Source organism: Ovis canadensis, chromosome 8, assembly GCF_042477335.2.
Source record: "Ovis canadensis isolate MfBH-ARS-UI-01 breed Bighorn chromosome 8, ARS-UI_OviCan_v2, whole genome shotgun sequence".
In the NCBI taxonomy this organism is placed as follows: domain Eukaryota; kingdom Metazoa; phylum Chordata; class Mammalia; order Artiodactyla; family Bovidae; genus Ovis; species Ovis canadensis.
In genome coordinates, this window is record NC_091252.1 from 89,553,954 (window position 1) to 89,698,132 (window position 144,179).

Genomic DNA, 144,179 nt, shown 5'->3' on the forward strand with positions numbered 1-144,179 from the left:
CTTTAACTAGAATCAGCTGACAGAATATCAACATACACACCAAAATGTATGCTCAGGTTAATGAAAATGATGAAACATCTCACTGGTGAATGAACTGATGCCTGAAATTATCATAATTATATCAATATGGAATTTTAAGCTTCTTAACAAACATAAGAAATGGAAAAAATAATTTATTTCATTAAGACTTTTGCAAGGTTATGTCACAGTAAGGAATGCATGCATATGTGATTATAAACTATAAGGTATAAGCCGATCAGAACATTTCTTTAAAAAAAGGTCATTATCTAATATCCAATGTATTTATATATCTAAGATTATCTTGTAAGCAACTCTCCAGTTCTCTGAGACACAGCACATACCGTTTTTAATAAGCACAAACAGTTTTTATATTCATTTGTTCAAACCATTAAAAAAATATGTATCACAAAAGCAGGTATTTTTCTAAACACATCCTTGTTTTGACAACAGATTTTAAGGTTCTTCCATTGTATCAGTTCTTCTGAAATAAATTTATAATTCAATTCAATTCCCATCAACATTTTTTAAATTAAATTGTTTCTTTGAATCAATATGAGATGCTAAAGATATTGTTTTACTACATGTTTTTGTAGAATTAAATGTGCTTCCAGCTATGTGATATTAGGCCATGGATAGAAAAATAGATGAATGGGATACTCAAGAGCCTAGAAATAGAAATATGAATACATGGAGGTAAGACGTGTGACAGCTGGCATGGCAAACCAGTGGGAAAGAATGGATCAGACAATAAGTGTTTCTGAAACATGGGAAAAGATATGTTTTTACCTCATACAATCCAGAAAAATGAATGTGAATCAGAGACTTTGATGTGTACAGCAAACCTTATCTGCAAAGCAAAAATAGAAACACAGACTCAGAGAACAAATATTTGGATATCAAGAGAGAAAGAGGGAGTGGGAAGGATTGGGGGATTGGGACGGGCACATATACACTATTGATACTGTGTATGAAAGAGACAACTAACGAGAACCTATCATATAGCACAGGGAACTCTCCTCAATGCACTGTGGTGACATGAATGGGAAGGAAGTCCATAAAGGAGGGGATGCAAGTATATGGATGTCTGCTTCAACAGAGGAGCCCGGTGGGCTAAAGTTCATGGTGTCACAGAGTCGGACACGACTGAGTGACTGAACACACGGTTGCTTCATTTTGCTGTACAATAAAAACTAGCACAGCATTGTAAAACAGCTATACTCCACTAAAAATTAATTTTAAAAAAATTTAAACAAATTTAGGAGGTAAGGGGAATTAGTGCTTTGATTTCACAGTAGAGAGAAAGTCTCCAGCTACACAGTTTTATGCAGAAGCCATCAGGGTGAAAATTAATAAATTTCTTCTAAAGGAAAAAAAGTTTCTGTTCATCAAAAGACAAGATACAAAATTAAAAAGAGCAAAAGAGTGGGGAAAAGTACTTGAATGCAGTTCCTAAATATTAAAAGGAAAGACTCATCCTACTCTTCAATTAGAAAAAGACTAAATGTTATGAAAAGGTAATTCCCAGAAAAGGAGAAAAGCAGTGCAGATTAAAAATTCATTTGTCAGACAAAAGTCTGACAAATCTAAAAAGTGCTTAGGAAATAGAGCAGTAGATGCCTTTATTGCACTGCAGAGCAAGTATAAACTGGTAGAATACTTCTGGAGAGAAATCTGACTGTATGTAGTGAAATTAATCATGTACTTATCATATAATGTGGCTGTTGTCCTAGTCCATGACATATAACACAGAATGAGCTATCTCACATCCCTAGAGGGACATATATGAAATTATTAATCAGAATATTATTTATCATAGTGGGGTCAGTTGTTGTTTAGTCACTGAGTCCTGTCTGACTCTTTGTGACCCCATGGACTATAGCCTGCCAGGCTCCTCTTTCCATGGGATTTCCCAGGCAAGAATACTGAACTGGGTGGCCATTTCCTTTTCCAGGGCATCTTCCCAGTCTAGGGACTGAACCCACGTCTTCTGCATTGCAGGATGATTCTTGGTGTTTTTTGTTGTTGTTGTTTGTTTTGTTTTGTTTTGTTTTTAACCTCTGAGCTAGTGCAGTCAATAGATAATCTAAATGGCTAGCTGTATTAGTTCGCTAGGGCTGCTGTAATCAAGTACCACAAACTGGGTGGCTTACATAACAGAGATAAATGTATCATCTCACAGTTCTGGAGGCTCAAAGTCCTAAGTAAGGGTGTCCACAGGGGGCTTCCTCCTGGGGATTATGAGGGAGAATCTGGCCCTTGTCTCTCTCTAGAGTCTGCTGATCATCTGTGGCATTCCTTGGCTTTGTAGAAGCATTCCCGGAATCTCTGCTTCACTTTCACAGAAAGTTTTACCATGTGTGTATCTCTGTGTCCAAACATCCTCTTTCACAAAAATATAAAACATATTTGATTAGAGCCCACCCTCATGATCTCACTTGAACTTGGTTAAATCTGCAAGGACATATTTCCAAATGAAGTCACATTCTGAGGTACAGGACTTCAATCTATCTTCTTTTGGAGATACACAATTAAACCTATAACACTACCAATAGGGATATAAGTGACTAAAATATTGATGCTCCAAAGGAGTGCTAATGCTGATTGAAAATCAAGTATTGAGCTGAAAAGGCTAGAAAATGATCAATAACTCAATACAACTTTAAGTTAAATTTTTAAAATACACAAAACCACACTACATATTTTATAAATAAATATTTATATATTTTATAACTGCATGTACCACAGTCAATATGCCAAAATACTAGAGAAGGACAAAAAGAATATCAATAAAAGTGTGTCCAGAGTAAGAACAAAGGTGATAACAAAATGAGACAAAATAATTAAATTCAATTAAAAGTAACATATAATTAAATATAAAAGTGAAACTGATAAATAAAACAAGAACTTGGATTTGCAGAACTGACCAGAATGTATGAGGTTCATGATACTCCTGTGCATTTGGGTTCAGTCAGTTCTTTTTATTTGCTGTTCAAGCCCTTTGCCTAAATCCAAGCTGATACTCTAGTTCAGAATTCATAAGAGAATCTCTTTTGTCCTTAAATGTTATTTATTTCACTTGCAAATATTTCTTACTACTTTGTGTTGTACCTATAAGGACTGGCAACAGTAACTAGAGTTATTGGGAATAATCTTTATTTTAGAATATAATAATTCTTCTTACTGGATATAGTGCATTTTATTTCTGATCAATAAAACCTAACCATCTCTCACCTGCATGCATTTTTCAATTTTATAATGCCATATTTAAATAAAACAATGTACACATAACCTTACTATGCATTGTCAGATTTCTCTCCAGAAAGACTGTACCAGTGGAAACTATTAGTTCACCAAAATGTCTTTTTCCCTTTGTCTCCTCTTCTGACCCATACTTCCTATAAGTTATTACCTTTTTAAAAGCATAAAATTTGTCTACCCATCCCCAATAATTATTGTAAGCAAATGCAATACACATACACACCACACACACACCTACATGCTCACATACCATCTCACGTTTGAAACCCTTCACATAGTTCTTTCCAATAGTATTTCTCATTTTGTGATGCCATTGAATTTGATTTATTGGAAACACTTTTAACAGACTCAGGGATTGTTACATAAATGATATTTTGCTAGAAGATCAACCCTCTTTAGAGTTTGTGAAAGCCAGAAAAGAAAGCTTTAGGCTTATTACTTTGAGACTAATTTAACCTAAATGACTGATGAATCATAGAGGTGATAAACTTCTAAACCTCACCAAAGGAAGACAGTACTTTTATATTTAGAAATAAATGAATCACTAAGAAAAGGAAAAATAATATATTATTAGAATAAAAAAGACAATAGCACTGAAGTTTTTTCCTCTTGTTCAGTGAGGATAATATTCAAGCTGTATTCTTTGTTAATGATTTATAGATTACATTTAATTTAGAAATAGGATTATAAAGGAAATACGTAAATGATAACTTGATAGAGTTGTTTAATGAATCCATGAATATATGAAGCGTGTCTCTCATCACAGCAAAGAAAGTAGGCATTCTCTTCCAGCTACTGCTAACTTTTTAAAAGCACTCCTCATAGAATTAATTCTTTTGAGAAATAGCAGTTCGTTTTGGTTCCACTAGATAGACTTGAATTACATTCCCTTGAAGTAGCTCAGCCATGTGATTTGCTTTGGAGGGTGAACTGTGGAGTGGTGGGATGCAAGCAAGGCTTTGGTGTATCCTTGTGTGTTTGGACTTGCCCTTTGTGCCTTTGCTATTGCCATGAGAAGGCTTAACGCAGGAACGGCTGTGCTTCAGTCTGGATCTTAGAACAGGATGTGGAGCAGACACCTGGTGGACAGTTCTGCAGCTTGACACAAAGTCATCCTGTCAAGACCCAACTCCAGCCCACCTCCAGCCCACCTCCCCTCTGACCCTCAGACTTGTGAGTGGCCCTGGCTGATCACAAAGCTGCACCAATGGATCTGCTGAGACATTAAAAAAAAAAATTCTTATTTCTGTATGCCACTGGGACTTGGGGACTGTATGTCTGGAGCAACAGTCAGTGGCTGTTTGCCTTAGAAATTGTGGATACTTTTGGTCTCAAAGAGCGTAGTGAGTTCTCTCATGTAGTTTCTGATTTTTCTTCATCACAGGAAAGCATTCTTCTCTTACTACTTCAATTTTTATCGCTAAGCCATTACTCATATCATCTTAAGGAAATTCATTGTATTTATGTTGAATTTTTAATTCTTTCTTGTTATTTGTTATCTGTTCACGGGTCATATTTAAATCTGAATTCTGAATGGTTTGAATCAATTTTTGGTAAGACAGTTTTATAGAGCTTTAAACCTTTAGCTGTGGGTTTATTTTTAATTATGTACTTAACCTTTCCTTTTCTCGATGTGTTATTTTAACATTTTAGTTCTCATTTTTATTTTCCTTTAGTTTGGACTGAGAACTCGAACTTTTATTTTATGCATTCTTCTATTTTTCAAAATAAATATCTATTGATTCATTCCAATGGTCTCATAATTGCTATTGAATTCCTCCTTTTTAGGTCATAAGCTGAGCATGAGCAGCTAACTTACCCCTTATCCAATGTATGATGTATAATCCTTTGTATGTATCTGCTATCCTAACAAGAAAACTTCAGTTTTCTATTCTGCTCATCTTTTGGGTCCATAATGACCCATCATATCCCCAAATACTGAGGAATCTGCTGGAAAACTTAGCAATTCAGTACAGTTCAGTTCAGTCGCTCAGTCGTGTCTGACACTGCGACTCCATGAATCGCAGCATGCCAGGACTCCCTGTCCATCACCAACTCCTGGAGTTCACTCAGACTCACGTCCATTGAGTCCATGATGCCATCCAGCCATTTCATCCTCTGTTGTCCCCTTCTCCTCCTGCCCCCAATCCCTCCCAGAATCAGAGTCTTTTCCAATGAGTCAACTCTTCTCTTGAGGTGGCCAAAGTACTGGAGTTTCAGCTTTAGCATCATTCCTTCCAAAGAAATCCCAGGGCTAATCTCCTTCAGAATGGACTGGTTGGATCTCCTTCCAGTCCAAGGGACTCTCAAGAGTCTTCTCCAACACCACAGTTCAAAAGCATCAATTTTTCAGCGCTCAGCCTTCTTCAGAGTCCAACTCTCACATCCAGACATGACTACTGGAAAAACCACAGCCTTGACTAGATGGACCTTAGTCGGCAAAGTAATGTCTCTGCTTTTGAATATGCTATCTAGGTTGATCATAACTTTTCTTCCAAGGAATAAGCATCTTTAAATTTCATGGCTGAAATCACAATCTGCAGTGATTTTGGAGCCCCCAATAATAAAGTCTGACACTGTTTCCACTGTTTCCCCTGTTTCCCCATCTATTTGCCAAGAAGTGATGGGACCAGATGCCATGATCTTCGTTTTCTGAATGTTGAGCTTTAAGCCAACAATTTCACTCTCCTCTTTCACTTTCATCAAGAGGCTTTTTAGTTCCTCTTCACTTTCTGCCATAAGGGTGGTGTCATCTGCATATCTGAGGTTATTGATATTTCTTCTGGCAATCTTGATTCCAGCTTGTGTTTCTTCCAGTCCAGCATTTCTCATGATGTACTCTGCATAGAAGTTAAATAAGCAGAGTGACAATATACAGCCTTGACGTACTCCTTTTCCTATTTGGAACCAGTCTGTTGTTCCATGTCCAGTTCTAACTGTTGCTTCCTGACCTGCATACAGACTTCTCAAGAGGCAGGTCAGGTGGTCTGGTATTCCCAGCTCTCTCCGAATTTTCCACAGTTTCTTGTGATCCACACAGTCAAAGGCTTTGGCATAGTCAATAAAGCAGAAATAGATGTTTCTCTGGAACTCTCTTGCTTTTTCGATGATCCAGCGGATGTTGGCAATTTGACCTCTGGTTCCCCTGCCTTTTCTAAAACCAGCTTGAACATCAGGAAGTTCATGGTTCACATATTGCTGAAGACTGGCTTGGAGAATTTTGAGCATTACTTAACTAGCATGTGAGATGACTGCAATTGTGTGGTAGTTTGAGCATTCTTTGGCATTGCCTTTCTTTGGGGTTGGAATGAAAATTTACCTTTTCCAGTCCTGTGGCCACTGCTGAGTTTTCCAAATTTGCTGGCATATTGAGTGCAGCACTTTCACAGCATCATCTTTCAGGATCTGAAATAGCTCTACCAGAATTCCATCACTTCCACTAGCTTTGTTCGTAGTGATGCTTTCTAAGGCCCACTTGACTTCACATTCCAGATGTCTCGCTCTAGATGAGTGATCACACCATCGTGATTATCCGGGTCTTGAAGATCTTTTTTGTACAATTCTTCTGTGTATTCTTGCCATCTCTTCTTAATATGTTCTGCTTCCAAATGGTCCATACCATTTCTGTCCTTTATCGAGCCCATCTTTGCATGAAATGTTCCCTTGGTATGTCTAATTTTCTTGAAGAGATCTCTAGTCTTTCCCATTCTGTTGTTTTCCTCTATTTCTTTGCACTGATCTCTGAAAAAGGCTTTCTTATCTCTTCTTGTTCTTCTTTGGAACTCTGCATTCAGATGCTTATATCTTTTCTTTTCTCCTTTGTTTTTCACCTCTCTTCTTTTCACAGCTATTTGTAAGGCCTCCCCAGACAGCCATTTTGCTTTTTTGCATTTCTTTTCCATGGGGATGGTCTTGATCCCTGTCTCCTGTACAATGTCACAAACCTCATTCCATAGTTCATCAGGCACTCTATCTATCAGATCTAGGCCCTTAAATCTATTTCTCACTTCCACTGTATAATCATAAGGGATTTGATTGAGGTCATACCTGAATGGTCTAGTGGTTTTCCCTACTTTCTTCAATTTAAGTCTGAATTTGGTAATGAGGAGTTCATGATCTGAGCCACAGTCAGCTCCTCATCTTGTTTCTGTTGACTGTATAGAGCTTCTCTATTTTTGGCTTCAAAGAATATAATCAATCTGATTTCAGTGTTGACCATCTGGTGATGTCCATGTGCAGATTCTTCTCTTGTGTTGTTGGAAGAGGTTGTTTGCTATGAACAGTGCAATTTCTTGGCAAAACTCTGTTAGTCTTTGCTCTGCTTCATTCTGCATTCCAAGGCCAAATTTGCCTGTTATTCCAGGTGTTTCTTGACTTCCTACTTTTGCATTCCAGTCCCCTATAATGAAAAGGACATCTTTTTCGGGTGTTAGTTCTAAATGGTCTTGTAGGTCTTCATAGAACCGTTCAGCTTCAGCTTCTTCAGCGTTACTGGTTGGGGCAGACTTGGATTACTATGATACTGAATGGTTTGCCTTGAAACGAACAGAGATCACTGTGCTGTTTTTGAGATTGCATCCAAGTACTGCATTTCAGACTCTTTTGCTGACCATGATGGCTGCTCCATTTCTTCTGAGGGATTCCTGCCCACAATAGCCGATATAATGGTCATCTGAGTTAAATTCACCCATTCCAGTCCATTTTGGTTTGCTGATTCCTAGAATGTTGACATTCACTCTTGCCATCTCTTGTTTGATCACTTCCAACTTGCCTTGATTCATGGACCTGACATTCCAGGTTCCTATATAATATTGCTCTTTACAGCATTGGACCTTGCTTCTATCACCAGTCACGTCCACAGCTGGATATTGTTTTTGCTTTGGCTCCATCCCTTCATTCTTTCTGGAGTTATTTCTGCACTGAAATCCAGTAGTGTGTTGGGCACCTACTGACCTGGGGAGTTCCTCTTTCAGTATCCTATGATTTTGCCTTTTCATACTGTTCATGGGGTTCTCAAGGCAAGAATACTGAAGTGGTTTGCCATTCCCTTCTCCAGTGGATCACATTCTGTCAGAATTTCAGTACAGTAGTTCTCAATACCAGACTATTAACAAAGCATTTAATGAGTTTTGCCCTAATGTTTACACTTGCCCATCTGTTAGTCGTGAATGCTTTTATCTTCTTGAAACATAGTTTCATAAAATATGTCAGCGAGTTTCCAACTTGACTTATGACATGAAGAGCTATTTTAGGGAATTCTCTGTCTGTCCAGTGGTCAAGACTTTGTGCTCCCACTGCAGAGTTCCATCCCTGGTCAGGGAACTAAAACTTAGTAAGAAAAAAAACTGACAATGTTGACCAAGAAAAAACAAATAAAAAGGAGATATCATTAGTTTCACCTCTATATCCATTCTTGTCTTTCCTATGCCCAGAAAACTGAGCTGAAGCAAAGAATGGATAATTGAGAAGTGAGTCTAAAGGCAAAATGTATGAGTTGACCTTAAAAAATGGCCAGACTCTGAGAATATTTCTATTTCCTCAAATTAAGTAACTAAAGATGAGGAAACCAAGGGGAAATGTAATTAACTTGCTCAAAGCCATAACACAGAATGCATCATGAATTCATAATGTGGAAGAAATATTTTTGACATAACATTGAAATGATTACAAAGCCTTTTAGGGTGAAACATACTGTAGCAGTTGGAAAATCATACTTAGAATGTATAAGGGAGAAAGTATGTCTAGAAATGTAGATCTAGAAGTCAATGCAGAGTGAACTTTGAACTCATGCAGTGAAATGGACTAGTGAAAATGGAGACATTTATGTCAGCAGCATTCAAAAAAATGGTACAGCAACAAAGAAAGACAAAGACTGACCAAATAAGAACGACCTAGCGATTCACACATCAGGATGAAAGTCCTGAGCAAGAGTCGCATCATGAACACACAAGAGAAAAAGAGATCACAGGACACAAGAGGCAGAGAATATGTCCACGTGAGCAACCTTGTTTAATTCTGGAGAACAAAGTGTTGCTATTATAGAGATCCTTTGAAAAAGACATGAATGAAATTTTCCATCAATGCTACTCATTTAAGTGCTGAACCTTAGTGTTGATACCTGTCAAATGCTGTAGAAAACCTACAAAGGAGATGATTAAGAAGATACCACTAGATTCTATTAATCGTAAAATATTTGAGATCATTATGTGAGCTTGATCTGCAATGGAGAGGAGTAAAATTCAGATACCAAGGGGCTAAGGGGTGAGTAATATTAATTATGAATTTAATAACCTTTATGACAATGTATTATTATTATTTGTAAAACCTGGATTTGATCTCTGGGTTGGGAAGATCTCCCAGAGAAGGGAGTGGCTACCCACTCCAGTATTCTTGCCTGGAAAATCTCATGGACAAAGGAGCCTGGCAGGCTACAGTCCATGGGATGGCAAAGAGTTGAACACGACTGAGTGACTTTCACTACTACTTTCACTCATACACATAAGTTATGTATCTAATGCAACCCTGTATTTCTACAGGGTAGTTGTTCAAGGAACGGTTTTAGGACTAATGAATAGAGTGGAAATGAGTATAAATTCTCTTTTCCATGTCTTTTGTGAAAAAAAAAAAAAAAAAGGGTGGAGTCAGAGCCAATTCCCTGGAATAGACCATATCTTTGCACTTAAATTCTTAAAAATTGGTATTTTTTCAAAAAATAAAAATTGATATTTTCTAGTGAGAAAGACATGCTGTATCAGATTTTGTCTACCCATCAGAAAACAGAGACCTTCTAATAAAGCTTCAAATCCTTTTAAAATACAATAGTAATTGAAATAAAGCCTTTTAAAAATTATCTTTGAAATGTAAATGTGGAATAAAAAGATCTGTTAAATAAGTTCTTACCTTTCAGCGACTAATAAATTTCATAAGTTCTTATTGAGGAAATTCAAAACACAAAATAATAATTTCATTATGAATCTTATGCCAAGAAAAATGTGTGATAATTTTATCTAACGTACCTACTAACAACTTACTCTTTTGAAGACAGGGGGCCTAATTATTACTGTGTTGTTTAATATAATATTTAATACAAGAGCTTTATTTCTTGGCAGTTGCTCTTTGGAGCATTTAATGATGGAAGGTATTTAATCATCTCAAAGGAATGCCATCTATATCCTTGGCTGTGAATTACATGAATATTTATAAGATTTATAAATCACATTTCCTTCAAAACCCTCACATTAACATTTTTAAATTAAAAACAAGGATAGAATAGAAATTAATACATTGAAGGATTAAGTTCTAGAAAATTTAGAAGGGACTATAAATGGAGGTACCAACTCCATTTAAAAAACTGTGTACGCCTTAGAAATCTATGAGCAGCCTCGCAAGGCCCTCGCAGACGTGATTACATAGAAGTAGAGCTTTTTTATCCAAGTTTTCAACTATAGTGGATATTTCCTTCTTGGGGAAAATTGTTTCTGTTTATCCTTTTTTACTCAAATATCTCACTTCTCCCATAATATTCTAGATATTAAATACCACATGTTTGGAAGCTGTTCACATGGAGTAGTTTCTTCGTCTTCTGAGCAGTGTGCCCAGTATGTGCTGTATGATGGGCAGTTGGGCAGGATTCAGGACAGAAATGATTTCTCACAATAAATGATCTCCATTCTTGCCTGAAATTCAATAACCAGACTGCCTGACATGGATCCACATCAGTTTACTCTTTTCTTCATGCCTTGGTGCTGAAAAACCTGGTGGATGTTCTGACTGTCCCTCTACCTGAAGAATACTGTCTTCTTCCTCTCTGTGAACCTCTTTTAATATCAACTTATGGAGTAAATTACCAGAAAACGCACACACAAAATCAGGAAACAGGATAAGGAAGTAATGAGTGATAGCGTATGCCTTCGTATTCTATAAAATGTAGTACATAAACAAGTAGATTTCCTTTGCATACAGATGTGCTGCTGTTTCGTCTGCTAAGCTGCTTCAGTGGTTTGCAACTCATTGTGACTCCTTGCACTGTAGCCTGCCAGACTCCTCTGTCCATGGAATTTTCCAGACAATACTGGAGCAGGTTGCCATTTCCTACTTCAGAGGATCTTCCTGACCCAGAGATCGAACCTGCATTTTTTATGTCTCTTACATTGGCAGGCAAGTTCTTTACCACTAGCACTACTTCAGAAGCCCTACATACAGATAGTACATATTGATATAAAAAGGATGTTCCTGATAAAAATTCCATTTTAAATATTATCTGCATATAGTACTTAATTATTAGATTTAATAACTATCAGATATGGAAATATTTGATGAAGTTTTAAAGTATAGACATGCATTATTTTTGACATTAGTTTTAACATTTAATAAAAGCACAATATTTGAAAATTCTGAATTGTCAGTTTCTGTGAGATTAGCTATTAACCTGTTTGAGATATGTATTCTTTGCTGATATTTGGTCCACACTTAGCAAGTCAGGTAACTACTTTGTTAGCATGTAAGACTAATCTTATAAAAACTATCATCCAGATGATTATTTTTCTTCTATAAGCAACTGCTGCTGCTGCTACTGCTAAGTCGCTTCAGTCGTGTCCAACTCTGTGAGACCCCATAGACGGCAGCCCATCAGGCTCCACCACCCTGGGATTCCCCAGGCAAGAACACTGGAGTGGGTTGCCATTTCCTTCTCCATCTATTGTTTATAAAATTACTGTTGAGAAAAGAAAGATGGTCGGATAGAGAAGGATGGTATGTTTATTATTTGAAAGGATTCAGAGATTGGAGCTCATTACAACGTTAGTGTTTATTTTAAATGACACAGATGAAATGATGGAGAAAATGCAAGACATATGGATATCTCAACATTTTTATCAAGATAAAGAAGTTTTGTGGTAAGTCACAACAGTTGTGTCCGACTCTGTGCGACCCTATGGACTGTAGTCTGCCAGGCTCCTGTGTCCATGGGATTCTCCAAGCAAGAATAGAAGTTGTTTGCAATGCCCTTCTCCAAGGGATCTTCCCAACCCAGGGATTGAACCCACGTCTCTTATGTTTCCTGTATAGGCAAGTGGGTTCTCTACCTCAGGTGTCACCTTTTTGGCAGAATATAAATATCCTGAGAAAGCAAAGGTGGGCAGGCAGCACAGTTTTATTAACCTACCGTTATTTTTCATTGCCTGTCCAGCTGCCCCAGATGGAGATGAGGTTTCACTGATATCTTCTCTCCAAGTGGAAAAGTAGGTTTTGAGGGATGTCAAATAAGCTTCAACAAAAATAGCTGAATTTTATTATTCCTGGTGGGTTTTTTAAAATAAGACTTTTCGTGAAGAAAGTTTTTCACTACTAAAATTTTTTAATAATAAAAAAATAAAATTGAGAACTTTTTCCTATTGCAATTATTTCTTTTCCTTTTATATCCAACACTATTTTGTAACATTTTAAGATATTTTTGACAGATTAAAAAATGGTATTATGTTGTATTTCCTTACAAGTTCCACTGGTTTAGAATTCCACTTTTCCTTTTCTTGTCTTGATATATCATTTACTCTCCTTTATTGATCCATCATTGATTCTTGTACTGGAAACCCATCATTCTGACAATTATAACTTTAAACTATGCTTTAATATCTGTCAAAGTAAATAACAAGTAACCTTCTATCAGAGTTCAACCTGAGAGGCAGAACCTGTAGGAGATATATACTAAGAGGTTTATTGCAAGGAATTGGCTAACATGATTGTGGGGCTGACTAGGCAAGTCTGAAATACAGAAAGCGTGCCATCAGGAAGGGCAGACTAGAACTTTGTGAGTTGAAGCTGCTGTCCACAAGTGAAATTTCATCTTCAAATCAGGGAAAATCAGCCCGGATCTAAAAGTCTTTCAGCTAATTGAATCAGGCCCACCCAGATTATCTAAAATTGCTTATTTAGAATAAGCTCCCTTCTTAAGTCGATTTATTATGGACTTTAATCTGCAAAATACCTTCCCAGCAATGCTCAGTGTTTCATTAGCCAAGCTGACATATCAAAACGCCACCACACCTCTCCTTAGTTGTCTTTTCAAAACTATTTACTAACCCTTTCTTTATGCCAGGGTGGCTGAAATATGATAGTATAGGGCATTATAAATAAAAATTGCTGTTACTTTTGTAAATATGAAACAAAATATTTATTATAATATGTGAAACATCTTAAATAGAAATTCAATAGCAATTATTGTGAAAGCAAGTGAAAATTACTTTATTCCTAATCACGAGTGAAAGTGTTTGCAGGAGTTTGTGTCAAACTGTAAGTCAAAAAATTTTAACAAAATTGCCTATTCATTAACATTCTTCTAGAAATCTTCTAATTTAGAAACTCTCTCTTGAGTACCAAACAGTGTGACAAGATAAAATACTATATACTTTATGTGTACCAGTTAATTCAGTTCAGTTCAGTTCAGTCACTCAGTCATGTCCGACCAGTTAATTAGATATTGGTAATTCCAGTAGTCATATATGGATGTGAGAGTCGGACTCTGAAGAAAGCTGAGCGCCAAAGAATTGATGCTTTTGAACTGTGGTGTTGGAGAAGACTCTTGAGAGTCCCTTGGACTGCAAGGAGATCCAACCAGTCCATTCTGAAGGAGATCAACCCTGGGATTTCTTGGAAGGAATGATGCTAAAGCTGAAGCTCCAGTACTTTGGCCACTTCATGTGAAGAGTTAACTCATTGGAAAAGACTCTGATGCTGTGAGGGATTGGGGGCAGGAGGAGAAGGGGACGACAGAGGATGAGATGGCAGGATGGCATCATGGACTTGAAGGACGTGAATCTGAGTGAACTCTGGGAGTTGGTAATGTACAGGGAGGCCTGGCGTGCTGCGATTCATGGGGTCGCAAAGAGTCGGACACGACTGAGCGACTGAACTGAACTGAACTGAATTGCTGTTAAGTACTTTTTTTTTAATTGTGAAAAAATAGTTGATTTTCATCAATCTTTCAAAGAAGAGAAACACTGCTGCATAGCCATGTATTTAAAACTATGCAAATCTACATGTAAAAATTGTTTTAAAAATATAGACATATGTGTGTGTATATGTGTGTGTGTGTACACAAGCTTCATTGCTAATTTGTCTTAAATCTTAATATTGAGATTTCAAATTATAAAATAATTTTAATGTGGATGTTTTAATGTTCAACAGAATTAAAACTCTAATGTCTAAGTGTCCCAGCTTCACTTGTCAGGCTGATTGATTTACTGTCCTAAATTGATTATATGTCTATATAGATGGGAATACCAGACCACCTTACCTGCCTCCTGAGAAATCTGTATGCAGGTCAAAATGCAACAGTTAGAATCAGACAGGTAACAATGAGCTGGTTCCAAATTGGGAAAGGAGTATGTCAAGGCTGTATACTGTCACTCTGCTTATTTAACTTCTATGCAGACTATATGATGAGAAATGCCAGGCTGGATGAAGCACAAGTTGGAATCAAGATTGTTGGGAGAAATATCAATAACCTCACATATGTAGATGACCCCATCCTTACGGCAGAAAGCAAAGAAGAACTAAAGATCCTCTTGATGAAAGTGAAAGAAGAGAGTGAAAAAACTGGCTTAAATCTCAACATTAGAAAATGAAGATCATGTCATCCAGTCCCATCACTTCATGGCAAATGGATGGGAAAACAATGGAAATAGTGAAAGACTTTATTTTCTTGGGCTTCAGAATCACACAGATGGTGACTGCAGCCATGAAATTAAAAGACGTTTGCTCCTTGGAAGAAAAACTATAACCAACCTAGACAGTGTATTAAAAAGCAGAGACATTACTTTGCCAAGGAAGGTCCATCTAGTCAAGGCTATGGTTTTTCCAGTAGTCATGGATGGATGTCATACCTGAATGGTCTAGCGGTTTTCCCCACTTTCTTCAATTTAAGTCTGTATTTGGTAATAAGGAGTTCATGATCTGAGCCACAGTTAGCTCCTCGTCTTGTTTTTGTTGACTGTATAGAGCTTCTCCATCTTTGGCTGCAAAGAATATAATTAATCTGATTTCAGTGTTGACCATCTGGTCAAGTCCATGTGTAGAATCTTCTCTTGTGTTGTTGGAAAAGGGTGTTTGCTATGAACAGTGCAATTTCTTGGCAAAACTCTGTTAGTCTTTGCTCTGCTTCATTCTGCATTCCAAGGCCAAATTTGCCTGTTATTCCAGGTGTTTCTTGACTTCCTACTTTTGCGTTCCAGTCCCCTATAATGAAAAGGACATCTTTTTCGGGTGTTAGTTCTAAAAGGTCTTATAGGTCTTCATAGAACCGTTCAACTTCAGCTTCTTCAGCGTTACTGGTTGGGGCATAGTCTTGGATTACTGTGATATTAAATGGTTTCCCTTGGAAATGAACAGAGATCATTCTGTCGTTTTTGAGATTGCATCCAAGTACAGCATTTCAGACTCTTTTGTTGACCATGATGGCTACTCCATTTCTTCTGAGAGATTCCTGCCCATAGTAGTAGATATAATGGTCATCTAAGTTAAATTCACCCATTCCAGTCCATTTTAGTTCACTGATTCCTAGAATGTCGACATTCACCCTTGCCATCTCTTGTGTGACCACTTCCAATTTGCCTTGATTCATGGACCTGACATTCCAGGTTCCTATGCAATATTGCTCTTTATAGCACTGGACCTTGCTTCTATCACAGCTGGGTATTGTTTTTGCTTTGGCTCCATCCCTTCATTCTTTCTGGAGTTATTTCTCCACTGATCTCCAGTAGCATATTGGGCACCTACTGACCTGGGGAGTTCCTCTTTCAGCATTCTATCATTTTGATTTTTCATACTGTCCATGGGGTTCTCAAGGCAAGAATACTGAAGTGGTTTGCCATTTCCTTCTCCAGTGGACCACATACTGTCAGACCTCTCCACCATGACCCGCCCATCTTGGGTTGCCCCATGGGCATGGCTTAGTTTGATTGAGTTAGACAAGACTGTGGTCCTAGTGTGGATTAGACTGACTAGTTTTCTGTGAGTATGGTTTCAGTGTGTCTGCCCTCTGATGCCCTCTTGCAACACCTACCATCTTACTTGGGTTTCTCTTACCTTGGGCTTGGGGTATCTCGTCACAGCTGCTCCAGCAAAGCACAGCTGCTGCTCCTTACTCTGGATGAGGGGTATCTCCTCACTGCTGCCCTTCCTACCTTCAACGTGGGATAGCTCCTCTAGGCCTTCCTCCTCTAGGCTCCTCTAGGCCTACGGAGCCACTGCTCCTTGGATGTGGTGTTGCTCCTCCTAGCCACTGCCCCTGGCCTCGGGTGCAGGGTGGCTCTTCCGGGCCACTGCTGGCCTATATCTTATAGATAAGAGTGCCTGATGAACTATGGAATGAGGTTCATGACAGTGTAGAGGAGACAGGGATCAAGACCATCCCCATGGAAAAGAAATGCAAAAAGCAAAATGGCTGTCTGAGGAGGCCTTACAATTAGCTGTGAAAAGAAGAGAGGCAAAAAGCAAAGGAGAAAAGGAAAGATATAAGCATCTGAACGCAGAGTTCCAAAGAATAGCAAGAAGAGATAAGAAAGCCTTCTTCAGCGATCAATGCAAAGAAATAGAGGAAAACAACAGAATGGGAAAGACTAGAGATCTCTTCAAGAAAATTAGAGATACCAAGGGAATATTTCATGCAAAGATGGGCTCGATAAAAGACAGAAATGGTAGGGACCTAACAGAAGCAGAAAATATTAAGAAGAGGTGGCAAGAATACACAGAAGAACTGTACAAAAAAGATCTTCATGATCAAGATAATCACGATGGTGTGACCACTCACCTAGAGCCAGACATCCTGAAATGTGAAGTCAAGTCATCACTATGAGCAAAGCTAGTGGAGGTGATGGAATTCCAGTTGAGCTGTTTCAAATCCTGAAAGATAATGCTGTGAAAGTGCTGCACTCAATATGCCAGCAAATTTGGAAAACTCAGCAGTGGCCACAGGACTGGAAAAGGTCAGTTTTCATTCCAATCCCAAAGAAAGGCAATACCAAACAATGCTCAAACTACCGCACAATTGCACTCATCTCACATGCTAGTAAAGTAATGTTCAAAATTCTCCAAGCCAGGCTTCAGCAATACATGAACCGTGAACTCCCTGATGTTCAAGCTGGTTTTAGAAAGGCAGAGGAACCAGAGATCAAATTGCCAACATCTGCTGGATCATCGAAAAAGCAAGAGAGTTCCAGAAAAAAAATCTACTTCTGCTTTATTGACTATGCCAAAGCCTTTGACTGTGTGGATCACAATAAACTGTGGAAAATTCTGAGAGAGATGGGAATAACAGACCACATGACCTGCATCTTGAGAAATCTTTATGCAGGTCAGGAAGCAACAGTTAGAAGTAGACATGGAACAACAGACTGGTTTCAAATAGGAAACGTCAAGGAGTACGTCAAGGCTGTATATTGTCACTCTGCTTATTTAACTTATATGCAGAGTACATCATGAGAAACGCTGGGCTGGAAGAAGCACAAGCTGGAATCAAGATTGCTGGGAGAAATATCAATCACCTCAGATATGCAGATGACACCACCCTTATGGCAGAAAGTGAAGAGGAACTAAAAAGCCTCTTGATGAAAGTGAAAGAGGAGAGTGAAAAAGTTGGCTTAAAGCTCAACATTCAAAAAACCAAGATCATGGCATCCGGTTCCATCGCTTCATGGGAAATAGATGGGGAAACAGTGGAAACAGTGTCAGACTTCTTTTTTGGGGCTCCAAAATCACTGCAGATGGTGACTGTAGCCATGAAATTAAAAGACACTTACTCCTTAGAAGAAAAGTTATGACCAACCTAGATAGCATATTCAAAAGCAGAGACATTACTTTGCTGACTAAGGTCCGTCTAGTCAAGGCTATGGTTTTTCCTGTGGTCATGCATGGATGTGAGAGTTGAACTCTGAAGAAGGCTGAGCGCTGAAGAATTGATGGTTTTGAACTGTGGTGTTGGAGAAGACTCTTGAGAGTCCCTTGGATTGCAAGGAGATCCAACCAGTCCATTCTGAAGGAGATCAACCCTGGGATTTCTTTGGAAGGAATGATGCTAAAGCTGAAACTGCAGTACTTTTGCCACCTCATGTGAAGGGCTGACTCCTTAGAAAAGACTCTGAAGCTGGGAGGGATTGGGGGCAGGAGGAGAAGGGGACGACAGAGGATGAGATGGCTGGATGGCATCACGGACTCGATGAGCGTGAGTCTGAATGAACTCTGGGAGATGGTGATGGACAGGGAGGCCTGGCGTGCTGCAATTCATGGGGTCACAAAGAGTCAGACACGACTGAGCGACTGAACTGAACTGAACCCACTACAGTATTTTGGCCTGGAGAATTCCATGGACTATTTTGTCCATGGGGTCACAAAGAGTCAGACATGACTGAGTGAATTTCACTTTCACAAGCAATAATAATTCTTACACATATTTTGTTTTGCTATACCAGTAGACCTAGCCCAGTGTCTTAGTTAGCAACCTATTATAAAGGTCACAATGTCAGCATCTTCATTTTTATTGTCATTCATCCACTGCAGTTCTCATGTTTATAATCACTATGCTTCCTCTACCTGTGCTTAAGTTTCTGAATCCTTCTCCAATAGCAATAGACAATATTTATTAATATCAACTATTAATAATTATTTATAGATAAAGCAACCAATAAATATGTTCTTGTATGCTAAATGATGTTCCAAGTCATTTCTTGTGTTAATTAACTAACCATTAACAATTCTCTATGAGGTGAGTACTATTGTTATTTTTGCTTTACAGAAGAGGACACTGAGGCAAGTTTGCATTACTCGATGAAGGACACATATCTTTAAGTGGAAAAACTCAAAGTCAATACAGGCTGACAGCCTCCAGAGTTGATGTTCGTAAACACCATGCTGAATTTCTCTCAAAGGATAAGTAATAGTTTTATTGCAGGAGGTGGAGATCCATAGGTGAATCAAAAAATAATTTGTAATTTAAAAAATACAATAAACTAGAAAAGAATGAAATAAAGCAAATTTCGTGTAGAAAGGGTGTTTATTATTATCTTTTAGCTCTATGTGTGTGTGTACATGGATTATGATATAAACACATTTATTCTTCTCTTCCTTGCCTTTTCTTCCCCCTGAGAATAGCCAGAGTAATCTTGCTAAAAAGTAATTCATCCCATCCATTAAAACAGCAATTCAGTACAAAACAACAACAGCAAAAAAAAAAAAGGGGAAAACCACTAAAAAACAAGCAAAAAAATAAAAGAAACAAAAATTGTTGACAATGAAGAGAAATTGGAACTCTTGTGTACCATTGCATGAAATGTAGAATGGTGCAGCCACTATGGAAAATAGTATGATAGTTCCTAAAAAAAAAAAATTAAAAATGAAATGCCTATGTGATCCAGATTTTCATTTTGGGGTATGTAGCTAAAATAATGGAGAAGGAAATGGCAACCCACTCCAGTGTTCTTGCCTGGAGAATCCCAGGGACAGGGGAGCCTGGTTGGCTGCCATCTCTGGGGTCGCACAGAGTCGGACACGACTGAAGCGACTTAGCAGCAGCAGCAGCAGCAGCTAAAATAAACGAAAGCTGAATCTCAAATAAATATCTGGAAACCCATATTCATAAAATCATTATTCACACAGCTAAAAGGTTAGAGGTACTCCAAATATTAATGATGGAGGAATGGATAAACAAAATGTAGAATTCACAAAATGTGAAAGAAGCCAGTCACGAATAGAGAAACACTGAATGATTCTGCCTGTAAGAGGTATCTAGAGTGGGCATACTTGAAGAAACAGAAAGTAGAATGGGGAGTTGCCCAGATCTGGGAGAGAAGCAGGGGAGAGGAGATTATTGTTTAATAGGTACAGAGTTTCAGTTTGCTGCTGCTGCTCCTGCTAAATTGCTTCAATCATGTCCAACTCTGTGCGACCCATAGATGGCAGCTCACCAGGCTCCGGCGTCCCTGGGATTCTCCAGGCAAGAACACTGGAGTGGGTTGCCATTTCCTTCTCCAATGCATGTTTCAGTTTAGCAAGATGCAAAAGTCCTCACTTGGCTGTCTCATGAATAAATCCTGTATCTGCTGCAAACTTCGGCATCTATCTGGCAAATGAACCTGGCTCAGTAACAAAGGGACATGAATTTAAATAACTAGTAACAGCATTTTTCAAAATTATTAAAGTGGTTATAATAAAATCAGCCTATTCATGAAACAGACATCACATAAGAAAATTTAGTAGACTGTATTGTACTATAAAATCAATATCTACAAAAATTATTGTGCCATATGTGAGACTGATTGCTCAACAGTGTGATTGCATCTAACACTGTAAACTTAAGTGTGATAAAGATGGTCATTTTTATGTTTTGTGTATTTTAACCTCAATTAAAACATTTTTTAAATTAAAGTCCGATAACTAGAATTCTACAGCAGTCCTCAAATGAATCCTTATTCCTCATTTTTTTTTTGTTTGTTTAAAGCAGTTCAGAACAGTTCATTCCCCTGCTTAGAACCCTCCAGTAGCTTTCTGTCTCAGTGTGAAATCTTTTGATATGAAAGGGCCTTTCAGTATTCTCATCTTGTGCTTTATCTCTCTTCCATAAGATCATCCTGTTCCAGTTATGTTGACTTCCGTGCTATTTCTTGAACATTTCAGGCACTTTTCTGCTTCTGAGTCTGAACACTTGTGTTTCCCTTCCCCTAACCTCCCTGCCACCCTCCCCTACTGCAAAAAAAGCCTCAAATTTCTTCTAGGACTCACCAAATTGGGTGGCAGGATAGGGGAAAGCAAGAACAACAATATTAAACTGACAATCATAAATTCTAAATGATCACAGAAAACCACTTTATTAGTCTTCTGAAAAATGAGGAGTTTTGTATATTTGTTTATTTACACTATACTGGTTACATCTAGAGTAAAAAAAAGGATTAGAATTTGTGTTTGTTATTTTAGGAAATTGCGTGACAAACAAAAAATTGGGGGAATGAAAGAAGAGATATTGGGTGATAACTAACACTCAGGGTAAATGACATTATGTTGAAGGTGACAGCTAACCTTTTGTTTTAGTATGTCTTTCTACAAAAGTTCATCTTATCTGCTCAGTTATCAGCCACCACATCCAAAGTTATATATCCTATTTAAAAAATTCAGAGTTCAGTTCAGTTCAGTGGCTCAGTCATGTCTGACTCTTTGCGACCCCATGGACTGCAGCAAGCCAGGCCTCCCTGTCCATTATCAACTCCCGGAGTTTACTCAAACTCATGTCCATTGAGTCGGTGATGCCATCCAGCCATCTCATCCTCTGTCATCCCCTTCTCCTCCTGCCCCCAATCCCTCCCAGCATCAGAGTCTTTTCCAATGAGTCAACTCTTTGCATCAGGTGGCCAAAGTATTGGAGTTTCAGCTTCAACATCAGTCCTTCCAATGAACTCTCAGGACTGATCTCCTTTAGGATGGACTTGCTGGATCTCCTTGCAGTTCGAGGGACTCTCAAGAGTCTTCTCCAACACCATAGTTCAAAAGCATCAATTCTTTGGTGCTCAGCTTTCTTTAGAGTCCAACTTTCACATCCATCCATGACTACTGGAAAAACCATAGCCTTGACTAGGTGGACCTTTGTTCGCAAAGTCATGGCTCTGCTTTTTCATATGCTATCTAGGTTGATCATAACTTTACTACCAAGGAGTAAGTGTCTTTTCATTTCATGGCTGCAGTCACCATCTGCAATGATTTTGGAGCCTCCCCAAAATAAAGTCTGACACTGTTTCCACTGTTTCCCCATATGTTTGCCATTAAGTGATGGATCAGATGCCATGATCTTAGTTTTCTGAATGTTGAGCTTTAAGCCAACTTTTCACTCCCCTCCCTCACTTTCATCAAGAGGCTCTTTAGTTCTTTGCTTTCTGTCATAAGGGTGGTGCCATCTCCATATCTGAAGTTATTGATATTTCTCCGGGCAATCTTGATTCCAGTTTGTGCTTCACCCAGCCCAGTGTTTCTCATGATGTACTCTGCATACGAGTTAAATAAGCAGGGTGACAATATTCAGCCTTGACATACTCTTTATCCAATTTGGAACCAGTCTGTTGTTCCATGTCCAGTTCTAACTTTTGCTTCCTGACCTTCATACAGATTTCTCAAGAGGCACTTCAGGTGGTCTGGTATTTCCATCTCTTTCAGAATTTTCCACAGTTTGTGGTGATCCGCACAATCAAAGGCTTTGGCATAGTCAATGAAGCAGAAGTAGATGTTTTTCTGGAACTCTCTTGCCTTTTCCATGATCCAGCCAATGTTGGCAATTTGATCTCTGGTTCCTTTGCCTTTTCTAAAACCAGTTCTCGGTTCATGTATTGTTGAAGCCTGGCTTGGAGAATTTTGAGAATTCCTTTACTAGCATGTGAGATGAGTGCAATTGTGTGGTAGCTTGAGCATTCTTTGGCATAGGTTTTCTTTGGGATTGGAATGAAAACTGACCTTTTCCAGTCCTGTGGCCACTGCTGAATCTTCCAAATTTGCTGGCATATTGAGTGCAGCACTTTCACAGTATCATCTTTCAGGATTTGAAATAGCTCAACTGGAATTCTATCATCTCCACTAGCTTTGTTCCTAGTGATGCTTCCTAATGCCCATTAGATTCACATTCCAGGATGTCTGGCTCTAGGTGAGTGATCACACCATCATGATTATCTTGGTCATGAAGATCTTTTTTGTACAGTTCTTCTATGTATTCTTGCCATTGATTCTTAATATCTTCTGCTTCTGTTAGGTCCAGACCATTTCTGTCCTTTATGGAGCCCATCTTTGCATGAAATGTTCCCTTGGTATCTCTCATTTTCTTGAAGAGATCTCTACTCTTTCCCATTCTACTGTTTTCCTCTATTTCTTTGCATTGATCCCTGAGGAAGGCTTTCTTATCTCTCCTTGCTATTCTTTGGAACTCTGTATTCAAATGGGTGTGTGTTTCCTTTCTCCTTCACTTTTTGCTTCTCTTCTTTTCAAAGCTATTTGTAAGGCCTCCTCAGACAGCCATTTTGCCTTTTTGCATTTGTTTTTCTTAGGGATGGTCTTGATTTTGGCTCCTGTACAATGTCATGAACCTCCATCCATAGTTCATCAGACACTCTGTCTATCAGATCTAGTTCCTTAAATATATTTCTCACTTCCACTGTATAATCATAAGGTATTTGATTTAGGTTCTACCTGAATGGTTCAGTGGTTTTCCCTACTTTCTTCAATTTAAGTCTGAATTTAGCAATAAGGAGTTCATAATGTGAGCCACAGTCAGCTCCCGGGCTTGTTTTTGCTCACTGTATAGAGCTTTTCCATCTTTGGCTTCAAAGAATGTAATCAATCTGATTTTGGTTTTAACCATCTGGTGATGTCCATGTGTAGGGTCTTCTCTTGTGTTGTTGGAAGAGGGTGTTTGCTATGACTAGTGTATTCTCTTGGCCAAACTCTATTAGCCTTGTCCATACTTCATTCTTTACTCCCACGACAAATTTGCCTGTTTCTCTAGGTGTTTCTTGACTTCCTACTTTTGCATTCCAGTCCTCTATAATGAAGAGGACAAAAACTCATAAGTGCTTGACTAATTGCTTACTATCTAATATACCTAGTTATTAGACTATTCATACTGTTGGAGCTTCCCTGGTGGCTCAGATAGTAAAAATTTGCTTACACTGCAGGAGATGTGGGTTTGATCCCTGCGTCAGGAAGATCCCTGGAGAAGGGAATGGCAACCCACTCCATTATTCTTGCCTGGAGAATTCCATGGATAAAAAGCCTGGCGGCCTACAGTCCATGGAGTAGCAAAGAGTCTATTCACTATTTGAGGAAATTTTATTCCATAAGTTTATATATTATAAATAAATACAAAAGTATATCTATAACCTTTCAAAATTTGTTCTAATATGTCAGTAAAATACACATTTAGTTTTAGAAATTGTATCTATACAATTTGCAGACATTCTTTAATATTGGTTTTCTAAGCTGGGTTATTACATTACTTTCACCTCTCATATTCACTTTCAATCTCAGAGTTATCAAATAAATTAATACTATTTTGAAGATTCTTTTAAATGCACTACAACTACTTAGATATTAGCAGGCCAGCAACTGGTTTCTTTTTATTTAAACACCTTGGACAAGCAGATTTTTGGTTGTGTATTATCTTAGCAATGATAGTAATACTGTGTTCTTTCAGTTGGTCGTTTACTTTTAAAACTCTGAAGACAGAAAACAAAGGATTCCTTTCAGGTGCCTCTCCCCAAAATAAGGTTTTTCAAAATATGTTTAGTAAAGTGAAAGTGAAGTCGCTCAGTCGTGTCTGACTCTTTGTGACCCGTGGACTGTAGCCCACCAAGCTTCTCCATCCCTGGGATTCTCCAAGCAAGAATACTGGTGTGGGCTGCCATTTCAGGAAATAGATCTACTCAGAGTGTGCAGAAAGTGAGAGACAACTAATAAAAGAAGAAATAGCTGAAGATTTGTTTTAGTCTTCACAGATACCATTTCTATTGGTTCATCAAGGTCAAAGAAACATTCTGAAATTGTCTTCCTTTTCAGAAAACATGTTTTCAAAAGTGTATACTCTGGAGTCTATTTGTGGTTATATTTTAAAACTCAGTGTATCAATTTATTCATGTCTGCATACCAATTTTCTCAGTAGCAATATTTCAAACACAAAATTTTAAAGAATTTAGCTTTATGATTTCTATTCTATTGCTTTGGTGTTCAACTTGATTTTAAAATCTTATTCAGTTTTCCATATATTTTGTACATAGAGCAAAGAGTTTGATAAGGAAATTACTACCTTGGCTTATAAAAGTTGTGTGTGTGTGTGTGTGTTGCTCAGTCATGTCCGACTCTTCGTGACCCTTCGACTCTTCAACTCTTTGTGACTCTTCGACTGTAGCCCACAGGCCCCTCTGTCCATGGAATTTGATTTCTCAGGCAAGAATACTGGAGTAGGTTGCCACTTCCTTTTCCAGGGGAATCTTTCTGATCCAAGGATTGAACACACATCTCTTGTGTCTCCTGCATTGGTAAGCAGATTTTTTATCAATTGTGCCACCTGGAAAGGCCTTGAAAGAGGTATAATATAGAAGGTTACTGAAACTGAATTATTATTGATGTGACAGAAATCTACCTTTTCACTTAACTAATTCTGGAAAATTAAATAAATTGTTTGAACTATCCCTCACGTTCCTCATCTTTAAAATGAACTTAATAAAAATACTTCTTAGCATTTTAATTATTCAATCAAATTGTGTATGTGCTGCACTTAACATAGTGTTTTATAAATAATCAGCAGGGATATCTTTTTGTACAGTCTCAGAGATGTCATTCACATTATATGTTACCTTTTAACATTCAACTAATGCTAACATTTACCATTTTATTGCTTTTTTTATTAGCTTTGTTTTCTAGAGACACACTTCTGTACAAAATAAAAACATATTTATCCTTTAGCTCAGGCCATATCAAATATTTACTGACTTTTACCAATTGCTTGTGCATTTTATTACTTCAATTTGCTTTTAAGATTAAAAGATTTTTTATTCTAAAAATTCTCTGTTTCATCATCTAAGTTTAAGAATTTCAAGAAATGAAAATATTAAGCACACGATTTTCTTTAATTTTGTGCAGTATTAATCTGTTCCTGTAAACTTATATGTAAATCAAGTGCTTGAAACTAACCCTTAAAAAGCTTGCTAGTTTAAGAAGTTATAAAGTGATTATTCAGACCACCAAGCAAAACTTTTCCATAACTTATACGGATGCCCACTTAACATTTTTCTTTTTCTCCCTAATTGATATTATTAATTTCAGTCACCACAGAGAAAAACACTGATTACTTACAAAGAAAAGGCAATTAGATATATAGCAAATGTATCAACCACAGCACTGGAAGTCTGAGCACAGTATAATACATATTTAAGAAAAAAAAATTAAAACCATAAAACCAATGAGAGGAATCACTTTTGCCAAACATTGATTTCAGGTTAGAATTGACCATCACATGTGACAATATAAGGTCATATATGACCATCATATCTGCTACTGTGGGAAAGAATCCCTTAAAGAAATGAAGTAGCCCTCACAGTCAACAAAAAAAAGTGTCCGAAATGCAGTACTTGGGTGCAATCTCATAAATGACAGAATGATCTCTGTTCATATCCAAGGCAAACCATTCAACATCACAGTAATCCAAGTCTACACCCCAACCACTAAAGCTGAAGAAACTGAAGTTGAATGATTATATGAAGATTTACAAGACCTTCTAGAACTAACACCAAAAAAAAATATGTCATTTTCATCATAAGGAACTGGAATGCAAAAGTAGGAAGTCAAGAGATACCTGGAATAGTAAGAAAGTTTGGCCTTGAAGTACAATATGAAGTGGGGCAAAGTCTAACAGAATTTTGTTGAGAGAACACACTGGTCATAGCAAATACCCTTTTCTAACAACACAAGAGATAACTCTGCACATGGACATCACCAGAGGATCAATACCGAAATCAGATTGATTACACTCTTTGCAGTCAAAGATGAAGAAGCTCTATAGAGTAAGCAAAAACAAGACCTGGTGGTGACTGTGGCTCAGATTATCAGCTTCTTATTGCAAATTCAGGCCTAAGTTGAAGAGAGGAGGGAAAACCACTAGGCCTTTCAGATGTGACCTAAATCGAATCCCTTGTGATTATATAGTAGAGGCAATTAATTGATTCAAGAGATTAGATTTGGTAGACAGAGTGCCTGAAGAACTATGGATGGATGTTCATAACATTGCACAGGAGGTGGTGCGCAAAACCATCCCAAATAAAAATAATTGCGAGAAGCCAAAGTGATTGTCTAAGGAGGTTTTCCAACAGCTGAAAAAAGAAAAGTGAAAAGCTAGGGAGAAAGGGAAAGATATATCCATCTGAAGGCAGAGTTTCAAAGAAGAGCAATGAGAAATAAGAAAGGTTTCTAAGTGAACAATGCAGTGAAAGAGTAAACCAATAGAATGAAAAAGACTAGAGATTTCTTCAAGAAAATTAGAGATATCAAGAGAATATATTGTGCAAGGATGGGCACGATAAAGAACAGAAATTGTAAGGACTAAACAGAAGCAGAAGCGATTAAGAAGAGGTGGCAAGAAAACAGAGAAGAACTATGCAAAAGTGGTCTTATCGATGCAGATAACCGCGATGATGTGGTCACCCACCTAGAGCCACACATCCTAGAATGTGAAGTCAAGTGGGTCTTAGGAAGTATCACTATCAACAAAGCTAGTGGAGGTGACAGAGTTCCAGATGAGCTATTTAAAATTCTAAAAGGTGATATTGTCAAAATGTTGCACTCAATATGTCAGCAAATTTGGAAAATTCAGCAATGGCCACAAGACTGGAATAGTTCAGTTTTCATTCCAATTCAAAACAAGAGTAATGCCCCCAAATGTTCAAACTTCCTTACAATTATGCTCCTTTTACATGCTAGCAAGGTTATGCTGAAAATCCTTAAGCTAAGCTTGAACAGTATGTCAACCAAGAACTTCCAGAATTTCAAGCTGGATTTAGAAAAGGCAGAAAAAACAGAGATCAAATTGCCAACCTTTGTTGGATCATAGAGAAAGTGAGGAAATTCCAGAAAAATATCTACTTCTGCTTCATTGACTGTGCTTAAGCCTTTGACAATGTGGATCACAACAAACTGTGGAAAATTCTTGAAGAGATGGGAATACCAGACCACCTTACCTGCCTCCTGAGAAACCTGTATGCAGGTGAAGAAGGAACAGTTAGAACCAGACATGGAAAAATGGACTGGTTCCAAATTGGGAAAGGAGTACATAAGGTTGTATACTGTCACCTTGCTTATTAAACCTCTGTGCAGAGTACAGCATGAGAAATGCTGAACTGGATGAAGCAGTTGGAATCAAGATTGCCAGGAGAAAAATATCACCAACCTCAGATATGCAGATAATCACTCTACTGGCAGAAGCTGAAAAGTATCTGTACAGTCCATGGAATTCACCAGGTCAGAATACTAAAGTGGGTAGCCGTTCCCTTTTCCAGGGGATCTTCTCAACCCAGGGAACGAACCCAGGTCTCCCACATTACAGGCAGACTCTTTACCAGCTGATCTACTAGGGAAGCAATGGATTGGTTCCAAATTGGAAAAGGAATATGTCAAGGTTATAAATTGTCACCTTGCTTATTTAACTTGTATGGAGAGTACATCATGCAAAATGCTGGGTTGGGTGAAGCACAAGCTGGAATGAAGATTGCAGGGAGAAATATCAATAACCTCAGATATGCAGATTACACCACTCTTCTGGCAGAAAGGAAAGAGAAACTGAAGAGCCTCTTGAGGAAAGTGAAAGAAGAGAGTGAAAAAGCTGACTTAAACCTCAACATTCAACAAACAGAGATCATGGTATCTAGTCTCATCACTTCATGGCAAATAGATGGGGAAACATTGGAAACAGTGACAGACTATTTTCTTGAGCTCCAAAATCACTGCAGATGGTGACTGCAGCCATGAAATTAAGAGATGCTTGCTCTTTGGAAGAAAAGCTGTGACCAACCTAGACAGCATTTTAAAAAGCAGAGACATTACTTTGCCAAGAAAGGTCCATCTAGTCAAAGCTATGTTTTTTTCCAGTAGTCATATATGGATGTAAGAGTTGGATCATAAAGAAAGCTGAGCACTGAAGAATTGATGCTTTTGAACCGTGGTGTTGGAGAAGACTCTTGAGAGTTCCTTGGACTGCAAGGGGATCAAACCAGTCAATCTTGAATTTGGGAGAATGACATTCTAACATGTATACTATCATGTGAATTGAATCGCCAGTCTATGTCTGACGCAGGATGCAGCATGCTTGGGGCTGGTGCATGGGGATGACCCAGAAAGATGTTATGGGGAGGGAGGTGGGAGGGGGGTTCATGTTTGGGAATGCATGTAAGAATTAAAGATTTTAAAATTAAAAAAAAAAAGAAAATTGTCAATGAATATTCATTGAAAGACTGATGCAGAAGCTGAAGCTCCAATACTTTGGCCACTGGATGGCAAGAAATGACTCATTGGAAAAGACACTGATGCTGGAAAAGATTGAAGATAAGAGGATAAGGGGAAGACAGAGGATGAGATGGTTGGATGGCATCACCAATTCCATGGACATGAATTTGAGAAAACTTGGAGTTGATGATGGACAGGGAAGCCTGGTGTGCTGCAGTCCATAGGGTCACAAAGAGTTGAAAGTGATTGAACAACTGAATTGAAATGAACAGGAACTGAAGAGCCTCTTGATGTGTGAAGGAGAATGAAAATGCTGGCTTAAAACTCAACATTTAAAAAATGAAGATCATCGCATTTAGTCCCATCTCTTCATGACAAAAGGACAGGAAAAAGTGGAAACAGTGACAGATTTTATTTTCTTGGACTCTAAACTCACTCTGGACTGTGAATGCATCCATGAAATTAAAAAATGCTTACTCCTTGGAAGGAAAGCTATGACAAACCTAGACAATATATTAAAAAGCACAGATATTTTGCCAACAAAGGTCTATATAGTTAAACCTATATATATATATTTTTTTTTTCAGTGGTCATGTACTGATGTGAGAGTTGGACCATAAAGAAGGCTGAGTGCCAAAGAATTGATGTTTTCGAATTGTGGGGCTGGAAAAGATCCTTGAGAGTCCCTTGGACAACAAGCAGATCAAACCAGTCAATCCTAAAAGAAATCAACTCGGAATATTCATTGGAAGAAATGATGCTGAAGCTGAACCTCCAATACTTTGGCCACTTGATGTGAACAGCCGACTCACTGGAAAAGATCTTGCCACTGGGAATGATTGAGGGCAGGAGGAGAAGCAAACAACAGAGGAGAAGATGATTGGATAGCATCACCAACTCAGTGAACATGTGTTTGAGCGAACTCAGGGAAATAGTGAAGGACAGGGAAGCCTAGCATGCTGCGGTCCATGGGGTCCCAGAGAGTCGGACATGACTTAGCAACTAAGCAACAACAGCAGTGTAATATATAGATCTATATCAAATCATTACACTTACAGCATGTAGTATGGAATGAAAATTATACTTAGCAATAAATGTATACCTACAAATGTGTGTAGTAAAAGGCAAGAATTAATTACATTTCTGTACTTTCTAAAAATCTAAGTTCCTTATTAGGTATTTTATACTTTGTGTAAAAAACTCATGTTATTCTCATTCAAACCATTTTATAGAAAAGCATGAAGCTCAGAGAAACTAAGTAACTCAGTTACAAAGTTAACTGGAGGCAAAGACTGGATTTGTTTTTACATGTATCTTATATCTGCCACTCATACTGCAGGAGATATTGTAACATCATGCATAATTGACTTAACTGATACTTCATTCCACTAAATTACTATTCTTTTCCTCTGAAAATAACTTGATCTCAACCCTGAAATCCAGTCAGAATGGGTATCTCCTCCAGTATTCCGATATGATTTATAATGGCTTATGAATATATGTATATATACGTGTAGATATAATTAAACATATATTTTCTCTCTCCTCATTGTCCCCTCCCCAAACTGTTCTGTGATGAGAAGTGATAACTTCAATTTAAATGAATGTTTTTGACTTGCTTCAAGTTGAAATGACTTCATCTTACTGGAAAGTTCTTCAGAGGAAATGTCAGAAATTTCTGTTTCTTAACATTTGGAGTTGCCGTTGCCTGAGAGTTCAAATATCTTGGTCTCTTGTTGACTAGAATATTATAAAATCTGGATTAATTTACCACTTTCTTGCATAAAATTTATTCTTGCTGCTTCCCTGTTTGTCTTGTTCCCTGTAGTGCACTTTGGATTTCATGATGAATTTTGTTTTCAGAGAAACAATATTTTCATGGTTTAAGATCATTACTTGGTAAGGAAGAACGGAATGCTGTTCCATTAAATGGCAAATGCATTTGGCTCAGCAAACTTAATTTTCTCTTATTTTCCATTCCCCACAAAACTCTAACTGATTAGGAAATGTGTCTCTTCCCAACCACCTTATTTTTCTCTTGCTGTAGTTGAATCCATTGATTAACAGGTAAAAACAACACAATCAACAACAAAATCATTTACATAAAAATTAAAAAGCAAGTTTAGAATTTGCTTATCAAAAATTTAGAGACTTCAAAATGGGGCTGTTTCCTTCCTGGCTGTAACTTAATTGCCATCAGCTAACCAATATCAAGTAAAATAGTACATTTGCATTATTACATTTCTATATATTTGGATAGCACAGAAACATGGCTTTCTTTTTAGAAAATTTGCATATTTCTGAACTACAGATGTTTATAATGAAGTAATTAAACCAAAATTAATAAAGATTGAAAATTACTTTATATAATTACTGAATATAAAACTTAGAAACTTAAACCATAATAATTCAAAAGTTTTCAGTTCCCAAATATTAATATTTAGAATGCTTCAGACCAAGTGAATTTTCTTATTCATCTCTCTCAGGATAACTTTTATTTTATACAAAACTTTTTCTTCCATTGATCATTTATAAAAGCTCATAAGTGATCAGAAACTATATTTTACCATGAAAAATGACATCCAGAGATATTGAAAAACTTTTTAGTTTTATACTTTTTTGTAGTTGTTTTGAAGAATTTATAAAATATTTTATGATACTAAAAAATAAATAGTTAAATAAAAAACTAGGGATTTACATAGAAGTTGCCCAAATACTTGTTTTGGTTAACTGTAACTATGTAATAAATTGGGCAATGTATTAGCACTGGCTTCTAATTCTCATCATTTATTGTAGGATTATGGTAAACTTTCTTAAAGTCAGTTTATTCATATATAAGATAGGAAGTTATTCTACTCTTTTGAAGAATTATTAAGAAAATCAAATGAAGTGGGATTGGTGAACGGATTGATATTTTGTAAATTTGTCAGTAAGTATAAAAGAGAAAGGTTCTATTATATTATTTTGACTTTTTTCTTGGTGAATGAATAAAAAGTTGAAAAGAAAACACACAAAAATAACTTTAAAGGAACTTTAAGAGAAATAAGCTATCTGGATTTTCTACTTTATAAATTTAGGACAAAAGAAAAGGGTATATTTGAAGGACTTTCAATATTGAGATCATTCAGGGAGTTTCTAATGTTACTGCTAAAATTGACGTTTTGTTCAATCTTACATGTTCTTCCGTGAGTAAGAGGCCCATACATCATCTAAAGTTCTCTTCAGGCTTTACTGTTGCCTTGGGAAATTGGCACTTAATATTACAATTCTAGGACACTGCTTATAGCTTTCTTTGGCATGCTGTGAAACATTTACTAGAAGAAGACAGACTACATTAAGCCTGTGCACAGTGAAATAATTTATATACAAGAGAAATGCAAGTCTTATGCTTATCATCATGGGGAAAATACCTCTACTGTCCCTGGACAGATTCCATCTGTACCCTATGTGATTTTATTTAATATCAAAGATTAAATCTTGGACAATGCATTTTAGTTTCTTTGGGCTTTAATTTTCTAATCTGTAACTGAGAGTGAGAAGTACATATCTCATAGATCAGTTGTGATGATCAAATGAATATACAAAGCACCCTAAAGATTACCTGGCACAGAGTTAATGCAAAAAAATTTAATATTATAATGGTTGAATTGATAATGAAGTGTCTTAGGATCAAACAAGCATGAAAGGCTAGGCAGGGTTCAATGTGACCAGCAGAAACACAGAATCTGTTTGCATGTTGAAACAAAGATGAAAGAATAAATTCTGAAGGAGTATGAAGACACTTAGGCATTTTAGTAAGAAGTGATGAAAATTAGGATTAGGAATATAAATGTCAGAATACAGTGAAATACAATTAGAAAAAATTCAAATAAGAAACACTGATCTTGAAAATGAGTGTATTTAATTGCTTGCCAAGCAGCTTATGAATTCCAGTATAACTCTTCATTAAGGCAATACAAAGAAGAATGGCATTCAGTTCAGTTCATTCCAGTTCAGTCGCTCAGTCATGTCCGACTCTTTTCGACCCCATGAACTGCAAAAGCACGCCAGGCCTCCCTGTCCATCACCAACTCCCGGAGTTAACCCAAACCCATGTCCATCGAGTCGGTGATGCCATCTAACCATCTCATCCTCTGTCATCCTTTTCTCCTCCTGCCCTCAATCCCTCCCAGCATCAGGGTCTTTTCCAATGAGTCAACTATTCACATGAGGTGACCAAAGTACTGGAGTTTCAGCTTTAGCATCATTCCTTCCAAAGAACAGCCAGGACTGATCTCCTTTAGAATGGACTCGTTGGATCTCCTTGCAATCCAAGGGACTATGCACAATATATATGTATAATATATATCATATGATCTACTCACCCAAATGACAATATGTTTTAATATTTTCACATAAAGAATGTGTTATTATTTTATAATATTGGATATAATCACTATTTCCAGTATAAATTATAGTATGTGCTCCCTAGTTAGTACTAGACTTCATAGTTTTTCAAGATCAGAGAAGTTATCAGTTCAGTTCAGTTCTGTCGCTCAGTAGTGTCCAACTCTTTGCTACCCCATGGACCACAAAACGCCAGGCCTCCATGTCCATCACCAACTCCCAGAGTTTACTCAAACTCATGTCCATTGAGTCGGTAATGCCATCCAACCATCTCATCCTCTGTCATCCCCTTCTGCTCCTGCCTTCAATGTTTCGCAGCATCAGGGTCTTTTCTAACGAGTCAGCTCTTTGCATCAGATGGCCAAAATATTGGAGTTTCTGCTTCTACATCAGTCCTTCCAATGAACTCTCAGGACTGATTTCCTTTGGGATGAACTGACTGGATCTCCTTGCAGTCCAAGGGACTCAAGAGTCTTCTCCTACACCACAGTTCAAACGCATAAATTCTTCAGTGCTCAGCTTTCTCTATAGTCCAACTCTCACAATCATACATGACTACTGGAGAATGGGTTGCCAATTCCTTCTCCAGGGGATCTTCCCAACCCAGGGATTGAATCTGGGTCTCCCACATTGAGGCAGATGCTTTATCATCTGAGCCACCAGGGAACAAGGTATTTATATATAAATAGCATTATTTTAACATAATTATTTTCTTCCATGTCTGACAATTTCCCACTTTGAAATTTGTGAAAATAATGATTTGAATTCCTTTATTTATGACCATCTTTCAGACCATAATCTATTTGTTTGCTCTGCCCTTTTTGAGACTAAATTAGAAATATTTTCTCTAGAGTTGTCTGCATTTCATCTGCATTTGTCTATGCTTTGAATGGCTCATTACACACACCTGAATTGGCTTTGTAACTGTGTCAGTAAGTATAAAAGAGAAAGATTTTATTATATTCTTTTGACTTATTATTATTTTTTTTTTGGTTGATGAATAAAAAGTTGCAAAGAAAATGCAAAAATAATTCCACATTATTTTTTAGGTGAAAAAGTCAGCAATTTTGAAAATTCTCGAATATACTCTAGAATGGATTTGCTTTGAGTTTGCCTGTGATTAGCTTTAGAAACTGTTTTAGATTAGCTTTAGAAAGTTTTAGAAACAAGACAAAAATCATCACCAAAAAGGAAATCTCTGCTATCAACTAGCTCAAATTTATACCTGAAGGACGAAAGTGAATCATGTGTATATTTTTTCTCAAATATTTAAAAGAAATGTTTAGCAACTTGAAATCTGTTATTCATTTTATATTTTTTTGAAAGTCAATTGCTCTTTCATCATTACTTCGTTTTTAAACAATATCTAAGGTAAACAGAATTTTCATATTTTAAAAAACCCTCTAGAGATATATTTAATAAAATATCAAGGGCAGTATTTATCAAAAAGCTAATAGGTAACATGATTTCAAAACTGAAGTGATAAATGTTATTGCATAATATCAATTATTAATTTGTATTTGAAATTGAAGATCAATCTTATAATTACTATAGGTCTGTTACTATATAGTTAGCACTTTTAAATAATTAATTGCATCATTCTTATATCTGTAGAATACCAAGTGCAGAATAATCTCCTCCATAACCTTTTATAATTTGAAAGTGATCTCTGTAAATATTAATATTATGATTTCACATTCACAGCTTCTTAAAATATGCTTCAAAATGTATTTAAGGAAAAAACTTTAAACCTGAAGCAAAAAATATTTTCTAAATGCAATGACAATTATTTGGAGTTAACTTTAATGGCATTTTTATTAGTGGAATAATTAGATTTAAGAGATATGCATAATAAGAGCTTCCAATTATGATAATATTTCCTGAGTTCGGAGTTAAAAAAAAAATCTCCATTACCCTCAAGCAGGGATGTCATTTTCACGTGTGGGGCACTGGAAAAATATTTCTGGAGAAGGGGCTTCTCTATACAAACAATTTGATTTAAAGATATGCTGTAAAATTCCTGGCCCCATGCAATGCTCTGTTCCTGAAGATCAGGAAGATGGGGAAAGAACAGGTGCATACCTCTTTGTTCATTTTTCCTAAGTGCACATGAGATTCTTCGTAGTCTCTAGGTAACATCTCTTTCTGTTCACTTTCGGGAACCAATTCTTCCTTCTTTATTTCAAACACATCCTTCTTGGCTGGTTTTACACCCTTTACATGAATAAATGGTAATCACGCTGGTATAACTGGCAATGTATGGCTCTCTGAACCTGTTGGTATTAAATCAGCACGGTTATTCTTGTCTCTGCAGTTCTCTAATGCCATTTATTTAATGTTGGGCTCACTGTTACTCAAGACACTGCATCATGCATATGAAGCCCATGAATGCTGGCCTCCAAGGACTCTGAAAAGCTGATACTATGCTTCAAAGATGTTTTAAAATACAAGGTTCAACTAAAGTATGGAGAAAAATGTGGATCAAAATGGACTTTTTGATTATCCATAAATATATCATTCAGAGTTTTATGGTGTAAACATAGATTAAAACATCTTTCAGTCATGTTTTTGTGGTCCTTACTCTTTCCCTCCACATGCCACCTCCAGCTGGGAGGGAGATAAGGGAGCCAGGGGCAGAGCAAGATCAGTGAGCCCATTTGAGCATAAAATATCTGCTCCTCCTTACACACTGCTTAAAATTGACCTGGAAAAGGACAGCATCACCATGCCAATCAAAGGCAAGAAAGGATATTTACTAGACAGGCATTATCATTGTGGAGCAGAGCTTGAAAGCCCTTGAAAGAAAAAGGTATGGCTTCTGGTGAGTGTGTGGAGCCTGCTGAAGAAATGGGATGACTACCTCTGGGTACCATCAAGTGGTGATATACTGGATAAAAGATACCTGCTGGAACTCCATTACCCTCACGTTCTGTATCCAAAGACACTATTATGGTTGAACTCAATTGAGTAGGAGTTGATTCTTAGGTCCACTCTGGAGGTTCAAGTTCAAGGGCTGATAGTGGTTGCACATATCCCAGACAACTCCATTTATCCTATATCCAATATGAGTGGGACTTCCCAGGTGGCAGCATGGCAAAGAATCTGCCTGCCAATGAAGAAGATACAAGAGACTTGGGTTTGGTCGCTGGGTTGGGAAGATATTCTGGAGTCAACAACAGTCTGGTGACCCAGCTGCCCAATTAGGAGAAAGAAATATTAAACCAGCTAGCAGATGAGATCCACTATCCAAGCTGCACTCCTGGAACTGGAATCAGCAAAGGGATTCCCAAATGGCCTCATCCAGAGAAGTCCTGAAGCTCCTTAGGATTCACTGTCAACCTTGTACATACGGGCATGAATTGAGGGAGCTCTGTGATGGGGAGAAATGACAACCTGCACCACAAGAGTCCCTGCCTGGGATGGTGCTGCAAGACCCAGACTGCACTGCCAGGGTGGCCCTGTAGTCCTGGCTGATCCTTGCACTGGAACACAGGATTTAGAATATTTTAAATAAGATATCCAAAATATTGGACCTCTTGAAGCATTAGCCTAAGGCAGGAACACCACTTGTAGGAATATAAGTGGTATGGTCACTCAACATTTTTCTTACCTCATAGATCATTTTATAAAGTTGAAATCTGAATCCCAAATCAGGAAGATAATACAAGAAAAAGAGCGCATTCTCTTCATTTACAAAGAAAGATGCAAAAATGCACATAAAATAATATTTAATCAAATCCAGTGAATATAAAAAGTATATGTTGTAATAATAAGAACTTTATTCTCAGAAATTATTAATAAGCCAACATTAGGTAACTTATTTTTGTTCTACACCAAATTACTAAACTGAAGGGGAAATGTGTAACAGCTATCCTTATATATACAGAAACATATGATTTGATAGAATTCAATGACTATGACTTAGAAAAACTTTTAGTTACCAGAAGTAAAAATGGAACTCCTTGAAGTCAGTAAGTTTTAAACAATGATATCCTCAAGCAAACATCATGTTTTATTAAAATCAAAAATCTTTAAAGATTTTGCTATAAAAAAGAAGGATGTCCACTATTACTATTATTCTTTAACATAATTTCAGAATTTCTGGTTTGAGGAAAGATAAAAAATGAGGTGTAAGTATTCAAAAGGAAAGCTGAAAATACCATTATTTAAGTATGTTATAGTACAGCTGTTGACATTCTATGTAAATTAATAAGACCATTGCACAGCGTCTTTGATATAAAATTAACCTACAGAAAAGTCAAATGAATGCTTTGGCAACAATGCAAGTGTGCATGCTCAGCTGCTTCAGGCATGTCTGACTCTTTGTAACTCCATGGACTGTAACCTGCCAGGCTCCTCTGACCATGGGATTCTTTAGGCAAGAATACTGGAGTAGGTTGCCATGCCCTCCTCCAGGGTTTCTTCTCCACCAGGGATTGAACCATGTTTCCTGCATTGCAGGTGGATTCTTTACCCACTGAGCCATCTGGGAGGCCCCTTGGCAACAATAGCAAAATATAAAATTAAAAAAAATTAAATAAATAAATAAAAAGCCATATACCACATAGGCAATAGTAAAATCTTTAAATTCTACAATGATTAATTTAATCAATTTTAAAACATCTAATAAAGAATTTAGAATATAATCTAGTGGAATACAACATCATTTCTGGACAAGAAGAGTTACTGTTATAAAGGTATCTATTATCCTCAAATTGACTGAAGAGTTGGACATGACTTGTTGACTGAACAACGTCCTTGAATTAATATTTAATCTGCAATTCCATAAAATCAAAATTCCAGTTGATTTTTTGAGGGATTCAGTAAACCTACAATTAAAGGCAAAGTGAAAGAATTAAAGGTTTACAAAATAAATTTTAACAAAGGGAGACAGAAATAACTCACTTTAGAGAGACAAGGACACCTTATCTCAAGATAACTTACCTTCGAGACAAGGATTGTTGTTGTTGCTTAGTTGCCTAGTCATTTCTGATTCTTTTTGACCCCATGGACTGCAGCATTCCAGGCCTCCCTGTACCTCACCATCTCCCAGAGTTTTCCCAAGTTCATGATCATTGCATTAGTGATGCATTCCAGGCATCTCATCCCCAGATACCCCCTTTTCCTTCTGCCCTCAATGTTTCCCATCATCAGGGACTTTTCCAGTGAGTCATCTGTTCAAATCAGATGACCAAAATACTGGAGCTTCAGCATCAGTCCTTCCAGTGAATATTCAGGGTTGATCTCCCTTAAGACTAACTGGTTTGATCTCCTTGCTGTCCAAGGGACGTTCAGAACTTTAGAGATAAGGATAACTTACTTTAAAAGCAACATTCTAGAAAGTCTTGGTGATGAAAGAAAAATATCATCACATTACGTACCCACACAAAGAAAACCACCTTGCACAGATACCCAATTCACAAATGTATGAAGATAGAATTACGAATCAAAGAGAGAAGTTCAGACAGTAAAACTGGGAAGCTGACTCACTTTAAGTATAAAAGTAAAACGATCTCAACAAAAAAGTGGACTCAAGATAGAGAAAAAAATTTCATGAAAAAAATTTACAACATAGAACATAAGAAAAATATAAGACTATCTTTATCTCTTAGGCACAACAGAGGATTTAGAAATCACAAAAGACGTAGGATAAAAATTGATGAATTTCCAATACAATATATTAATGCATATATATGGAATTTAGAAAGATGGTACCTATGACCCTATATGCAAGACAGCAAAAGAGACACAGATGGAAAGACAGACTTTTGGACTCTGTGGGAGAAGGCGAGGGTAGGATGATTTGAGAGAACAGCATTGAAACATGTATATTACCATATGTGAAATAGATCGCCTGTCCAGGTTTGATGCATGAGACAGGGCACTCAGGGCTGGTGCACTGGGATGACCCTGAGGGATAGGATGGGGAGGGAGTTCAGGATGGGGAACACATGTACACCCATGGCTGATTCATGTCAGTTCAGTTCAGTTCAGTCGCTCAGTCGTGTCCGACTCTTTGCAATCCCATGAATCGCAGCACACCAGGCCTCCCTGTCCATCACCATCTCCCAGAGTTCACTCGCATTGAGTCCGTGATGCCATCCAGCCATCTCGTCCTTGGTCGTCCCCTTCTCCTCCTGCCCCCAATCCCTCCCAGCATCAGAGTCTTTTCCAATGAGTCAACTCTTCACATGAGGGGGCCTAAGTACTGGAGCTTCAGCTTTAGCATCATTCTTTCCAAAGAAATCCCAGGGTTGATCTCCTTCAGAATGGATTGGTTGGATCTCCTTGCAGTCCAAGAGACTCTCAAGAGTCTTTTCCAACACCACAGTTCAAAAGCATCAATTCTTCGGTGCTCAGCCTTCACAGTCCAACTCTCACATCCATACATGACCACAGGAAAAACCATAGCCTTGACTAGACGGACCTTGGTTGGCAAAGTAATGTCTACTTTTGAATATGCTATCTAGGTTGGTCATAACTTTTCTTCCAAGGAGTAAGCATCTTTTAATTTCATGGCTGCAGTCACCATCTGCAGTGATTTTGGAGCCCAAAAAAATAAAGTCTGAAACTGTTTCTACTGTTTCCCCATTTATTTCCCATGAAGTGATGGGACCAGATGGCATGATCTTTGTTTTCTGAATGTTGAGCGTTAAGCCAACTTTTTCACTCTCCTCTTTCACTTTCATCAAGAGGCTTTTTAGTTCCTCTTCACTTTCTGCCATAAGGGTGGTGTCATCTGCATATCTGAGGTTATGGATATTTCTTCCAGCAATCTTGATTTCAGCTTGTGTTTCTTCCAGTCCAGTGTTTCTCATGATGTACCCTGCATAGAAGTTAAATAAGCAGGGAGACAATATACAGCCTTGACGTACTCCTTTTCCTATTTGGAACCAGTCTGTTATTCCATGTCCAGTTCGAACTGTTGCTTCCTGACCTGCATACAGATTTCTTAAGAGGCAGGTTAGGTGGTCTGGTATTCCCATCTCTTTCAGAATTTTCCACAGTTTATTGTGATCCACAGAGTCAAAGGCTTTGACATAGTCAAGAAAGCAGAAATAGATATTTTTCTGGAACTCTCTTGCTTTTTCCATGATCCAGCAGATGTTGGCAATTTGATCTCTGGTTCCTCTGCCTTTTCTAAATCCAGCTTGAACATCAGGGAGTTCACGGTTTACATATTGCTGAAGCCCAGCTTGGAGAATTTTGAGCCTTACTTTACTAGCATGTGAGATGAGTGCAATTGTGTGGTCGTTTGAGCATTCTTTGGCATAGGTTTTCTTTGGGATTGGAATGAAAACTGACGTTTTCCAGTCCTGTGGTCACTGCTGAGTTTTCCAAACTTGCTGGCATATTGAGTGCAGCACTTTCACAGCATCATCTTTCAGGATTTGAAACAGCTCAACTGGATGGCAAAAACCACTATAATATTGTAAAGAAATTAGCTTCCAGTTAAAATAAATTAATTTACCAAAAAATTTGATGAATTTGAGCATACAACACTAAAGATTTCTCTTCAGTGAAGGCTGCCATGAATAAAGTTAATAGAGATCTGACAGACTTGAAGAAGATGATGGCAATCTCTAGAACTAATGAGGAATTATTGTCTAGACATATAAGGAAGGCTAGCAAATCATCAAGAAAATGTTAGCATCATCAACAGAAAATAAAGCAATTTAAGGAACAGAAAACTTCAACAGCTAACAACCCCACAGAGAGATGCTCAAACTCATTCAAAATCAGAGATGCAAATTAAAGCAACAAGAAATTATCATTTTATATCTATTTGCAGGTGACAAAACTGTGATAACTTTTCTAAGTAATCTTCAGATTCAGCTTCCATGTCATTCTTTTGTATCGTCATTTTTCTTTCTCCTTTGTCACAGTAAGCATAATTATAATTATCATGACTGGTATTTTAGCACCTTTAAATTAACACTTGTCCTGTCCTTTTCTGCCCTGTAATTTAGAGATATAACTTTCTCATGAAATTACTCAAAGTAACTAATGACCAATCAAGTCTTCCAGCTGATCTGGGCTGGATATACCCTTTGAAAAGAAACTGAATCACACAGTTGTATCCTACTCTTTGCCATCCCATGGACTGTAGCCTGCCTGGCTTCTCTGTCCATGGGATTCTTCAGGCAAGAATACTGGAGTGGGTTGCCATTTCCTTCTCCAACGGATCTTCCCGACTCAGGGATCAAACCTGGGTCTCCTGTATTGCAGGCAGATTCTTTACTGACTGAGCCACTAGGGAAGCCCTCTGAAAACTAACCTAATTTTCTTCATTACTCTTTTTTATTTTTTTCCTGTTTCATGTATATTGATGCCTTTAGATTTTCTACTGAAAAATTAATTCAACAGATTATTTCTAGCTTGATCACAATAGAATCAAGTAATTCTGCTCAGTTCTTGGGAAGTCAATGAATTAATTTGCTATCCATAATTATTATCATATTAAAGATATTTATTCTATTTATTAAATATCTTTGATATGTTTAATCTGTTTTCCTTTAGTAACCTGTGGGTGACAACATTATCAATTTGGAAAATCTACCAATTTACAAAAATAAATAGTGTAAATCAGGGCAAAACTAGAGAGGTGAAATAATGAGCTGTTTATTTTTTTCTCAAAGAAAAGGAGTAATAATAAATCTCTTACTATGAGGCAGTCTTAATAACAGAAAACTATTAATGTCAACTCTGATAAATGTCATTGCATTTATTTAAATGACTTTAAAATGGTTGTGAGACACTTTCTGCCAAAGCTAAGAAAGGAGAAATTACTGAAAGGGAATAAATTTAAGTTAAATCCCTCTGGAGAAAACAAGAAACAGGTAAACAGTTAAAAATTATGAGGCTCATTTATTTCCCAGGTGAGCAAAAGCAATTAGAGAGCTCCTTCTTTCAACTAGCTATCGGATATTGAGAAAAGGAGAATTTCCTGCCATATCAGTAAACAAGGCGATCGCAGTCATCAGTGGTTGCAGCCCTCTCATGTGAGCTTCTGAGCCCTAAGGGCACTCAGGAAGGGCAAGAATACCTGAGATCCAGCAGCCATCAGACTGCAGCCTCAAGGAACCTCGGAATGTGCCAAACACAAGAAACCGGCCCCAACTTGCTGAGATGCACATGAAAGGGATGATTTAAGTGAGTCCAGACTCTTGCATCTTCCTACACATAGAAGTCAACCCTGAATATTCATTGGAAGGACTGATGCTGAAGCGGAAGCTCCAATACTTGGGCAACCTGATGCAAGGAGCCACCTTTTCTGACTCATTGGCAAAGACCCTGATGCTGGGAAAGGTTGGAGGCAGGAGGAGAAGGTGGCAACAGAGGATGAGATGACTGGATGGCCTCATCGACTCAATGGACAATGAGTTTGAGCAAACTCTGGGAGATAGTGAAGGACAGGGAAGCCTGGTATGCTGCAGTTCACGGGGTTGCAAAGAGTTGGAAATGACTGAGCAACTGAACAACAACAACAACATACATAGAAAAGTGCTAAATTGCTTAACTTGGAAGATCTGGTTTTCTTTAGCAATAATCTTTTGATGTTCAGACTACTTGCCCTTTGTTGCAAAACTTCTATATAACCTGGCTCCTTCCCTAACCTCCTTGGAGCAATTCTCTCAGGGTTACTTGTGATGCTTTCTCCTAGGCTTGAAGTCCTAAAACTTCCCATCAAATGAAACATAACTCTCAACTTTTAGGTTGTGAATATTTTTAAAGTTTATAATATATTATAATAAGTTGTCCGAACTATTTCTTGCTTGAAAAGGCATACCCTTTTTTCCTTTCACACTCTATTTGAGAATTTCATATTTTTTTTTATTTTTGGATATAATTTTCAGTCACATTAAACAAAAGTATTCCTGACTATGAATAGACTTTCCAGATACATTTAATTCACTCAAACACTATTTCTAGAGGATAGATGTCTAATGGATACAAACTGCAATGAAAAGAAGTGATGGATGAGGCTGCTATCCTAAAAGATAACAAACACCATGAACAATTTCTTTTATAGTCCAAAGGCCAAAATTCCCTTTACAGTCCTTGGACAAATTTATTAGGAAGTAAGCTCTTTGTTTCTGTTTTATCTTCCCTGTGAGAGAATTCCCTCTGTGGAATTCTCAAGAGAGTGCAGATCTGTGTGAACAGCACATAAGTTCCCTCAACACTCACCAAATATTGTTCTTTATTTCTTTTTTTGTCTCCTATTCTTTTTCTGCCTCCTCTGACTTTGAAGTTTTTAAATATGCTCAATTTGTCAATTCATGGGCCAGTACTTCATTTCAGTTCAGTTCAGTTGCTCAGTCGTGTCCAACTCTTTGCGACCCCATGGACTGCAGCACGCCTAGACTCCCTGTCCATCCCCAACTTCCAGAGTTTACTAAACTATTTTAATTATAATATATTTTTAATGTCTGAAGCAGAAGGCTTAGTCTCTCATTGGAGCTTTTTTTTATTCTTTAAGTTTTCTTATACGTTTACTTTTCTATATGAACTATAGCATTAACTTGTTTTACTCAATATAAAAAGATTTTTTTTAACTGCAATGTGTTAAAATTTTAAATCCATTTTTAAAATGATATTTTATGATGTTGGATCTTTCTTTAAAAAGGAAGAATGTCTTCCCATGCATCAAAACTATCATTTGTCTCATTTAAAATTATTTAAAAATTTTTCTAACATAGGGTTTGTATTTTTCTATTGTAAGTTTATTCATAAGCATTTACTCATATGATGTGGCTCTAGTAATACATGCCTCACCAAAACAAAATTAAGAAGTAATATGATGTCAGTTATACTATAGGTTAATGGAATTACATCATTATTCAAAATGTTTCATAAATAAAACCCAGAACCTAAAAAGTTTCATATGCAGTTCTGCTGATCATTCATGAAACAGAAACTCTGATAATAAAAAGTCTTTAAAAAATATTAAAAACTGAAGATGTTCTAACTCATAATACAAGGCTACCATAGCTTAGAACTCAAAACAAGATTAGTACAATACAAAAAAGGAAAATCATAATATAGACTAAGAAAAATAAAGTGTTAGCACAGGTTCAATAATATAGATAATAAAACATATAGTGAAAAATTGTGATTTATTCCTAGAATATGTTTAGTTTATATTAAATACATTTAATCTACTTCATGACATTACTAAATTAAAGAGGAAAACCAGTATAATAATATGTACAGAAAATAACACATTCAACAAAATTTATCATTTAGTTAAAAAATTAAAAATTAAATTAAAAATTTGAGGAAATTCCCTTAACTTGTGAAAAGACATTTATAAAACTAAACTAAAACAAAATAGCTTATTATTATAATTACCATAAACTATTGTGATATAAGCATGAATATATATGCAAAGAAAAGAATGAGTAGGGATATAAAAAAGAAAATATTAAAAAGCCTACAGCTAAAAACAAGACAAAACGAAATAAATACATCAGTCTGTTCATGTCAACTTCTCCATGTATTGAAAACTATTTTGAAAGACACCTTTTTAAAATAGAGACTATCTAGAAAGTTGCCACCTAACTGAGGAGTGCACACAATTTCACTGTTTCTGTTTGTGTTTACCATTTATCACATCATCAGGGATACTGTCAAAAGAAGTAATACTGTACTGCATGACAAAAAGTATTATAGTCATGGCTAATTCAAATGTGAGCTAGAGCTGGCCTGCAGTTGATCTAGAAAGGCTTTGTCCCTAGTTCAGGGTATGCATGCATGTCTGCCTTTTATCTCTCACTACAATGCTTATCTGCAGCCTCTTGTCTCTTCCTTCACCATATTCTTTGTCTTTAAATAAAAGCTTTATGTTAAATGGGTCTGGTGACTCATTTCAAATACACAGACTGGGAAAACAATAGGAGTACCCACACAGGCTTCCCCTGGTGGCTCAGGCAGTAAAGAATCTGCCTGCAAGGCAGGAGACCCGTTTTTGATCCCTGGGTCGGGAAGTTCCCCTGGAGAAGGGAATAGCGACCCACTCCAGTATTCTTAGCTCAGCTGATAAAGAATCCACACGCATTGCAGGAGACCTCAGTTGGATTCCTGCTTTGGGAAGTTCCCCTGGAGCAGAGATAGGCTACTCACTCCAGTATTCATGGACTTCCCTGGAGGCTCAGATGATAAAGAGTCACCCGCAGTAGGGGAGACCTGGGTTCGATCCCTGGGTTGGAATGATCCCTTGGAGGAGGCCATGGTAACCCACTCCAGTATTCTTGACTGGAGAATCCCCATAGACAGAGGAGCCTAGCAGACTACAGTCCATCGGGTTGCAAAGAGGCGCGATTTAGCCACTAAGCACAGCCAGTATTCTTGCCTGGAGAATTCCATGGACAGAGGAGCCTGGTGAACTACAGTCCCTGGGTCTGCAAAGAGTCAGGCACGACTTTGCAACCAATACTCTCGCTTTTCACCCACCCAGCATAGTCAGCTGTCAGTAAAATTTTACATTTTCAGTGATCAGGTATGTACTGATTTTGTTTATTCCTAATTCCAATGATCAGGTAGCTGAAATTCTTCTGCACAGTGGAAGCATATTTCATTGAAACAGTGTTCTTTTTCAACACTGATTAACAGGCTAACCAAAAGAATGAACTGTAATTTTAAAATGAGTATACCATTTTAAAGAAAACAAAGACAGTGATAGCATTTATGACAAATTCTATTCTGTCTGCTTAAAATAAAAATGCATTAGTAAAACAAAACTGACACTATATTTACCCCAAATCAGTAAGTTGGTTTCAGCAAAATAATTACACATCAAATTGCATTAATGTTAATTTTAATATTATTGCTTTAGGATATTTTAAACACTACTTGTAAATATATTTGCTTTGAGGGTTATCTAATTGCTTTAAATTTAAAACATTATAACTTTATGTAAATACATACTTAAATATTCCAAAGTCATTTTTTTAAGGAAAATTCTTATTACATTGCTCATTGATAAAATGTTTTAGAATGTTTGTTTATTCACCTTTATGAATTTTTCCCTCATTATATTTTATGAGCAGCCCCAAATCTAGAGATATCACACCCCAAGTGCAAATATTTCAACACTTGGGGTTATCCAAACTTAGTCAATTTTGTGTTCTGAAATTCTAAGATTTTTTTTCAAGAAATCGCAGTGTGGAACTGTTTCTCCATTTTTAAGGGTATGCCCCTCTGTCTACGCTAGCCATCTGATAGGTGCACTTAAGCCTAACCTGTTAGGTTAAATACCACCAGGTGTGTGGGCACATGCTAAATCACTTTGGTCTTGTCCGACAGTTTGCTACCCTATCCATGGGATTCTCCAGGCAAGAATACTGGAGTGGCTTGTCATGCTTTCCACATGGCGCTTAGTGGCAAAGAACCCGCCTGCCAATGGAAGAGACATAAGAGACCTGGGTTCAGTCCCTGGGCGGGGAGGATCCCCGAGGAGGAAATGGCAACCCACTGCAGTATTCTTGCCTGGGAAATCCCAGGGACAGAGGTGCCAAGTGGGTTACAGTCCGTGGGGTCGCATAGAGTTGAACACGACTAAAGCAACTTAGCACCACCACCAGCACCTTCTCTGTACCAAGAAGATGAGGATGACTAAATCTCTAGAAACTCTTCTTTTAAGAAGTTGTTGTTTAGTCACTAAGTTGTGTCTGACTTTTTGTGACCCCATGGACTGTAGCCTGCTAGGCTCCTCTGTCCATAGGATTTCCCAGGCAAGAATACTGGATTGGGTCGCCTTTTCTTCTCCAGGGGATCTTCCCCACTTACGGATTGAACGCGTGACTCTTGCGTCCTGCATTGCCAAGCAGATTCTTTACCAATGAGCCACCTGGGAAGCCTTTCTTTTAAGAAGAAAGAAAGTGAAGTTGCTCAGTCGTGTCTGACTCTTTGTAACCCCATGGACTGTAGCCTACTAGGCTCCTCCATCCATGGAATTTTCCAGGCAAGAGTACTAGAGTGGGTTACCATTTCCTTCGCCAGGGACCTTCTAGATCCAGGATTAAACCTGGGTCTCCTGCATTGCAGGCAGATGCTTTACCATGTGAACCACCAGGGAAGCCCACAAGGTGCTTCTTTTAAGAAGGCAAGCACTTAAATCCACATAACAACTTTACACTTATTTGCTTAGCCTGCCTGGTAACCTCCTGTTTCTGGCTCTTTCACCAACATCTACTCTTATCTTTAATTGGAGATGGCATTAAAAGTGGTGGTGTGAGCCATTTCAAGGAGTTATGTAGTATTCCTGGTCTGTTTCTTATATACTGAAAGTATATAGGTTATTAAACTTCTGTTTGTTTTTCTCCTGTTAATCTGTTTTTTTTTTTTTTCTAAAAGCAGGGAGAGCTCAGCCAAGAAACTAGAAGAGTAAAGGGAAAATTTTATTTTCCTCTCCTATAGAGTGATTTCAGAGAAGACCCAGTAGGGAGCCAGGAGTTTGATCCCCACTGGGTGATAATGCAGCCCATTCTATGGTGTCATTACCCTTGCTGATTTCCTGATCTCCTGCTGTACTGCTCTGCAGAAGCCAGATATAGCCCCTGGCCTCCTAAAGCTGATATTCAATAGAGAGGGATGAACAAAACTAAGTTTATTCATTTATTTATTTATTATTCTGTGAGATTTGACACCTCTCTAGACCAAATGTTGACCCCTTTCCATAGCAAACCTCTAAATTCTGAATATACAGTGCCCATTGGAAATGGGTTGGTTTATATTTATTTTTCCTACAGTCAGTTGAAAAACAAACATTATGTTCATAGTGTTATTAGAAATTTAATTTGCCTTGTTCCTAATAATACTAAGACTTCTGAGTCACAGGTGCTGCCCCCTCAGTCCTTTCCCTGTCTTCCTCCTTTTCAAATCTTCTGATTAAGGGCAGCCCACTATGAAGCCTTGGGTATCGATTTAGAGACTCTAATAGAGTCACACACTAGTAAATGATATTGTGTGAACCTTTCAGAGCAAGTCTGATTTGATAGTTTGAGACCAGAGGCCCTGACTGTCCAGAGACGCTTGTGGCAAAAGGGAAAAGATCTGACGAATACAAAGAGCTTCTAGCAGGCTGGCTTCTCTCAAGGTCCTTGAATGTTTCATTCATTTGTTTGTTTGTATTTTTGCAGTTCCTGCTAAGTTTAGGTAACTGTTGCAGCCGTTTTCCAACTGCCCTGAGCAGTCCCTTTGTTTGCCTCTGGTAGACACATGCCTGCCTGGCATACATTTTTCTACTCTGATTTTCAGGGTAGGTCTTATGCAGGTGCCCCCGTGATGGGAGCCTAGTAGGGACAGGCATGTTATACAAGCCAGGATCTCTTTCTTGCCTCGAAACTCCCTAAATAAAGAGTTGTGATCGATGTTTTATAAAACAATGTTGGATTGAGTGATTGGCCCCTGAAGTTACTGACCTACGTTATGCTCTGAAGAGCATTCAAGGGCAGAGATCAGGAATAAGGCACTCTGTGCTCTTGGAAAACAGGCAGAACAAGCCCTCAGATACTTATTTTCAGGGAAAATTTGCATTAACCAAAATTCTTGCATCTTGCCATAAATAGGAAAGTACTAAAACCATTGACTAATATATGTTCCATGTGACTAGCTGGCACCATCCTTCCATTGAGATGTGTGCCTGATTACAGCTACCCTCTTACCAAAAAAGCATATATACTGAACTCCTCCCCTTTCCTCTTTGGAACACTTTCTCTGAGATTTCTGTGAAGCTGTCTCCTGGGCTATAGTTCTCAGCAAGATGTGAAATAAACACAACTCATAGCTTTTCATGCATTTTTCCCCCCTACTCCACAGTTTGTTCACCATCTCCTTCTTAGTTAAAGAGCTTAAGCATCTGCCAGTTGTCTTCTTGTCTGCCTGAACATATATCAGTCCTTGAGTGACTGTAGTATATTTGTACTATAAAAATTTCATCCTTTCCAATCATTTGCAGGTCTGGGCATCCTCCCTAAGCTTCCTGAGACATTTCTCTCTTTCCTTGTTTTCTCCACTTTCTCCCTTTGCTGATACAAAACATTTCTTCTATCAATGCAATAATTATGGGCACAAATTATAGAAGGAGTCTGGCTGTCATCCTTGCACAAATAACTGTTCTTATTCTTTTTCTCTGGAAATGATTTACTTATAAAAGAGTAGAAGATGTAATTTCAGGGTATCATATTCTAGATCTAGGTACACTTTCAGTTATCGCTTCAAGAAATTCCATGTCTACAGATGGATTCAGTAGTGAAATACATCTCTAAACACATTCTAGAACAGGATACTTATCCTAATTGTGGCCTTTAATAGGGCAGATATTCTAGCTGTAGCAAGGACTGTTGCAAGCATCTTCACACTCAGCACTCTGCCCTGAACCCAAGAGCATCCAAGAATCTCTAGGAGGTCAGAATCAAAATAATGAGGTTAACACAACTTGTTAACCTCCAGCAAACTCATACTTACTTAGTTATATGCCATAGAAGCAGGATGAAAAATCAATGTACCTCTATTGTTCAGTTACTCTGTTGTGTCCGACTCTGCAACCCCAAGGACTGCAGCATGCCAGGCTTTTCTGGCCTTCAAACCTCCCAGAGTTTGCTCAAACTCATATCCATTGAGTCAGTTATGCCATCCAACCATCTCATCCTCTGTCCTCCCCTTCTCTTCCTGCCTTCAACTTTTCCCAATATCAGGGTATTTTCCAATGAGTCAGCTCTTCACATCAGGTGGTAAAAGTATTGGAGCTTCAGTTTCAGGATCAGTCCTTTTAGTGAATATTAAGGATTGATTTCCTTTGACTGGTTTGATCTCCTTGCAGTCCAAGGGACTCTCAAGAGTCTTCTCCAACACCACAGTTCAAAAGCATCAATTCTTCAGGGCTCAGATTTCTTTATGGTACAACTCTCACATCCATAGTTGACTACTGGAAAGACCATAGCTTTGACTATACAGAACTTTGTTGACAAAGTAATGTCTCTGCTTTTTAATATGCTGTCTAGATTGATCATAACTTTGCTTTAAAAGAGCAAGCATCTTTTTATTTCATGGCTGCAGTCACCATATGCAGTGATTTTGGAGTCCAAGAAATAAAATCTGTCACTGTTTCCATTGTTTCCCTATCTATTTGGCATGAAGTGATGAGACCAGATGCCATGATTTTCGTTTTTGGAACGTTGAGTTTTAAGACAACTTTTTCATTCTCCTCTTTCAATTTCATCAAGAAGCTCTTTAGTTCCTCTTCACTTTCTGCCATAAGGATAGTGTCATCTGCATATCTGAGGTTATTGATATTTCTCCCAGCAATCTTGATTCCAGCTTGTGCTTCCTCCAGCCAAGCATTTCCCATGATGTCTCTGCATAGAAGTTATATAAGCAGGGTGACAATATACAGCCTTGATGTACTCCTTTTCCAATTTGGAACCAGTCCATTGTTCCATGTCTGGTTCTAACTGCTGCTTCTTGACCTGCATACAGAATTCCAAGGAGGCAGGTTAGGTGGTCTGGTGTCCCCATCTCTTGAAGACTTTTCCACAGTTTGTTGTGATTCACACAGTTAAAGGCTTTTGCATGGTCAATGAAGCAGAAATCAATGTTTTTCTGAAATTCTCTGGCTTTTTCTATGACCTAACAGATGTTGGCAAATTTGATCTCTGGTTCCTCTGCCATTTTAAATCCAGCTTGAACATCTGGAAGTTCTCGGTTCATGTACTATTGAAGTATGGCTTGGAGAATTTTGAACATTACTTTACTAGCACGTGAAATGAGTGCAATTGTGTGGTAATCTGAACATTCTTTGAAATTGCACTTCTTTGGGATTGGAATGAAAACTGATCTTTTCCAGTCCACTGCTGAGTTTTCAAATTTGCGCATATTGAGTGCAACACTTTTACAGCACCATCTTTTAGGATTTGAAATAGCTCCACTGGAATTCTGTCACCTCCACTAGCTTTGTTTGTGGTGATGCTTCCTAAGGCCCACTTGACTTCTCATTCCAGGATGTCTGGCTCTAGGTGAGTGATCATACTATCGAGGGGTCACACCATCATGGTTATCTGGTCATGAAGATCTTTTTTGTACAGTTATTTTGTGTATTCTTGCCATCTCATCTTAGTGTCTTCTGTTTCTGTTAGGTACATACCATTTCTGTCCTTTATTGAGCCCATCTTTGCATGAAATGTTCCCTTCAGTTCAGTTCAGTCACTCAACTGTGTCTGACTCTTTGCGACCCCTTGGTATCTCTAATTTTCTTGAAGAGATCTCTAGTCCGTCCCATTCTATTGTTATCCTCTATTTCTTTGCGTTGTTCACTTAGGAGGAAGGTTTTCTTTGGAACTGTTGCTAACCTTTGGAACTTTGCATTCAAATTGGTATATCTTTCCTTTTCCCCTTTGCCTTTAGCATCTGTTTTCTCAGCTATTTGTAAGGCCTCCTCAGGCAGCCATTTTGCCTTTTACATTTCTTCTTCTCTACCTAGGCGCTAAACTTGTGGACTTAATCCAAGCACATTTTAATGAATGTCACTTTTCTATGATAATAGACCATGCTGATTTGGCCAGAAGAACTCAAAGAGTTAATTGCTAGTCACAGCTTTCAGCGCAGAAAAGATGAGCTCAATTTCGTAATTATTTTTTTAAATTCACACTTGTGTCCTAAGACACAAGGGGAATTATAAAGCAATCTACGAGTTTTCTAGTGAAAACAACTGTCATAATTAGGAAATCAAATCAAAACATAAAGAAATTCAGGTCTTCCCTGGTGGCTCAGATGGTGAAGCATCTGCCTGCAATGCAGGTGACTTGGGAAGATCCCCTGGAGAAGGAAATGGCAACCCATTCTAGTACTCTTGCCTGGAAAATTCCATGGACAGAGGAGACTTGAAGGCTACAGTCCATGTGGTCATAAAAAGTCAAACATGAGTGACTTCACTTCTCTTCTTCAAAGAAATTCAATGTCAAATGAATTGACAGACATTTTTTTTTAATTTTTAAATTTTTCTTAATTTTATTTTTTTACTTTACAATACTGTATTGGTTTTGCCATACATTGACATGAATCCACCACAGGTGTACATGAGTTCCCAACCCTGAACCCTCCTCCCACCACCCTCCCCATATCATCTCTCTGGGTCATCCCAGTGCACCAGCCCCCTGTATCCTGTATCGAACATAGACTAGCGATTTGTTTCTTACATGATAGTATATATGTTTCAATGCCTTCTCCCAAATCATCCCACCCTCTCCCTCTCCCACAGAGTCCAAAAGTCTGTTCTATACATCTGTGTCTCTTTTGCTGTCTTGCATACAGGGTTATCATTACCATCTTTCTAAATTCCATATATATGTGTTAGTATACTGTATTGGTGTTTTTCTTTCTGCCTTACTTCACTCTGTATAATCAGCTCCAGTTTCATCCATCTCATTAGAACTGATTCAAATGTATTCTTTTTAATCACTGAGTAATACTCCATTGTGTGTATGTACCACAGCTTTCTTATCCATTGTCTGCTGATGGACAATCTAGGTTGCTTCCATGTCCTGTTAATTATAAACAGTGCTGTGATGAACACTGGGGTACATGTGTCTCTTTCATTTGTGGTTTCCTCGGTGTGTATGCCCAGTAGTGGGACTGCTGGGTCATATGGCAGTTCTATTTGCATTTTTTTAAGGAATCTCCACACTGTTCTCCATAGTGGCTGTACTAGTTTGCATTCCCAGCAACAGTGTAAGAGGGTTCCCTTTTCTCCACACCCTCTCCAGCATTTATTGCTTGCAGACTTTTGGATCACAGCCATTCTGATTGGTGTGAAATGGTACCTCATTGTGATCTTGATTTGCATTTCTCTGATAATGAGTGATGTTGAGCATCTTTTCATGTGTTTGTTAGCCATCCGTATGTCTTCTTTGGAGAAATGTCTATTTAGTTCTTTGGCCCATTTTTTGATTGGGTCGTTTATTTTTGTGGAATGGAGCTGCATAAGTTGCTTGTATATTTTCGACATTAGTTGTTTGTCAGTTGCTTCATTTGCTATTATATTCTCCCATTCTGAAGGCTGTCTTTTCACCTTGCTTATATTTTCCTTTGTTGTGCAGAAGCTTTTAATTTTAATTAGATCCCATTTGTTTATTTTTGCTTTTATTTCCAGTATTCTTGGAGGTGGATCATAGAGGATCCTGCTATGATTTATGTCGGAGAGTGTTGTGCCTATGTTCTCCTCGAGGAGTTTTATAGTTTCTGGTCTTACATTTAGATCTTTAATCCATTTTGAGTTTATTTTTGTGTGTGGTGTTAGAAAGTGATCTAGTTTCATTCTTTTACAAGTGGTTGACCAGTTTTCCCAGCACCACTTGTTAAAGAGATTGTCTTTAATCCATTGTATATTCTTGCCTCCTTTGTCGAAGATAAGGAAGTTTTATAGTTTTCTATATATAGGTCTTTAGTTTCTTTAGGTAGATATATTCCTAAGTATTTTATTCTTTTCATTGCAATGGTGAATGAAATTGTTTCCTTAATTTCTTTTTCTGCTTTCTCATTATTAGTGTATAGGAATGCAAGGGATTTCTGTGTGTTGATTTTATATCCTGCAACTTTACGATATTCCTTGATTAGCTCTAGTAATTTTCTGGTAGAGTCTTCAGGGTTTTCTAGGTAGAGGATCATGTAACCTAAAAACAGTGAGAGTTTTCCTTTTTCTTTTCCAATTTGGATTCCTTTTATTTCTTTTTCTGCTCTGATTGCTGTGGCCAAAACTTCCAGAACTATGTTGAACAGTAGCAGTGAAAGTGGGCACCCTTGTCTTGTTCCTGACTTTAGGGGAAATGCTTTCAATTTTTCACCATTGAGGATAATGTTTGCTGTGGGTTTGTCATATATAGCTTTTATTATGTTGAGGTATGTTCCTTCTATTTCTGCTTTCTTGAGAGTTTTTATCATAAATGGATGTTGAATTTTGTCAAAGGCCTTCTCTGCATCTATTGAGATAATCATATGGCTTTTATTTTTCAATTTGTTAATGTGGTGAATTACATTGATTGATTTGTGGATATGGAAGAATCCTTGCATCCCTGGGATAAAGCCCACTTGGTCATGGTGTATGATCTTTTTAATGTGTTGTTGGATTTTGATTGCTAGAATTTTGTTGAGGATTTTTGCATCTATGTTCATAAGTGATATTGGCCTGTAGTTTTCTTTTATTTGTAGCATCTTTGTCAGCTTTTGGTATTAGGGTGATTGTGGCCTCATAGAATGAGTTTGGAAGTTTACCTTCCTCTGCAATTTTCTGGAAGAGTTTGAATAGGAAAAGTGTTAACTCTTCTCTAAATTTTTTGTGCAATTCAGCTGTGAAGCCATCTGGACCTGGGCTTTTGTTTGCTGGAAGATTTCTGATTACAGTTTCAATTTCCACGCTTGTGATGGGTCTGTTAAGATTTTTTATTTCTTCCTGGTTCAGTTTTGGAAAGTTGTACTTTTCTAAGAATTTGTCCATTTCTTCCACGTTGTCCATTTTATGGGCATATAATTGCTGATAGTAGTCTCTTATGATCCTTTGTATTTCTGTGTTGTCTGTTGTGATCTCTCCATTTTCATTTCTAATTTTATTGATTTGATTTTTCTCCCTTTGTTTCTTGATGAGTCTGGCTAATGGTATGTCAATTTTATTTATCCTTTCAAAGAACCAGCTTTTGGCTTTGTTGATTTTTGCTATGGTCTCTTTTGTTTCTTTTGCATTTATTTCTGCCCTAATTTTTAAGATTTCTTTCCTTCTACTAACTCTGGGGTTCTCCATTTCTTCCTTTTCTAGTTGCTTTAGGTGTAGAGTTAGGTTATTTATTTGACTTTTTTCTTGCTTCTTGAGGTATGCCTGTATTGCTATGAGCTTTCCTATTAGCACTGCTTTTACAGTGTCCCACAGGTTTGGGGTTGTTGTGTTTTCATTTTCATTAGTTTCTATGCATAGTTTGATTTCTTTTTTTATTTCTTCTGTGATTTGTTGGTTATTCAGAAGTGTGTTGTTCAACCTCCATATGTTGGAATTTTTAATAGTTTTTCTCCTGTAATTGAGATCTAATCTTAAGGCATTGTGGTCAGAAAAGATGCTTGGAATGATTTCAATTTTTTGAATTTATCAAGGCTAGATTTATGGCCCAGGATGTGATCTATCCTGAAGAAGCTTCCATAAGCACTTGAGAAAAAGGTGAAATTCATTGTTTTAGGATGAAATGTCCTATAGATATCAATTAAGTCCATCTGGTCTATTGTATCATTTAAAGTTTTCGTTTCTTTGTTAATTTTCTGTTTAGATGATCTGTCCATAGGTGTGAGTGGGGTATTAAATTCTCCCACTATTATTGTGTTATTGTTAATTTCCCCTTTCATACTTGTTAGCATTTATCTTACATATTGTCATTCTCCTATGTTGGGTGCATATGTATTTATAATTGTTATATCTTCTTCTTGGATTGATCCTTTGATCATTATGTAGTGACCTTCTTTGTCTCTTTTCACAGCCTTTGTGTTAAAGTCTATTTTATCGGATATGAGTATAGCTACTCCTGCTTTCTTTTGGTCTCTATTTGCGTGGAATATCTTTTTCCAGCCCTTCACTTTCAGTCTGTATGTGTCCCTTGTTTTGAGGTGGGTCTCTTGTAGGCAACATATATAGGGGTCTTGTTTTCATATCCATTCAGCCAGTCTTTTTTTTTTTTTTGGTTGGGGCATTCAACCCATTTATGTTTAAGGTAATTATTGATAAGTATGATCCCATTGCCATTTACTTTATTGTTTTGGGTTCAGGTTTATACACCCTTTCTGTGTTTCCTGTCTAGAGACTATCCTTTAGCATTTGTTGGAGAGCTGGTTTGGTGGTGCTGAATTCTCTCAGCTTTTACTTGTCTGTAAAATTTTTGATTTCTCCTTCATATCTGAATGAGATCCTTGCTGGGTACAGTAATCTGGGCTGTAGGTTATTTTCTTTCATCATTTTAAGTATGTTTTGCCATTCCCTCCTGGCCTGAGGTGTTTCTATTGAAAGATCTGCAGTTATCCTTATGGAAATCCCCTTGTGTTATTTGTTGTTTTTCCCTTGCTGCTTTTAATATTTGTTCTTTATGTTTGATCTTTGTTAATTTGATTAATATGTGTCTTGGGGTGTTTTGCCTTGGGTTTATCCTGTTTGGGACGCTCTGGGTTTCTTAGACGTAGGTGATTATTTCCTTCCCCATTTTAGGGAAGTGTTTCATATTGTCCTGGAGGTCTCTGAGATTTTCCTCATTTCTTTGAATTCATTTTTCTTTTTTCCTCTCTGATTCATTTATTTCTACCATGCTATCTTCTATTTCACTAATCCTATCTTCTGCCTCCGTTATTCTACCATTTGTTGCCTCTAGAGTGTTTCTGATCTCATTTATTGCATTATTCATTATATATTGACTCTTTTTTATTTCTTCTAGGTCCTTGTTAAACCTTTCTTGCATCTTCTCAATCCTTGTCTCCAGACTATTTATCTGTGATTCCATTTTTATTTCAAGATTTTGGATCATTTTCACTATCATTATTCAGAATTCTTTCTCAGGTAGATTCCCTATTTCTTCCTCTTTTGTTTAGTTTGGTGGACATTTATCCTGTTCCTTTAGCTACTGGGTATTCCTCTGTTTCTTCATCTTGGTTATATTACTGCTTTTGGGGTGGCCTTTCTGTATTCTGGCAGTTGACACAGACTTTTTAAAAGCTTCAGTGAACATTTCTGATTTTCTTATACCTTTCCTTCCTCATATGCATCCCCATCCCAGATTATTTCATACTTGGTATAATTGTTTACATAATACACAAAGATATTTTTATGTAAAACTGAAAGTCCTGCATCAATCCCCACAACTCATTTTCTGCCTTATCCTTTGAGCAAATGTTATTATTAAAGTACTATGCACCACTATTTGTCATCTTTTTAGAAGAAGAGGTTTTAACTACTCATGAGAAAATGCATAATTATTACATCAGTCAAATTAGCTAAAAAATACGTCCCAGGTAATTATTTACCTTTTTTGAAATATTCTTGCTGTAGAGAGACCAAAAAAATCCTCACAAAATGTATGATGTGATATGAATACAATACATTCTCAGTATACTAAGATATGATGTTAATTTAGAAAACAAATTTGTGATAAAACTTACAAAATTCTAAAATCACTTGATGTCTAAAACAACTATTTTATAATATTATCAATAGTCTAGTTAGTAAAAGGAATTTATAATATAAGTGGTAATATTTCATATCATAATTTTAATCTGAGATTTTAAATTTTAAAACTTAAGTTTTAAAAATGATTTATGTTGAAATTGAAGTTTTCACATACAAAGAACTTTATATGTAAATAGAAGATATAGCAAGTATAAAATATTAACTACTTTATTTTCCAGTGTGCAATATCATAGATCTTAATAATTTTTGATGACCTTCTAACAAATATGCTTAATGTTATACTAAAATGGTGGTCACAAGACTATATGACTCACAGTGATGTTGCCTCCTTGATCTAACTTTCAAACAGAAAGTATGCACACATATGTCTTTGATATGTGTATAATTTTTGGAATCCTATTTTATTGGGTTATAATCCATGGTCAACAAAAAAATCTGAAATGCAGTACTTGGATGCAATCTCAAAAACAACAGAATGATCTCTGTTCGTTTCCACGGCAAACCATTCAAAATCACTGTAATCCTAGCCATCCCCCAACCAGTAACACTGAAGAAGCTGAAGTAGAACAGTTCTATGAAGACCTATAAGACCTTTTAGAGCTAACACCCAAAAAAGATGTCCTTTTCATTATAGGGGACTGGAATGCAAAAGTAGGAAGTCAAGAAACACCTGGAATAACAGGCAAATTTGGCCTTGGAATGCAGAATGAAGCAGGGCAAAGACAAATAGAGATTTGCCAAGAAAATGCACTGGTCATAGCAAACACCTTCTTCCAACAACACAAGAGAAGACTTTACACATTGACATTACCAGATGGTCTACTCTGAAATCAGATTGATTATATTCTTTGCAGTCAAAGATGGAGAAGCTCTATACAGTCGACAAAAACAAGACCAGGAGCTGACTGTGGCTCAGATCATGAACTCCTTATTACCAAATTCAGACTTAAATTGAAGAAAGTAGGGAAAACCACTAGACCATTCAGGTATGACCTAAATCAAATCCCTTATGATTATACAGAGGAAGTGAGAAATAGATTTAAGGGCCTAGATCTGATAGACAGAGTGCCTGATGAACTATGGAATGAGGTTCGTGACATTGTACAGGAGACAGGGATCAAGACCATCCCCATGGAAAAGAAATGCAAAAAAGCAAACTGGCTGTCTGAGGAGGCCTTACAAATAGCTGTGAAAAGAAGAGAGGTGAAAAGCAAAGGAGAAAAGGAAAGATATAAGCATCTGAATGCAGAGTTCCAGAGAATAGCAAGAAGAGATAAGAAAGCCTTCTTCAGTGATCAATGCAAAGAAATAGAGGAAAAGAACAGAATGGGAGAGACTAGAGATCTCTTCAAGAAAATTAGAGATACCAAGGGAACATTTTATGCAAAGATGGGCTTGATAAAGGACAGAAATGGTCTGGATGCATCAGAAGCAGAAGATATAAAGAAGAGGTGGCAAGAATATACAGAACTGTACAAAAAAGATCTTCACGATCCAGATAATCACGATGCTGTGATCACTCACCTAAAGCCAGACTTCCTGGAATGTGAAGTCAAGTGGGCCTTAGAAAGCAGCACTATGAACAAAGCTAGTGGAGGTGATGGAATTCCGGTTGAGCTTTTTCAAATCCTGAAAGATGATGCTGTGAAAGTGCTGCATTCAATATGCCAGCAAATTTGGAAAACTTAGCAGCTGCCACAGGACTGGAAAAGGTCAGTTTCCATTCCAATCCCAAAGAAAAGCAATGCCAAAGAATGCTCAAACTACCGCACAATTGCACTCATCTCATATGCTAGTAAAAAGTGAAAGTGAAAGTGAAGTCACTCAGTCGTATCCGACTCTTTGCGACCCCATGGACTGTAGCCTACCAGGCTTCTCTGTCCATGGGATTCTCCAGGCAAGAATACTGGAGTGGGTTACCATTTCCTTCTCCAGGGGATCTTCCCAACTGAGGGATCGAACCTGGATCTCCCGCACTGGAGGCAGATACTTTAACCTCTGAGCCACCAGAGAAGCCCAAAGTAATGCTCAAAATTGTACAAGCCAGGCTTCAGCAATACATGAACCGTGAAATTCCTGATGTTCAAGCTGGTTTTAGAAAGGGTAGAGGAACCAGAGATCAAATTGCCAACATCTGCTGGATCATGGAAAAAGCAAGAGAGTTCCAGAAAAACTTCTATTTCTGCTTTCTCGAGTATGCCAAAGCCTTTGTGTGGATCAAAAAACCTGTGGAAAATTCTGAAAGAGATGGGAATACCAGACCACCTGACCTGCCTCTTGAGAAATCTGTATGCAGGTCAGGAAGCAACAGTTAGAACTGGACATGGAACAACAGACTGGTTCCAAATAGGAAAAGAAGTACGTCAAGGCTGTATATTGTCACCCTGCTTATTTAACTTATATGCAGAGTACATCATGAGAAACGCTGGACTGGAAGAAACACAAGCTGGAATCAAGATTGCCAGGAGAAATATCCATGACCTCAGATATGCAGATGACACCACCCTTATGGCAGAAAGTGAAGAGGAACTAAAAAGCCTTTTGATGAAAGTGAAAGAGGAGAGTGAAAAGTTGGCTTAAAGTCAACATTCAGAAAACGAAGATCATGGCATCTGGTCCCATCACTTCATGGCAAATAGATGGGGAAACAATGGAAACAGTGTCAGACTTTATTTTGGGGGGATTCAAAATCACTGCAGTTGGTGATTGCAGCCATTAAATTAAAAGACGCTTACTCCTTGGAAGAAAAGTTATGACCAACTTAGATAGCATATTCAAAAGCAGAGATATTACTTTGCTGACTAAGGTCCGTCTAGTCAAGGGTATGGTTTTTCCTGTGATCATGTATGGATGTGAGAGTTGGACTGTGAAGAAGGCTGAGCACCGAAGAATTGATGCTTCTGAACTGTGGTGTTGGAGAAGACTCTTGAGAATCCCTTGGACTGCAAGGAGATCCAACCAGTCCATTCTGAAGGAGATCAGCCCTGGGATTTCTTTGGAAGGAATGATGCTAAAGCTGAATCTCCAGTACTTTGGCCACCTCATATGAAGAGTTGACTCATTGGAAAAGACCCTAATGGTGGGAGGGATTGGGGGCAGGAGGAGAAGGGGACGACAGAGGATGAGACGGCTGGATGGCATCACTCACTCGATGGACGTGAGTCTGAGAGAACTCCGGGAGTTGGTTTTGGACAGGGAGGCCTTGGAGTGCTGCGATTCATGGGATTGCAAAGAGTCGGACACGACTGAGTGACTGAACTGAACTGAACTGAATCCATTACTGTCTTTATTTATTTTGATTATCAGCTGTCTCAGATTTGGCTGTGCGAATACTTTTAATCTGACTTTGATTTTTATGTCATGTAGACTTGTTTTTATGATTTGGGGGGCACTTCCTAACTCTGGCACAAGATACTGAAGGTTGAAACTATACCTATTTGCTCTAGTTCTTAAACTGTTTTTTTCAATCAACGCCATTACCTTTTTACACATGATTTTTCAGTTGTCTCAACATACACACATATATATTTCGATAGAGGAACTGCATTTGCTATTTAGTTAGCTTCAGAAACAGAAACACTTGAAGTTTCCTTATGTCATTAAGAGAAATAATAAGGTAGGGAACTTTAAAAATACAACTTTCTGGAGGGAATTTGTTTCCTCTGTAGTCTATTTTTCTCACGTTTTTTGACTTTTGATTCATAAGGTCTTCTGGGCATATTTTTGCTTCATTTTTCTTTATCTGGGTTTAGCTTTTCTTTTGCACTTGTTTATTGAGCACATTTTTTGTGTGTTCTTTCTCGCTTCAATCACTTTTTTTCCTCAGTTGTCTCAGCATATTTTATTGCATTTTTACATTTGCTCCAATGTTTTGATGTTTCAACTATATTACAAAATAATTTGATATTGCAACTGTATTATATAATAAATTTTTAAATGTTCTCATATCTATATATGTCCTCTGGTTGATTTCAAAATCTTATCTATTCATATTACCATACTGTGTTAAGTACAGAGGCATAATAACATTTTAATACTGATTGAATATTGTGTATTAAGTGTTTAATATATATTTGACACATTAATGATATAATATTCCCCTGGACAGCTCTCTATTTTCTATTCTTACATGTTTATTTTTTTTCATGTCTTTCCCCCCTATGTTACCAACGTTGTTAGGTCCTGAAAACACAAGTATTAGAGAAAACTTAAAACACGATAAAGCTCCTTTTGTTCAAGTATGTTTTGTTTAATTGTTTATCTTTTAGGTGTTATTATTCTCTAGAAAATATGCATTTTCTATTGGTAACAAAAAAATCTTTCACTTTGAAATATTTAATAAAAATTGAATTTCAAGCACAATCATGCAGAGCTAATCTAAATTAAGACAATGTAGTACATATACTGTGTTATTAAAATGATAGACTGTGTCTATCTTCCCTACTATTGAATTTTCAGAGTCAATACATTCTGGAACATAGGGTATACCCAATATATATCTCTTGACTAGATACGACGGCATTCTGCACTAGGATATTTTTCTCTTCTCAGCTACTGCACATAGATAGGGACAATATGAACTGCAATTTCTTATTATTTAACCAATGACAAGACAAAGAAAATAATATGCCCATATAATTGCTGACATTATTAATCATATTCTGCTTACAAATACAAAATGTAAACAGTCAGTGAAGAGTGTGAAAAGGTGTAAAAATGAAGTCAGTTGAAGAGCAAACTGTTATATAAAGAAGGAGATTTGATTAGGAGTTCAATTTACCTGAAAGCTAAACCCATTAAGCTGAAAAGCTAAAAGTGATCCAGAGCATGGGAAGTAAAAATTGGTAAATTACAGTAGTGAATTGTGCACTACAACAAAATGATCTAATAAACCAGTAATTTGCCATGTTATTATGAGCTACAAAGACAATTTAATAAAAACAATTTGGGTTATATTACTTCCAGCCTACTTGTGTAGTTTCACAATCATCTTTAAAAATATATATATAATAGTTTTAGTCATAGGATGACATTCTTATGATTGAAAATTTGTATTACTAAAATTGTTACATAAAATATACCTTATTACTAAGTGAGGCACTTGCAGAGAAGCATATTTGGTAATGATTTTTAAAAATCTTCATTTTTTAGATAGATTCTTAAGAGTGCTCAGTGAAAGAAAGATTATATTTACCATACTGATGTTGATTTCCTATAACTGTTCTGCACAAAATGTCCTCAACTTTCTTTTTCCAAATCCTTGCATTGGCATCCATGACAACCAGAATATGCTTCCTCTGTTTATCAAATCGTAGTTCCTTGCTGAGGGGCAGTAAAAAGGTTACCACATATCCAAGTAATTATGATGTGGGGTAGTGCTGAAGCCTTGAAGCCAACAAAAATACGAATATTTCTTCCTCACCCCATTACAACTGATAGTAATTAAATGCCAGAAAAGTAGCATATATAATTAAATTGGATAAATACATTTCTGCCTTTTCACTGCCCCAATACATATTATAATGAAACTTTGCCCTTTATGAAGTCCTAAAAGATATATTTAATTTTACAGAGGATCAGGAACTGAAAACTGTAACACTCAGAATCATAAGTCTACTAAAATAACTTTACTACTCTGTAAAACCATTGCTTCTGTCTTTCCTATTAAGAGGTTAAGCATGACAACAAAAATAAAAATTAAAAATTTAAGAGACTGAAATGACTCCACAAAATAGTATTTATAATTAGACTTGAAAACTTTAGTTTGATTTAGGGTTGGTGATTTTCTCACTTTTGCAGAGAAAAAAGTCTCTGATCAATGTTAATATGTGTGAAATGTATTGGAGAACTTTAGAATTATATTTTGAGGTCAATATTAACTTTATTATTGTATAAACTTGAAAATAGGGTTAGCTCCTGGATTTAGGCAAACAACTTGGTTTCTTCTCTAGTATTTCCTTCAGCCTCAACCAAAAAATAAAAGTCAAAATCCATTTCATTGGAGTTAAAGTCTGGTGAGAAGTACAGCAAGGCTAAGCAGAATGGTGAGAGATTGGAGGAAGACAGACATCAGATCTGGGGTGTGGGTGTCTGTGACAAGATAGTGGAGGTAAAGAGAAAGAACTCTTCAGTCTAGCTTTTTCCCACTGAAACTGCTCTTGCTAATACTGATTGCCACCATCTTGCCAGAATAAATGAACACCAAACAGTCCTCATTTTGCTATTTTATGTCCAGCAGATTAGACACTGCTGGCCATTTTCTACTTCCTAAAGTGCCTCTCCTTTTTATTTTCAATGTTACCACTTCCAAGAAAGAAAGGCTTATTTCTTATTCCTTCTGAAATAAGGACACTGCTATTCTCTTACAGAGAAAAATATGTATATTTTTAGTCTATTCCATAGCACAATTTTAATTATAAGATTTATTTGTCTTTTTGGTGCTCTCTTACCCTAGACTTTGAGCTCCTAAAGATCAGGGGCCAAACTGACACACCTGACGTGCAGCAAAATTCAGGCTCTTGGGAATTTATTTATGCTGATTCATTTCACCGCTTTGTTGTTCCAGCTCCAAATTTATTGCCTCTCTGCTGCAAATGTTCCTTTCGATATATGCTGTGATAATAGAGTTCCTTTAAGTATTTGTGTTTTAACGTGTGCACCATAGTAATCTTTCTCAGTAGAGGGCACAGGAAGGACATTGTGGAAATAGGGGTCCTCTGGAGGGATTGTGGGCTTTCCCAGTGGCTCAGACAGTAAAGAATCTGTCTGCACTGCAGGAGGCCTGGATTCAATCCCTGGGTTGAGAGATTCCCCTGGAGAGGGGCATGCTACCCACTCCAGTACTGTTGCCTGAAAAATTCCATGGACAGAAACGCCTAAGCAGACTACAGTCCATGGGGTCTGTAGCCCTGCAGATACCATGATCTTGGTACATTGAAACTAGTTTCAGACTTCTGGCTTCTAAAACTGTGAGGAAATAAATGTCTACTATTTTATGCCACTAAATTTGTGATTATTTGTTACAGCAGCCATAGAAAGCTAATGCAAGTGGACATTAATGATTTCTACTGCACTGAAGTGAAGTGAATTCGCTCAGTCATGTCCAACTCTTTGCGACCCCATGGACTGTAGCCCACCAGGCTCCTCCCTCCATGGGATTCTCCAGGCAAGAGTACTGGAATGGGTTGCCATTTCCTCCTCTAGGGGATCTTCCAGACCCAGGGATCGAACCCAGGTCTCCTGCATTCCAGGCAGACAGTTTAACCTCTGAGCCACCAGGGAAGCCCCTCTATTGCACTAGTAATCTAAAAAGGTACATTTTAAAAGATACATTATTTTAACCACAATATTTCAAAAATTTAAATAAATAATTGATATGTTAATGTGAAAGTAATTATCTCTGGATGTCCAGATTCTTGCATTTCTATTTTACAGGTAGAAAAAATTCTAAAACAAAAAGATAGATGGCATAAGATATAACAGAAAGTTCTCAGGAAAAAGAAGAATGGAAGAGGCTTGCTGAGTTTATCCCTAACTTGGCTAAAAGTAATTTTTTATGTTCTAAATTAATCCTATTTGGAGTTAAATTATAAAAGCCAAAATCTTCCATATCCTCTTTGATGGGTGGCCCTTGAGAACCTAAGGCATTTGTTGGCTACTGGTCAATATTCATGGATTTATGGTCCAAATGAATTTTAGAGACGTAACAGTGACAGATACACTCCTACATGCTGGTAGATGAATGTATCAGAACCATTTAAGAACAATGCTTTTAATGTTTGTCCTCTTCAATGAATAGGGACTTTTTCTAGGTAAGTAATAAGACATTTGAACACAGATTTACCTGCAAGAGTTCTAGCCAGAGTTAATTTAAAATGGTTAAAAAACTAGACACTCCTTGGATATCCAGTGAACTTGGGGAATGGGTATGTAAACTCTGGTGTAATCAAACTGTAGATTTTTATACAGCCATTAAAAATCTTACCTGTAAAGACTGTTGAGTTATATATGGAGAAATACTATCAAGAAAATGTTCCATTGAAAGAACAGACTCACTGAAAATGTTCTATTGAAAGAACAGACTCATTGTAACTAACTTTATTGTGTACCTACCAAGCACTTTAAAAAGCTTTGTTGCTTATTTTTATTCTCTTAAACAATGTATTATATAGATGTATATTTTTAAAAGAATATCCATTGAATGATGAAGAAACCAAGCCACAGGAAAGTCAACCAACTTGCTCAGAGTTACACAGGTAGAACAGGGAAGGTTGATTCCATAGGACAATCAACATGTTATATCAGACAGAAAACAAAATAAAGGAAGACTTTTCTTTTTTTCTCATGGTCCCCTTGACTACCAATGCCCAATACCCTGGTCAGTTTCAGTTACAGCATCTGAGTGTCAGCTTAACTTCTACCAATCACCCTGCAGGAACTTAATCTTAAGGAGAAGCTTGTTGACAAGGGGTTTCATTCTCAGTGACTGGCATATCCATACAGCAGCATCTACAGTATGTCAGGATTATGAACCTTCATGTTTGAATATTTTCCAAAGATGCTACATAAAACTAGCTTTTAAAAAAATCTCAGGTTATAAAATAAGATAATTTAGAACTAGAAAAGGAGGAAATACAAGGGAACTCAAGGAACAAGAAAATCTGCAGCAGAAAACTTACTGCAGAGTGCCAGTCTCCAGTTGTTACTGGGATTGAAACACTCTATAAAATAAATAACCAACAAGAACCTACTACATAGCACAATGAACCATACTCAGCATCTTGTAGTAACCTATAATGAAATAGAATAAGCACATAAACATGTATAACTGAATTACTTTGCTGTATACCTGAAACTAACACAACATTATAAACTAACCATCCATCAATTAAAAAAAGAAAAAAGCAGTCTTTAGGTACAAGTTGCTCAGTCGTATCCAACTGAGTCAGTTCAGTCGCTCAGTCATTTCCAACTCTTTGCGACCCTATGGACTGCAGCATGCCAGAACTTCCTGTCCATCACCAACTCCCAGAACTTGCTCAAACTCATGCCTATCAAGTCAGTGGTGCCATCCAACCATCTCATCCTCTGTCATCCCCTTCTTCTCCTGCCTTCAATCTTTCCCAGCTTCAGGGTCTTTTCTAATGAGTCAGTTCTTCACATCAGGTGACCAAAGTATTGGAGTTTTAGCTTCAGCATCAGTCCTTCCAATGAATATTCAGGATTTATTTCCTTTAGGATTGACTGATTGGATCTCCTTGCAGTCCAAGGGACTCTCAAGAGTCTTCTCCAACATCACAGTTCAAAAGCATCAATTCTTTGGCAATTCTCTTGGCAAAACTCTGTTAGCCTTTGCCCTGCTTCACTTTGTACTCCAACGTCAAACTTGCCTGATACAAGTATCAAGAGAACATACTGGTTATAGCAAACACATTTATAGGGCCTAAATTAATGCTTCCTACATCCTGCATGGAAACTTTTCTAAACATTTCTGCAAAGGTTATTGCTTTGTTAGAAAACATGCAAACAGCACAGAGCAATGACTTTGAAGTGACAAATACGTTTAATACTTTGACACTGAAGACTTTCCAGATGTAGAGTAAATGATGCCTGAAGTCTTTCAATATTTTTGGAGTTTTAATTGCAAATAGAACTACCTTATGACCCAGCAATCCCACTTCTGGGCATACACACCGAGGAAACCAGAATTGAAAGAGACACATGTACCCCAATGTTCATCGCAGCACTGTTTATAATAGCCAGGACATGGAAACAACCTAGATGTCCATCAGCAGATGAATGGATAAGAAAGCTGTGGTACATATACACAATGGAGTATTACTCAGCCGTTAAAAAGAATTCATTTGAATCAGTTCTGATGAGATGGATGAAACTGGAGCCAATTATACAGAGTGAAGTAAGCCAGAAAGAAAAACACCAATACAGTATACTAACACATATATATGGAATTTAGGAAGATGGCAATGACGACCCTGTATGCAAGACAGGGAAAGAGACACAGATGTGTATAACGGACTTTTGGACTCAGAGGGAGAGGGAGAGAGTGGGATGATTTGGGAGAATGACATTCTAACATGTATACTATCATGTGAATTGAATCGCCAGTCTATGTCTGACGCAGGATGCAGCATGCTTGGGGCTGGTGCATGGGGATGACCCAGAAAGATGTTATGGGGAGGGAGGTGGGAGGGGGGTTCATGTTTGGGAATGCATGTAAGAATTAAAGATTTTAAAATTTAAAAAATAAAAAAAAAAAACAAAAAAAACAAATAGTCTGGCAACCAGTAATTGGGAAAAGAAGCATCTACACCCACAATTTATTGTATTTTCACTTTTCATGGCACACAGTTCTCACATTTTATGCATAAGGGAAGAATGTTAGAAAGTGATTTGCAGGTTGCTCTACTGATTACAATGAATTGCATATCTTAATTTTGCAAAAATCATTAAATCAATTTTCCTATGTTGTTACCCACATTTCTATTATACATTCTGCTAAGGTCTTTCTGCCTATTTCTGTCAATCTCTCTGTCTGTTCCTCTTTTTGTTTTTCTTTTCCCATGAGGCTTGCCTATCTGTGTGTATGTCTGTGTTTGTGTGTATGTGGCTGTATATGTATGTACTTAATAACCATAATCAGGTCTTCTGGTGAATTTTGCAGCTTGATTTTAGGGTGTGCTGTGAATTTCAGGAGATGTCAACAATGACCAGCATAGGACCTTGAAATATAACAAGCACTGTTGATTGCATAAGAGGCCATGAGGCACAGTGCAGTGCTTTTTAAATTTTAATATGCATGTAAGTCACCTGGAGAACTTGTTAAAATGCAAATTCTGATACAGTAGTTTTCATATAATACTCAAGATTGTGCATTTCTCCCATGCTCTTCGGTGATGCCAATGCTTTTGGTCCGTGGATCACACTTAGGGTAACAAAGGCGGAATGGAGCTCACATAAAATATGATACATCTAAGCTCAAATCTGCTCAGCACAAATTGGATATGTGACTTCTGTATGTTTCATTCCCTTTACTCTCACTGCTGTCATCTGTAAGTGGGAAGTAAAACCAAGACATAAGTTTGTTGTTACAAATATGATATCATGTCTGTACAAGAACTTGCTAAATAGTCCATGTAGAATAAATGTTGGATCCTTTCCATCTCTCAATACTGAGGACCATGAAAGGTTAAGAAGAGCAAGACAATCTTAAATGTACAAGGAAGTATTTTTCAGAATGCTATAAAGTATTTTTTAAAGTGTCATCACTTTCTCTAAGAAATAGGAAAGCTTACTGTTGCAATGGTCATTTTATTTCATAAGTTTCAAACTATGAGAAATTTTAGTTTGAATTTAGTTTAAGTTTCATCACAATGCTGGTAGTTTCTATGTCCTTTTATAGTCAATATTGAAAGAAAGTCCCATGGACAGAGCAAACTGGTGGGCTACAGTCCATGGGATCACAAAAGAGTTAGACATGACTTAGTGACTAAACAACAACAACAACAAATCGAAAGTCAATAGAAGATCATGTCTATATCAATACTATGAATATATAAAAAATATAAATACTATAAATATATAAAAATACTATAAATATATAAAATATATAAATATATAAAACAATTAAAAAGAAGTGCAAAAAGTGTTCACATATGTTCTACACATAATATCTGAGTATAAAAATAGCAATTGAATACTATATTCTATTTTAATCAGCATTCTTTGTCTTGATTTTTAAGTTTGAAAAATATATGTAGAAGCAATCAGGGAACAAAGAAAGTAATTTTTGAGGCATCTGATTAATTTTGTCTTTCAAACTATTTAAATATCTACTCTTCCTGTGCCCAGGGCTTAATCCTTGAGTCCTTTCTGTTCTTTGTATACCTTCACTTCATATAGCAAGGTGATCTCACCTAGTTTCATTTTAAAACATAAAACTTGTTTTGTAATGATTTGCAACTTGTATCTTCCATCAAGTCCTATCCTCTGAACTACATTTTAGAGTATTTGGGCCCATTAAAACATGAAAACATTAGAAAAGATGTCTAGAGTTTGTGATGTTACTGATTTTATATTGTAACATGACTTGCTTTACAGATTTAAGATTATCAAAATCTCCATATAGCTATCTAAAGGGTGTCCCAAAATGAAAGTATCTAAAACAGTGCCTAGTCTTAATCCTACCACCAAGATTCTTTAGTAGCTCTCTCTTTTTTAAAATCTCAATTGATGGTGATTCTACTCTTCTTCCTGCTCAGGAGAATAATCTTGGTATCATTCCTAGGTGCTGTTTATCTTGTACCCCACACCTGATTAATCGGCTATCAATGCTGGTTCTGTGTTTGAAATGTACCAAGAATTCAAACACTTCTCATCTCTCCTCCTGCTACTTCTCTAGTTCAACTCTTCATGCAGTGTGTGTGTGGTCAGTCATGTTTGCCTCTGCAACCTCATGGAGTGACTGTAGCTCACCAGAGTTCTCTGTCCATGGAATTTTCCAGGCAAGAATACTAGAGTGGGTTGCCATTTCCTACTCCAGGAGATCTCCCTGACCTAGGGATTAAACCCACGTCTCTTACTGTCTCCTGCACTGGCAGGCAGATTCTTTACCACTAGCACCACCTGCGAAGTCCTTATCTTCATGCCTCATATAAATTAATACATCTGTCTTCAAACCTCCTTTGGCCCCTGGACACCTTCAGCCTGAGTATTTAACAGAAGAAAAAATAATAATAAAAAAAATTTCTTCAGACTCATGGAATTATAAATTATGAGAGTTGGAAGTCATTAGTCTTTGATTCAATATATTTATCTAATAAATAAGGAAATTTTGCCCAGAGGATTTTTCTCAGAGTTACACTGATAGCCACTAAGGGGGCCAGGAAAAGCTATAAATTAGGTGAAAATCAATCTGATATTATGAGATATAACAGCTTCCTATTACATCCTAAAGATGGGAACAGATTTTCTTGCTTCTTTACAGGCAACAGTATGTGAACTGCTGCTGCTGCTGCTGCTGCTAAGTCACTTCAGTCGTGTCCGACTCTGCGTGACCTCAGAGACGGCAGCCTACCAGGCTCCCCCGTCCCTGGGATTCTCCAGGCAAGAACACTGCAGTGGGTTGCCATTTCCTTCTCCAATGCATGAAAGTGAAAAGTGAAAGTGAAGTTGCTCAGTCGGGTCTGACTCTTAGCAACCCCATGGACTGCAGCCCACCTAGGCTCCTCCGCCCACGGGATTTTCCAGGCAAGAGTACTGGAGGAGGGTGCCATTGCCTTCTCCAAGCTGGATTTAGAAAAGGCAGAGGAACCAGAAATCAAATTGCCAACATCTGTTGGACCATCAGAAAACAAGAGAGTTCCAGAAAACCATCTATTTCTGCTTTATTGACTACACCAAAGCCTTTGACTGTGTGGAAAAGTCTTCAAGAGATGAGAATACCAGACCACTTTACCCGTCTCCTGAGAAACCTGTATGCAGGTCAAGACGCAGCAGTTAGAACTGAGCATGGAACAACAGACTTGTTCCAAATTGGGAAAGGAGTACATTAAGGCTGTATGTTGTCACCCTGCTTATCTAACTTATATGCAGAGTGCTTCATAAGAAATGCCTAGCTGGATGAAGCACAAGCTGGAATCAAGATTGCCGAGAGAAATATCAATCACCTCAGATATGCAGATGACACCACCCTTATGGCAGAAAGTGAAGAACTAAAGAGCCTCTTGATGAAAGTGAAAGAGGAGAGTGAAAAAAGTGCCTTAAAATTCAATGTTCAGAAAACTAAGATCATGGCATCCAGTCCCATCACTTCATGACAAATTGATGGGGAAACAACAGAAACATTGACAGACTTTATTTTTGGGGGGGCTCCAAAATCACTGCAGATGCTGACTGCAGCCATGAAATTAAAAGACTCTTGCTCCTTGGAAGAAAAGTTATGACTAACCTAGACAGAATATTAAAAAGCAGAGACATTACTTTGCCAACAAATTTCCATCTAGTCAAAGCTGTGAGTTTTCCAGTAGTCATGTATGGATGTGAGAGTTGGACCATAAAGAAAGCTGAGCACTGAAGAATTGATGCTTTTGAACTGTGGTGTTGGATAGGACTCTTGAGTGTCCCTTGGAAGGCAAGGAGATCAAACCAGTCAATCCTAAAGGAAATCAGTCCTGAATACTCATTGGAACCACTGATGCTGAAACTGATGCTCCAATCCTTTGGCCACCTGATGAGAAGAACTGACTCATTGGAAAAGACCCTGATTCTGGGAAAGATTGAAGGCAGGAGGAGAAGGGGACAACAGGGGATGAGATGGTTGGATGGTATCACTGACTCAATGGACATGAGTTCAAACTCTGGGAGTTGGTGTTGTCAGGGAAGCCTGGTGTGCTGCAGTCCAAAGAGTCGGACATGACTGAGCGACTGAACTGAGCTGATAGTCTATTCCAAACAAAATAGTCAGTGTGATCCATGCAACATCTAGTTTAGATCATGCCATTGCCATATTCAAAGCACACTATCCATATTATTCAGAAAGAAAAGGAACAGAGGGAAAGATGGGTGCCTGCTTGCACCTAAATGTTTCAACATGATGCAGTTGTGAGTTAATTTTAAGATCCATCTCCTGTTTTTCTCCCTCTGCTCTCTCCACAATGTCTCACTAGAGCCACATTGTTCATTGAACATGTCAGCTACATCAGGGGCACTGAGCTTATAGTGCTGTCTGCTTGGAAACTCTTCCCCTGTCTCCATTTCTTAGTCTTTTCTCAGCAATCCTCTTCTCTGTGAAATATTTCTTAGCTATCTCCTCTAAAGTTCCCTCTCCTCTGATGATATTTTATTCTCTCAACTGCATTAAGTTTTTAATTACCCCACTCTTGGCATTTTTTATTACTTTTTTTTTTTGCTATTTATTGCTTGAATAAATAGCATAAGAATAAATTCTTGTTGTCTTTCTTCCCCTTTAGACTATAAGCTCCATAAGAAAGGGATTTTCATTTTTTTTCTGTGAATAAAGATTAACTGTATTACTAACATTTCCTAACTTACTCAGAACATGTTAGCCGCTTAATAAACATATGTTAAATTAATAAATAAATGTTACCTCTGTTTTGAATTATTTTAATTTATTTTATATGACTCCAGTTAGAATTCTCACTTCTTGAGTAACATCATCTTCTCCCAGTTTATGTATTTATGCAATATTATAATTTCTCCAAAATTTTCTACTGCACATTCCCATGAAATTTGTTGAATATCATGACATATTATATGCCTGACCAACAAATTTTTACATGTTTATTGGGATTTTTGTATTTGTTTAAAAATATGTTTTCAAGAACTATTTTGAGAATAGTGTCTTTTGAAGTGTTGGAGGTGATATGGCTGGGGAGAAATAAACATGCAGAAAATCGAGAAAATTAGATGAAAAGAAAATGAACATGGTCCTATTTAATGTCCCGTGAAATGAAAACACATCAAAGACTACTCACATGTGGTAAAGAGGCTAACCTGGTACATTTTCTTTTCCATTCAACTCTTCTCTTCCCTCTTACTGGTAGCTGTGAATACAAGCATGTGAAATAAAACATCAGTCTTTAAAATAGCTATCTTTTATTTATCTTTACATTTTGCAACCTTCCTTAAAAAATTATAGGTGAGTGTATATAAAGAAGAAAAACTTTAAAATTTCTTTTCCTCTATTTCTTCCCAGATCCAGTTTCCATGGAAATAAAGCCAATGATAGAAGTCAAGAAGGAATCTCAATGAATTAATAATAAGTATAATAGGAAACATTTTCTAGGGTCATTTGGCTACTTTGTTAAGCACTTTAACACATTATGTCATTTAATACTATTATATCATCTTGGAGAGAAATTGAGTCTCAAAGAAAAGAAAGTTTTTATATAGTCACAGAGTAAGTAAGTCTTAGAATCATAATTTAAGTTAAAATCTGTCTGACCCAGATTCTGAGCTAATACCTAGGATATTCTTCTAAATTTATGCTTGCTTTTTTTTTTAACTCAAATAACTATTTGATTTCAATAGATTTCTTTGAAATATCCAACACATTGAACATTTAAAATTTTACTTAATTTACATAATAGAATTTTTTAAATTTAGGGAGAGATGTCACCTTATTTTTCATAGGGATCATATTGAAAAAATATTACAAAGATTTACTGAAAATTCAATAATTAAGAGAATATAAACAATATGCAACATCTATAAATTCATAAAACAAGTAGTAATGTTATAATAAAAAGCCCAGTAGCCTCTCATGTTCTTAAATCATTTCTAATACTAAAATGTTTATAATCCTTCTGAGTCCTTTAAAATGTGGATTGTTAATGTTTCCTTTTCCTGAATCTGCTCTAAGTGTTCTTTTGCCTATAGAAAATGAAATTAGTGTTTTGATTTTAGGTTCTTTTTTATTACTTTTTCTGAGCATTTTCAAGGTTCTTCGTAGTCAAATTGACTTTTCTGTTTAAAAATAGTCACAAACATGATATTAGTTTTTGTTTAGTTTTATTTTTTTGAGAGTTATCTTTCATTTGGTGGACATACTGAGGGCTTCACGCATGTGGGCAAGCAGCATTTCAAATAACCTGAGCAAACTTCTCTGAGGAGGTCAGGCAGGGTAGCCAGAATATATTGGAGTTTTGCAACAAAGGGAAGATAGTAGGAATAAAAAGTTACTGTTACTAAAAGAAAACTGGATATCTCAAGTTAAGGAATTTAGCACATTTCTGTGTATGGGAAGATGTAAGAGTCTGGCCTCACCGAGATATACCTTTGATATGCATCTCAGCTATCTGGAGCCAAAATCCTGTGTTTTCACATTCTGAATTTCCTCAGGGTTCACCATATGGAGTGGCTGCAGTCTAAAGGCTGCTAGATGGCAGGTATTCTTTGTTTCCTAATTGAGATCTCTTAGGGATTAGCTTTTAGCAAATGAATTGTTTCTACCCAGCAAGTATTTGTCAGATTAAAACTAGGTTCTTGGCAACTTCTCAACTTTCTGTTGATTGAAAATCGGTGATTACCTGCCAAAACTTTAAACACAGATCTTTAAAATAATTAGCACTTTATTGTGTACTGAAGGAAATTGCTTTTTATGAAAACCTGCAGATTCATAGTTCATATACTGGCAGAACTGGAAGGAAAAAAACAAAATAACAAAAAACTTCCAGCTTTGTTTTCCTTTCAAGAAAAAGTTGGCTCAAAAAAAAATCTCATTGAACCAATTTTCTCTTTTTGTAAATCTGGAAATTTATGCCCAAAGAAATGTGGTGATTTCCATAAGGTCATATCGATAGCCAGAAAAAGAGTCAAGAAAAAAATATGGGAGAGCTAAAAGTCCATAGTTTCTGTTTAGAATATAACTTCCTAAGAGTTTTCTGCTCCTGTTCATGATCTCTATAGCTTATTCTCAGCACAGCTACCAGGATCATCTCTTCAAAATGTAAATCTTTTGTACTTTACTGATAAACCCTTGAAAATGGCTTCCTATCTCAGGATAATAGCCAAAATCTTCAAATGTCTCCAACTCTCCACATAATCCAGTCCCTTTTTATTCCTCCAACATTATCTCCTACTCTTACACCCTTTAAATAAGGTCTTCCAGTTATATTTAACTTTTAGCTCTTCTCCCAACTTGAATGCTGATATTTCATTGTTAGCTACCTCTTCCTGAAAGTCCTTCCAATGAAATACTGACATGACTAACATCCCCTGAAGTTTTAGTTCAAACGTCACCTTTTCAATGAATCTTGACTGCCATATTTCAAACTACAATCTATACCTCTCCTTCAATCAGCCCTTTTAATTCCTCTTACATGCCTTTATTTCTTTCACAGCATGGAACATTTTCTAACAAACATACCTGCTTATTTATCTGCTATTTTCCTCTTCCTGCATTATATTGAAAACTCTGAAAGAGCAGATTTGTCAATTTTGTCCTCTGGTATATACTAAGCCCCCAAATAACCACAAGCACCTAATACATATTTAATGACTGAGCAAATACATGAATAGGCTAGCAATTGTTTTAATCTCAGTATTAACTAGACCTTAATAAAATTAAAGTCTGAAAAACCAAAAGTTAAACCAATTATTATAATTAAAAAAAAAAGAAAAGCCCCAAAGAAAGCACATTATTCACACTACAATATAACTGGCATGGTGTCACGTTGTTATTCAGTTGCTAAGTCATATCTGACTCTTTGCAGCTCCATGGACTGTGGTCTACCAGTCTCCTCTGTCCTCTAATATCTCCTGGAATTGTTCAAATTCATGTCTACTGAGTCAGTGATGCTATCTAACCATCTCATCTTCTGCTACTACCTTCTCCTTTTGCTTTCAATCTTTCCCAGCATCAGGGTCTTTTCCAGTGAGTCGGCTCTTCACATCAAATGACCAAAGTATTGGACCTTCAGCTTCAGCATCAATCGTTCCAATGAATATTCAGGACTAGTTTCCTTTAGGATTGACTGGTTTGATCACCTTGATGTCCCAGGGAGTCTCAAGAGTCTTCTCCAGCACCACAATTCAAAGCATCAATTCTTCGATGCTCAGCCTTCTTTATGGTTCAATTCTCATATCTGTACATGACTTCTGAAAAAACTACAAAGCACACAATTATTCAAGTGGAATTTCTTCGGATTTGGAGAAGTGTAATAGGAGCTAACTTTCTGTGTGTTGATACTAAAACTTAGGCATAAGACTTTTGGAATAAGAAACTGACAATGCTAATCAATTGTGTCTTTGATGTTTTAATAATAGTGTTTTATCACAAATGTTGCTCCAAAAGTTAGCTTTTCAAACACCGCATGGTAAAAACATAAACATTAATTTAGCATCTTGGACTACTAGTTTTCTCTAATTTAAAATGTCATTTTTTTTGCAGTTTGAAACTTGGAAAGCACTTTCACATGGAGTAATCCATGTGATACTCACAAATTTGTTAGATAAACAGAGAAATGATTCCTTTTCACATACCCTGAACTTCTTGCACACTGCAACCTATGCACTCTGTAGTAAACTCTGAGATGATAAATTACTGGAAAAACAGTTTACAAGCAATTCTGTACTGGCAAGATCTAGCTGCCACTTTCCCACCAATTAAATACTATTTATTTTTCTACTAATAACTCAATTGTTATCTTATTTGTTCATTCATTCTCAATATTTCCATAGCACTTTGCAGTCCTAATATTTGTGATGACAGACTCAGATATACATTTTATCATATTTTAGTTGCACTCTATCTCTGTTAAAGTGTTCTTGCTGGGGCTATGGATCATATAATGAGAAGAGCACAGGCTTTGGAGCACAGCAGACCTGAGGTACAAGCCCAGCTCTACCACTCACTAAATGAATCAGTTCAGTTCAGTTCAATCGCTCAGTCATGTCCGACTCTTTGCAACCCCATGAATCGCAGCACACCAGGCCTCCCTGTCCATCACCAGCTCCCAGAGTTCACCCAAACTCATGCCCATCAAGTCGCCAATGCCATCAAGCCATCTCATCCTCTGTCGTCCCCTTCTCCTCCTGCCCCCAATCCTTCCCAGCATCAAAGTCTTTTCCAAAGAGTCAACTCTTCACATGAGGTGGCCAAAGTATTGGAGTTTCAGCCTCAGCATCATTCCTTCCAATGAATACCCAGCACTGATCTCCTTTAGGATGGACAGGTTGGATCTCCTTGCAGTCCAAGGGACTCTCAAGAGTCTTCTCCAACACCACAGTTCAAAAGTATCAATTCTTCAGCACTCAGCTTTCTTCACAGTCCAACTCTCACATCCATACATGACCACAGGAAAAACCATAGCCTTGACTAGATGGACCTTAATTGGCAAAATAATGTCTCTGCTTTTCAATATGCTATCTAGGTTGGTCATAACTTTCCTTCCAAGGAGTAAGTGTCTTTTAATTTCATGGCTGCAATCACCATCTGCAGTGATTTTGGAGCCCTCCAAAATAAAGTCTGACACTGTTTCCACTGTTTCCTCATCTATTTCCCATGAAATGATGGGAAGATGCCATGATCTTCGTTTTCTGGATGTTGAGCTTTAAGCCAAATTTTTCACTCTCCTCTTTCATTTTCATTAAGAGGCTTTTTAGTTCCTCTTCACTTTCTACCATAAGGGTGTTGTCATCTGCATATCTGAGGAGATTGATATTTCTCCTGGCAATCTTGATTCCAGCTTGTGCTTCTTCTGACCCAGCGTTTCTAATGATGTACTCTGCACAGAAGTTAAATAAGCAGGGTGACAATATACAGCCTTGACGTACTCCTTTTCCTATTTGTAACCAGTCTGTTGTTCCATGTCCAGTTCTAAATGTTGCTTCCTGACGTGCATACAGGTTTCTCAAGAGGCAGGTCAGGTGGTCTGGTATTCCCATCTCTTTCAGAATTTTCCACAGTTTTTTGTGGTCCACACAGTCAAAGGCTTTGCCATAGTCAAGAAAGCAAAATAGATGTTTTTCCGGAACTCTCTTGCTTTTTCCATGATCCAGCTGACGTTGGAAATTTGATCTCTGGTTCCTCTGCCTTTTCTAAATCCAGCTTGAACATCTGGAAGTTCATAGTTCACGTATTGCTGAAGCCTGGCTTGGAGAATTTTGAGCATTACTTTACTAGCATGTGAGATGAGTGCAATTGTGTGGTAGTTTGATCATTCTCTGGCATTGCCTTTCTCTGAGATTGGAATGAAAACTGACCTTTTCCAGTCCTGTGGCCACTGTTGAGTTTTCCAAACTTGCTGGCGTATTGAGTGCAGCATTTTCACAGCCTCATCTTTCAGGATTTAAAATAGCTCAACTGGAATTCCATCACCTCCACTTAGCTCTGTTCATAGTGATGCTTTCTAAGGCCCACTTGACTTCACATTCCAGGATGTCTGGCTCTAGTTGAGTAATCACGCCATCATGATTATCTGGGTCATGAAGATTTTTATGTACAGTTCTTCTATGTATTCTTGCCATCTTTTCTTAATACCTTCTGCTTCTGTTAGCTATCCTTCAGTAAATTCTTGAAGCTCTAAGCTTTGGTTTCTTATTTGGTGAAAGAAAATTCTACTGATTTTCAGACTGTCATAAGAATTAAAAATACTTGTGCAAAGAAGTTGACCTACTTATTTAGCAAGTGCTGATATAGTTCTTATGGTGTATCAGGCAATGTTTTAACTACTTTACCTTTATTTATCTTAATCCTCATAATATTATGACTTTTACTTTTATTTAGTTTATTTTACATATGAGAAAACTGATGCATAGAGAGGTTAAGCAAACTTCACAAAGTCATCCAGGCAAAAAACTATAGAATTGGGAGCCAAATCAACAGACTGGATTTCAAGTTTGTGCTTTTACAATTTTGCTATCTTGATACTCCAGGAGGGCAGAAGCACAGTGTAGGTAAGTAAGTGGCATTGGCAAGTGGCAAAGCCAAACGTAGCGCAAGTGGAATTAGCATCGTCATGCTCTTCCTCCTGATTGAGATCATGGTCTAACATGTCATACTGCTACTGTTCACTTTAAAAAGGCAAATAAGAGTTGTGAGTTAAGTCTTATCTGAGATTACTTGAGAACTTTAGCCTGAGAGACAGTATCCCAGATAGCTCTGAGCAACTGCTCCAAAGAAGTGGGATTGGGTGAAGGCCAATATATATGTGATTTTGGTGAAGGGGGAGTACATTCAATCAAGCATACATTTTTTGCAGAAGGTTTCTGCTAGTCTCATGAAGGTTACCACTAGTCATGAGGAGCAGACATCACCATAAAGGTTCTTAGTGCTCTTGTAGATATAAGGAGATACAAGAATTGGGCTCATAGAATCAGCTCCTGAAAATATCTAACTATCTGAGGACCTGTTCTGCCAGTTTTCCTCAGAATACAGAGTGCCTCATTTCTGCTTTCCACCCTGAACTCCTTTCAGAAGGTGTTGAAAATTAGCAGCTGCAGTAGCACATGATTTAATCCTTGTAAAGGTAGATGGCAAGTGCCAATTTGTAGCTGACACTATCAGTTAAGTGCGTTTGTAAATTCATAAATCAAAGTCAGCTTGAGTCATTTAAGTCTATCTAAGCTGTGGGTGCACTTAACCAGATAGCAGATGTTCTTTCTGTGCAGGAATCATGGGAATAATATCTGCTACCAAAATCAGGTTGTATCATTAAATAAGTCAATTTATGTTAATGCCTTTTGTAAAATGAGAAGTGCTATGTTACCAAAAGTGTTCAACACCAAAGTTATTGATATTCAGAATAGACCACTTTCTAACATGTGGGTTAGCAAAAAGTTAGCAATAAACTTTTCAGGAGAAGAGAAAGGAGATGAGTTTAGTTTTAACCTTGAAATTGCTATCTGGCAAAGATTGTGTTATATTCACTTATTATTTTTTCCTTATTTCTCTCTTTTTAGTCCTTTCAAGCAAACTTTACTGACTGTAACATTGATTATTGGATTTTTCACAGCCAGTGTGAGGCTTGCCACTGAGAAGATTATGAACTTTCTTAGTAAGGAGATTTCAAATACTGTGTTTTCCCTCTAGGAAATTTGAGAAGTGCTTAAGTTCCTGATTTAAAAAACAACAAAATCAATTTCCCTTGTATTGCCATTTAAAATACTAATTTGGTAGATGGCCAATAATAATCTTCAAAGGTCACAAGTGGTTTTAAAATTTATTTTAATGGAAAAGTTTCAGAAATGAATTACAGACTTTAATTTTTACAATATTATGTATGTTTGGTTTTTGCCTTCCTGAGATTCAGAATCATGTGAATTTTATGTAGAATTAGTAAAACACACTAAAACATAGTAAATACTTTGGAATTCCATGTCACTTAATAGAGAAGAGACATAAAAATCCCAGATATGGATTAAATTTAGCTTAGTGAAAGTGAAGTCACTCAGTCGTGTCTGACTCTTTGTGACCCCATGGACTGTAGCCTGCCCGGCTCCTCCGTCCGTGGGATTCTCCAGGCAGTAATATTGGAGTGGGTTGCCATTTCCTTCTCCATTTAATATTCTAAGAGACATCATTTTCTGTTGATTTTCTTGATTGTAATGGATAATCTGCATGGGTTACCATAGGAACTTCAAAATCTTTACTGTATAGACTATTTTAGAGAGAGACCAAAATAATGGTCACTTAAATAACAGAGAAAACTTTTTTAAAAGCACATATGAAGTATTTCAATCATGTATATAAATGTATTTCCTGGAGGAGGGCATGGCAACTCGCTCCTGTGCTCTTGCTTGGAGAATTCGATGGATGGAGGAGCCTGGAGGGCTACAGTCCATTGGGTTGCAAAGAATCAGACACAACTGAATCAACTTAGCACGCAAGCATAAATATATTTAAAGGACTAACAGATATTGATAGACTGATTTTTTATAGTGGACTATGGTTTCAATAGTAGTTGAATTTTACTGACAATTATAGAGAAATGCATCATTTTTAGTCCATATTCTGCTCACTTACTAGGTTCTCTAATATAGAAAAAGCAACATTTCAACATCCCTCTAGCTTCATTAACATAATGCCACATAATTAAGTTATAATAATTTACTTATAGGAAGAGTATTGGACTTTGGCATTGTGATAATCTGAAAGAGCCTTCCCTGAGTTCTATGTTTCATTTTTTAGAATGACTGGGAACCATTTGTATTTCTGCATTTTTTTTTTTCTAAATGAATGCACTCCTGTCACAGTAAGTGGGGGAATTGCAGTTTCTTGCTATATCCCTTATAACCAAGTTTCCTTCATTCTTTTCCTAATTTATACTGAAAGCTCTAAAACAGGACAATTAGAACACTCCATGTCTTTGGATATATTTATTAGTGTAGTGATTGGTAGATTACCTTTAAGAAAATATGCCCTTTTCATAGTGTATCTTTGAACTTTTTTTCTGGGAGCTCTTGTCTTCTCTTGGAATGTGTGGAGTGTGCTAAGTTGCTTCAGTCACGTCTGACTCTTTGTGACTCCATGGACAGTAGCTTGCCAGGCTCCTCTGTCCATCGGGATTCTCCAGGCAAGAATACAAGAGTGGGTTGCCATGCAATCCTCCAAGGGATCTTCCCGACTTAGGGATTGAACCCAGGTCTCCTGCATTACAGGCAGATTCTTTACCATTTGAGCCACCAGGGAAGGCCCAGAAGACGAAGGAGGGCATTAAACAGTATAACATGTTTACCATTTGCGAGAAATTCTGCCATAACTTTTACCTTTTTAAAATAGTGAAAATTTTTCCTCTGAAGACTGCTCTCTAAATCAAAATAAATTGAATATGTACTTTTCTATGTCAGTTAATATTTTGTCATAGACCTATCACTTTTAATAGTTCATGAATCAGTCTAATTCTTGAAATTTCAAGAATTTTCATTAGATTTATATGATGGGGATTAGGAAGAGTGCTCAATATGGCACAGTAGGAAGACCCTGAGCTCACTTTTTCCAACAGGCACAAGAAAATTACAAATACATAGTGTTGTTGTTTTGCCAGGCTCCTTTGTCCTCCTCTACCTCCTGGAGTTTGCCCAAATTTATGTTCACTGAGTCAGTGATGCTATCTAACCATCTCATGTTCTGCCATTCCTTTCTCCTTTTGCCTTCAATCTCTGCCAGCATCAGAGTCTTTTCCAATGAGTCAGCTTTTCAAATCAGGCGGCCAAAGTATTGGAGCTTCAGCTTCAGCATCAGTCCTTCCAATGACAATTCAGGGTTGATTTCCTTTAGGATTGATTGGTTTGACCTCCTTGCTGTCCAAGGGACTCTCAAGAGTGTTCTCCAGCACCACAGTTTGAAAGCATCAATTCTTTGGCATTCAACCTTTTTTATGGTCCAACTCTCACAACTATATACAGAGCAATTATTGATGACCAAGACAGAATCTAACAGAAAATATCTCCTACATCTAAACATATAAAGAAGAGACCACAATGAGATGAGGAAGAGGGTGAAGATATAGTATAGTTGAGGACCCATATGCCCAGGGTGAGTGACCCACAAACAAAAGATTAAATATAATTGCAGAAATTCTCCCCAAAGAGCAAGACTTCCAAGCTATATTGGTCTCCCTAGTCTGGGCATCCTGCTTTGGAAAGATGAGCTTCCAAAATGTATAGTTTTGAAGGCCAGTCGGGCTTAATTTGGGGAAACACAAAGGGCTAGCATGAGAAATAAAAATTTCATTCTTAAAGGGCATGCACAAAATGTCACAAGCTTGGGGACTCAGGGAAGAAGCAGCAGTTTGAAAAGAGTCAGAGTCAGACCCATATACTGATCTTGGAGACCCTGCTGGAGAGATCACCTTAGTCTTTAGTCTACAGTCTTCATCCACTCTTCCCCTTCCAGCCGGGTAATGAGAAATCCTAGCATTTCTAACATATTTTTTCACTCGTATTGCTATCTGTCTGATTTTAATTCTGACTACTCCATGCATATAATAATATAAAAAGCTTCTTGGCATCTTCCTAACCTTCAGATTCTGTCTCTGCTCTCGTGTCAAATGAACTGCATTAAGATGTCATTTGCAATCAGGATTCTTCTTCATTCATAATTTTTTGAGACCCTAATTTGCTTATCTCTTATAACCAAAGATGTTAAACTAGCATTAGAAGGCTTTCAAAATATGACCTCACATCACTTTTATAAATTTTCTTTTTGTGAATTCCCATGAAAATAAACTTTAAGTATATATTAACATTCTGAATTGCATTCATTGCTTATGAAAGTCCCATTACTTGGAATTCCTGGGGTTTCCCACTGTTTAAAATATTCCTTATAACCGTGAGATATTTTACCTATACAAAAAGCAAAGAGAGAAATAGAGCTTTCTAGCAATATAGTGCTAATAGCTGTTTTAGAGGAAACTATTACCTGAAATAAAAGTTTGAACCATGCAAAACACTGTTTTTGTAGTTCAAAGAAAATAGAATAATAACAATTTTAAATGGTTGGATATAATAAAATAGGTTTTGATAAAGCATATTTAAGGTACATCTCTAGACTCATAAGAAGTAAACAAAATAGCTAAAGTCCAAAAATTAAATCACAAGTAAGGAAATTTGGAATTTCCCTGAATTACTTAGGACAAAATGTTCTGAGTGTGACACCTACTATTGGACTCATACAAGATGAGAAAACTGAAACTCAGAATGTTGCTATAAGACTGGAAATAACCTAATTTGGCCCCCTGGCTAGTGTCATAGCAAAACTATCCTTTTCATAAGAGATCAGTCCCAAATTAGGCCCCTAGTGTAATACCAATAAAGTATGAACATATTCAAGACAAGCTACAACAAGCAAGAAACAGAATATATCCCTAAGCTCTTTAGCGGAGAAGGCAATGGTACCCCACTTCAGTACTCTTGCCTGGAAAAGCCATGGACGGAGGACCCTGATGGGCTGCAGTCCATGGGGTCACTAAGAGTTGTACGTGACTGAGCGACTTCACTTTCACTTTTCTCTTTCATGCATTGGAGAAGGAAATGGCAACCCACTCCAGTATTTTTGCCTGGATAATCCCAGGGACGGGGAAGCCTGGTGGGCTGCCGTCGATGGGGTTGCACAGAGTCGGACACGACTGAAGCAACTTAGCAGCAGCAGCAAGCTCTTTAGAAGCAAAAATTATTGATGCCTGCATACAAAATATCTGTGAATGCATTGTTTAATAAATAACCAGTAAATATAAGCAAGATTCAGCTTCAACATGGAGATTTAGAGAGCTGAACATAACATGACATCCACTGGACAAACTGCAACGAATGACTTTTCTTGAACTCATCAGAAAACTAAGTTTTCAGGGCAAAAAATCAACTGGAAATCTGGTGAGAGAAAAACACCCTTTGGGGAGAAAATAGACCCAAGAATCTGTTTGCCTAGAACAGATTCTGCTGAATGCTCTCTAAACTGGTAGAAGTTTCCACCCATAATTGCTTAACAAATGGCTAAAAGCAAGTGTATGCTAGGTGAGAGTATGATACCCTGGAAGTTGAAGGGTTAGTCATGGGGAGCCTGTGTGGTCTTCATCCCAGTGGGTTCTCACAAGAGAAGAGGGAGATTTGGAGATGTCCAACTGAATCCCCTCTCCAAGTATTGACTAGAGAAGAAAAAACAGATGCTGCTTTATCTGCCCAGATCCTTTTTTCCTGTTTCCCTTATGGGATGGAAATCCTAACAGGCCTTAGTGAGTGAAATTTGCTCAGTTGTGTCTTTGTGACCCAAAAGCATCAACTCTTCTGTGCTCAGCTTTCTTTATGGTCCAGCTCTCACATTCATGCATGACTACTGGAAAAACCTATCAGACCTTTGTTGGCAAAGTAATGTTTCTGCTTTTTAATATGCTGTCTAGGTTGGTCATAGCTTTTCTTCCAAGGAGCAAGCGTCTTTTCATTTCATGGCTGCAGTCACCATCTGCAGTGATTTTGGAGCCCAAGAAGATAAAATCTGTCACTGCTTCCACTTTTTCCCTGTCTGTTTGCGACTGAATGCCATGATTTTAGTTTTTTGAATGTTGAGTTTTAAGCCAGTATTTTCACTCTCCTTTTCACCCTCATCAAGAAGCTCTTAGCTCCTTTTCACTTTCTGCCCTTAGAGTGGTGTCATCTGCATATCACCCTATGAGTTCATTTAACCTAGTTCCCTCCTTAAAGATCCTGTTTCCAAATCCAGCCACATGGGGGTCTGGGACTTTGCTATTCAAAGTTTGCAGACAAGCAATTCAATTCAATGAGATATATTAGAAACAGAGGTTTAGTTGTCTGAAAACAAGCTTTGGTTTTCCCTTTATAAAAAATGAAAATAAAGTTGGGTGTAAAATTTTAGGTTGATATTTATTTTCTCTCAGCACTAAAAGCCTGCAGTTATGTTCTTACAGATGAACTGCATTTAAAATTAAATATGGCAACTGAAAATTCCCTTTGAATTTGTAACTGACAAACTCCTAACACTTTTTAAAAATCTCTTTCCTTATTTTTAATTTTTGAAGTAACTTTAGAAAAAAAAGCTTTTTTTTTTGAGATTTACATTCTGTACAAAAAATAAAATATAGTGATAGTGCTATACATATTTTCCCTCCATGCTAAGATTTTATATCACTTGTAGTGCAGCATCACAGCAGTAAATTGACACTGGTACAACCTATTTACTCTTTTCAGAAATCAACTTCTTTACATGTATTCATTTCTGTGTGTGTGCGTATATGTTTGTGCATTCTGCAACTTTAAAAAATGCACAGTTCACATCCACCAACAGCCAAAACACATACGAGTTCTATCACAGGGTTCACTTTTATAACCACAACTTTCCTACCTACCACCCCCGGCAACTACCAATCTATTAGTGGGTCTCAGTCTTGATAATTTTGCCGTTTCAAATATGTTATGTAAAATAACATCATATGGCGTATACCTTTTGGCATAGATTCTTTTCACTCAGTATATTTTCCTTGAGATCCATCCAAGCTGTTCTGTATATCAACGGCTTGTTCCTTTTTAATGTTGAGTAGTAGTCTGTGTTCTGAATATTCTATAATTTTTTAAATCATTCGCCCCACAACGTACATTTTGTTTGTTTCTAGCTTTTGTCACATATAAATTAAGTTGCTATGAACCTCTGTGTACAGGATTGTTTGTAAACACAAGTTTTCATTTCTCTCAGATAAATGCCCATGACTGCAGTTGCTGGATCATATAGGAGGTACATGTTTAATTTTTCAAGAAACTAGCATCTCAAGCCCAGAGTGTATGTACCATTTTGCATTGCTACATTTCCTCACATTTTGGCTTCTACAGTTGCTTTTAAGAAATTCACTTCAGCCAATACAATACTGTAAAGTAATTAGCCTCCAATTGAAATAATTAAATTTAAATTTAAAAAAAAGAAATTCACTTCAGTTTTCTTATCTTTACTTATCTTTCTTATCTTTACTCTATGATAAATCTGCCTTTTATTTCTGATATTTAACATTTTCTTCTCTTTGTTGTTATTGTATAACCCATCAGCTCAGTTCAGTTGCTCAGTTGTGTTTGACTCTTTGCCACCCCATGAATCTCAGCACGCCAGGCCTCCCTGTCCATCACCAGCTCCCAGAGTTCACTCAGACTCACATCCATCAAGTCCGTGATGCCATCCAGCCGTCTCATCCTGGGTCGTCCCCTTCTCCTCCTGCCCCCAATCCCTCCCAGCATCAGGGTCTTTCCCAATGAGCCAACTCTTCTCATGAGGTGGCCAAAGTACTGGAGCTTCAGCTTTAGCATCATTCCTTCCAAAGAAATCCCAGGACTGATCTCCTTCAGAATGGACTGGTTGGATCTCCTTGCAGTCCAAGGGACTCTCAAGAGTCTTCTCCAACACCACAGTTCAAACGCATCAACTCTTCGGCGCTCAGCCTTCTTCACAGTCCAACTCTCACATCCATACATGACCACTGGAAAACCCATACCCTTAACTAGACGGACCTTTGTTGGCAAAGTGATGTCTCTGCTTTTGAATATACTATCTAGGTTGGTCATAACTTTTCTTCCAAGGAGTAAGCGTCTTTTAATTTCATGGCTGCAGTCACCATCTGCAGTGATTTTGGAGCCCCCCAAAATAAAGTCTGACACTGTTTCCACTGTTTCCCCATCTATTTCCCATGAAGTGATGGGACCTGATGCCATGATCTTCGTTTTCTGGATGTTGAGCTTTAAGCCAACTTTTTCATTCTCCTTTTTCACTTTCATCAAGAGGCTTTTTAGCTCCTCTTCACTTTCTGCCATAAGGGTGGTGTCATCTGCATATCTGAGGTGATTAATATTTCTCCCGGCAATCTTGATTCCAGCTTGTGTTTCTTCCAGTCCAGCGTTTCTCATGATGTACTCTGCATAGAAGTTAAATAAGCAGAGTGACAATATACAGCCTTGACATACTCCTTTTCCTATTTGGAACCAGTCTGTTGTTCCATGTCCAGTTCTAACTGTTGCTTCCTGACCTGCATACAGATTTCTCAAGAGGCAGGTCAGGTGGTCTGGTATTCCCATCTCTCTCAGAATTTTCCACAGTTTATTGTGATCCACACAGTCAAAGGCTTTGGCATAGTCAAGAAAGCAGAAATAGATGTTTTTTCTGGAACTCTCTTGCTTTCTCCATGATCCAGCGGATGTTGGCAATTTGATCTCTGGTTCCTCTGCCTTTTCTAAAACCAGCTTGAAAATCAGGGAGTTCACGGTTCACGTATTGCTGAAGTCTGGCTTGGAGAATTTTGAGCATTACTTTACTAGCATGTGAGATGAGTGCAATTGTGTGGTAGTTTGAGCATTGTTTGGCATTACCTTTCTTTGGGATTGGAATGAAAACTGACCTTTTCCAGTCCGGTGGCCACTGCTGAGTTTTCCACATTTGCTGGCATATTGAGTGCAGCACTTTCACAGCATCATCTTTCAGGATTTGAAATAGCTCAACTGGAATTCCATCTCTTCCACTAGCTTTGTTTGTAGTGATGCTTTCTAAAGCCCACTTGACTTCACATTCCAAGATGTCTGGCTCTAGATTAGTGATCACATCATCATGATTATCTGGGTCATGAAGATGTTTTTTGTACAGTTCTTCCGTGTATTCTTGCCACCTTTTCTTAATATCTTCTGCTTCTGCATAGGTAGGTTTATATTTACTTATTATATGTAAGAATAATTGTGTTTCATGGACATGAATATTCATGGATGTTATCTATCTGCTAAAGTTTCAGGCAATTCATGTTTCATACTCTCCTTCTCTGGAATCTGTTAAATGTATATTAGATCATCCTTTTATATCCTCTTTTTTTTTTTTTAATAACAGAGTTTTTTGTACTTACTGGGTTTTCTCCAAGGACATCAATTTGTTTATCTCTTGCCTGCTAATAGCTAAATGCATAATTCAAAACACTGATTTCTCCAGGGACTACTTTTGACCATGTTAGAAAGCTCAAAAAGCTTAAATCCAGCTTCTGACACAAATAACAGTGGTGTCACATTATACTGTAAATCATTCTCTTAAAAACAGCTTAGTAATTAAGACAAACAGGGAAATTAGCAGAAGTGCCATGGTCACAAAAATTGATGCCAGAATGAAAACAAAACATCTTTAGAGGGAAGATGATTAGATCAATTTGCATCCTTTCTCTTGAAGATAATTTTAATTTCCTCTTCTTTATCAGTTCTAACATTTATATGCTAGATATTCTCAATTTCATTTTTAATGCAAATATTTGGCCATAAAATTGGAAAAAGTGTAAAATTTTTGCAAATAAAATAGTTCCCACTTTATCTGTGTTCTTAAAACATCTCCTATTTCAACTTGAACTTCCTGTTTCATTGAAGTATTCTTATGACTAAATTGACAAATTAAGGGTAATTGAAGATATACCTATATTCTATATACATGTATTTTGGGGTAATTTCCAAACATACAGTCATATCAAGTTTGATCCAAAGTAGCTAAAATGTTATTTGAATACCAACATATATCATACCTGTGAAACATATCATTTGAGATCTAGTTTCCTAGAAGACACTCAGTTCAGTTCAGTTCAGTAGCTCAGTCATGTCCAACTCTTTGCGATCCCATGGACCGCAACAGGCCAGACCTCCCTGTCCATCACCAACTCCCGGAGTTTACTCAAACTCATGTCCATCCCAGAGAAGGCAATGGCACCCCACTCCAGTCCTCTTGCCTGGAAATTCCCATGGATGGAGGAGCCTGGTAGACTGCAGTCCATGGGGTCGCAAAGAGTCGGACATAACTGAGCGACTTCACTTTCACTTTTCACTCTCATGTATTGGAGAAGGCAATGGCAACCCACTCCAGTATTCTTGCCAGGAGAATCCTAGGGAGGGAGGAGCCTGGTAGGCTGCCATCTATGGGGTCGCACAGAGTCGGACACGACTGAAGCAACTTAGCAGCAGCAGCATGTCCATCCAGTCGGGGATGCCAGCCAACCATCAATACCGGGGCTCAGTTGTTAAAGAACATGCCTGCCAATGCAGGAAATGCAAGAGATGTGGGTTCAATCCCTGGATCAGGAAGACCCCCCTGGTGTAGGAAATGGCAGTGTAGGAAATGGCAACCTGCCCCAGTATTATTGCCTGGAAAATTCCATGGAAGCCTGGCAGGCTACAGCTCATGGGGTCACAAAGAGTAAGACATGACTAGCACATAAGCACACTCATGCACACAGAAGACAGTATAAAAAACAACATTGCTGTATCCTTCTAACTAAGAGTTTGCTTCATTAGAGAATGGAGAAAGGAGTAGTGTGCAAAAGTTGTTTGCTTGCTGTTTCAGCTCTGAAGATTTAAGGAAATTGGAAAGAGGAACTATCACTTATTGCACATACATAGAATCAGAAAGAATATTACTATATAGCGCTTAAAAATACTCTGTCACCACAGGCACTACAGAGAACTTTTGTGAGACTCTGACAAGTTTCAGTGACTAAATAAAGTCTCAAGCTTTGTCTTGGTAATTCATGATTATTTATCTTCTGAGTATTTTTTATTAAAAAGGACATTCGACGTTAACATTTTGTCAGTCTATTAACATTTCCTTGGGAGAATGAATATAATACTTTAAATGACATTTCAGATTTCATCATAATTCTAGGCATAAAACATTATGTGTATATATTTAATTTGAATAAAGCTGAGAAAAATAAATTACAGGATCAGATATTAAAAGATGCCATAAACAAGCTTCAGATACTCTAAGCATAAAAATGATAGGGCAAATTTTGATGTAAACAAGAGAGAGATTAAGATTTGTTTGGAAATGAAAAATCAAAATAAACCATATGTCTTCACTGATAAACAAGAATATATTACTAATGAGCAAACAGAAATTATAATGCTATTATACTGATAATTACTCTGACAAAGGAAAAGAGGATATGAGGTTTAGGGTGGAACAGAGAAGGAAAGTTTTCATATAATAATTTTTAGAAAGAATAAATTTATGTCTCAAGTAGACTAAAGAAAATACATATAAATAGCATGGCTTACTTCAAATGCATAAGTTAGATGTCGAGATGTGTGGGAAATAGAAATGTAATAGGTTAGATTGATGAATATGTCTGAGATCTCTAAACTAGCACATATATTATCTATCTATATGCTGGGAAGTACTGTCTTTGAATATTGTGCCTACTGGTCTTCTTTGCATATGCACTAGAATGGCAGCAACAGAAAATGACAAATCTGAAACTAATAATTTATAGGAGACTGCAAAATATTTAGGCTCCCCATGTCTCACCTCAGCTTTCAGGATTTCAAACTCTCAACCTAACCTACACTTGCTTTTAGCAATCCGTTCAACAAACATATGTGGAAGCTCCTACCAGTTTAGAGAGCATTCAGCAGAATCTGTCCTAGGTGAACAGATGCTTGGGTCCAGTTTCTCCCCATGGGTTCTTTTCTCTCACCAGATTTCCCATTGATTGTTCACCCTGAAACAGTTTTCTGATGATTTCAAGAAAAGTCATTACATTGCAGTTTGTCCAGTGATTTTCCTGTTGGGAAAGGCGGGTGTCATGTTATGTTCACTCTAAATCTCCATGTTGAACATCTTGCTCATATTCACTGTTTATCTATTAAACATTGTATTCACAGACATTTTATTTGCAGTCATCAATAATATCTGTTTCTAAAGAGCTTAGGGATATAGTTTTTATTCTTGCTTATTGTATCTTGTTATTTGTGTGAGTTCATACTTTATTGCTGTTACAGCAGGGGCTTAATTTTGAACTGCTCTCTCATGAAAAGGATAGTTTTGCTCCGACATTGGCCAGGGGCCACTTTAGGTCATTTCCGGTCTTATAACACCATTTTAAGGTTCAGTTTTCTCATCTTGTTTGGGTCCAAAAGTAAGTCTCAGACCCAGAATTAGAACATTTTGTCCTCAGGGACTCAAGGAAATTCCAAATATTCTTACTTATATCTTTCTTTTTTCTTTTACTTTAGCTGTTTTGTTTACTTCTTTTGAATCTAAAGATGTACCTTAAATATGTTTTATTGAAAACCTGAGCCTAGTTTATGAAGCTAAACTATCTTAACAGTCGTCAAATTATTTTTAAAAGATTTTCTTATCAAAGAATTAAAAAAAAAAGCTTTAGAGTTTTTTACTTTTAAGATAGCCATTCTAAAAAGAGTTTAGATATTATCCTAAATTAAATGCATTTTAAAATAAAGCTGAAATAGTGTTTAATGGCAGAATTTATATCTTTATGCCTTTGGCAAACTTTTTTTAAAAGTTAAGAGCTAATTAAATTAACAGTAAATTAATAAAAATCAGATGTTTTGGGTCACCAGTCACAGCTATTCATGAATATGAGTCTGCTAGGACACCTGGAATCAATGACATGCCATCTCTGATATGTATTACAATTCACTTTACTCAGGGCTAATTTGCATCTAATTTCTTTTCTCTGCCACAATGTGAACAGATATTAATAATAGTGAATCAGATATGAATAATAGTGAATTAATAATAGAAAATAAGGGTGAAAAATGCAATTTTGTATCATGTTTAAGTATTTACAAAGCACTCTTTAATTCATTATCTTGATTTAATCTTTACAATGCAATTGTGATATAGGCAGATCAATGGGATTTTTTTTTTCCTATTGCGTTCATTTTTTTTCCTGATAAAAAAATAAGCTCTTGGCAATTATGTGATTTTCCCAAGGACATATAATTAATAAATGAAAGAACCCAATTCTAGTTACAATAGTCCATCTCTTAATTCAGTTAATGGTCTTTCTACTTCACCATTCTATAAATTACAGTTTCTCAGAAGAATTAAGAAAAATATTCAGGATTTTTTCATTTCCATTAATACCCATAGATTTTCTCTTTTGACTCTGAGAGGAAAAAAATCTGGTCTTTCTCATATAAATGTGTTTACAAAGTAAGTTACTATTAAACTAGACTGGGGTAGGGGAGTTGTTTGGGCAGGAGAATATTAAGAACCAGAAAAGGAATGGATTGTCTTTTCTTCAAAGGAAAAATAAACTCAACTGACATTCAACATTAGTTTTAAAGAACTTCTTAAAAAATGTTTAAGCTCACACAAATTTCTATTTTGCTTCTGCTGGAGTTCAGAGTTTAATTTATTACATGTTCGGAGAGAGACATCCTAGAAGAGATAAGTTGTATATCATTAGTGTGAAGCACATGTGAGAAGGTTAACTTTCTGTTGTACTTAGAGATAAAATGTATATACATTACAGTACAGGTTATTCTAGTGAAAATCACTGACTCTCAGTTTGGTCCAAAGCCTTGGAAAGAAGACATTAGTATCTTATGCCTAGCATAAGGTATCCAGTGCAGTGATCTGTAGCTCCAGCAGCTTTGCTTACTGGACAGGCTAATCCCCCTTGATCATTATACAAGGGTGATCATCTTATATCTCACCAAAAAAAGGAGAGCTCTTTCCACTCTTGTTTGTCTATTTCAAATATCATCTCCATGGTGACCTTTTCAATTGGAAGAACAATGAGTGGTATAGGATTTAAGCAGTACTAGCTTCGAGGGATGGAGAAGGCAATGACACCCCACTCCAGTACTCTTGCCTGGAAAATCCCATGGACGGAGGAGCCTGGTGGGCTGCAGTCCATGGGGTCGCTATGAGTCAGACACGACTGAGCGACTTCACTTTCACTTCTCACTTTCATGCATTGGAGAAGAAATGGCAACCCACTCCAGTGTTCTTGCCTAGAGAATCCCAGGGACGGGGGAACCTGGTGGGCTACAGGCTATGGGGTCGCACAGAGTCGGACATGACTGAAACGACTTAGCAGCAGCAGCAGCAGCTTTGAGGGAAGGCTGTGACACTCAATCCCCAAACTTCCCCTGTAATCTCAGCCAGGGCTGCTGCACTTCACAGTTTTCATAATGCTTGGCATAAATGCATGGCAGAAATGCTCTTTTGCTTTGATATATGGAAGGCTTTTTAACATATTAACCAGGTGTTTTATATTTCTAACTTTCTGATAAATGCAGATATTATAGTCATGTTTCTGAGGAAAACTATGTAAGTTCTTGAGAACCAAATTTACTGAACAAGTTACTGAAAACAAGGATGAAAATGTCTTTAGCTAGAGGTACTTCTGCTTCCCTTGTGATGACTTACACTAATATTCTGTGGGCTGGAAACTTGCTGTGACACAAAAGCTACTTTTATCTGCCTTAAAGAATGAATTTTGGAGAGAGCAGTGGATTAAGAAAAGATACTATAGAGTTGACAATTTCAAAGGAAAAGCTGTAAATTCAGAGATTTTTTTCTGTTTGTTTTTATTTAACCTCATTTTCTTTCAGTTCAGTTCAGTTCAGTTGCTCAGTCGTGTCTGACTCTGTGACCTCATGAATCGCAGCACACCAGGCCTCCCTGTCTATCACCAACTCCTGTAGTTCACTCAAACTCACATCCATCGAGTCGGTGATACCATCCAGCCATCTCATCCTCTCTCATCCCCTTCTCCTCCTGCCCCCAATCCCTCCCAACATCAGAGTCTTTTCCAATGAGTCAACTCTTCGCATGAGGTGGCCAAAGTATTGGAGTTTCAGCTTTAGCATCAGTCCTTCCAATGAACACCCAGGACTGATCTCCTTTAGAATGGACTGGTTGGATCTCCTTGAATTATTTTGTGTACCAGGGGTTCTAATAGTACACTACAGTTAGCCAGTCCTATAGCTGCGTTGTTTAGAGCATATTGCCTATGGCATGACCTATCTATGGGAACCCATAACTAAGTTACTAGGAAAAAAAATACTGAACTAAATGCTGGAAGAAACAACTACTTTATTCAAGACTTCATGATATATCCTTGCCAAAGGTTACTTCTTTCCCCTTCACCTCTTTACTCACATTCTTCTCTTTTAAATATACTCCATAGTGTATTCATGAATGAAAGTGCTATAAGAAATCATAGAGGTTTCCAGTAATCATGTACGGATTCTAGAGTTGGTTCACAAAGAAGGCTGACTGCCGAAGAACTGATGCTTTCAAAGTGTGGTGCTGGGGAAAACTCTTGAAAGTCCCTTGGACTGCAAGGAGATCAAACCAGTTAATCCTAAAGGAAATCAACCTTGAATATTCATTGGAAGAACTGATGCTGAAGCTGAAACTCCAATACTTCAGCCACCTGATGTGAAGAGCCAACTCATTAGAGAAGACCCTGATGCTGGGAAAGATTAAAGGCAGGAGGAGGAAGGGACGACAGAGGATGAGATGGTTGGATGACATCATCTACTCAATGGACATGAGTTTGAGCAAACTCCCAGAGATAGTTGAAGGACAGAGAGGCCTGGCAAGCTGTAGTCCATGGAATTGCAAAGAGTTGGACACAATATAGCAACTGAACAAGAAAGTCTCAGAATGCTGTGGTTAGAGGGATCCATAATTTTAATAAATGGAGCAGGGTCAATTCAGTTCACTTCAGTCGCTCAGTCGTGTCCGACTCTCTGCAACTCCATGAATTGCAGCACGCCAGGCCTTCCTGTCCGTCACCAACTCCCGGAGTCCACCCAAACCCATGTCCATTGAGTCAGTGATGCCATACAATCATCTCATCCTCTGTCTTCCTCTTCTCCTCCTGCCCTCAATCTTTCCCAGAATCAAGGTCTTTTCAAATGAGTCAGCTCTTCTCATCAGGTGGCCAAAGTATTGGAGTTTCAGCTTCAATATCAGTCCTTCCAATGAACATCCAGGACTGATCGCCTTTAGGATGGACTGGTTGGAACTCCTTGCAGCCCAAGGGACTCTCAAGAGTCTTCTCCAACACCACATTTCAAAAGCATCAATTCTTTGACACTCAGCTTTCTTTATAGTCAAACTGTCACATTCATACATAAGGGTATTCTGCAGTAAAAAGTGACATTTGGGCCAATACTTGAAGGAAGTAAGTAATACATTTGAACTAAATTAATCCTTTGTCAGGTCACACATGTTGTCTCATATCTAGAATTCTCTGAGAATTGAAAACCCCTTATAAGCAGAATCACTGCCTTAGTGATCACTTAGTACCTAGTTCAATATTTTATGATGAAAATATTTTCCTTTATTTTGTCAAATATATTAACTGCATAGCATCAATCTAAAGTGAGATAACAAATATAAGTTTATAAACATTCAGTACCTAAGACTTACTGCTATCTGTCAAGAACTTGTTTAATTATCCAACTTTTAATTAACCAACTTTGTCAACAAAAAATTTATTTCTCCTAGAATTAATCAGAAATCATAATCAGATGTTTTAGGGACATAAATTTGGAATTTTTAATAAAGGTCAAAAGGTTTAAATTGTGTTAAATGAAAATTTTATCATTGAATTTATGCTAGTTAATTCTTTGATAATATACCAGCCTGGCATATATAATGGCTATCCTATTTTTAAATAAAACATGCAATTTTGAATTTATGTCAGATGTGTACACTCCTAAATTCTACTTGACTTAGTAAATGGCTTTTAAAAAATTGAGTAGTTTAGTTTGTTTTTTTTTTGACAATTTTCAGCTTATAGAAAAACTGAGCAGATAGTACAGAGTTTCCATGTACCCTTTCTCTGTCTCAGTTTCCCTATTTTTAACATCTTGTGTTAATGTAGCACATTTTAAAAAATTGATGGAACAATACTGATACATTTGTTTTTAACTTTAGGCTGTAAATTGCACTAGTTTCATTCTTCATGTTGAATGGTTTTATGGGATTGGTCAATGCATAATGTAGGTATCATATTAATGACGATACATTACATTTTCAGTACTAACTAATAATTTTAATGATGGTTTGTTCTCCACAAACAAATAGTGGTAGACTTGCTAGCCTACTAGACTAGAGGTTTTATTTTAGTAGTATCTTTGTATAGGAAAATAGCTGCTGCAGTCAAAACCTTGTCTCAACTATGAATTTTTAAAACAGATTATCTGGCAAATATAGCAAGGCTCTTTCTACTCTTAGATATTTTATTAATAGGTTTGCATTCTCACATGCTGCTACTCTCTAGTAACCTGTAATATACGGACTCATGTGAGCACACACAGTAACACACCTGCCTATATCTGTATTCAAAACGTGTCCCCCCCAAATAAGATCAATGTATGGGTTATTTTATAATGTATTTTTGTTTACTGGTATTTGTTTATCTGGGAAAGTATTCAACTTTGTGAAGTTGACATCATTTGGAGAGCCGTAGGGCTTCCCAGATGGCACTAGTGGTTAAAAAAAAAAAAAAAATCTGCTACCAAAAGCAGGAGACACAGGAGACACTGGTTCGATCTCTGGGTCAGGAAGATGCTCTGGAGAAGGAAATGGCAGCCCACTCTAGTATTCTTGCCTGGAAAATTCCATGGAGAGAGGAGCCTGGCAGCCTACAGTCCTTGGGTTCACAGAGTCAGACACGACTAAGTGAAGAAGCACACACATTCACACATACGCATATAAATGGCCACTACAAACATTAAAGATCAGTGACCATGAGATGCACAATTAATGATTCAAAACAGAAATATTAAGGTATCTTTTTGCTTTTATGATGTGCAAGCTAATAACAAAAACCTTGCATGCTAAGCTGCTTTCAGTGGTGTCTGACTCTTTGTGATCCTATGGACTCTCTGCCAGGTTCCTCTGTCCATGAGGTTCTTCAGGTGAGAATACTGGAGTGGGGTGCTGTGCCCGCCTCCAGGGGATCTTCCTGAGCCAGGGCCTGAACCCCTCTTAAGTCTCTTGCCTTGGCAGGCAGGTTCATTATCACTAGTGCCACCTGGGAAGTCCACCAAAAATCTTAGTTGTGTTCTTTGAAAGATTTAAATATTCTATCTGTTCAATCTTTGATAAGTCCTCTACACAGTAGTAGTAAATACCTAATTGTACTAATTCTGAATTACTCTTTGGCATTTTGCCAGGTAGACTGCCAGGACTCTTTTTGATGGAATAGAATGTTCTGAACTGTTTTCTGTAAAGCTTCTAATTGACTTTGATATAAATTTTGTCTCCTCTAATTTAAATCTCAATCAAATAGAAAATGTTATATTGGATTTGAATGTAATTAGGCTGAATTCAGTAATGGATTCCAAGACTGTTGATCTAAATATCAAATAATTCAGAGGATGGCCATCAATGTATTCACACTTTAACATATTCAGATTTTGTTGAACCTAAATATATTTTTGTATATATCTCAATTCTTGCATTTTCACAGATTATATTTCATAATGAATTGAGAGGAAAAAACCTAATTATCCATAAATTATCAACATGGAGTCCCTAACTATATTCTTAAACATTATTAAAGCCACATCTATTTCTGGAACTTAATATTGTAGGAATAAAAGTAACTAGTGCAATTTTAGATGATGAGTATTAATATGCTATAATTTTTCAGGCATGCAGTAGAGAGTAGTCACTGACATGGAAGACAAACTTATGGTAGGGGGCGGTGGATAAACTGAGTATAGGATTGACAGACACACACTACTATATGTAATATGGATTAAAATATATCTATAAATAAACACTCTCAAGTGTAAGATTTAAAAACATGCATATAAATGAAATTCATAAGATAGATTCCCTTGGACAGCAAGGAGATCAAACCAGTCAATCCGAAAAGGAAATCAACCCTGAAAGTTCATTGGAAGAATTAATGCTGAAGCCAAAGCTCCAATATTTGTCCACCTGATTTGAAAAGCTGACTCATAGGAAAAGCTCTGATGTTGGGAAAGATTGAGGGCAGGTAGAGAAGGGGATGACAGAGGATAAGATGATTGGGTGACGTCACTGACTCAATGGGCATGAGTTTGAGCAAACTCCCAGAGATAGTGAAGAACCAGAAAGCCTGGCATGCTGCAGTCCCTGGAGTCACAAAGAGTCAGATAGTACTTAGCAAATAAACAATGAAAACAATTTATAAGTTTATTTAGAGTTCTGATTCTGATAATTTCAGAATCCCTAAAAAATTAAATACTGTAGATAAAACAGATAAAAATAAACAAAAAACTGCTTAATAGTATCAATTGATACCAGAAGCAGAAAGAAACTGGAGACATAAACTTTGAAAGAACAAAACCAGTAAATGAGAAACATTTTATAGTGCTTTATTCCTAGGAAACTCCCTAGTTTTTACAGGGCATTGACAGAGCCCCTTATATCAGATTCTTGACATAAAGCATTAGTATATAACATGTGGAAGTTGTATTCAGTTGGAAAATGGTACAAGCACACTCACCTCTAAGACATGTATAAGGCAAAGGACATGTATCAGCTACATGCAAAAAACTCATGAATAACATAAGCATAATGACAAAACCCACTTATAAATGGGCAAAAATTTGAACCAACAGTCCACAAATTAGATATACAAATATTCAACAAGTTCACACAATGATGCTTGTGATCTATTATACCACATCATCCATTGGAATGATTAAAATGAAAAGACTAACATTAACTCTCATACATACCTGATAGCAATATGAAATGGCAGAACCACTTTGGAAACTACTTGGCATTTTTTAATAATGTAAATATGCATCAACCATAAGATCCAACAGTTCTAATTCTAGATATTTACTTATGAGAAATAAAGGCATACATCTAGACAAAGACTGTTGCATGAATGTTCATAGCAGCTTCATTCATAACAACCCCAAACTGGAAGCAGTGTAAATGCTTACTAACAAGTGAATGGATAGAAAGCCTATAGTGCTTTCTATCCCATGGGAGGGGAGTTTGGGGGAGAATGGATATATGTATATGTATAGCAGAGTCCCTTCACTGTTCTCCTGAAGCTATCCCAGCATTGTTGATTGGCTATACTGTACTCCAATTTAAAATAAAAAAATTTGAAAAAATAAGCACAATGGTACATCCTTACATTGGAATAAAACTACTAACAGAAAGTCACACACTATTTATACACCCAAGATGTACTGACTATCACAAATAGTATGCTGAAGAAAAGAAGTCATACACAAAGCACAAAATTAATTTAGTCAGAAAGGGCAAAATTAAATTATAATGACAGTAAGCATATTAATAACTAACAGAAAAGGGTGTGTTTGGGGAGATTTATTGACTTTGTCAAGGGAATTTGTGGGAATACAGAAGTATTCTGTGTATTAATTGCTTATACAAGTGTATATGTGCTGTGCTTAGTTGCTCAGTCATTTCCAACTCTGTGATCCCATGGACTGTAGCCTGCCAGGCTCCTCTGTCCATGGGGTTCTCCAGGCAAGAATACTGGAGTGGGTTGCCATGCCCTCCTCCAGGGGATCTTCCTAACCCAGGGATTGAAGCCAGGTCTCCCTCATTGCAGGTGGATTCTTTACCATCTGAGCCACCAGGGAAGCCCACAAGTGTATATACTTGCCCTGAATTATCAAAGCGTGCCCTTAAAAAGATGTCCTTTAATTTGTAGCTTATATCTAAAAAAAAAAAAAGTAAGAAATAATAACGTGACTTCCGTTCACTATATATGAGTGAGTGAGTGAAGTCGCTCAGTCGTGTCTGACTCTTTGCGACCCCATGGACTGTAGCCTACCAGGCTTCTCCGTCCATGGGATTCTCCAGGCAAGAATACTAGAGCGGGTTGCCATTCCCTTCTCCAGGGGATCTTCCCGACCCAGGGATTGAACCTGGGTCTCCTGCATTGGAGGCAGACGCTTTAACCTCTGAGCCACCTATATAACTCCCTGTATTTTGTCATCTCCCTTACTTTTCCAATAGCTCTAATCTGACATATGATTTTTACTTCTTACATATAATGTCTCTACCACTATAACGTAAGCACTTCAAAGGCAGGGATGTTTGTTTGAATTAAATATAAAATAATTTCATTATGAATAGTCTGACATTTATAAATATTTTTAGAGTAAATAGTTGTTTAATGTGAATTTTCTTTCTCCCTTTTAATCTTATTTCCTGAGGAAGGTAGCAGAGAAGATATTTTAAAATAGTAACCTGAAAGTAAAAACAAATATCTGTGCATAATAGCCATGATTATAAAATATGTCACACACAAAACTTTGCATTTAAAACTAAGAGATCCTTTAGTTAAGCTCAAATATTTTGATAATCCTTTCCTTGCTTAAATAAAATGGGGTTATCTAGTCACTTCTCAAAAATGAATTTTTGTGTGTGTGGAATCCATGTAATCTAAAGCCAATTTCACAATTCAGTCAAGGTTAGCATTAAGAAAAGGCAACAAGGTAGTTAATATTAAAACTTCTGTGAACATTATTTTTTGACTGACTTTATTTCACTTTACCAGCTTAATCTTCTATATTCTTCTTTCTCTCAGATTTTCAAGATGAAAACAGAAAGAAATCCCACTCTGATGGAATAGAAATAGAAAAGACCTGTTGGTAAGGCTAGAGGACAGATTTTTGACTTTTACTTCCAAGAACTCAAGAGGCAAGACAGCTACAAAAAGAAACACTTCCTTCAAAATTCTTTTTCTAATCAGCAAGTATAGTTATGATACCTCTTAAAGCACAGTTCTACAAACACAGAATTGGTGAGTCTCATAGCAGAACAGATTTTACCAATCACCCACTTGAATCCATTATGACTTGGCTAATTTTTGAATTATTATGAGCCCTGCAAAAACATTTTACCTCCACAGTGAGGTTCTCATGCAGAAAAGATCATTGCTCAGAGCATTGGGGTTAGTTTCAAACTACTCTGGAAATAAATGGATTGCTAACAGAAACAATGACCTGAACATTAATTAAACAGAACAAAAATATTGTTCAGTTTGCTGTGTCTTAGAGGTGACTTTTGATATATAAAGTCTAAAGTAGCAATATAAGAAAACTTGTTGTAATGAAATAAAAAGATAATGCTTTTTTGTGAAAGGATCCATTAGTCTTTCTCATGCTGAAGGTACCTCATGCTGAAGGTACCTGGTAAGTTCAGAAATCAGTCAAATGTATTGGGGGAAATGAATACACTATAGATATTAGATTCCTTATAATTAAAGACAAAGAGGAGATATTTCTGCAGTCTTTTCAAAATGTGACTTTAATACTAAGAAAGGAAACTCTTAATCTGCACCTGAGGAGTCAAACCTCTCTCCTTAGAATCAATTCTTCCTAAATACCCAGGAAGAAAGATTTTCAGGGGAAATTGACATGGCTAGTCAGTAATCCCCACAAAGCCTGACAGAGGCCCCATTTACAGAAAAAGATACGAATGTCCAATTTGGACTATGGGGAGATGCTGTTCTGTTATAGAAGGTAACTGTCTAGGAGAATATTATGAATCCCACATGGGAATTACATTATGCTTCTTCTGGAAGAAAAAGAAACCCCATTTTCCTCAATCTCTGAAGAGTTTCCTATGCTGAATCACATAATGTGAATAGACATCTTGGATTAATCAGAACAACACTGAGTTTTGACATTCATCTTTCTTCATTTAATGGACATTCCACTTGATGCTGTATTTTATATATTTTCCTTCCTTTTATGTCTTTCCTAGTGTTTTTTCTTGTTTTTGCTTTCACTCTTTTAGCAAGTACTCTTTTACTCATCAAGTCAAATCATAGTCTTCTGACTTCTCCTAGGTCCCCTTTACATCAGAATGTTTATAGCTCTTTTTCATCCAGTTTTCCTAATTGCTCCTGCTTCTGAATTCACCAATTCAATATGACCATGTTCTCCATATTTCCAATTCCAATGTAATAAAAAGAAACCTATTGGGGACTATTTTGTTCTTTATTCCCAAGCCACAATGCAAGATTCTCCAAGCTATCTCTCATTCTCATGAAATGACTTCAGAAACCTGATCTTTAGAGGTTTATACACCTGCATTCATACATTTTGTTGGAAAATAATTATGAGGCCCCTGTTCCCTCACTTTCCAATTTGTCACCATTATCCATCCATTTACCTCCTTCCTGCTAAGTAATTCACATGTTTCTCAGTTTTTCTTTCATGGATTTAGTTCAATCCCTCATCTTCTCTCACTTGAACATAAAATTTCTCTTTGTCTGTATTCATCTCTTTGTAATCTTTAAAACTGACCTTAGAATGATATTCATAAAATCTGTGTTGTTTCATTATTCCCCTGTACACACATTAAGTAAATCTTTATAACCTGAATAAATCTTTAAATCTCCACATCATATCCAAGTGACTTTAAGATTGGAAGCCTACTCAAAGCTTGCTTTAATTACTCCTTAATGACAGAAAGTGAAGAGGAACTTAAGAGTCTCCTAATGAAGGTGAAAGAGGAGAGTGAAAAAGCTGACTTGAAACTCAACATTCAAAAAATAAAGATCACAGCATCCAGGCCCATTACTTCATGGCAAATAGATGGGGGAAAATGGAAACAGTCACAGATTTTATTTTAGGGGCTCCAAAATCACTGTAGCTGATGACTGCAGCCATGAACATTAAAAGACACTTGATCTTTGGAAGGCAAGATATGACTTTATTAAAAAGCAGAGACATCACTTTACTGACAATGGCCTGTATATTCAAAGCTATAATTTTTCCAGTAGTCATGTACGGATGTAAGAGTTGGACCATAAAGAAGGCTGAGTGCCAAAGAATTGATGCTTTTGAATTGTGGTGCTGGAGAAGACTCTTAAGAGTCTCTTGAAGATCAAACCAGTCAATCCTAAAAGGAAATCAACTCTGAATATTCATTGGAAAGGCTTTTGATAAAGTGAAGCTCCAATACTTTAGCCACCTGATGTGAAGAGCCAACTCACTGGAAAAGACACTGATGCTGGGAAAGATTAAAGACAGGAGGAGACAGGTGCAACAGATGATGAGATGGTTAGATAGCATCACTGACTCAGTGGATATGAATTTAAGCAAACTGGGAGATAGTGGAAGACAGAGGAACCTGGCACGTTACAGTCCATAAGGTCGCAGAGTCGGACACGATCTAGTGACTGAACAACAACAAAATATTTATTTTAACAATAAACTATTTCAATATAAGGAACTACTTGAGTCTCCCACATCTTTTTGGGCGTCCTCTTCTCTCTGCCGGGAATGTTCTGCTCTCTATCTTTTCCTCACTTCTGCTCATCCTTTAAATCCTATCTCACATAATACCTTCTATGTGAAGCCCTTCTTTAAGCTCCAGGATGATATATCTACTTTCTCATGCTGTACATAAATGCAGAGTCAATATCAAGCACAACTTATAGTTGATTAAACTTATCTTTTAAAAATAATATTGCTTTGGGTAGTATACTCATTTTCACTATATTTATTCTTCCAATCCATGAACATGGTATATTTCTCCATCTATTAGTGTCCTCTTTGATTTCTTTCATCAGTGTTTTATAGTTTTCTATATATAGGTCTTTAGTTTCTTTAGGTAGATATATTCCTAAGTATTTTATTCTTTTCGTTGCAATGGTGAATGGAATTGTTTCCTTAATTTCTTTTTCTACTTTCTCATTATTCGTGTATAGGAATGCAAGGGATTTCTGTGTGTTGATTTTATATCCTGCAACTTTACTATATTCATTGATTAGCTCTAGTAATTTTCTGGTGGAGTCTTTAGGGTTTTCCATGTAGAGGATCATGTCATCTGCAAACAGTGAGAGTTTTACTTCTTCTTTTCCAATTTGGATTCCTTTTATTTCTTTTTCTGCTCTGATTGCTGTGGCCAAAACTTCCAGAACTATACAAATTCAATGCAATCCCTATCAAGCTACCAGCCACATTTTTCACAGAACTAGAACAAATAATTTCAAGATTTGTATGGAAATACAAAAAACCTCGAATAGCCAAAGCAATCTTGAGAAAGAAGAATGGAACTGGAGGAATCAACTTGCCTGACTTCAGGCTCTACTACAAAGCCACAGTCATCAAGACAGTATGGTACTGGCACAAAGACAGACATATAGATCAATGGAACAAAATAGAAAGCCCAGAGATAAATCCACACACATATGGACACCTTATCTTTGACAAAGGAGGCAAGAATATACAATGGAGTAAAGACAACCTCTTTAACAAGTGGTGCTGGGAAAACTGGTCAACCACTTGTAAAAGAATGAAACTAGATCACTTTCTAACACCACACACAAAAATAAACTCAAAATGGATTAAAGATCTAAATGTAAGATCAGAAACTATAAAACTCCTAGAGGAGAACATAGGCACAACACTCTCAGACATAAATCACAGCAGGATCCTCTATGATCCACCTCCCAGAATTCTGGAAATAAAAGCAAAAATAAACAAATGGGATCTAATTAAAATTAAAAGCTTCTGCACAACAAAGGAAACTATAAGCAAGGTGAAAAGACAGCCTTCTGAATGGGAGAAAATAATAGCAAATGAAGCAACTGACAAACAACTAATCTCAAAAATATACAAGCAACTTATGCAGCTCAATTCCAGAAAAATAAACGACCCAATCAAAAAATGGGCCAAAGAACTAAATAGACATTTCTCCAAAGAAGACATACGGATGGCTAACAAACACATGAAGAGATGCTCAACATCACTCATTATTAGAGAAATGCAAATCAAAACCACAATGAGGTACCACTTCACACCAGTCAGAATGGCTGCGATCCAAAAATCTACAAGCAATAAATGCTGGAGAGGGTGTGGAGAAAAGGGAACCCTCCTACACTGTTGGTGGGAATGCAAACTAGTACAGCCACTATGGACAACAGTGTGGAGATTCCTTAAAAAATTGCAAATAGAACTACCTTATGACCCAGCAATCCCACTGCTGGGCATACACACCGAGGAAACCAGAATTGAAAGAGACACATGTACCCCAATGTTCATCGCAGCACTGTTTATAATAGCCAGGACATGGAAACAACCTAGATGTTCATCAGCAGATGAATGGATAAGAAAGCTGTGGTACATATACACAATGGAGTATTACTCAGCCGTTAAAAAGAATTCATTTGAATCAGTTCTGATGAGATGGATGAAACTGGAGCCGATTATACAGAGTGAAGTAAGCCAGAAAGAAAAACACCAATACAGTATACTAACACATATATATGGAATTTAGGAAGATGGCAATGACGACCCTGTATGCAAGACAGGGAAAGAGACACAGATGTGTATAACGGACTTTTGGACTCAGAGGGAGAGGGAGAGGGTGGGATGATTTGGGAGAATGACATTCTAACATGTATACTATCATGTGAATTGAATCGCCAGTCTATGTCTGACGCAGGATGCAGCATGCTTGGGGCTGGTGCATGGGGATGACCCAGAAAGATGTTATGGGGAGGGAGGTGGGAGGGGGGTTCATGTTTGGGAATGCATGTAAGAATTAAAGATTTTAAAATTTAAAAAATAAAAAACTAAAATTTAAAAAAAAATAAAAAATAAAAATAAAAATAATATTGCAAAACATCTTATTTCAAAATGAACAACTTCTCACTAAGAATTTCCTGAGAATTTCCTATAGCTAGATGACCTCCCTGGTCAAGACTTCTCCTTCAAATGCAGGGGTTGTGGATTCAATCTTTGGTCAGGGAGCTAAGATTTCCACATGCCTCGTGGCCAAAAAAAAACAAAACAGACAACAGAAGCAATATTTTAACTTATTTATATTCAATAAGACTTGGATTCAACAATTCATTCAATTATCTGATTAATCTTCCAGATTGTACCTGCCTCAAAATATGGACCAAAATGAACAAGCTTGTATTGTCGTTTTAAATAATTTTCAATGTAGTTGTAATATTTGCTTTTGGTTTAAAATAAATCTAACAGCTGGGTTGGATTTCCTGTGTGCTACTGGTATTTTAATCAGTAATGTTATCTCTATTCCTTCTGTGAATGTTGCTGCACAAGAAATGTAGTTTACATTATGAATAAACCTATCTATGCACATAATCCAAATGCATAATTGTTAGCTTGTAGATAGTTTCAAAAACCTGGCAATCCTTCAACAGACATAAAGGAAAGATAATTTTCAGAGGGAAGGTTGTAAAAGTTGCCAATGAAAAGCTGAGAAAAGTCAAGGGAGAATGAACTCTCTCACTTAGGCTGATGGTAGGTTCCTGAAAAGGTTAAACCTGAGGGGGTCAACTGATTTTCTAAGTTCGTAATAGTGAAGGAAAATATAAAACAGCTTTGTGGTTTTCCCTTCACTTTCTGACTTCCTTGACCCAAATGCACACAGCTGTGCATTTGTGAAGAGTTTTTTAAATTAAAAATTACTCCTAGTTATATTACTAGCTGGATATAATGGAAAAACACAGAGGTATCCATGAATTCTAGACCCAGATCTGCTATTTACTTGTTCTATGACCTTGGTTGGGTGAATTACACTTAATCTTCTTGGCTTTCTTCTCTCAAATGAAAAGGAGCTTTCTCTACAGATCCTTGTGAAGATTAAATAACACAGTAATCTCAATAAGAGGAGGAGAGATAAACTGGCAGATTGGGATTGATGCATACACATGACTATATATAGGACTTCACTGGTGGCTCAGCTGGTAAAGAATCCACCTGCAATGCGGGAGACCTGGGTTTGATTCCCTGGGTTGGGAAGATCCCCTGGAGAAGGGAAAAGCTACCCACTCCAGTATTCTGGCCTGGAGAATTCCATGGATTGTATAGTCCACGGGGTCACAAAGAGTTGGACTCAACTGAGTGACTTTCAGTTTCATTTTCTTATATAAAACAGGTAACTAATGAGAACCTGCTGTATAACACAGGGAAATCTATTCAGTATTCTGACCTATATGGGAAAATAGCCTTAAAAAAAAAAAGAGTGATATAGGTACATGTACAACTGATTCACTTTGCTGTACACCTGAAACTAACACAAGCATTATAAATCAACTATATCCAATAAAAATTAAAAAATAAATAATGGCTTGAGGTTACTTTGTAAATGCCAAAGTGCTACACCAACGTCAGTACTTATTTATTTGGTGGTTAGCTCTCATCATTTTCCCCCAGCCTTCCCCTCCTCCTGTGTTCCTCTGTTATATTAAAGACATCACTCTCCGTCCATGACCTGCAGGTTGAAAACATGAGTCATTGTTACTCCGCCTCTGCATCAGTTCAACCATCACTCCCTTCAATTAGGCCTAAACGCTGTCCATCAAGTTGCTCCCCTCTTGCTTCTTTCTATTCCCTAGCCAAAGCTTTTGCTGGCCTCATTATTTTCCTGACAGGCTGTTGACTGATCTTTTTTCTCCTCTTTGAGTTCATTGTCAAAAGCTCTTTTCTACTAATACAGATTTTTATCAGACAACACACACACACACTCCCCAGGCTGACATTTAAAGCCCCCTAAAGATGAATAATTTTCCTCCATTCCTACTCTATATGTGGTTACAGGAAGTTCCAGTAACCAAACTGTTACCTTCCATCCATCATGCCCACTACAGTCCAGCTATTCTGCAGTAACTCAAACTATCCAGTCACCTTGGGAAAACCGTGTCCCTCTACCACTTATGAACGCCCTTCATCTTTTAAGCTCTATTTCGTATCCCTTCTCCCACCTTTCTGATGGCTCTCTAGTTATAATAGATTCCTCCCTTTCTCTTTCATCTAAATATTCTCTGTATTCACTGTCTGTATCAAATACAACTCCAAGTATTGCCAGCTTAACATAGCTAACATTTACCATCTCAGGCAGTTTCTGAGGGTCAGGAATGGAGGAATGACTTACAGGGCTATTTCTAGCTTGAGGTGTCATCCCAAGACTAAACTGAGGGACTTCTCTGGTGGTCTAGTGGTTAAGACTCTTGCCTTCCAGTGTGGAAAGTATGGGTTTAATCTCTTGTCATGAACTCAGATCCCACATGCCACATGGCATAGTCAAAAATATAAAAAATAAAATGAAATTCACAGCAAGATTATTAGTGTACAGAAAGAATGACAATACATTTTTTAAAAAAAAGTTTCTATCTGGGATTGAAGATACTGCTTCCAATTTCACTCACCTGGCTGTTGGCACGAGGCTTCCATGCAACCTCATAAGGATCCTTCCTGAGGGATAAGAGTTTTCCCAGAGCAAGTGATTCAAGAAAAGGATAGTAGCATTTAAGATAGATACCATAGTCTGTTTATCTCTTGATCTCAGAAATGGGGATACTGTCACTTGTTCTCATGCTGTTTGTCTCACAGCGTGATATGGGAGGAGATTATACAGGGAATGGATGCCAGGGGGCATGGATGTTTGAGATGCTGGAGACGTTCCATGGACACGTTGTTTGTGGTCACTGTGACACCCTTCTTATGGCTCAGTGGTAAAGAGTCTGCCTGCCATGCAGGAGACACAGGTTTGATCCCTGGGACGGGAAGATCCCCTGGAGAAGGAAGTGGCAACCCACTCCAGTGTTCTTGCCTGGAAAGCACCACAGACAGAGGAGCCTGCAGGACTAGCACCCATGGAGTCGCAAAGAGTCAGACATGACTGAGCAACTGAACAACAATAGTACTTTTCATTATAGCAAGCTCCATCTCCTTCTGGGTTTCTCTGGTGGCTCAGAGGGTAAAGTGTCTGCCTGCAATGTGGGAGATCTGGGTTTGATCCCTGGGTTGGGAAGATCCTCTGGAGAAGGAAACGGCAACCCACTGCAGTACTCTTGCCTGGAAAATCCCATGGACAGAGAAGCCTGGTAGGCTACAGTCCGTGGGGTCGCAGAGAGTCGGACATGACTAAGCAACTTCACTTTCACTTTTCTCCTTCTAGGCACCAAACACTCTTGTTTTGTTCATTGCACTCTTCTATCACCTGGAAAAATTATTTATACAGAATAAGTCCTGATTAAGTGCTATTTTACATGAATTCATATTTATTATTTATTGTGGTCAAAGTGAAAGTGAAAGTGTTAGCCGCTCAGTCATGTCCAGCTCTTTGTGACCCCATGGACCATAACCTACCAGGCTCCTCTGTCCTTGGAATTCTCCAAGCAAGAATACTAGAGTGAGTAGCCATTCCCTTCTCCAGGGGATTTTTCCCAACCCAGGGATTGAACCAGGGTCTTTTGCATTTCAGGTAGATTTCTTACCACCTGAGCTACCAGGGAAGCCTTATTATGTGTGAGGTTCTGAATTATTTATAACCTTGAGAAAGTAGAGGCCCTGAGCTTGATTTTCCCAGGGAGCTAGTGAGTCATATGCTAAAATGCATGTATAAGTTGTACTCTGAACTTGAAAACCCATATTCCAGACATATGTCAGTGTTAAAAAGACAGTTTACGAAAGATATTTGGGTAGCAATAATGCCATTTCATCACCACTATTAAAATTTAGTTAATAGTATGTGATCTATCAATCTACTGATGGTGGTTGAATAGGCATACTTTATAGAGAAAGTGTGGTGGATGGCAGAAAAACTACAACCCTGAATATAAGTTTCAAAGGACTTATATTCCAAGATACATTAATTTTTTTTTAACTTTAAACAGTTTGAAGGGTACCTAAATTGCTACCCTCAACATGAGATAAGTTTGCTCCAACTCTAAAATAGAGATATAATTTTCTCTTGTATAACTGAAATTGCTACTGAAGATTAGACTTTGAATGTGAAAGGGCAATGAAAAGGGTAAACATTTATTCAAGATGATAGCAAAATTTAACAATTACATAGTCATAACTTGGACTTTCTTTATAAGCTAGAGAGGGCTGCCTCTCTATCTTTCTTTTCCATATCTGCATCTTTCATCAACAGTGCCCCAAACTGATTCTGTGACATGCCATGTTAACATGGGACATGAATCTAGGACATAGTTCTCATTTGGAACCTACAACTTAGAGCCTACAATTGAAGGTAGTCCATGGGGTCAGTAGCTGCTTCTTCCTTCCTCTAAGAAAATTTTACCTATTAGGTTAATCTAAGCTAACTTTAAAAATATGATTGCAAGCTCCCCAAAGACCAATTAAATCAGAATCCCTAGAAGCAGAACCCTAGCATCATCATTTTTTAAAGATCCTCAGTAAACTTTAATATGCATCCACCATTGAGGATCACTAGGGCATGGAATATACAATGACAAAGAAGGACTTCCAGAAAGCAAGTAAAAAGTGTAATTTCATTTTGTGCTCAGCAAGTCACAGAATTGGAATTTTCCAAAACTGAGAGAGAACAACTAGATTGGATGTGAGTCACTGAGCTGTTAATATGCAAATGAAATATTCTCTTCTTGAGTAGTAAATCCAGAGTCATGATATTCTTTTGGCCATGCTTTTAATATCAATGTTTTTTATATTTAAGTAGATACGTAATTGCAAAAATTGGACTCATTTTCTAGTTTGTTTCTCTTATGAGTCATTATACATTTTCAAGTAAGAGAAGACCATACTTATTTCTCTGGCATAAATTATCAAAATAAATAGCAGATTTTGGACTAGACTTCATGTATTCAGATTGATAGCTCTATTTTCCCTCCATTACACTGCATTAGGGTCAGTTATACAACTTGTGGTATGATACTCTTGGTATATATGCTTAGCAAGTAGGGAGGGGAACTATGTCTTCCTACAGATACCTGTACTCTTAGCCAAAACAATGCTAGGATCTGATGGAAATTAAAACTCAGCCTAAGTTAGCCTCTCAATGGACTCAGCTTCTCACCAACCCATTTTTAAACCAAGTCTCTGAAAAATCAAATTTCCTTTATATGTATTAAGGAATGCAAAGGAAAGATTATCTGTGATCTTGGTGAAGGAGGCCTCTATTTTTTGAACCTGTGAAGAGATACTTTTAGTTATTAAAAAAATAAACAAGAGAAAGCTTGTTTTTTATTCTTTTTGGCTTCTTGTCTACTATTAAGTACCATTATATATAATTAACAGTAAGTTGCAAATAAAACAAACACAAAAATATTATCAAGGTTTAACATAGTTTGAGAAAACATGACCTTCTAAGAAGGATGACCTTAATATAAAATGTCAAGTCTTTGATTTCATGTAAATCTCTCTACTCATTAAAATGTTAAAACGTGCCACATCACAAAGATGAAAGCCAGGTTTCTTTTCATTACCAATACCCTTCTGTTGAGCATTAGGAAACTTATAGTTTCATCAATGCATTTGATCTTTTAAAATTAAATTATCCTCTGAGCAAACTAGATGAAAAATGAAATTATATTAAAATCAATGCTCTTCCTCATTTTTCAAATATGAACTATAATAAGTTTTAATTGATAGTTATCAGATAATAATCATCTGCTTTAAGCTCTCTCTTGCTATACGGAATCCTACTGGATTAATGTTGAGATGAGGTTGGAAATAAGTCCAATTTGTTCTTATCGTTTGGCAGAAATAGCTTGGATGTATTACGTATCCTCCAGCAAGCTTTGTGGCCATACACATACAGTTTTTCTTATGCTTTGTTTTCTGTTTTACTGTGAGGAAAGATTCTTTGCAATCTGTTTTGTAAATAAAAAGAATGTATGATTTTATTGAACATGTGCTTGTGTGCAGCATAGCAGAGTGGGCTCTGGGCTGGGAGTTGGGTTAGGAGAGCTTCTTTCACTGCTGGTGTTGCAACAGAAACAGAAAGGAGTGAACAACCTTCAGCCCATACCAGCCAAACAGGCCTGTGTTGTGTTAGCCTCAGTCGCGTCAGACTCTTTGCCACCCCACCCCATAGACATAGCCTGGTAGGTTTCCTCTTCTCATAGGATTTCCCAGGCAAGAACACTGGAGTGGGTTGCCATTTCCTTCTCCAATGCATGAAAGTGAAAAGTCAAAGTGAAGTCGCTCAGTAGCCCAAGAGTTAACCAATCTTAGCCTTTAGCTATTACTACTGGCAAACACCTGTAGCTGGAGTTGTCCTTCACAAAGCTAATTACTCTCTGACTCCATATAAATTATACTCTGCTCCTGCTATACTTTCTCGCTACACTCTCTTGTAGCATTCTGCATTTCAGAAACAAGGTCATGGTCTGATAACTTCAGGGACACAAGTCTTGGTTGCTGAGTTGTCTGGTGCCAGCTTTGGCCATTTTGAAACTTTGTAAGAGAAAACACCAAAAAGCAAGATATTCAAGAAGTTATAAAACCTCTTCCTATTCCTGAGAAAGTGGGGTGCACAGTTCTTGAGGCACTAGCCTGCTGTGTTTCCCTTTTGCCTGGCAAAAATAAGAATGTTACTCTTTTCTGTTTCCTCCAAACTCTGTCTCTGTATTTCTATTTGGCACTGGTGGATGGGGAACCAAGATTTTGGCAACGTTAGCAGTAGGGATCTCTTTAATCTCAGTCAGGGTCCATGCCTAGCACAGTAGATGGTGCTCAGCAAACATTTATAACAGAAGAATTTGAGGGTAAGAAGTGCATGGTGAGGCTTTTCATTCCCTTCTAACTGTAAAATTACACACAAAGAGTTAATGCAATTACATATGAAATCCCAGTCCCCAAGTAGGTCAAAGTGAGTTTGGTCAAATTATTTATATTGGATTTTCCTTAAAATTTTCTCCAGAGATAAAGAAGTTATATTATTTTGACTATGCCACTGTGTTGACATAAAGTGATCATTGGTCCAAATTAACATAACATTTAGATATATTTTTATGTCACTTGGGAGAGAAGACCTTTGTGACAGACACAGGTTATGCTGCTTCAACACAAAACAGTTTGATCTTATGACTTTCATACTCATACTCTCAACTGACAGCAAAGGAAGACAGACATTTGCTAAGGCATTAAAAACAATCCTGTTGCTACTGGCTCTGTTCAATTGACTTAGAAAGGGAAATGGAGCTTTTAGTTTCACAGCCTCCAACACACAGGAACATTCTGAAAGGTTTAGGAACACATGTTTAGTGAACCAATCTATCACACTAAAATTTAAATCTGTGTTATTAATAATGTATACATAAAGCATACTAAGGGATCATGAAACATTCAAATTTGATTAAGAAAAAAAGCATCTTTAATTTGGTAGAAATTTTTTGTTGGCATTATAACTGTATCACCAGAAAAAATAATTCTAATAATTTTTATTTATTTATTTTTGGCTAATCTATATGGCATGTGGACCTTTGTTCCCCAATCAGAGATTGAGCTTGGTTCCTTGGTAGTGAAAGTATGGAATACTAACCACTGGACTGCCAAGTAATTCCCCAAGTTCTAAAGTTGTTAATTACAAATTATTACAATTTTAATATCATATATTTACTGACAAAATTGTGGGCTAATTTTCCTACAAAAAATATGATTTTTTTTCCTCAGATAGACATGAACTCATTGTCAAAAGTGGCAGTTAGCTAAGGTATATGATCCCAAGCAAATGGGAATTGTCAATATTTTTATTATTATTGTTGCAAGTGACTTTAAAATTTGACAATAAGTGGGGTTGGGAATATCCCCTGGAGAAGGGAAAGGCTACCCACTCCAGAATACTGGCCTGGAGAATTCCATGGACTACAGTGCATGGGATGGCAAAGAGTCGGACACACCTAAGGGACTTTCACTTTCAATATGATATTTCTCAGCTAGAGCTCAAATGATAATTTTTTATTATCATGACTTCTCCTAAATGAGTATTTTTGAAACAATTCAGAATCTCATCAGGATGCAACCCCAAATTCTGGGACTTTCTCAATGCAGAATATGACTTTAGAATGTAAAAATCCATTTGGACAGTCATCTCAGAAAAATTGAATGATCAGATGACGTGGATTTGGAATCTGAGTGAAAAGTTATCTATTGTCAGAATTTTTGTGATGAAAATAAAAAAATCAGCATATCTATAATTTTGAACAGTACCTAACAGAAAAGGGATATATGTATATATTATTTAGCAAGATATATTCTGTATCACATGATTCTATATATATAAACAACATAACAAAAGAAGTTTTGCACATTTGGTAATATTACCAAAACAAAGGCTTAGATTAAAATGTTTATAATTTACTGACATAAACAGATTTCCAGGTTTTTTAATATTTGCATGGCTGTGTACACCTAGCAAAGTAGCACCATGTTTAAGAAAGACTGAGTAGTTTTATATGCCATCAAGTGAAATATCAGTCAATAGTGTGATGAGAATAACCAAAATGCCAAAGTAACCCCTACTGGGTTAATGCAAGGATGGTATTAAGGATAAAAGATATGGTGTCTCTTTACACTGTGTTGTTCAGTCATCAACTGAAGAAAAGATGTAGTTGTAAGTTCTGGGTACCACTCTTTAAAATGATATTAGTAACTGTACTGTTTAGAACGAGAAGAGTGTGTAAGTAATAAATGATCTTTAAACCATAACATATGCATAATAATTAAACAAAAAGAAATAGACCAAGTTCTGAGTACAATGGGTCAAGATAAGATTAATATTGAGCAACTTCTCAAAATTAGAACTTTTTCTAAAATTAAAGCTTTTTTATGTCACAAAGTGCTAATCTTTACTAATATTGCTAACATGCAAATACTTTTACAGGTATTACATAAGGGGGTTAGCCTAGATACTCTTTAAAATAGCTTCTAAGATTCTGAGATTTCAGCTTTAATTCACCTATGTAATGACCTATTTGCTCAGTGTAAAGCAGGATAAAGCAACTGTTTTATTTATCTTTTACAAGTCTGCACTAGATAGGTTACCGTAAGATTGTTGTTGTTGTTCAGTGGCCCAGTTGTGTCTGACTTTGCAACCCCATGGACTGCAGCGCCAGGCCTCCTTGTCCTTCACCATCTCCCAGAGTTTGCCCAAGTTCATGTTCATTTCATCGGTGATTCCATCCAGCCATCTCATCCTCTGATGCCCTCTTCTCCTTCTGCCCTCAATCTTTACCAGCATCAGGGACTTTTCCAATGAATCATCTGTTTGCATCAAACGACTAAAATACTGGAACTTCAGCTTCAGCATCAGTCTTTCCAGTGAATATTCAAGGTTGAACTCCCTTAATTTTGACTGGTTTGATTTCCTTGCTGTCCAAGGGAGATTGGACAGTAAGTAAGATTGTGTGTATATGTGTGTATGTTAGTTGCTTAGTTGTGTCTGACTCTCTGCAACCCCATAGACTGCAGCCCTGAAGTAGGAAATGGCAACCCACTCCAGTATTCTTTCCTGGATAATCCCAGGGACAGAGGAGCCTGACAGGCTGCCATCTATGGGGTCGCACAGAGTCGGACATGACTGAAGTGACTTAGCAGCAGCAGCAACAGACTGTAGCCCACCAGGTCCCTACGTCCACGGGATTCTCCAGGCTAGAACACTGGTGTGGGTTGCCATTTCCTTCTCCTAAAGGAACTATAGAAAGAAAGAAAGTGAAGTTGTTCAGTCGTGTCCGACTCTTTGAGACCCCATGAACTATAGCCTACCAGGCTCACCTATCCATGGAATTTTGCAGGCAAGAGTACTGGAATGTGTTGCCATTTCCTTCTCCAAGTAAGATTGCTTCTAGCCAGAAATTAAAAATTGGACAATAAGTAAGATTCAGTTCAGTTCAGTTCAGTCGCTCAGTCATGTCTGACTCTTTGCGACTCCATGAATCATAGCATGCCAGGCCTCCCTGTCCATCACCAGAGTTCACTCAAACTCACGTCCATCGAGTCAGACATGCCATCCAGACATCTCATCCTCTGTTGTCCCTTCTCCTCTGGCCCCAACCCCCAACCAGCATCAGAGTCTTTTCCAATGAGTCAACTCTTCACATGAGGTGGCCCAAAGTATTGGAGTTTCAGCTTTAGCATCAGTCCTTCCAAAGAAATCCCAGGACTGATCTCCTCTAGAATGGACTGGTTGGATCTCCTTGCAGTCCAAGGGACTCTCAAGAGTCTTCTCCAACACCACAGTTCAAAAGCATCAATTCTTCCACACTCAGCTTTCTTCACAGTCCAACTCTCACATCCATACATAACTACTGGAAAAACCATAGCCTTGACTAGATGGACCTTTGTTGGCAAAGTAATGTCTCTGCTTTTGAATATGCTATCTAGGTTGGTCATAACTTTCCTCCCAAAGAGTAAGTGTCTTTGAATTTCATGGCTGCAGTCACCATCTGCAGTGGTTTTGGAGCCCCCCAAAATGAAGTCTGACATTGTTTCTACTGTTTCCCCATTTATTTCCCATGAAGTGATGGCCCAGATGCCATGATCTTCGTTTTCTGAAAGTTGAGCTTTAAGCCAACTTTTTCACTCTCCTTTTTCACTTTCATCAAGAGGCTTTTTAGATCCTCTTCACTTTCTGCCATAAGGGTGGTGTCATCTGCATATCTGAGATGACTGCTATTTCTCCCGGAAATCTTGATTCCAGCTTGAGCTTCCTCCAGCCCAGGGTTTCTCATGATATACTCTGCATATAAGTTAAATAAGCAGGGTGACAATATACAGCCTTGATGTACTCCTTTTCCTATTTGGAACCAGTCTGTTGTTCCATGTCCAGTTCTAACTGTTGCTTCCTGATCTGAGTATAGGTTTCTCAAGAGGCAGGTCAGGTGGTCTGGTATTCCCATCTCTTTCAGAATTTTCCAGTTTATTGTAGTCCACACAGTCAAAGGCTTTGGCATAGTAAATAAAGCAGAAATAGATGTCTTTCTGGAACTCTGTTGCTTTTTCCATAATCCAGCAGATGCTGGCAATTTGATCTCTGGTTCCTCTGCCTTTTCTAAGCTTGAACATCTGGAAGTTCACAGTTCGCGTAATGCTGAAGGCTGGTTTGGAAAAATTTGAGCATTACTTTATTAATGTGTGAGATGAGTGCAATTGTGTGGTAGTTTGAGCATTCTTTTGCATTGTCTTTCTTTGGGATTAGAATGAAAACTGACCTTTTCCAGTCCTGTGGCCACTGCTGAGTTTTCCAAATTTGCTGGCATATTGAGTGCAGCACTTTCACAGCATCATCTTTCAGGATTTGAAACAGCTCAATTGGAATTCCATCACCTCCACTAGCTTTGTTCATAGTGATGCTTTCTAAGGCCCATTTGACTTCACATTCCAGGAAGTCTAGCTCTAGGTGAGTGATCATACCATCGTGATTATCTGGGTGGTGAAGATCTTTTTTGTACAGTTCTTCTGTGTATTCTTGCCATCTCTTCTTAATATCTTCTGCTTCTGTTAGGTCCAGACCATTTCTGTCCTTTATCGAGCCCATCTTTGCATGAAATGTTCCCTTGGTATCTCTAATTTTCTTGAAGAGATCTCTAGTCTTTCCCATTCTGTTGTTTTCCTCTATTTCTTTGCATTGATCGCTGAGGAAGGCTTTCTTATCTCTTCTTGCTATTCTTTGGAACCCTGCATTCAGATGCTTATATCTTTCCTTTTTTCCTTTGCTTTTCACTTGTCTTCTTTTCACAGCTATTTGTAAGGCCTCTCCAGACAGCCATTTTAAGTAAGATTACTTCTAGCCAAAAATTAAAAATAATACTCTTTCCATTATTGTAACAATTTCATCACCCTGGTTTTGATCATTTGGTGGAAGGGTATATAAGAATACTCTGTACCACTTTTGCTGTTTTCTGGTGGAAACCTTACCCTTCTGGAAATAAGACCATCTAGACATGCAGAACTTGAGATGAGCGAGAAGACACGAGTTCCCCAAGTGGATCACTAACAGCGAAGACAAACAGGTTTTCCTAATGCTCCTCTTTCATTCCTAGGCCATATAGGGGACATTGCATAACCGCAATGGGTATTGATTTAATGTTCACTGTCCATTCTAAAGGACGATGCCCCATCATTTCAAGGTCTCATCTTTAAGCCAGCACCTCAGCTGCACTTTGAGAAGATGCATTGAAAATTTTCATGACAGCTGTGAAGAAGGAAAAGGAGATACTTCCAGATCTATTTTATATATGTGATCTTGGTAGAGTAATTATTCTTAGTTGAGTTACTTAAGAATAATATGTACTCTCAGTTAATTATAAGTAGATACAATAGGTACAGATAGGGCTATATTAAGGAACTATGTGAAATCCAAGATAATAACATTTATTTTTTAAGTTAAAGTGAGAACACAAGTGATTTCTAAAATGTGTAAATATTATTTAATCAGTAAATTGCTAAGGATCCAAGGGCACAGAAATTGAGTTCGTGAAAGATCCATAAGCCACAGTGTTTCTGCCTTCACGTTCAGCCTAATAAAAAGTAGATTCCAGAGTCTGGGAAGCATGTTCATATATTCGTTCTTCATTTATTTATCATATATTATTTTAACAGGTACTCTTGCTTAAGATGTCTGAAGTACAGTTTCTAATAGGAAAAATGTGACCTACGAAGAGATGATGATAAGAGATAAGAAAATAAATGAGACATGGCCTGGAGCAGGGATGGGGTAGGGGAGGAAAAGTATTAGACTAATAATGTTCAAAACATTTTAGAAAAAAAAAAAAAAAGATGTTATCTCATTTTCTCAGAGTAAGGACCACAGATGTGCTTTTATTACTCAGTACAGATAAAGAAATCGCCATGCATTTTTAAATCTCAGGGCAAGTTTTGAAATCAACCTTTTCTAATTGGAGTATGAGAACCTAAAAATGAAAAAAGTCTGGTTGTTATTTACAACCCAATTGCAAATGGCAACTTGCAACTTAATTTTTTAATTACAAACCCAATGTGAGTTAAGAACTTTAGAAGATATACGACCTCTTGGGAGCAGATAGAGATTGGAAAACACAACCTAATTAATCAAGCCCATTCCAGTGTACACCAAAGAGACACCTAGGAATTTTTTAAAGTCAGGCATGCTGACAGTTGGCATGATTATTTTCATTAGTGAATTCCAAGTGGTCTGTTTCCAATCTCTAAATTTCTTTGGAAATTCTGAGAGCCACTCTTCCTCAGAATCTCCAAAACTAATTTGTAAAGTATTGGGTTATAAAACTCATGTAGTGTTGATCCTTTATCAAACTGCTTGTTCTTTTGTAGTCATCAGGCATTAGAATGTACTTACACATCTTAAATGGGTTATTAAAATGTTGAGATTATATATTTCAAATGGTCATTAAATGGGCTGTTTAAACACATCAATCAGAGAAATGAGTCATTTTTCTTTTATTTCGTACTTAATTACATTCAGCAAATCCCAGGCAGTGTTAGAATGACTAGATGCATTTTTACACTGACTTTTATTTGAATTTAATGCATTGACTTTAGGTGTAGATTTTCCATGACCACTCTCTTCTCATTAATGAGATAGCACAGTCAAGTGCAAAGATTCAGCATCAGGAAGACCTGATCCAGAAATTGCTCTAGTGCCATAGAGAAGGGTCTACATATCACAGCTAAGCTTTAGTTTTCTAACCTGTAAAGTGAAAATAGCATGTCTACTTACCAGGACAGTTTTCAGGTAGGCAGAGTTGATGTCTGTAACTTTACCAACACATAATTAATATTCAATAACACAATATCACAGGAATGGTAGACAATAATGCTCCTTTCTTAAGGTATTTTATATCATCCTGTTATCTTGACAGGACTAATGCTAGTCATTTTTCATATCTGCCTTTTGTCATATCTAGCAATTGCACACCTAGCTGTGTAGAGCTATCTACCACTTTTTCTTTCTCTTCCACCCTGCAAAAAAAAAAAAAATTGTCTTAAGAATAAATAAAATTTGCATCAAGAATAAGTTAGTTTTCCAAGTTTGTCTGTTACTCCAGACAAGTATTTTTCCCAAAGGCTCTTTACATTGTATTTGGTGCTTTAAAGTTGGACTCTTCTACTATCTCTTGCCTGAGTAGTAGAAATATGAGTCAAATATCTGATTTCCTGTGCTCCAAGAAGAGGCTAACCAGTATCACACCATCATTACTTTATAAATATTTGTTATTGAGTATCACACCAATTCCTCTGTTTCATGTTCTCTTTATTAAAACATTTCTAAAATTCTTGAGATATATATCAACTACTGTCTGAAATTTGGAGCTCCTTTCCACATTGCCTAAAGGTTATTGACATTGATTTTTCACTGGCCTAGAAATAATCTTCTAATTCTCTACAGAGTACACTTTAAGAGTCTGTTCACTTATATTATTTCTATGTGCATATTAAATGTATATGATTTTAATTATTTTCCATCCCCCACACAATTTCCATCAGTGATTATAGCGTTGTATTCTGCACCACCATTGATGGAGGGCAATTAAATGTTGTCACAGGGGAATTGGCAAGTGAAGTCACTGCACACACGAGCAATTATTTTTTAATTTAGACTCAAAGCCAGTAAATTTTCTTCACACCAAAGGAGCTTTAAAAATCATGCCTACCAACAGCCCAGTGTGAGGAATAATTGCTTATTCTTATCGATCAACAACATCCAATTTAGAGAGAGTGGGTGCTGTAGAATTCCAGAGCCATAATTTTGTGAATCATTTTTGAGAAAAGGAAAACATTTGCAGCCATGAATGAGTTAGAACTCAAATAATGGGAAAACAAAAACTGACAAGAAATAAGTACTATGGGTCAGAAACTAGAAACAAATATACTTGACTCCAATGTACACCCAGAAGAAGATCCACACTGGGCCAGATCTAGGGGGCTCTGGACACATCCTTATGGATGTCACCATCCTTCATCTCTCTCCCATGAATTATTTGCTATTTCTAACTATGCAAAGTTCAGAAAATATTTAAAGCTTACAAAGAGCATGGAAGGTATTTTGCATGTTTCAAGAAATGTTGCACACTTCAAGGCAAATTATTTCCTTAAAAACAGATTGCCCTCTCCTTCCTTATTTTAGTATGCATTAAATACTTCAGTGTTTCTGCTGCTTATCTAACCCATTCTAAGTATAAGTATGTTTATGATCACATAGATCTTCTCTAAAGATCAAGATTTCTTGTGCATGCGTGTTTTATGTCATTTTCCTGAGTTGTCACAAATCTCTCATCTTAACAGATTCGCCAGTTATTACCTATTTATGGAGTGGTCGACAGATAATGATATGTTTGGATGGTGTCACCGAATCAATAAGACATAAGTTTGAGCAAACTCTGTGAGATAGCGAAGGACAGGGAAGCCTGGCATGCTGTAGTCCATGGGATCACAAGGAGTAGGACACGACTTAGTGACTCAACAGCAACAACAATTCTCCTGACCTGCCTAGAAAGTAAGTGTGAATTGGGAGGAAATTAAGAATGTTCAAGAGAGCTGTATTCTGTATAACAGAAAATGGTGCAGTTTGTAAAAGAATGATACAGTGTGGAGCATTTATTATTAATTTAAAAGTGAGCTGAGGGAATTAGAAGCCTTTTAGGAAGAATAGAGAGAAAATGATCGGAACTTGCCAAGATTTTAAGTTACTCTGCTTACTTTGTCTTTATGGCCACCAATGAGATGGGAGTTATTCAGTGAGGATACATAGGAAAAAAATAAATATTTTAATTGTTTAAAACATAGAACATCTTAAACATAGCTTAAAAGCATTTAACATTACCATCATAATAGAGTTTCAGAAATCATCATTACAATTTTAACTGAGAGGTAGAAAGGGTATAATCAAGATTTTAAATATCTATTTCTGTAACAGAAGCCAAGAGATCAAATTTTCTTCTGCTCTGTAATTGCTTCAAAAAATCTGAGCTAAAAAGATAATTTTGTATTCCTTTAGCAGTCAGACATCTGAGAGATATGATCAATCAACGCCAACAAATTAAATTGAATAAAACCTTTCTCATTTAGATAAATGTCTTCTGAAGGTTTTCATCAGGAAAAGTATAAAAGTAAAAAGAATCTTGTGGGCTTTTGTCTTGGTTCTCTGAAGGACCCTAATAATTACCGGGTACAGAGTAAAGCAGTGATTATTAAACATATATAATATAATTAAATATAGTAGCCTCCACACGCACACACACATACATACATGTTAGTCTGTGTTGCTACTGCTTAGTCACTTCAGTCATGTTCGATTTTGTGCAACCCTACGAACTGTAACCTGCTGTACTTCTCTGTTCATGGGATTCTCCAAGCAAGAATACTGAAGTAGATCAGTCAGTTCAGTTCAATTCAGTCACTCAGTTGTATCCGACTTTTTGCGACCCAATGAATCACAGCACGCCAGGCCTCCCTGTCCATCACCAACTCCCGGAGTTCACTCAGACTCACGTCCATCGAGTCAGTGATGCCATCCAGCCATCTCATCCTCTGTCGTCCCCTTCTCCTCCTGCCCCCAACCCCTCCCAACACAGCCAGTCCCTTTTCCATAGGATCTTCCCAAACCAGGGATCAAACCTGAGACTCCTGAATTGCAGGCAGATTATTTACCATCTGAGTCATAAGGGAAGTCCCCAAAGTCAGTGAAAGATCATATAGTTCATTTGTCCCAGATGCAGTCCATGTGAGCTGCCTAACTGGTAAATATATTGCACCATCCAGCTTATTTAAAACATCAAATGCCTGATCCTACCATGAGACACCGTTTTTTTCATAAATTATAAGTGGACCCTAAGATCTTTATATTCAAGTTGTAGCCCTGGGCATGCAGTGCAGATTCATTTCGGAGACTGTATACCATCAGACACTCAAACCTCATTCCACCCCAGACTTGCATTTTTAAAGGTCTCCAAGTAATCTGCGTGCACATGACTGTTTGAGAAACAGTGGTCTACATTGTTTAGTTTGGGGTTTATCTTGCTTTCAAAACACCCATGTGAACTTCATTCATAACTGCCCAAGTTTGGAAGTAACTAAGATGTCCTTCAGTAGGTGAGTAAATAAATAACCATGTTACATCCAGACAATGGAGTATCATTCATTGCTAAAAAGAAATGAGCTATCAAGCCAGAAAAAGACAAGGTAGAAGCCTATATGTATGTTACTAAGTGAAAGAAGCTAATATGAAAAGGTTACGTACTGTGTGATTCTAACTATATGACATTCTAGAAAAGGCAAAGCTAGGAAAATATTTAAAAAAGATCAGTAGTTGTTAGGGTCAAGGAGTGGGGAGAGATGAATAGATAGAGCACAGAGGATTTTTAGGTCAGCGAAAATACTCTGTATAATATAATAATGATGAGTATTTGTCATTAAACATTTGACCAAATGCAGAGAATATACAACATCAAGAATGAATCCTAGTGGCTACTTGACTTTGGATGATTATGATGTGTCAATGTTAGTTCATGATTGGTAAGTAGGCACCATTCTGGTGAGCAATGTTGATAATGGGGGAGACTAGGCATATGTGTGAGAAAGATGAATATGGAACAATTTCTGTAGCTTACTTGCAATTTTGTTGGACACCTGAAATTGTTTTTTAATCTTTAAAAATACCAAAGTGATCCCAGATTTCAGAAACACTAATCTCATCCAATTTCACATTGGTATCTCAACTTCAAAGATGAGAATATCAAATAACATTATTTTTCATAGGCCAGTTGAACTCAGGATAGCAGAGGATTAAAGAAATTATAACCAGAAGGCATTTTTGTGTTTACTTACTTTTACTTACTTCTTCTTCAAGATTCTCCCAACTGATGAAACCAGCTGAAAGGACAGGCACTCTTTTGGCAACATTTCGAGAGGAAGATGCCACAGTAATCAGTTACTATAGATTATAGCTAGATGTGAGGAAACTTTGAGGAAATGACATGTAAGGATGAAATTTAAGATTTTTGAGAAAAAAAATCTTATTCCTCAGTTATCAAATGTAGAAAAACTCTGTCCTTAATGTGTTTAGAGTTATTCTAGACAAAGGATTAGTACAAATGATCTGGAACCTGGGGCAAGTAAGTGTATTTAGTTAAAAAGCACAAAGCTTGTACATGGAAAAATAAGTCATTAGGATGAATGACACCAGGTTATCTTTTAAAACTATTTCTTTTAAACTAAAACTATCTATGTATGAAATTACTCAGCCATCACTGTGCTTACTGAATATTTACTTATGAAATTATAGATTTCACTTGAACTTGATAGATATTTTTCTTCCTTTCCAAATTATTTGCTGTTGGTGCAGAAATAGCAAAAAGCCATTGGAGTTTCCAAAGACATAGCTTACACATGCAAGCAAACACTTTTAACAGCTCTCTTCCCACCAAAACTTGTGTGCTTTAAGGAACTGAAGGCATTTTTCTTAATTTTTTTTTCAGAAGCAGAGTAATAAAATGTAAAGAACAACAGAACTTGTAGTCATTTCTGACTGTAAGAGGAAAGCAAGGAGGTTCCCCAGAGACAACTGCATGGGATCAATAGATCTGGACTGCATTCAAGTGACTTTGTGTGAACTCAGTGGAAAAGACTGAAGACGGTCATGAAAATAATGTACTGGGCAAGGGCCAAATCACCGCAGTGACTAGGGCCAGCAAAATTTGGACAAAGCAAGAATGAAATCTAGAACAGATCATAACAGATGTAACAACATAGCCAAAGGGCTTTATTCTTTCCATAAAATCGTAATGAATACTCTTTATAAGTTTATATGTGATTATGATAACATAGACAATACATATGTGTGTGTATCTGTGTGTGTTGTATGTATATACATATGCATAAAAAACATATAGGGAGAAAATTGTATTTCTTGTTCATTAATCTTTGTATTCAGGTAACATATCTGAGTTATAATGTGCCAGACAATGCATGAGAGAATGAGAATCTAGATTCACTAAATCGCTTACATTTAAGTGATTTACATTAAAACACTTACCTTCTTTGTTTTATTGGAGAATAGTTGCGTTACAATGTTGTGTTAGGTTCTGCAGTACAACAATGTGAATCAGCTAAATATATACATACAGCCCCTCCCTCTTGAGCTTCCCTCTCACCCCCTCATCCCTCTCCTCTAGGCCTCACAGAGCACAGGGCTGAACTCCCCGTGCTATGCAGCCTCTTCCCACTAGCTATCTATTCTACACATGGTAGTGTATATATGTCAGGCTTTCCCAGTGGCTCAGCAGTAAAATAATCTGCCTGCAATGCAGGAGACCTGGGTTCGATCCCTGGGTTGGGAAGATCCCCAGGAGAGGGAAATAGCAACCCACTCTAGTCTTCTTGCCTGGAGAATTCCATACACAGAAGAGCCTGGTGGGCTACAGTCCATAGGGTCACAAGCGTTGGACATGACTGAAGCAACTGAGCACACCCATACTAGTGTATATATGCCAATCCTAATCTCCCAATTTGTCCCACTCTCTCCTCCAACCCCCTCGTCCACATGTCCTTTCTCTGTGTCTGTGTCTCTATTCCTGTCCTGCAAATAGGTTCAATTGTGTAATTTTATAGATTTCAAATATGTGTATTAATATATGATGTTATTAAAGTGGGAGAATTCTGAAGTGAGTTTAAGAACTGGGGTTAAAACATGTATAAGGAGTGTCTACATTTTTCCAAAAGTCATGTATGGATGTGAGAGTTGGACCATAAAGAAGGCTGAGCATCAAAGAATTGATGCTTTTGAACTGTGGTGTTGGAGAATAATCTTGAGAGTCCCTTGGACTGCAAGGAGATTCAACCAGTCAGTCCTAAAGGAAAACAACCCTGAATATTCATTGGAGGACTGATGCTGAAGCTGAAGCTCCAATCCTTTGGCCACCTGATGTGAAGAGCTGACTCATTTGAAAAGACAATGATGCTGGAAAAGATTGAAGGCAGGAGGAGAAGGGGATGACAGAGGATGAGATGGTTGGATGGCATCACTGACTCAATGGACATGAGTTTGAGCAAGCTCTGGGAGATGGTGAAGGAAGGGGATGACTGGGGTACTGCAGCCCATGGGGTCACAAAAAGTTGGATATGACTGAGCAACTGAACAAATAAGAAGGAATGGTCAGGTTTGGGAGTTGTGGGATGGTGGGGGAGTGGAATAGTATATAACAAATATTTCACATAGGATAAGTACTTTGAATTACATCTTCAAAGATGCAATGGTGTTAAGTAAGACAGGAGAGCAGGGTGGGCAGGGTTGTGCCAGTGGAGAGAATTCCAGAAGGTAGGAGACTTGGACCAGTTAATGCTGCCCTCCTATGAAAAGCAAAAGATTTGTTTTGTTTGTTTGTTTGTTTGTTTGTTTGTTTTCAGGATAATATTTATGATGACCAAAGGGAAAGGCTTTCTGGACCTTTCATCTTTTTCCTGATTATAAATAAATAAATTAAAAGCTGTTTTCACAGTTTGACTTCCCGCTCTTCAAAGATAAGGGTGGGAGAAAGGTCATCCTGCTAACAATAGAAAAACTGGACAAGTTTTCCTGTTGCAGTTCACTTTGGACAGTTTTATTTAGCCTCCATAAAATTTTAGTGTGAACCAGCTCTAACTGGTATCTCGACAATAACTTTGCCCCTTGTCCCTGTGTGGTTGATGTTAGTGACATTAATAGACAAGTAACTAATACAGAGAGAAGCATGATTAAATAGATGTCTCTTCAACTCTGGTGCAGATTCTGAAAAGCCAGTTAGAGAAACAGTCCTCTTTATTTCTTCCAAGACGCGAGCTGGAATTGAAGCGGAGCTGCTGTATCTCCCCAGAGATCGATTTTTTTTTAAACCTGTAGTTCAGATCAGTCAATGTGGTTATTCCTCCTGCCAAGCAAAGTACCTGCCTGCTCAGAGTCACACCGGGTGAGAAAGATGTTCTTTGTGCTGCCAAAGGATTTCACGTAAATAAGGGTAATAATCATGTTCTCATCACTTGTCAAATATTCCTGTCTTTCTAAAGAAAAAGAACTGGATCAGAGCTTCAAGTTACAACTTCAGTAACGATTTCATAGATCTAGTTAGATCACCCTTTCAAAACGGGTTGAAAAATATAGAAGTGGAATATTGTTTTTGTTTGTTTTTCTAGTGAAACACTGAAGACCACTCAGCTTAAAATCACAGGGAACATTTTTAAATAGAAGATCTTCCTGGTTGAATCATACAGTTTACTCTCTTTCCCACCCAGAAGTACCGTGAAGCTGTAGGAAGGAGACAAAGTCAATGCTATTCTCCTATTCCTTAAAGCTTGATGACTCCACGCAGCCTGCCATAGCCTAAGGGAAAAGGAAGGATAAGTCATTTTAAAATTGCCTGTTCAAGGTAATATTATCCATAGAATAAAGGAGGTCTGAATTATCAGAATGGCAAATGTAACATTCAAATTTTCATATTTCTCTTAATACCAGGAAAGTCTTTTTGCTGAGGAGACATCAGAATTTAAAAAATGCTTCTTCAAATCAGGAGGATCCTTAGGTAGAATATATCATCTTAGAAAGAGGTGAAGGCGCTATGGACTTTTATTCAAAATATCAATAAGTATATATATATAAATGCATTTTGTGTATGTATGTGTGTGTGATTCATACACCCACGTATTCCTTATTAAAAGTAGCATAATATTTTTAAGAGCTTCCTTGTTTCAATTGAGTTACTGTAGGAGAGGGAAAAAAATTGACATATTTCTGTTTCTGAACATAACAGAAGTATGAATGTCTTTCTTTTCTGAAGGAATAAGCACTATTATTTCACATTTTGTTAGTCTATGAATGTGCTTAAGTGATTTGAACAGTTCAAGAAAATGGGGACTCAATGTTCAGGCCAGATCATCAGAGTCTTAATTTGACATCACTCTAGTAGTAGGAATGTTAAAAATCATTTTTCACAGAGTATTAAGAACTAGTCTGTAATAAGACCATATTTATTTTCCTGTCATTGTCACCGTGCTGGAGTCTGCTAGCCATTTTATCATTGCAAGTGATTAGATCGTTTAGAAATCACAGATGTCAGCATTTGCCTGCCACACTGCTTCCATTTCTTAAAGTGTTTGGAAAGAGGTCATTTGTGCTCATGGAAGAATTATGTTCAGTCATACACAAGGCAGAGTAAAACTAAAACTGATTTCTTTGGGGGAAAAGTATAACAATTTCTATGGTTCATGCCAGTCGATTCTCACTCTCATCTGAGAATACATTTCTTTTTCATGATTGATGTTGTAGTTGAATAGAAAGAGCAAGAACCTAGAGTCAAGGGACCTGAACTAAGTCCTCTGCTCATCTGTGAGAACAAAGCAAGGCATTTATTTACCAGTTTTGTGGCTTGGTTACCATATCAGGATGAACTAGTTGATTTCCAATATTACTTTAAATTCTAAAGATCTGTGATGCTATGATCGTTAACATTGCTATTGTTATCTTTTAAGAGCCCTGCCTTGTCTTCTATCAGATACTTTAGAAAGCAAGTCATCAATAATTCCTCACTCTCAGAATACTGTGACATAAAATGTATGACATTTTCAAGGATTTGAAGAGAAGAGAGAGATGATTTCTTAACTGAAAGTTTGGCCTTAGCTACAACCACAAAATGATATTGAGCCTCCTGAACGGGAAGTTAAGGTCTTTTCTGGCTTCTAATGCACACAGTGATTCAGGGAAAAGCACAAGCTCAAATTGGAGCAAATTGGGAATAAAATGTGGCTATTGTAGGAACTGCAGCAACAGGAGGAAGGGAATGATCAATCTTCCACAGTATGAACTGGCTACTTCAGATATCTGCAATTTTATTGAAACAGAGAAAGATTTTAGTTTCATGAAAGTATCAGAGATCTGTTTTCTTAGAAAGATTAGTATTAATATTTCCCAATTATTTTATACATAAATGTTAAATTTAGGGGCTTCCCAGGTGGCTCAGCAGTAAAGAATCCGTCTGCCAATGCAGGAGATGTGGGTTCCATCCCTTGGTCAGGAAGATCCTCTGGAGAAGAAAATGGCAACCCACTCCCATGGATGGAGAAAATCCCATGGATGGAGGACCCCGGCAGGCTACAGTCTATGGGATCTCAAAAGAGTCAAACAACTTAGTGACTAACACAACAGCCAAGGTTAAATTTACATAGATCAAATAGCCCATTTCCCAAGAGAAATCTATAGCTCACACATAATGCCTGTATTAGTTCTCTAGGGCTGCCATAACAAAGCATGGCATTCTGGGTGGCTTAAGCAACGAACATCTATTTTCTCAGTCCCTGGAGGCTGGAAGTCCAAGATCAGGGTCCTGGCAGGGCTGGGTCTTTCTGAGGACCATGACAGAAAGCTATTTTCCAGGTTTCTCTCCTGAGTCTTCACATTGTCTTCCCCCTGTGTGTGTCTGCATGGAAACATCTTCATATAAGGACACTGTTCATATTGGATTAGGATCCACCCTAATGGCCTCATTCTAATTTAATTACATCTTTAAAGATCTAGCTCCAAATACAGTTAACGTGCTGAGGTACTGGGGTTAGAAGTTCACTCTACAAACTTCAGGGAGTGCACAAGTCAGTCAATACAGTGCTAACACGTGCAAAGTGTTTTTGAAGAATTTTACATGAATTGATACATTTGATTTTCATAGCAACTTGTAAGGTTTTAAGAGGTTGCATGATTAGCTCAACAAGGAAAAGGAAAACAAGGATTCTAACTCAGGTCATCTGACTGCCTCACACATTTTTAACTATAATTCAGCAGAGACTAACTCAAAGTCCCCTAATCCCATTTTCTCTTCTGAGTACAAAGGAAGATTGCTTTTCCCATCTTCCCTTGCAGTTAGTTTGGGGCTATACGATTTACCTTTGTCCAATAAAATATGACCTCAAACAAAAAATGCCATGCCTCTGTACCTAGTATGCCTCAAATACTTTTCCTTGATCTTTTCTTTACTCCCTAGTCTCTCTCTGTTTGTATATGCTAAGCTGCTTCAGTTGTGGCCAACTATTTGAGACCCTAGGGCTTCCCTGGTGGTGCAGAGGTTAAAGCATCTGCCTGTGAGAGACCTGGGTTTGATCCCTGGGTCGGGAAGATCCCCTGGAGAAGGAAATGGCAACCACTCCAGTATTCTTGCCTGGAGAATCCCATGGACGGAGGAGCTTGGTGGGCTACAGTCCACAGGTCGCAATGAGTCAGACACGACTGAGCAACTTCACATTCATTCATTTGAGACCCTAGGGCTCAGTCATTCAGTTCAGTCAGTTCTGTCGCTCAGTCATGTCTGACTGTTTGCGACCCCATGGACTGCAGCATGCCAGGCCTCCCTGTCCATCACCATAGCCTGACTCTATGGCTACTGAACATTAAGTTAAATCCTTTATGATTATAGAGTGGAAGTGATGAATAGATTCAAAGGATTAGATCTGGTAGACAAAGTGCCTGAAGAACTAGGGGCAGAGATTCGTAACATTGTACAGGAGACAGTGACCCAAACCATCCAAAATAAAAAGAAATCCAAGAAGGCAAAGTGGTTGTCAGAGGAGTCCTCACAAATAGCCGAGAAAAGAAGATAAGTGAAAGGCAAAGGAGAAAAGAAAAGATATACCTGACTGAACACAGAGTTCCAAAGAAGAGCAAGGAGAGATAAGAAAGCCTTTTTAAGTGAATAATGCAAAGAAATAGAGAAAAACAATAGAATGGGAAAGACTAGAGATCTCTTCAAGAAAATTGGAGATACTAAGGGTACATTTCATGTAAAGATGGGCACAATAAAGGACAGAAACAGCAAGGACATAACAGAAGCAGAAGAGATTAAGAAGTGGTGGCAAGAATACAGAAAACTACACAAAAAAGATCTTAATGACCCAGATAATCAGGATGGTGTGGTCACTCACCTAGAGCCAGACATCCCGGAGTGTGAAGTCAAGTGGGCCTTAGCTAATGTTACTACAAACAAACCTAGTGGAGGTGATGGAATTCTACCTGAGCTATTTCAAATCCTAAAGGATGATGCTGTTAAAGTGCTGCATTCAATATGTTAGCAAATTTGGAAAACTCAGCAGCAGCTACAGGACTGGAGAAAGTCAGTTTTCATTTCAATTTCAAAGGGCGATACCAAAGAATGTTCAAACTACCACACAATTGTTCTCATTTCACATGCTAGCAAGAAAATTCTCAAAGTCCTTCAAGCTAGGCTTTATCAGTATGTGAACTGAGAACTTCCAGAGGTACAAACTGGATTTAGAAAAGGCAGATGGACCAGAGATCATATTGTCAACATCTGTTGGATCATAGAAAAAGCAAAAGGATTCCATAAAATCATCTGCTTCATTGACTATGCTAAAGCCTTTTACTGTGAATCGCAAAAAAAGCTGTGGAAAATTCTTCAAGAGATGGGAATACCAGGCCACCTTACCTGTCTCCTGGAAAACCTGTATGCAGGTCAAGAAGCAACAGTTAGAACTGGGCATGGAACAACAGACTGGTTCAAAATTGGGAAAGGAATACATCAAGGCTTTGTATTGCCACTCTGCTTATTGAACTTCTATACAGAGTACATGCAAAATGCCAGGCTGGATGAAGCACAAGCTGGAATCATGATTGTCAGGAGAAATATAAACAACTCGGACATGCAGATGATACCACCCTAATGGCAGAAAGTGAAGAGGAATTAAACAGCCTGTGATGAGGGTGAAAGAAGAGAGTGAAACAGCTGACTTAGAACTCAACATTCAGAAAACTAAGATCATGGCGTCTGGTCCCATCACTTCATGGCAAATAGAAGATGAAAAATTGGAAACAGTGACAGGTTTTATTTTCCTGGGCTCCAAAATCACTGCAGATGGTGACTGAGGTCATGACATTAAAAGACGCTTGCTCCTGGAAGAAAAACTATGACAAACCTAGACAATGTGTTAAAAAGCAGAGGCATTACTTTGCCAATAAAGGTCTGTATGGTCAAAGCTATGGTTTTCCCAGTAGTCATGTATGGATGTGAGAGGTAGACCATTAAGAAGGCTGAGCACCAACAAACTGATGCTTTCAAATTGTGGTGCTAGAGAAGACTCTTGAGAGTCCCTGGCCTGAAAGGAATTCAAAACAGTCAATCCTAAAGGAAATCAACTTTGAATATTTATTGGAAAGACTGTTGATAAAGTGAAGCTCCAACACTTTTAGCCACCTGATATAAAGAGCTGACTCACGGGAAAAGACCGTGATGCTTGGAAAGACTGAAGACAAGAGGAGAAGGGATGACAGAGAATGAGATGGTTGGATGGACAGCAACTCAATGGACATGAGTTTGAGCAAACTCCAGGAGACTGTGAAGGACAGGAAAGCCTGGAGTGCTGCAGTTCATGGGGTCCTAATGAGTTGGAAATGACTTAGTGACTGAATACCAGCTACTGAAAACAGTGCTGTGGAGGACCCACGGGAGTTCTGGGAATATGGTGGCCCCAAAACACACACACACACACACAAATCTGTGACTCCCTGAATCACCCAGGAAAAATTATTACACAAGTAAATGGAAGGTAATATGAATGAGATGTAAATGTATATTTTGTTAAGCTACTGAAATGCTGCAGCTCATAATTATATCAGCATCAATTACCCTGACCAATAAACGTGGCAGCATAATAAGCATTTCTTACTTGGAAGAAACCTAAAGTGATACAAGCTTCTCATTTTGTAGAAGGAAAAATGCTAAGCTTCAGAGAAGTCAAGTGACCTTTTCAGATCAGAATATGTAAATCATATTATGATAGAGAGGAAAATTCAGAATTAAAAATAAGCTTATCATAAGGCTTGATATTTGTAGGAAAATTACATACTTTCCTGTATCGGTTTTGCCACTTATTATTGTTCAAGGAAAATCTTATTTATTTATTTTTTTTACATAAGAATTTGAATATAGGCTCTGGAGGAGATAGACACTTCTGGTTACACTGATTGTATGCAATGTACTTTTTACGTTTTTAGGACCAAGAGATAATGGGGAACGGTCCTATGAAAGTACTGGTTATACTTGTTGTATGACTCCCAAGCTCTTTATATGTCAGAGATGAAATTGAACTATAGCTGTCTTTTTAAATTTGGATGTGGATGTGTTCACTGACTCAGTTGTGCCCAACTCTTTGTGGTCCCGTGGACCCTAGCCCACCAGGCTCCTCTGTCCATGACATTTCCCAGGCAAGAATACAGGAGCAGGTTGCCATTTCCTACTCCAGAGGATCTTCCCAACCCAGGGATAAAACCTGTGTCTCCTGCATCTCCTGCATTGGCAGGCAGACTTTTATCACTAGCGCCACCTGGGAAGCTCCGTATTAAGTTTAAAATATAATTAAAATAACTGTATTTGTTAGTAAGCAGTTGAATATTCTATAGAGATGAATGTGAACATCTTAAATATATCCTTTTAAAGCTTAGGTTATATTTTAAAAGTTCACATTCATCTCTATAGAATATTTAAATATTTATTCACAAATAAATATATGGAGTCAAAACTTAACTGGACCTTTACTACTCTGAATTATATCTGTAATGTTGGAAAATATTTTAATCATAAAATGGTATTATTGTGGGGTAACAGGGTAGAGGGAAGCAAAATCAAGGAGAAACACACTGAGACACCAGCAGACATGAAATCGGAGATTATCCAAAGTAAAGAGAGGAGCCAAAACATTGAGAGAAATCTTTCTATGACCCCTAGAGTGCACTCTCTGTAGAGGGTAGCAATGTACCACTGAACCTAAAACTCACTGAAGGTAAGACTATCTTCAGTAAAACTGAAACCAAACTCAGCTCTTGACTGGATTCATTCATTTCTCCACTCCACCCCACTTCATGTTCCTGGCATGACAATAAAACAGGCAAGCCCATTTTCAGGCATAAATAATGTTCATCACACATATGAGTGACACTCAACCAAAAACTGAAACCCAAATGCAAAATAAAACTTGATTTTATTGTGGTTATCATTTCCTAATAAATACCTGTATCAAATTATCATATTGTATACTTTAAATTTACATATTTATATGTAACTAATAATAAAACTGGAGGGGAAGAAAAAATAAAACCAACATTAAATAATAAAGCAACCAATAGAAACAGATTTATAAAAGATTTGGAATGATCAGGTAAGGATATTAAAGAAACTGTGATTAATATACTAAACCATCTAATGGAAAAGGTGGATAGTTCTGAAATTTTAGAAGAGAGGCAGAAATATACGAAAAAGTCCAATGGAAATGCTGCCCAAAAAACAGTATATCATATATGAGTAATTCCTTCAACATGCTTAACAATAGATGAGATAGAGCTGAGGGAAGAATCGGTGATCTTAAAAATAGGCTGATAGAAATTATCCAAACTGAAAGACAAAGAGAGAAAAGAGAAAACAATTCAAGTTTTATCTGAAGAATAGGGTAAAGCTTAAGTTCATGGACTTTAAGTTTGGAAATAATAAAGTAAACCAAATCCATAGTGCTACAATTTTTGTTGAAAGTTGTTATTGGGCTAAATTGTGAACCCCAGAATCTATATGCTGAAGTTCACATCTCCACTAAGTCAGAATGTAACCTTATTTGGAAACAGTAATAGCAGATAACGATGTGATTAGTTAAGGTGAGTTTACTTCCTAAGTATGGTTTTTTATTTAAAGCTCTATTTGAAAGGGACTAAGGAGGTCTATTATGGGCTTTATTTTTTTATGTAATACTAAATGAGGAACCAACAATATATTTCTATGACAAGTCTTTCTGCCTGACATTTAGGATTACAGCTTCAGATATTAACTGAAATAACAGTTTGCAGGGTTTTTTTTTTATTTGAAAAGATTTGAAAAATTGAAGATTTCAAGCCCCAGGGAAGCTTTTGACTATTAAAGATTTTTCTAATGGAAAGAAGACAAAAGAATATCTTGTGACCTGTCAAGAGTAAACAAAAAGACTGTAGTTATAAGGTTAATGTGTCATTTTTACAGAATGTTCTCCAGAATCTGGGCAGCGAAGTGACAAAAAAGTGGGATGCTGTCACAAAGGGATGGTGAACAAGAACAAAATTAAAAAATAATAGTAATAAAGCCCACATTCATCTTCCTCTTAGAGCAGCCCGCCTAGTTATGTGAACACTGTGAGAATGGCTTAAAAGAATGTTAGGAGTACTGATAGTTTTTCAGAAATTCCAAAAGGAAAAATGATCATTGTTACCTACTAAATTCTATTCAATGTTTTTTTCTGTTTGGTTTTTACTCTGGACAAGTAAGGGTAGCTTCAGTTCAACAGAGCCAAAATTACTGAACAAAGAAATCTAAACTCACTGTGAACCCAATTCAAAGTAACCTTTGCTCTTTTCCATAGGTCTTTAAAGAGACATACTGAATTGGTTCAGGTTAAGTACACAACTGGAAGAGGATGCTTGCAACGTTACAAACAGAACATCGACATGAAGAAAGCATAAATAACTTTTCACATCCTCACAAAAGCACAAAGAATCCAGTGAAAAAATGAATTCCAAGGAAATGGTAACTTAGCCAAATGATATGCACAAACATGCTATTTGATAGCAACTGGGTAAATTTAAAGGAAAAACCTGGCATGATAGTGTATCCATTATTAGAGACAAGCCACAATCTCTATCTATGAGGCTATTGATCAGGCTGCAGGAAAAGTGACACTGGTTTCAACATAAAGAAGTAAAGCCAGTTTGGAAGGCAATATGAAAGTTCACTGAATTTGAAAACGGGCATACTCTATGGTTCCAAAATGTTTCTCTATCGTCTCATTTTAATCTTGTATGTAGTAGAAAATATTAGCATAACTTAGATACCCATCCCAATTATACTTGCAAAAATCTTTAACAGAAGCAAATGTATTTTCAGGAATATATAAAAAGAATTACGCATCATAACAAGGCTGGGTCTACTCCAAGGGATTCTAGAGTGGTTAAATATTTGAAAATCAGTTATACATATTTACCATGACCCACCAAATTAATAGACTAAAGAGAAGTCACATAACTCTATCAGTTTAGTCAGAAAAAGCATTTCACAAAACTCAAAATCCACACATGATTAAAAACTCTTAGAAAAATGGTGGTAAAAGAGAATTTCCTTAACTTGATAAATAGCATCTACACAAAACTTACACCTCATGTTATAGCTAATGTTGAAAGCCAAAATGCTTGTGTTGAGGAGTCCATAGCTGGTGCACTGAATTAAGAATATGCAGATTACGACCTGCTGCAAAACCAGGCAGAAGACACCCACTCTAGGGTGGAGAGGGGGCTCCCTCAGCATCTGAGCTCTCACTTTGGGGAAGTGAGAATCTCAGAGCCATTTCGATTGAAGGTGCAGCTTCAATATGCTCACACAAAGGCAGCGACATCACAGGATTTATTACTTACAGATCCTGACAAAGTCAGGAGAGGCCCAGTGAGCTGGGGGTAAAGGCAGTGAACACGAGTGAACAGGACATTGAGAGTAAGGTAGCCAGCATCCATTACTTATAAGGTGGCTGGGGAGGAGGTCACTAACTTTCCATGGGCTTAACTCTGAGAGATTATTTTAAAGGGTACCCAATGAAGAGCGAAGCAAAAACCTTTTGTTGCAAATCCTAAACTAGTTCTGATCTAAATGTCCAGACTCTGTGTGTAGGTAGGGCTGTCATACAGTAAATGCCTAAGAAGCAACTAAAAATAGCTGTGTTTTTTTTTTTTTAATCACAATGCTTTACCCCTAAAATTGGAAAGAAGACAAAGATGTACATTCTCATTAGTCTGGTTCAACTTTATGAAGAAAGTTCTACCCAGTGCAATAAGGCCTTGAAAAAAAAAAAAAAAAGAGAGAAAGGTTGGGGGGGAGCAAAGAAAGTCATAGAAGTTCATAGAACTCAGAAGGAAGACAGAAAACTCTCCTTATTTGCAATGACATGGCTATCTATGCAAAATAGTGCCAAGCAATCTACCAAAAATCCCCCAAACCCTTCTTAGAACTAATTAGTGAATTCAGCAAGGTCACACCCAAGATCTAAGATCAACACAAAAAATCAATTGCATTTCTATACACTAACTTTAAACACACAGACAAACATCAACATTAAAAGAACTACATATATAATTAGCATTTTTGGCTGACATTGTGTTTCTAGTGGATAGTGCTGCTTTAGATAAAGTACTTGGCACTCTCTCCATGCTATTTTGTAATTGCTTTTAATTCCATGTATTTGCTTTACTTTACATTCAGTTGATGTATTCTTAAAGTTTGCCTAATTTATTTTGTCATAAGTTGAAAAATATGCTATCTAAATTTTAAGCATTTTTTAAAATGAAGTATGCTTACCAATGCATCTATACTTGAGATAGATAGATGATAGAGATAGAAAATAGATAGATGGATATCTTTATTTGAGAAAGCTTGAATTTCAAAGGCAGCCCAAACTTTGCTTTTAGGCCAGAGAGAAATATATCTGCCTTCAGTTCTTTCAAATCAAGTAACTGTACCCTGGTGCCCCTACCCGCTGCCCCAACTCACAGACGTATATTACACTGTTCAACTTTTTCCAAAATAGAACAATGTGTTCTGCCATATAGGATCTAATGAGACTGCTAAGACTCTTACCTTATGATTGCATAAGTATTCCAGAGAACTATTTAATGTCTTGCTGCTATGCCACTCATTTTGATTTGCAGAATCGAACTCTGAACATACACATCATATGCACTTGAGTAGACTTTTCCATCAGTAGCATTTTCAACATGCATATTGTTTAGCTTCTTGAACTTCCTCAGAATAACATTTTATAAACAAGTTTTTTACTTTGGTGGTAATCCTTGAAACACACAAACACATACTCAGAAATGCTGTGTCGTTTATTCTATGTTTTCTGAAAATAGCTCCTACTCCAAAATAATTCTTCCTATGGCAAACAGATGGGGAAACAGTGAAAATAGTAGCGGACTTTATTTTGGGGAGCTCCAAAACCACTGCAGATTGTGACTGCAGCCATGAAATTAAAAGACGTTTACTCCTTGGAAGGAAAGTTATGACCAACCTAGACAGCATATTAAAAAGCAGAGACATTACTTTGCCAACAAAGGTCCATCTAGTCAAGGCTATGGTTTTCCCAGTAGTTATGTATGGATGTGAGAGTTGGACTATAAAGAAAGTTGGGTGCCAAAGAATTGATGCTTTTGAACTGTGTTGTTGGAGAAGACTCTTGAGAGTCTCTTGGACTGCGAGGAGATCCAATCAGTACATCCTAAAGGAGATCAGTCTTGGGTGTTCATTAGAAGGACTGAGGTTGAAGTTGAAACTTCAATCCTTTGGCCACCTGATGCAAAGAGCTGACTCATTTGAAAAGACCCTGATGCTAGGAAAGATTGAAGGCAGGAGGAGAAGGGGATGACAGAGGATGAGATAGTGGGATGACATCACCAACTCAATGGACATAAGTTTGGGTGGACTCCGGGAGTTGGTGATGGACAGGGAGGCCTGGTGTGCTGCAGTCCATGGGGTCACAAAGAGCTGGACACTACTGAGCGACTGAACTGAACTGACCTGATGGCCACTTTCAATATGTATGTTTTTTTTTTTCACTTCTTTGAGTTCCTCTTTCATTTTACCTGCACCCCTGATCTTACTAGCACCTTCAACTCTCTCATTACTTTTTGTACTTATCAAACATGATGGGCTTAAATTATACATAAAACATCTCAACACTAAGGACAAAATGAACATAGAGCATGATTAGAAATGGTATGATAAAGGAGATGAAAATGACAGTGTACAAATTATAAGGCCCTCTGTGGCAGGCAGAGATGATAAGTTTTCCTCAGGAGGGAACCATTGTTCATAACTGTGAAATTCATAGTTTGAAATGTCATAATAGAAGAGCTTATTCAGCAAATTAAAGGAATGTGGTAACTAAGATTTCTGATCACATTAAAATTAACATTGTGCTGTTAGTTAACAACTCTATCTTCTGCATTCAAAAATTTAAGAGGTTTGATCTTGTATTACCTGTTTGTGCCACAATTCAAAAATAATAACTTAAATGAAAATATCCTTGAACTGAGCTATCTCTATTTCACTTCCAGAGTTTGACTTACTGTTTTTATTCATAGTCTGTTATTTTACAATGATAGCATCTTAGTCTATTTGGGTTGCTGTAACAATCTACATATAAACCAGGCAGAACATGAACAATAAAAACGTATTTCTCATAGTCCTGGAAGCTGGGCAGTCCAAAATCAAGGCATGGGCAGATTTGGAGTCTGGTGGGACCTCACTTTCTGGATCATAGTCCTAGTATTCTGTAACCTCACATGTTGGAAAGGCCTGAAGTTACTCTTTACTGTTGAGGTTCAGTTGCTAAGTCATGGCTCACTCTTTGCAAACCCACAGACCATAGACTGTCAGGCTCCTCTGTCCATGACGTTCTCCAAGCAAGAATCTGCAGTGGGTTGCTGTTTACTTCTCCAGAGGATCTTCCCAGACCAGGGACTAAACCCATGTCTCCTGCATTGACAGATTGATTCTTTACCACTGAGATACCAAGGAAGGCAACTTTTTTTTTTTTTAAATAAGGGCACTAATCTTATTTATGAGGGCTCCACTCTTATGATTTAATCACCTAAGAAAGGTTTAATCTTCCCTTTGCAGTTAGGTGTCTTTGGGGCAGGGGGTGGATGTATTTAAAATGCTTTACAATGTTGTTTTTTTAGCTGCTTCTATACAAGAAAATGAATGCGCTATATGTACACATATACTCCTCTCACTTGGACCTTTCTCCCACCCTTCATCCCATCATCTAGGTCACCACAGAGCACCAAGCTGAGCTCCCTGAGCTAAATAGTAGGTTTTAACTAGCTATCTGTTTACACATGGAAGTGTACATACCTCAATCCCAATCTCCCAATTCATCCCACCCCCCTCATATCCACCTATGTCTGTATTTCTATTCCTGCCCTGCAAATAGGTTCATATGTTTTATTTTTTCATATTCCACATACATGCCTTAATATATGATATTATTTTTTTTTTCTCTTTCTGACTGACTGATTTCACTCTGTATGGCAGATTCTAAATCTATGTATGTCTTTAAAAATGACCCAATAGCATTCCTTTTTATGTCTGAGTAATACTCCATTTCAGCTAGGTTTAAGAATATGAATTTGGGAAGAACATGAAAATTCAATCCTTAGCAGATAATTAATAGTTTGGGTTTGATTACTGTCAATTTGGCATCAAAGAGTATGGAATTGTTAGATACTGCCCTCCTCTGCAGGAGAAAGAAATGGCACCCCACTCCAGTATTTTTGGCTGGAAAATCTTGTGAACAGAGGAGCCTGGTGGGCTACAGTCCACAGGGTCACAAAGAGTCAGACACAAATGAAGTCACTTAGCACACATGCACACACCCTCCTCTGCAAGCACCACTTAACAAGGTAATGGAACTAATTCTATAATTCTGTGGCTCAACTTTGCTTGTCTACAAGGAGAAGATAATAAAGCTACATGGCAAAGTCTTGAGTAGAACTGAGTGAAAATTAAACACCTAATATGATACCCAACACCAAAGACTTGCTAAGTGAAATGTACTATTTTTTTAAAATAGTAATGATAATAATAAATTCTGTTTTTAACATAATCCATGTTTTTATCCATTAAATCAATTTTAGGAAATAATAGTTAGTTTAAAAATGTCTTTTCTATGCTCATAACATTTTAAGAAAATGAAGTTGTGGTGCATATACACAATGGAATATTACTCAGCTGTGAAAAAGAATGCATTTGAGTCAGTTCTAATGAGGTGGATGAAACTGGAGCCTATTACACAGAGTGAAGTAAACCAGAAAGAGAAATGCCAATACAGTATATTGATGTATATATATACGGGATTTAGAAAGATGGTAACTATGACCCTCTATGCAAGACAGCAAAAGAGACACAGATTTAAAGAACAGACTTTTGAACTATGTGGGAGAAGGTGAGGGTATGATGATATAGGATAGAAGAGTACTGAAACATGTTCTTTACCATATGTAAAATAGATGAGCAGCGCAAGTTTGATGCACGAAACAAAACACTGAAAGCTTGTGCTCTGGGACAACCCAGAGGGACGGAGTGGGGAAGGAGGTGAGAGGGTGGTTCAGGATGGTGGGACACATGTATGCCCATGGCTGATTCACGTCGATGTATGGCAAAAACCACCACAATGTTGTAAAGTAATTAGCCTCCAATTAAAATAAATTAATTTTAAAAAAGAATGTGCCAACTGAGATTATTAACCTCAAATATATAAACATCAAATAAGTTTTATGTAATAAATTATGAGACAGTCCCCCTCCGCTCACTCGGTCAGAGCATGAGTCTCTTAAAGTGTTCTGGCCTTTAAGATAGGGGAACTAGGCTCTTTGAGGGTATCATGAGAGGGTGGTTGTTTATCATTTTGCAAACTTGTTTTCATCATGTGGATCCACTACATATTTAAAATAACAATAAACAAACAATAATGCCAACAGCAACAGTAATTTGAAAACATTATGATTCAAGTTGGCTGAGTTGTCTTCTCAATGTGCCAGCATTTCTTTTTCTTCAAAATAAGCATTTTTGGCACTATTATGAAATCTGCTTTGTGGGAGAACATCTGATTATATTTTCACATCCCCACAACACTTACTTTTTCAGGCATTCCCTGTGAAAGCAAATAGAACTTCTTTGTGTGGCCTTATTATCTAGACCCTGGATTTCACTGGTATGCCTATTCACTTGGGATATTCAGATAATGTTGCTTACTTGACTACATTATCTTTTTTTTTAATAAAATATGTCATATTTACATTTATCCCAAGGATATAAGTTATTGCTACTTCTTCCTGATAATATATTGTTGATACATTATAAACTTAGCTTACTCAATTCAAAAAAGAGCATATTGGAGAAATTTCTACTTCAGGGAAGCTATGCATGCAGAAAATGAAATCAGGCTAAATGATCAAAGTTTAAGCTGAAAGGATATTCTTCTGCTATTATTTCTTGAAGTGCATATAAAGTGTCACTAAACTTTCATAAAATTACTTACTTTCCAAGAACAGCTTTACTTTTAAAGGGTGTTTTAATAGATATTTATTTTGTATTCTGAAATTACATTTTAATTAATTTAATTTTGTTGAATTACAAAACGAATCTTACAGGCAATATGAAAAGATATGACTAAGAAAGTGAAAAATCACCTTTAATCCATGGAGATGAAAACACCATAATAACATTTTAGTAACTATTTTGCTGAAATTTTCTGGGAACAAATGAATACACACTCATATTCATATAATGTTTAAATAAACACTAGATCATAATGAATACCCTATTTTGTAACTTGAGTTTTCAGATAACATTACCTTGCAAACATCTTTTTAAATTGAAAATATAAGTATAATATAATGTCTAATTATATAGATCTAAATTTTTATTTGACTAATATCCCTTTAGCTATTTCACAGTTTTCATAAGTATAGTTTATATAGTAATAATAATTTTCTTTTACATTGTGACTTTTAGCCTTTTTTTTTTTGGAAAAGTTCCAGAATTAAAATTACTACACACTAAACAGAAGTATCTCAAACCTTCTCAAACCTTGCTTAAATTGGAGCTTACCAACAATGACCATCATTTATTTTTGTTCTTTTCATCTAGATAATAAGATTAGTTTCTCATTATGGTGACAATTTGCATTCTCGGGTTTCTGAAAAGGTTAAACTTTTTAAAATTTCTTTTTGTCCACTCAAATTTCCTAGTTATGCACTTTGCCTCTTTGTAGAAGTTTTACATGATTTGTAGGTGATGTCTATATTTTAAGATATCAAGACATATATGTGCATATATATGTTTATTTTCTAAAATTTATTAGTTATATAATATTAATTATGAGATAAATGATTTGTCTAATTGTTTAATAAATTATATCTTACTGATCTGATGTTGTTTTCCTTAGTTACATGTGAAGCTAAACATCTTTATATACTAATTGAACACACGAGTCTTTTTTTCTTGAGATTTTCATATTGGTTGTCAATTTCTCATATTGACTTCATTTCTAAGATGTGTTACAAGTAATTTATTCCTAATATATTCTCTTTTTTGAAAAATTTCACAGAAAGTTGTATATGGATAGTTCATTATCTCAGTTCATAACTTTTTTTTTTTAGTTTTTTATTTTTTAAATTTTAAAATCTTTAATTCTTACATGCGTTCCCAAACATGAAGCCCCCTCCCACCTCCCTCCCCATAACATCTCTCTGGGTCATCCCCATGCACCAGCCCCAAGCATGCTGTATCCTGCGTCAGACATTGACTGGCGATTCAATTCTTACATGATAGTATACATGTTAGAATGTCATTCTCCCAAATCATCCCACCCTCTCCCTCTCCCTCTGAGTCCAAAAGTCCGTTATACACATCTGTGTCTCTTTCCCTGTCTTGCATACAGGGTCGTCATTGCCATCTTCCTAAATTCCATATATATGTGTTAGTATACTGTATTGGTGTTTTTCTTTCTGGCTTACTTCACTCTGTATAATCGGCTCCAGTTTCATCCATCTCATCAGAACTGATTCAAATGAATTCTTTTTAACGGCTGAGTAATACTCCATTGTGTATATGTACCACAGCTTTCTTATCCATTCATCTGCTGATGGACATCTAGGTTGTTTCCATGTCCTGGCTATTATAAACAGTGCTGCGATGAACATTGGGGTACATGTGTCTCCTTCAATTCT